Raw genomic sequence first — 116,784 nt, forward strand, 5'->3', positions numbered from 1 at the left:
AAATTTTAGTTTAGTTGTTAGACGTTTTCAAATGTTCTTAGTGTCTGTCGTTCCTGGTGGAGGCGTGGCTCTTGAGCAGTTTGAACATTCTGTTTCTGTTCATTTGCAGCATTATGTATCATGTATGCAGTATGTATTTATCCTTATACAAGCTTTAGTTGTTTTCAAGGGGTAGTCATTTTTTGGTGCTACAACTGTGGGATGAAAAGCGAGATTGATTTCAAAAGCAACATCGATTAGAAGGATTTCTTGAATTTACCATTTTGCTCTTTGTATCAAAGGATAACTTTAATTTTTCCTACTGGAAAGGTTTTCATCTAGTTGGATTCTGGAAACTTTGTGTAATAAGGTAATTGCAGCGACTTATTGCAGTATGCTGCAGCCTGAGACCTAGGTTTCCATATTGCAGCAGCTTCCTTTTATTGTCCTGCTGCTTTGTAATTTTGGATATTGTTGAGGGCGTTTTTGACATGTTTTTTTCTAAAATCTGTTAATTCTGTTTGTTAGCTCCGGATATCAAGAATGATCTATGTTTAACTTCTTTAGTTAAGTCTCGCACCTGCTGTTGCAGATTGCTTGGAAAACCATACCCCATGGCCCAATCGATTCGGTTTTTGGCATGGGTAGTTCGGACTGGATCAATTATGAGATTAAAGTCGTAAATACAGTATTATAAAATTACAATAATAATCAAATTTATGATTGCAATTAACCATATCAATTTCAATTTTTAACCGTAATTATGATTCGGATTGTGTTCAACCATATATTATAAATATACAATAATATAAGAAAAATAAATTCAAACTATAGTATATTCACATTTTAGGTCTAGATCATCAATCTTAAAATAAAAATAAAGATATATGAGTCAAGGTAAATAATACAAGATTCGGAATTTTCACAAGCAGTAGAGAGATGATTGATGATAAACTCTGTCCAAATTCAATCGTGTGAGCATCTATTTTCTGATAATGCAAAAAATAAGATGTGGGTTTGGATTTTTTGTATTAATTTTAGTACTAGTACAATAGTATTCATCTTATAATATCATAAAATTAGAAACAAACACTTTTGTGTGTGATTTATTAACTTTTGAAAAATATAAATTATTATAGGTATATATTTGCAGTTTGGATTTTGTAATTTTTAAATATTTAAAAATTGCGGTTATTCAATATTTTATGTGCAACCAATTTATATTTTTGATTATATGCAAAATTTGAATCGGATGCGAGTGGTGCGAGCGACTAAGCGACTGCGCCTCCGTACATTCCTAGTTTTTTGAAAACCGGAAGTCCGGAACCAGATTTTTTCAGTTTTAAAAATCGATAACGGTAATCGTGTCTGAGCTATCACTGATTATGGTACACAATGTCATTGTTTCACATTACATCTGTATTAGTGGTTAATTTTATAGTTCGATTTTGATTTTAAAACCTCTTTCAGTAAAAAGTATTACAAATTCTAATACATATAACTCAATAAAAATAATTTTATTATTATTATAAATTTATTATCTGCACTGCCTTCTCCCGACATAAACAAATAGATAATTGCTCAGAGAAATATACTCAATTCAGGTTACAATCACCTTTCCATTTCTAATTATACACAATTGTACAACATGATGTATAGATCAAAGATCAAAATGCTGTAGCCATTCTTAACTTGAGGGCAAAGCACACAATCTCCTAGATTCAAACTTAAATCTCAAATATTTACACAGATCGCATGTCAATACCGAAATAAGCAAATAAAACATTTTATCATGCCTAAACACAACATAAATCAATAACATTATATTTTTAAATTATAGCCAACCAATATAATTTAAAAATATAACAAATTACAATCGGAATTAATCCGTTGATCTATTATGAATATAAAAGTAAGGAATCGGAATTAATCGGATACCTTGATCAATGCAAGGGGAGATTACAATCAGGCATGAAAATAAGGGGAAAACCAAGACCGAGGGAACTGAAAACAATATTACTCTTTCCACACATTAAATAGAGGGTGTAAAGCTAATGCTGCCATCAATAACAATAACAAAATAATATAAATTTCAATATTGTTTCCTACAAATACACCCATATTGGTTTTAAAATATTGTAAATGATGGTAAAGCGTAAGGCCCCAGGAAGAAAAAATTATATTTGGAAATCAAAATACACTTCCAGTCCAACAACTGCAAGCCGAAAGTATAAAGAAATTGAAAATAAAATCATCTCACTATTTCTATCTACAAAACAAGCTGAGGAAAGTATAGAGAACCTACAATACCGTCTTTGGGCCAAAAGAAACTCACTACAAAGAGCAGGATCAAACACCCACAAAAGAATGCATGAACACCTGGCTCTTCTCGTGGTTGTGCAGTGAATTTAAAATCTATACCCAGAACCAGACGGGGGAGGTGCAGGTGGCATTCGATTAGGGGTGCGGCGGCCACCAGGATTTGAACCTGAATCTGCATCACCATTTTCTGTGGGATCACTGTTTCGACGACTGTGACCCCTGGAGCCAAACCTTGAAGAACTGCCAAACGAGTCTGATCGACCATTTGCAGCAGCATCAAAAGCGGATCTCCAATCATCACCTGTCGAAGGCCCACTGGAACTTGGGCTGATTTCAGATGCATCACTAGACAAGCTGGAGACTGCAGCTGCTCTATTATCATGAACACTAAGCTGCCTTGTTAGCTTTGACAGTAGGGAGGATTGCTTCTGGTAACGCTCTCTTCTATGCTTAACATTCTGGTCCTCCATGAGCAGCTCTTCAATCCTTGCCGTACTTTGGGAGCTATCAAAAGTTGCATAGGAATTAAAGAAGCTATTTGAAGGGGAACGATGCAAATCCTTTAATTAATTAGAGAATTATCTCAGCTATCTTAAACATATTTACTGAGACAAATTTTGATGCATACAGTTATTATTCCCATTGTACTGCCACCGACAGTTTGAAGATTAACAGACCGACCTATCAGATCAAGTATTTCTGTTGCTAGTATAGAATGTCCACATTTAAAGTGAAGATAATCACTAACCTGACAGAACTGTACAACTTGTTGAGCATGTCTTCTTTGGATTTCTCTACTTGGCAGAGAACAACAGCCTGCAGAACCAGCGAAAAAATAAGAAAAGTGGATACAAATTTACAAACAGCTATGCACTGTAAAGGAATTTAGGAAAAATTGACAAACTTTTGGGACATTCGCAGCAAGGCTGTTCAGTACAGCTTCAACATAACCTCGCACTTCCTGAGCCATCCATCTAAGTTCCTCTTCCGGATCCGCAGGTCTTCTAGTCATAGATTCCTATGATTTGCATGAAGACAACAATTAAGCTACTAGAGAACTTGCACTAGGCAGTTAAAAGTTTCAGCAGTAATGGCTGACAGAGAAGTAAACTGGAAACATAATACTTTGGATTTCTATCACCATCCATAGTCGGACGTTTAATCAGGGATTTTTTAAACAGCGGGGTTGTCCAAAGAAGGAACTTGCGCGCAGATATCATTTTTTTCGCTAAAAAGAAACATGTTACACAGTGCCAACAAGTCATGATATATTTATTTCTTGCTCAGTTGGCTTGTCGAAAACTTATCTGCCAAATTGGGTATCCTGTACTAGTTTTGACATATATACCCCAGGATAAGACAGACAGGGGTGCTTTAAGGATCTCACTGTATCAGATTTAGCATGGTGGATTAGCTGTATCAAGGACGGCCGATAATTGAACCATGTAACAAATGTGTGCGTCTAAATTATCTCTATTTCTTTTATATAGCAACCGAGTATGGTGATGCTCACATAGGAAATGTCCAACTTTATGAGGACACAGGTACGATAAAGTTGCTTAGTACTTACAAGAGAACCATCAGAGAGACTTTGCCGCATAGGAGTCCCATTATCACCCTTCACTTGTCCTCCTTTACCGCCAATTACATTTCTTAACTTGTTTAACCACTCAACTTTGTCTGCCATGCTCTCAGCCTTTAATACAACAGCACTATGAGCTGCATCATGGATTACAATATTTTATTTATCAAGTAGAGATTCAGAAATATAAATGCACCTAGTCTCAAACCATATACTTCATAGTACATTTCCGTAGCTGTCTACTGTACCTTTTAACACAGTCTTATATGCGACCTTATTAGATATCTTAAAAACAAGATTAGGTTTTCCAGCATCTGGACCGTTTGCTTTTTTATCCTTGGAACTTTTAGAAGGAGGTTCTTCTTCAACAGAGGCCTCTTCAATAACACAATCCTATTTCATTTCCAAATCAAGAAACATGTTCAGTGGCAAATAATTCTGGAAGTTCAAAGCGAGACATAGGGGAGAAATGGTAATAATAAGAATCAAGAAACTAGGAAGATATGCATTGACAAAATTCTTAAGGTAACACGCATAGCTTTCTCCTTAACGAAGTACGATGAATCAGAAAGATCCTCAGTGGCCTTCAAACTGTAATCAATTTTCCTCTTTCATATCTTAGATTGGGAATTGCAATTATACCTCCAGAGTAATGACTCCACGAAAGTGTCGCTCCTCCTGTTTCTTGGTGTATCCAAGCTGCATGAGCAAAGTTGATTCTAAAACTTAGAACTCAAAACTAATGAAATGCATGCAAAGAGGCTGGCCACTGACAGAACTATTCACTCGTTGCATGTCTAAAACTGTCGGTGTCAAACAAAGATGATACATGGTGCATCCTAGATTTAATTAAACAGCTACATAGCACATATCAAAATATGAAATCTTCAAACAATTGTTAAATGCCGTAAATATCCAGAATGTCAATAGAAAAATTGTTTAGAAAATATATTATAACAATCTATATGTGCAAAACTTTGTTTTGATTATTGTTGAACAAGCTGTCAGGGTTACATAACTGTTACAGATACTAAATCATCCCGACCCACAAAATTCACGTTTAGTTCAAACTTTGACATATCACCAATGATCATAACTTGTACATGACTATTGTGAAGTAATTTCTACACTAGAGCCACATAGATCAATTGTAGGAATCAGAAACAATGCATTAAATTTCATGACCGTAACTGTTTGATTAAGTGTGTTGGCTCATACTTTTTAACATGATTTGATAGAATATGTTGAATATGATATTAGTAAGGCTGCTTCCTAAAATATTAAAATTTTGAGAAAGTTGGTTACATAACATAGCCTGAGAGCACAAGTACAGAAAGAGGTCTCAGACTCTCAGGTTAGAGCCCTCTCACCCTCAGCATGTTTGTACAATTAGTGGTTTCTATTGTCTGCAGAGAGTTGATAACTAAACACTGATCAGAGATCATGCTGTGAGAGTGTGAGATGTAACCAAAATTATAAAGGTTTAAGAAAATCTAATATTGTACTAGGAAAATATAATTTTAGGGATTTGAAGCTGGACATATCCCGTATGAAAATTTCTTTTTACCACAAATTTCAATTCCCATGTGCAATAGAAGACCCAAGCTAGGATATGACAGGGTACAATTATAACTTCAGATGAATTAACTTAAATCAACCCAAACCTAAATTTTTCTTATAATTCAAGCTAAAAGATAATACCATAAAATAATCATTTATAACAATTTTCCAGAAACCACTGCACTTTCAGTGTCAAAATGGCCCCAACTTCCTTCACAAGAAACTAGGACAGAAGGACCTGCACATAATACATTGACTAACCTTCCCAGTCTTCTCATTTAAAACAAACCACTTTCTACTCCATCCATCTGTCTTTGTGCTTTTCTTCAGCAGAAATCCTGCAACACATAGCACAAACTCAGCATTTGGTAAAATAAAGGAACCTTACACATATTTAAAGTCATATGAAGACTTAAAAAAAACACGGCAAAAGAGAAAGGGCAATTTAATAAATATGCCAGAAAATTAGTCAAGTGCAAACAAACACCATAGTTCTTAGATTCTACTACTATTTTTATATATATCAGAGTCAAGTAGAGGTTGAGCAGGCTGATAGTCACAATATAAGTTGATATTGAACAACGAACAAGCTTTTACTAATTTTACAATACAATCAGAGTCAACACTTGTAAAGATGAGTCCTGCAATATCATAACTATATAAATAACAATTGAACTAAAACAACTTTGGACTTAGGTGTATCCTCTGCCATAGCATTTCAAACATATAGCTGCAAATTATAATGAATATGTTTAATTTTGTTACGATTTGCATAGTATCCCAAAATATATTCAGTACTCACTCCAGCCTTAATATTCAAGTCCTTTAATTGCTTAACGAATTAAGTTATAACCATGTTCATTGTATATAACATGTACACCAACAATATAATAAGACAAGTGCAGTACAAACCTGCAGTTATCTCCCCTTCCGGACCTGCGGTCTTCAGTGCTGGTGCCTCTTGTGATTCTTTTTCAGTCCGACTCAACTTGTCTTTCAACGTTTTCAAGGCTCCACCACTTTGCTGCTGGCCTCCTGTTTGAGGACTAGTTGCCTAAAGTGAAGCACAAAACATAAATAATAGCAGACATACATGTAGAAAATTCAGAAAATGAAGGAAGATGGAGATATATACACATATTACATTCAGAATCGATAGACAAGAATGCTAACAGACATATAGACCATATGTAAAATATATGCTTTTTGGTATCAGAAGAGATGTAGCTTTACCCTATTCAACGTAGTAGACTGCTCTGCGTCAACTGCCTTTTTTGAACCACGATTTTTTAGCTCATCTTCCCGCCTCTGTCTATCCATCCTGGTCGCATACCATTATGGTAATTAGAGATTTTAAGATTGTATTCTATTCAAAGTTACTGGAAGGAAAATATTTCAATCGAACAAATCCTGGCAATTGCAAATCATAAAAGAACAAACATAATATTGAATTTGTTCTTCAGCACATAGAATATTCATAAAACTAATCAGCTATATATAGGTAGTGCCTACCGCCTCTGCACCAAACGGATAAAGTGTTGAGGCGGGACAAATGCACGCTCCATATCAACAAGCGCGACTACCATGCTTTTTGCTTCATTTTTAAAACCTTCAAGAGCAGTAGTTGCAATTGCCACAACCTGGATATATGAAAAAATAATACTGCAAGTGAAGAGGATGTTGCCAAAGAAAAGCAACAAACCAGTACATGCCGAGTTAAATATCTACCTCTCTCTTAAAAGGGGGATATCTTCCCAGTCCTGGGGTGGCATTTGCAGAAGCCGAAACTATATCAACAAGTACCCGATGGACCTAAATAATGTATCAAAACCAATTTACTTGACAAATTAAACATATGGAAACAATGTATATATGGTGTGCATATTGCATAGCTTTAGATTTTATATCATTTATACAGTAATGAAGTAAATTTTTGTGGCAGAAGAAGATTTACAGCATTTTTTTTTGAATATATGTACCGCTACCGCTGAGAGATCATAGATGGCCTTAGAAGTAGAACAGAGGCTAAAAAAACCCCATACAGAAATTCAGGAAAAAAAAATCTGTGCAAACTAATATTGGGGCCCGAATGCACCATGAAAAAGGAAGACAGAACAAGCCTTCTTTCTTATCAAGTAACAATAATAAAATGCAATATATTATTTTCAAAAAAATAAAAATAAAATGCAATATACAAATAAAGAAATGTAGGGAAATGGGGAACATCATTGCAGCATAGGAACCCCTGTTACCCTATTTTCTGTTTGACATCAATACTACATTTAATAATTTAGTCACAAGAGTATGGTAGATAGGAACCTATTTGAAATAACAAATTAAAATTAATTCACAATACAAGCAGCAGATACATATGCTAGTCCAGCTATATAGAAATGCCGCCTTGAATATTAGAACTACATTTATAATTATCACTACAAGAATATTTGAGAAAAAGCCTGGTACAAAGGTTACCTCATCAACACAAAGGCGTGATGGTTCTTTAGCCATCTCCAGAACACCCTTAATCAGAGATCTCAAACCTTTCTCAGGAGATATCAGATAAGGTTGATAACCATCAGCTTCTAAAACAACCTGACATTATCACCAATGAATTCTTATTAAGTTGACAAAACATTAAAACCTTTAAACAATTCACACAACATATATATCAACAAATACAAGTAGGATGGAGGGACAAAATGGAGATAAGTACCCTCTTGACATTGTTCATGTCAAAATGTTTGTCCAAAGGAAGCTGCTTAATCCTGTTAGGAAAGTTCCCCTCAAAACTAGCAACTACCTTCCATCCACTACCCTGCAATGAGGAACTGTAAGGATCGGCTACAATACTAACTACGTATATAAAAAGCGGTATTAAGTATATTAGCATAAGCTGGTTTATCAAAGATAATTCGCCAAGCTTTATCATATTTTATATATAATAAGACCAAGAGTTTAAGATGGATAGTTTAGTTGTTCGGCCATTGTGTTTAGGAGAAAACATTAGGACTCTACCATGCTAGTGTATATAGTATATCCTATATGGCTATATAGTATATATCACAATAGTCATAGAGTTTTTTGTTGCCGCTATATATTGTATTTAGTATAAGAAGTTCAAGAAAAAAAATCAAGTACACTAACTTCAAAACCAAGCTCCCTACTGCTTATATATGACATAAATTCAAGAATAAGTACAACAGACAAACTCCTTCCAGATAGGTGATAGATGGTGCCCCTACCCATCTACCAACAACACAGCCTGATACTGAAGGCCTGAATACAGCTTGTCCAGAAAATATGACTGTCACTCTTTCTTTAAAGAGATCCTTTTCTGCAACATCTCGAACATTGAAAATGATAACGTATTTATTTCTTTTGAAATACAAAATTTTCACAGAAACTGTTCCTCGTTATCCCTAAAAAGTTATACCACTGGTAAAAAAAGTACCTAAGGCCTAAACTATACTTTTTGCAATCACCATATGCTTTATTATCTATAAAGTATAAGATTCTGACTGTAGACCCTCTATTGCTATTAACTATAGAATTGATAAAAACTAAGCTGCCTCCTTTTGGTCTCACCTCACCAGTAATATGTTGAAGAAATCTATCTTCAAATTCACGGCAAAGCTCCAAAGCTAAGGCCTTTGTGCCTTCAGAACTATTAACCATTTGTTCACCGAGCTTTACTAATTCATCTTTTACTACTTCAGACTTTCCCTGCAGCCTGAACAAATTGAAACAAAAAAACACGACAATATTTGAGAAGATGTAATAGACCTGAAATCCATTTAACTAAATAGTTGTGCTCAGTACATCGAAAGTACTGTAGCAAAAATAAAAAATATATAAAAGGAATCTCAGCAGAAGGCAGCATAAAGCTCAAAGTAGGACTATGCTGTACTCTATAAATGTACAAGGAATAGGGTATTCCCTTAGGGAACAGCATAAGGTTACAAATGCTCTTCTTTAAACAGCAGAAAAGGGTTTTGTTGGAAGACTTAAGAAACTATTACCATAACTATGTGTCATACTACCAGTAAAAGAGACAAGGAATGAAATTCTAAATCGAATTTAACCATACCCAGAGAGGAGATTCGGAAGTCTGACATTCATGCGATTACGGATCTGTTGAGCAAGGGTCTCCACTAACGCTAGTCTACCAAGTTTACTTTGAGGAGCACCCGTTAGAATTGACTTTAGGCTTTCACTCTCAGCACGCCAAGCAGTTTCAAGTGAATTATCAGATCCAACACTTCCAGACTGTGCAGATGCAATAGAAACAGACTGCCCGATGAGCGCAACCCAAGGTATGTCTGATGTACTGCGTGGCCCTTGATTCAACAGAAGAGCCTGAACAGCTGCAAGAACTTTTGGTTCTGATGCTGCTTGATCTATTTTACTAATTACGCCAATAGTTCTTGTACCTTTAAAAGACACCAGTCAACCATTGATTTATCAATCATGGAATTATATTAAAATTCAATAACATTTAGGGGTAATTGCAAATTTACCGTCTCCATCAAATTCTTTGGCAATTCTTAGCGCTTTGGCAGAGGAAATATCTGGTGCCTGGGAAGCAGGTATGATAACTAATAGAATCGCATCACTATGCTCAGCGTATTGTGTCTGCAACAAAAGATAGAGGTTGCACTTGCTTAATATATAAATAGCTTTTACTTTGATAAAAGAGTTTGATTGGATGAAGCGTATACAAGATATTCGCATCATATATGGATGTAAAGATCAAAACGACGACACAAGTCCAATCATGTTGATAAACAACTCACCAATGATTCACCAAGATTGCCTTTATCTACTCCAGGCAAATCAACTAATTTCAAAGGAGGAGCTATATAGAAGGACAAAACAAGCAAAAGAAAGTAAGATATTGCACTGTCATCAAAAAAAGGTTTCATATAAAACAGGAGCAGAACTACTTTAAACTTTCAGTGATGATTTAAGCAGGCAATTAGCAATATCTGTCTACTAGTAATTCCATATTTAGCTCTGCACTCCTGCAGTGAAACCACGTCTTGCTAGTACTCAGAAACAATAAAAGATAGATACTGACATTCATAATTTTGTTGCACTATCTATCCTAGAAGAGCAGAGACCTTCGATTTCTCAAATTAAAAAGTACAGGAATTGCCCATTCTTTTAAGTTCATTACTAGTATTATATAGGGCCACCAATGTGTCAACAAGGATCCACATAAATACAGGCAGAAAAGGCGTGGTTTACAGAATTATCAAGGAATTTTAAAATAAGGCTTTTATAACTTACATGAATTCACTTGGGGAGTCAAAAATGTTTACTCTTCGTCTAAGACTATGTATAGTTTAACAGGTTACCAAAAACTTTTTAAGTGCTACGCCCATACAACTAATTCTTGTTGCAACTAATAAATAGATTTTTTTTTTAAAAAGGGCATATTCTGGTTGTTTTCTCTACACTCCCCGATCTTCTCGTCTTTAACTAATATCTACTCAAATAAAGCTATTTCTCTAGTTCTGACAACATTGAAGTACTCCAAAGGGTGCAGCTGAAATTAAAACAATTGTACCATGTAAACCAGGTAGATAAAGGGACTTCACATGTCACAACTATTGGTCATCGATGCATGCTATGAAAGATCATTGCTGGACTGGTTACTCAAATTTCTAATATGAAGAAGTAAAGCCACAAGACTAACCTGTACTTGTACGAAGTTTCAGATATATCTCGTCTTGATTCTTAGTTGATATTTTGCTCTGTAAAGAATGTCGAAGTGCACCTACAAAAGATCATATATATCAGAAGAAAGTCACAAGATTTTAATTAACACATTCACTGTAAAGATCTAATTCTTCTTCATGGCTATGCTTATTTTATAGGATTGTAATCCCCAGGCTATTATCTAATTTATCATAAATTTAAAGGACAATCACCCCCATCGATTTTCAGTTTGATCATCTTTCTATTGTACTTCTGTTTTATAGAATTGTAACATTTAACACCTAGTGAGAGGAGCATTACTATCCCATATAGATGAATTAAATAGATGTTTGAAACCTAATTCTATTTTTTTAAGGGAAAATGATCATTTTGATTAAAAATAATGAGGGTCTAGTCCTGGAATTATAATCCCGGACGGTTTGTGCCTGTCACTAACGAACAATCAGTTCATCATCTAAGTAGACAGATTACATACTTGCAGAAACCGGCTGCGATTTACTGTCAATTTGCAGAACAATCGATTTGCTGTTCAAAGAAGCATCTCTTTTCAGATCAATGACTATTGGTGCACGAGTAGCACCACCTTCACCAGTTGGCTGTCAAGCAGAAGATGGCTATTTAATTTATGAAACAAAAATACAGTTGTTTCAGACTTGGTGCCCAAGTTTTAAAGTGGAAAATGCTTACCAAAGCAGGATGTCCGATTAGACTGTTCAAAACAGCTGATTTACCCGCACCCTAAACAAATATAACAAAATAAGAAATATAGCAACCATTTATAATTACTCACTGAATAAATGAGCTCTTACAGAGATGAGCTAACTAGTACTAATTGTTTACCTTCAATCCAACATAGTTTCCAGCATTACAATACAATCTCATAATTTAATTTATAAAGTACATGAATGAATATATATATTTCACTACTGATGCAACCACAATATACATTTATTATTAAGCTACTCGTAACCAATTAACCATAGACAACAAAACTAACAAAGTGTTGAAAGTACTAAAAATGAATCAATCCAAACAATATTCCACAAAGTGACAAATTAATTTTAGCACCAATTAACAATGGACGACAAAACTACTAGTCTTGTTAGAATTTTTATGCGATTAAGGTATTAATTTAGTAATTATATATTCAATCATGTTTCTATTTTTTTAATAAAAAAATAGAGTATTTTCCTTATAAATAACCTGCTGATCCGTGTCATCTGAGTTTAACCTTTTATTTACATGTGAATGTGAATATAGATATACTTTAATATATTGCATCTCTTGTGCCTCTTTTTAATGAGGTGTTAGCCTCGCCTGTGCCTACCAGTCTGCCTCAGTACGCTTCACGCCTCTAAGGTCCTTCCAAAACTTGATAATGAATGTTATTATGTAATCATTAAACCAAAAGCAGCCCAAAAGAGATCCAACCACGGCTATCTATAGAAATAGATGTACCAGCATTTGGCTGTATATATCAACATGGGTAACACAGCATGGTCACAGCTGACAAAAACCATAGACGGCAATATCGCAAAACTAGGCTGATAGAAAGAAACGTCGATTAGTATAGCAGTAGTTCCTTGAAGATCTGATTGATGTTATTTAGTAAATCAAAAATGGAGTCAGATGTTGAATCAAATGATTTTAGATAAAGTATGCAAGGTCAGTGAAAACACACAGTCAGTGCCCTTCAATTGTTGTAGATAGAGATTGCGGGAACAGAGAATGTCTATTTGTTGAACAAAATCTATCTGAATAATAAATTTCTGAAGACTATGGAAATAAAGAAAAAAGTGCCAGATTCTTTACATGGGAAAAGAATATAAAAAGCATATCATGAAATTTTTTTTTGTTTTTTTAGTTTTACTCTTTTTCCCGTTCTCTTCGTTTTTAATTTGACATAAAGATTAAAGAGGGGTCACACTGGCACTATTATGACATATATACATGTAAAGGGAGATCACAACTTCTAATTTAAATCAGTATACCAAGTTCTACAACATTATTTTCAATGGGGTTAATTATCTAGTTGGTCACTGAAGTGGGCTTAATGTATCAAGTTGGTCACTTAACTGAAAACAGTATCAAGATGGTCACTATCTTGAGCCAATTGTATAGTCAGTTCTCTCATTTTATTTTCTTAGACGGAAATTGCTGACATGGTTCACATTTTATCCACGTGGCTAACGTCTGTTAGAGTGGAAAAACAAGTGTCCAAATTCAACTCCACGTGATGAGACCAGCAAAGACAAAGGGAGGTCAAAAGATACTACAACAACAGATAAGCCAAAAAGGACCTACAAACCAGAGAAAAAAGCTTGTCCACCTTGGAGGACTAAAAACACATCATCTCAAGCATTTGAGTTGAAAACAAATCCAAGTCAAAGGAAGAAGCTGGAAATCATGTGGAAGCCTGCATTACATTCTTAAGCTTTAATGTCTAGTTGTATGACTACCAACCGAAGCATGGATTCTGGGAAAAAAAGTGGAAGTACTACCAGGGAAGAAAAAAAAGAAAATCTTACTCAAGACTTTTGAGAGCCTCCGGTTTTATAATGTATAATCAGCAGAATTACATTGCAAATGTTATGTTTTGTTATTTTGTTGGCTGTTTTTTATTGTATTTACAGTGGATGTTATTATGTTCTATTTTGCAATGAAATGAACTTTTGTTAAACATAGATATCATTAACTTTTGACACATCAGCATTTTCCATCACAGACAACTAACGGAGGATACGTGACCTGACTTTAGTGACTATCTTGATACTGTTTTCAGTGACAAACCTGATACATTAAGCGCACTTCAGTGACCAACTAGATAAGTAACCCAATTTCAATGTGTAGTTGACATTAGCAAACAAAGATATCAAACCATATATGTTCCTTAGTTTACTCTGTATCTACTTAAACAGGGGCACTTATTCACCAAATCGATAATTTAGGTGCTATTGTCAACAAGTCAAAGAGAAAGAGTTCCTTAAAACTCACTAATAAGTAAGAGCGCACTCATGCACACCCACCTAAGAAACCTAGATTCTAACAAAGCTTGTTCCATATTCATCTGACCTACTTCAACTCACCGGTCACAATGACCACATAATGATTATTGCTTTTCACCTATATATTAGTTACAAAACTTACTGAATGTTAAGCATTCAAATCTAAAATCCTAGCAGGAAATCACTCCCTATATATGCATTACACATTCTCACCACTTCGGTAAAACCTTAGTCCACTATCACCGTAAACTGTCAAATTCATGATCACATACAAGCAAGAGATCTATCACACAACAACAAACACAACAAATAAAACATTGAATCTAATCACTTCTAGAATGTGTAGAATTCAATTCAGTAAAAGCAACCAACTCACAATATTTCCAAGCGCCACGACATTGAGAAATGTCGAAGGCCGCCTCGACGATCTAGAATTCTCCTCAACATCCTCATCAGCAAGTACGGCAGCAGCTTGCCGCATCGAATCGGAGAGTTGAGCCAACTCTTCAATCGCCTCCATCACTAACTCAAATCAAAATTCAAACACGAAGCGAAATCGACTCGTAGAAACACAAATTCAATTCAAATCCAGATCAAAAAATTAGGTGCAAACACAGAGGAATCTAAATAGTAGAAAATAAGCCCTAAAATTCGATAAGCAAAACCAGGAGATCTAGCGTTTGTGTGTGTAGATGTGAATAAGTGTGTAATTAAAGAATCTAGGTTCAAGTTAGTTGAGGGAGATGAAAAGTTGAAAGTTCTGAGAATTTGTAGAGAGAGAAGGGGCGAGTGGGAAGAAACAACAGCGAAATAAGGTTTACTCTCTTCTCTCTCTACACTTTCTCGCTCTAAAATTTGGGACGAGAGAAGTGAATGTAGTTTTCACTTTTAAAGCCATTGAAGGAATCTAATAGTATTTATTTTAGTTAAAATTATTTTTAGATATAAAAAATGAATTTATTTTATATTATATTAATTAATTAAAGATAAATATTAAATTTTAATAATTTTTTTGTGATGAATTCTTTGTATAACAATAAATTTATATAATTATATTAATAAACTACTATAAACTGAAAAAACGAATATCTTATATTTATATTATGAGAATTTTTTTAATTTCTATTGAATTAGCATTTTTAAACTAATAATAATAGTTACCTTATATTTTTTCACTTCATTCACTTTGTTGCGTCTTTTTTAACTTCTTGCCCCTCCCTCAACTTTTCATTCCAAACGGGTGGATCAATAACGTATGCATTGATAACAATTAGATCTAATAATTGGTAACAAACAAGAATTTAATTCGTATAGCTGAAATTCAAACACGAACACAATACGGAAAAATTGAAACAACACAACATGATATAAATATACGAAATTTTGTATGCTTAAATTACACGAATCTAACATTCCAATCTCACATCGAGAAGTGTGAAAATTATAGTTCGGTTTATAAGCATAAGCACTACTACTAATCACCAACAAATCGTGATCTTCTAGAGTCCGTTTGGATGAGCTTATGGCTTATGACTTAACGTGATTTATCTGATAAGCTGACAGCTTAAAATGTGTGTTTGGATAATTTTAACTTATGAATGACTAATGAGTTATTAAAAATATAATAATAATAAAAGTGATTTATGAGTAACTTATGATTTAGGAGTAATTTTTATCAAAAAGAAATTCCAAAAAAGTTTAGCCACTGAAAAAAGTAACTCAAACTAACTTCTGGCTTTAAGCCAATTTCTGACTTATTTCTGTCTTTAAGCTGACTTCTGACTTGTTACACAAACAAACATTTTTCAGCTTAAATTCAGAGATGGCTTAAAGCTCGGGCTTTAAACTCAGGCAAACACCCTCTTAGTCTATGATGGGCTTGTGGATTATCCAAAATGTTGTATTTAAACCAGTATATTTCGACTTATTTTCGGATTTGGAATACGAGACTTGACTCTATTTTCGAAAAATACTCGGTATTTAATCCAGGTTGTCGCATATGGTATCCCTTGTGCTTATTTTATAGCCCACCATGTAATTTGGGTTTGGTTGGATCATTTGGTGAATGATTTAGGCACTTTTGTATGATTGAGGATTGTTTGGATGCATTTCGGAAGTTTACCTCAATTGAGGTTTTTACTGTGTGAATTTCGGGTTATGATTGTTAAGGCTTCAGCTAATAAAGTTACAACTACCTAAATGACAGACCAGTAAAATCATATTACGACTATTTCTCTTATATATTTAGGAGCACGAAATAGAGATGGATTGGGAATGATTCTGTTGATATTTTATTAAATGAATCAAGATAAATAAGATGGTTATGAAGATAATTAATACATATATGCAAATTATATGTATATCTCAGAATATATATGAAATTAGAAGGCTTCAAGATGATATACTTAAAGTAGTTGGATAACTGATAAACAATGGTATATACTACAAATCACTTGAGACAATGGACTTATTTCATGGTGGTGCTTATTAAGAGAACTGCATTGGACTTGACCCATAAATTGGTATGAAGGCATTTTGCAACGGGGTCAGACCACACTCTATATTCTTACAAGCACGTGTAACTTTGTAAGGGTTTCGGTTTTCTTGCTTAGCGGCTTTACGAACACATCCCTTAAACACCATCAAAACATCATATTTTTCGTTAGTGAAAACCCACCTGCGTAGCCTGCTGCCTACACGATGAACAAGAAACACCTGATTATTCCGATTGATAATTTTATGGGCGTAGTATCAAATTATCTTACAACTATTGTAATCATCGTCTCAAAAAATCTCATATTCATTTAATTAATTCTACATAAGTTATCCAAAGGATTTTTCAAATTTATTTAATCATTAACCCTTTAGTACCATTCATTTTTTTACAACTTTTTTCATTAAGTCTTAAAGTTTGCGTCAATTTTGTCAATGGATTGGATTGTTGTGTTGAAGTTGTTTCCCCATTTCAGGTGAAATTAATAATTTGTTCGAGAAATATGTCAGATCATCATTCATCAACAATTATCCTTCATAATGTCGAATGAGATTGCAAAATGACTATTGACTTTTTTATTTTTGGATCTCGACCCTTTATGGAGTTGTGTTGTTTTAGTTGATGACACCAAAGATCTAACTTCTCAATTTTCCATCTTTTTCTCGTTTGTGCCTCGTCGTTTTAGTACTTCTACCAATTGGGTTGTAAAACAAGCTTACCACTTGTTCCCTCTTGATGAGTTTTTTTTCCCTCCAACTAAATTGGTCTCTTGTGAGTAGTGATTTTCCTTCGGTTGGTTCTGCCCTGTTAAAAAAATTCATCCGTCTCATACACCTATAAAAAAAAATTAAAGAGGACAGATGGAATATAATAATTTTTAATTAGTAAATTATGTAATAAATTAAATCAATATACTAAATGTTATCATAATATTATTATATAATCTGATTATTATTTCAATTATTCTTTCTAAATCAATTATCCGATTAAACTATAATGTATTAACTCCCATCCCGCTTTTTATATCGACGATTATACGATTGAAAAACTTAAAACTTGAGCCAAAGGGAGTCTTGTTCGGTTTGAACTCCGTGCCCGTTGCTCGTTGGTTTAATCAGAAATATTTCTAATTATGACTCATCTCTAATTCTCTATCGTCAAATCTCATAGATTCTGCCTCTACTCTCTCTCTCTCTCTCTCTCTCTCTCTCTCCCTCCCTCTCTCTCATATGCATATACAGTCGCCACCTCTTGCTCTACAAATCCTTCTCGCCTTCCCCGGATCACCCTCAGATAAGCACTCAGAAAACTTATATTTACAACTGGCTCTGATGTCTTGCATACAGATCATCTCGCTTTCTTTCGATTTTAAGTAGTATTAATTGTTTCAACTTAATAATTTGATTTTTAATAATAAATCAACTTTAGCTTTAATTTCTTTCTTTTAATTGCTATCTAGTGACTCTTTATTGCGTTGATTGGATTATTTCTTATGGTTTCGATTTGAATGTAGTGAAACTCTGAAACTGTTCTTGCTTGTGCATTTGATTTCGATGTTTCGTAGATTTTGATGTTGTGTTTTAAGTTGAGGTAAAACAGAAATGAGGAGCAGAGGCTCTTTAAATGACTTAACTTATAAGTCCGCGCCAGGTTCCGTGAAGGATTCGTCGATTGGACTCACTAAATTGATGCTGTTTTTAATAACTTTCGTAGTTGGTGTCGTGATTGGGATTACATCGAGCTCTCATTTTGATCGCTACTTTCAGTACCAGGCAGAACAGTTTGATGGTAATCAAGCTGTTACTCCCGAGCCTGATCGTAGCAGTGTAACTGTAGTTCCTTGTCCTGTTGTCCCTAAGTGTGAGAAAGAGGATTGTTTGAGTATGGGGAACTTTTTGGCTCCGAAGAATTTGTCCCATTTAATGACTGATAAGGAGCTGTTTTGGAGAGCTTCGTTGAGGCCACTTAAGGCTCAGTATCCGTATCCTAGAAAGCCAAAGGTGGCGTTTATGTTCTTGACGAGGGGACCTTTGCCATTGTTGCCGTTGTGGGAAAGATTCTTTGTTGGACAGAGTAAAAAGATGTACTCCATTTATGTTCACGCGATTCCTGGTTTTGAGCTTGATGTAGCCAATACTTCTGCTTTTTACAAGCGCCAAATACCTAGCCAGGTGCGTTCATGTGTAGTTTTATGACTTGCTGGAGTTATTTACTGATATATATAAGCTCAAATGTAATTTTTTGTGCTTTGTGTGCTAGTATGTTCATTGATATTCATCGTCTTTCTCCGCTAGCAGTCTAATTAATGGAATAATGAAACTAGTTTTAAGTAGTTCGAATTGTTGTTATAAGTTTTACTTGAACTAGATCAGATTGACGCCAATCCACTATGAACAGATCATTTTGGTCCATATCACAACGCAACTATAAGTGGTTTGTACTTGACTACTTGTGTTATTGAAGCTGAGACCTTACTACAAGTTAATTAACTTATATACTTAATATGCAGCATATTTTACTTCTAGTATTGCGATTGACTAGGATTGGATTAGAATGTGCTTATATGTATTTTATATATTTAGACAATATTTATATCACTAGCACTTGTTAGTATTCTAGAGGTTTTTTTCACCACTGGGTGCTTGTAATCTCTTAAAGAGGGCTTTGTGATGAAAAGAAAGGGAACATAGAATGTTGCCTAGCTATAAATTTAACAGTATATCAACAATCTCAGGTTAGAGTCCTACTAGAATAGATGAACACCTCATGTGAGGAACATTTATTATGTCCTTTAAATATATGAGCAAGAGATACTCCTATATTATCAGATCACTAGAATGCAAGGCATGCTGAATGCTGTCTGTGGTGCACTAGTTTAAAGCATCTGGTACAAAGAATTTGCACAGATTATGTGTTAGTATATCCTGTGTTAGTGTGTTATATGGACTAAAAATAAAAAGAACTGTCGGGAGAAGGAAAGGTAAAAAATAAAACAAATACTAAAGAAGTGGATGTCATGTAAAAAACAAAAGTAGACAGTATTATATGAAAATAAATACGTAAAGTGGCCCTTCATGATAACAAAAGGTGTTTCAAGCTGAATAATATAGATGACTCACTTCCACTTTTATCGTAGACCGTCTTTCATTTGTATATATGTTCCTGAAAGTTCTGGTGTTGTAATTTTTTCAATATTTGTCGCCGTTTTTATTCTTGATTCCTCTTTCCGTAGGTGTTGTATGGATGATGATCAGGTCCCTTTAACTATTTACCACCCATCATCTCCTGAGCCAATTTACTCTTGTCCGAACATGAGGACTAAAAACAATATTATAAAAACATCTAAACGAGGATGGCAGAAAGGTGGATGATCACCAAATGATGAATTGATGATCCGAATAGGAGCTGTGGGGTCTGACATATGACTTATTGCAATTGTTTAAAAGAGTCTTGGAGGTCTTGGTTTATTGCTTGGTAATTTTGGATTATGATTTCATCAATCTGCTATTAGTAGCCTTAATATTAGGAATCTAGTATTTACCAATTATTTGATGAAAGACCTAAGGCTGCCCAAGCTATCAATACATGTTTAAACTTTAGATAAATAAGGTCTGATGGACGTGGTGATTGGAAAAGCTATAGCACTACACTTTCGCTGCAGATTTTCTGATGTTGAAAAAAGCCTTGTTTTTTGGAAGATCTATCTTGTGTCTGGTACTGCATGGTTCAGTCATAAAATCTAGTTCCAGATTGTTGACAATATTTCTAAATTCAATGTGCCTCTTACCATTATAAGGCTACTCTGAATTGCTTCATTCAATGATGTTACAGTGAACATTGATGTTAAATTGTTTACAGTTGTCAAATATTTGTTGCTGTACTGTATAGTTTCCTATAGTTTTATTCTAAAGCATATTTTTCCTTCCTGTGCTTCAATGCAGAAAGTTCAATGGGGAACAATATCTCTTTTTGATGCAGAGAGACGTCTTATAGCCAATGCGCTGCTAGATTTCTCAAATGAGCGATTTGTTCTTCTCTCTGAAAGCTGTATCCCAGTTTACAACTTCCCAACTGTATACAGGTATCTGACTGGATCCCAACACAGTTTTGTGCAATCTTATGATGAGGAATCCCGCTATGGTCGTGGCCGCTACAGCCACCACATGGAGCCCCATATTCTCCTTCGTGACTGGAGAAAAGGCTCGCAATGGTTTGAGCTCAGCCGTAGTTTGGCAGTTGGAATAATCTCAGATACCAAGTACTACACACTCTTTAAAAAGTACTGTTTGCCTTCTTGTTACCCCGATGAACATTACCTTCCAACTTACATTCAAAAGTTCTACGGATCTCTAAATTCAAACCGAACTGTGACTTATGTTGACTGGTCACAAATAAGTCCCCACCCTGCAACCTTTACCGCTGAGAATATTACAGAAGATTTTATACAATACATAAGGAACAACGGGACACTCTGTCATTATAACTTCGATAGAACACCTATTTGTTACTTATTTGCCAGAAAGTTTGCTCCAACAGCATTGGAGCCTTTGCTAAACCTTAGTTTGAAAGTGATGGGGTTTTGAAATTTTGATATTGTTGAGTTTGTCTTTATTCCTTTTCCGCTATAATCTCATCCTAATACTAGGCACAGATGACCTGTTAGTTAATCAAAAAATAGTGTGTGATATTAGGAAGTGAGAAATGCTAGGATCTATGATACAAAATTTTCTGCCTATGAATGGCACATTATTTTACCCTCTTTTTTCCCCCCACATTATTTTACCCTCCTTTTTTCCAAATGTATGCTGTTTCGTTCCCGTTTGTTTATGGCACCATAATACCATATGATAACATGATCTAGAATTCTAAAAAAATAACCTAGACGCTATGTTTTAAAGGGACACGATACTGACGATAGCCACAGATTGATAGTCATATCGGGCTTGTGTGTTTTTTCTCCCCAGAAACTCATGCTTCTGTTGGGTTTAACTAAATGTATCAATCGTGAAACCAGATGAAAAACGAAAAGAGTTCATGCATTTATACACAATAAATATGTGACCAAACATTAGATTGCATATATATTTCATTTTCAGATGATTTTAAAAAACATGATCTGATTTGGAATTTGACATGATTTGATTTAAGTTGTAATTTAGTTCTCAAATTCATACTCATATTCTTTAATCAAATGAAATCCAATTTTAAGCATGTTATTTGAATTTCAAAACTTTAATCATTTTGGCAAGCACAAGCACAGTATGTACAGAATTTATACACATACATGACAGCATGAGCCATGAGCATGCAATAGAATCTCAGTGGAAGGTTCTATGGTTCAATTTTAAGTACTGGTTCTCTTTTGAGCGCAACCTTTTGAGTACATGCCAAAAAAAGTACACAACACCAATGATTGTGACGATACGAAATTACAGCACAAAAATAAATTTATGTTTAAATAATGAATTTAATAATAGATATATGTTATATATATTTCTAAAAATATATCTTATATATAATATTTTCACGTATATAAATATTTATTTCTTTTTTCTATCTTTATATATTCTCACGTGATAATGGAGACACGAATAATATGAGGATACATGAATACAAAATTACACAAACCTTTAATGATATGAGGATACATGAATACAAAATTACACATACCTTTAATGATCCCTGTTTAAGTTTAGTATTTATTACACGAAAATACGCTTTGCGAAAAATACATCACAGATTGCCAGGTCGTTTGAAGCCATACAATTTGAAAAACTCATCCCTATTTAACTGATGCCACTAACTACTATCAGGCCAAGAGCAAAAGAAGAGCTGGTCACACACACACTTCATGTTTGTAACAACTCCATATTCAAATACAGAAGGAAGAAACCAACCATAATTATAGAAATCACAATTTTTAAGCCTATGAAATCCATATTTCTGCAGGCTGCTAGCAGAGTATAATAGCAACGACATCCAAGCAAATTAGCAAATCATCAGCATCATCTATATCAGTTATAATGGTAAAATCCCATGATAAACCACAAAAAACAACCAAGGAGACAAAATTTGTTCCGGGAGACAACTTGTATTAAGATTTTTAACAGTAGAAAAAAGGTCTGTGTTGGCTATTACTACATTTTGTATATTACATATACATAAACTTTTATATAGAACATAAGATGCATAGAATAAATTCCTGCATCTTAAATGCTTGTTCTATATAAAACGCTGGAATTTTAAACAATGCATGCTTTAAGTATGGACCATAATTTAGTCAATAGAGAGCAAAAGAACTCTTATCTGGCTATGAAGGCTACTTTATTACTTGAATTAGTTTAAAATAAACTCAAATTTTACATGTAAACCTCAAGATTGTTACAGTTATTGCCAAAGAAATTACTCTATTAAATACAGAACTGTCCGCTAAAGAGATAAATATTCAATCAGTCAGTGGCAACAAAGCATCACATGATGTATAATCATAATTGATCAGTAAAGATACCACCTAACCTTGTGGGAACGAAGTGCTTAGATATACTAGAGTAATGTTTTTTTTTGCTTTTAGCAAATGAAAAATGGTGAATGGCCGAAACAGGGAGTTACACAATTCTGTACCTAAAAGTTGATATAACCGTTATCTGCCTGTTTGAGACAGTCTTGCGGTTGGTCTGGCATGTAGAAGTCTATCAATCTCTGCGCCTCGCCCTTCTTTGCTAAAGCGCTCATTCAGGAATTGCTCAAGGGTCGAAGGAATGCCTACACCAAGTTCAACCATCTGTTTAAGTAGCTCAAGAACACCATCCACATCATCTTGCTTGCTAATCCCCCGAATCACGATATCATAGGTCGTGACATCAGGTTTTGGTTCTTTTTGTGCCATTTTACACAATATAGGTATACATTCCAAAACTTTACCATTTTCAATTAACTGTGAAAACCATCTATTAGCATAATGAGGAAGCACCCGTAAACCTCCATCCACCATTTTAATATATTTTTCCAAAGCACTATCAACCCTCCCCACCTTAAAATATGCATCAATTAAAGTTCTGTAAGTAGTAACATCCGGATTCAGTGACCTTCCACACAATTCCAAATAAATCTTCTCAGCATCATCAACCATATCATGTTCACAATACCTCATAATTATATTATTAGACCCTCCAACATCCATCATAAAAGGCTTCGACTTCAACCCCTTACCCACTCTCTTAAACACCTCATATGCCTCAGAAATTCTCCCCTCTTTAAAACACTCATTCACCATTATATTGAAAGTATCAGAATTCACAGCCTGAACCGTCGGCGGAGTGTGATCATCTAACATTTTATTAAACAATGCCTCTGCTTCAACCTTCCTCCCATACCGAAGTAAAATTTCCAAAAGCACATTACAAGTAGGCGGCACCATCCTAAACTCTCTACTCAACAAATACTTATACGCTTCCATAGCTTCCCTCTCCTTCCCTTGTTTAAAAAACCATTCCATAAACGTACCACTCACAATCCCGTCATAAACCAAACACCTCTCCTTCAACTCGTCAAAAAGCTCATTCGCCTTCTCCAAATTCCCCAACTCCAAAAACCCCAAAATCAAATTATTATAAACCAACGAATCCGCTCCGTGCCCTTTACTTAACATTTCCCTAAGCAAACCCATGGCTTCCCCAATTCTTCCCGCATCAACCAACCCCTTGGTCAAATGCCTATACGAAACAGCAGAAGGCGAAAAAGGCGCATTCTCAATAATATGCCTATAAACCCCTAAAGCAGCATCCACATTCCCCATATCGCAATGCACATTCATCAAATAATTATAACCAACAACATTGGGAACAATATTTGACTGCTTGAAGAAATAATCAAACAACGCAATCGAGTCCTCATATCTTTTCGCCCTATGCATAGAAGCAACAACAGCATTACAAGTAAAAACAGTGGGGCGAGGATGAGAGAATACCGATTTACGGGCAATTACGGAGGCGTTATCGAGATCGCCAGCACGAATGAGGGACTGGATGCGGTTGTGGAGAGAGAGGCGAGGGCCGACGAGGGAGGAGGTGGTGTCGGGGAGGCGAGGGGCGTTGGGGTCACGAGGGGGGCGAGGGGTGGTGGGGTCTCGCCGGAGTGCGTGGAGAGGGGGTTCGATGCGGAGGCGGCGTTTGCGGCGGCGGCGCTCGGCGGCAGCTTCTTCGGCGGAGGAGAAGGCGAGGGTCCGGAGTGGGATTAGGAGGGTGGGGTTGTGGGGATGGGGGTGGGTGCGGGTTAGGGTGCGGAGAAGTAAGCTATAGAGTTTCATTTCAGGGAGAGAATGAGAGAGAGAGAGAGGGGGGAGGGAGATTTCAGCAGTGAGGGTTTTAGCTTTAGTTAAACCCTAGAAAATGAGAGTGAGAGGGAAATGCAAGGGTCTCTGAGTCTCTAGTTCAGCAGTTATATCATAAACCTGGAATCAGAATTAACTGCTGCATTCCGGATTTGTGAAATTTATAATTTTCTAATAAATTAAAAATATTTAGTCAATTCAAGATATAATCTGCAAATTGATGATAATAATTATTTCAGCGATTAATCGGACAAATATAAATTACGGTTTATACACATTTTCTGTATTGATTTTTCTTTTTTGGGTGCCAGACTGTGAAATGCAATGATTTCATTAAGTTTATAATGATATATTGAAATTAAAACTTCTGATCATATATATTCTATGTATCTATCTGTGTATAATTCATATTTGTTAATGATACCATCATATTTGTTGCACATTTGTTATTGTTGCGTGTGGTAATTCTGTCCATATGATTTTTTCACGTGTATATCCTTATCTTAAATAAATGTAATAGATTTGATTTCAAGTTAAAAAACAAATTGTATATTGGAAGTCTTGTCTGAAATAAAAATAATATGCAAGTTAGAATCAAAATTAGTATATATAAATTATATGATATAACTAAGGAACTTTGAAAATTGGGGATACAAGGCGATTGTCCTGTTTTTTTTGACACGAGTACAGAGACTCATCGTAGTATACTAATAAACAAGTATGAACAAAAAGTAACAATAGAACTCGATTCTGTAGAGGATTTTACAAATTAGCTGTCTATCTATAGGGGATTTTACAAATTAGACGACATTTTAATCAAAGGATCCGACACAAAATTAGTGTCCTATCGGAGTGTCGAAGTGTCCAAGTGTTCGACACGGGTACGGCAACCTAAATAGAAGAGTCGGAATAACATAACCAGGATACAGATTCACTATCAAACTACTGGACTTGGTCAACTAGCACAATTCTGCTCACATTACAGATAGGTAACCTTGAAAATCTTGCTTTAATGGAATGTTCAAGGCCCTTCACAACCCTCTTACAATGTTGTACCTCCACCATCTGACATGAGGGATGCAGCTGCAGCCGCAGCAGTTGGAACAACCCCAGTTGAAACACCCGGTTTGGACAAATGAAGCAGCCTGCATAACAGTATAATTATCACAATGTTAACTGGCAAATGACTCAAATGTTTGTTTGGCAGACAAATGCAGTCAAGTTCCTGACATACATACCCTAATATCAGGCCTTTCAATTTAATGGCTTCTATAAGATTAAAGTTTAGAACTCTATAAGTTTCGCATAATCAACAATCACGTATCATCACTTAAAGCAGATTTTTTGATAAAATTCCAAATGTCAACACACGTCAGAAAAAGCAACCTCAATCACAAGACAAAATTGTTTCTATGGATAAAAGAAGTAGCATATTTCCTCCCCAATTTCGTTACAGAACTCGATCTATTCATTACCTAGTAGGGATAGGAAGCCTTTTTAATATTGTCATTATTATTGCACTATAATTTCCATAATTGATAGGTTTGTTTAACATATATCTGTTTTCTAGCAGCAGGATTATATTGATTTCAGCCCGACTATAATACCTCCGGGTAGGGTTGTGTTTGTGATAAAATCAGATGAGGTCATTACTGTTTTACAATTTTCGTTATCGTCCTGCATTCATGCCTTATAACCCTTACAGGAGGTAAATGATACTGGAATATGACTTATCCCACAATTGACCCTTTAAATAATGCAGATGTCTCATTTGACAACTAAGACCAACAAATTTATGGGAGTCTGGTATTATAGTAGTAGACCTTGTTTCAGACGATAACCAATAGCCAAAGAAATATATGTGACAAAATCAGTGTTCTAAAATATGCCAGGCGGGTTAGACACCTTCTAGTAATTCATCGCTTATATGTCATAAAATCACTGTTCTAGAACACGTCAGGCGGTGAGACGGCTTCTACCTATTGATCGCTAGGCAGGGATTAATCTGAGAATTAATTGGAGATGTCTTTATATTTTTATTTAAGATATTTAAAATCTGCCTAAACCTGCCCAACTTTAAGCTCTTTTCCGCCTAGAACCAGCTAATTCCCATTATTTCTGAATAATTCTGATTTTTACCAAAAAATGCCAAACTATACAATTATCACAAATATAATGTGCTTATTACCCCCGCCTAGCACCTAAGTAGTTGCCTGGACCAATTCTTTAAACAACGGATGAAATCGTCAAGTAAAAAAAAAAAAAAGCAGTCCTAACAGAGTTTAGACAAAATAAATAATTACTAGTTTCATACCTTCATGTAACCATGGAAAGACAACTTAGTTAATATCACCGATTCAGAAAATTTTCATGTGTTACAGGTGGTATTGCTAATTTATTCCTCATATCCAGTATACAGAAAAGGGTTGCTGCAACGTTTCCTTGCAGAAGCTGGTTGCTGCATTCAAATTATATTTGTTCAAAAAGCGATGACTGGAATAGGTTGTCCCACGGTCGATCCTTTAAATAATGTTGTTGACTTGTTGTCACTTTAAGGCCTGACTAATTTATTATGATTTCATACTTAAACAAAGTCATTAAAACTTGAAAATGAAATTCAGGCAGAACAACAAAATCAAAATACTGTCCTATTATGCTTGTGAGTGCTAGCAGGATTTTTACAATGCTAACTCATTCACCAAATCCGGCGAGGCCAACTAACGGGAACAAAATAAGTCATGTGAGACATTCTTAGTTGGTAACAAAATCTTACAACTCTAGATAAGACTTTATTCCGCATTTTAAGAAGTTAATTTAACTTGTGAAAGAAACTTACGGAGCAAGATATTCGCAGAATGATGACATTGCAGCAGCCACTTTACTGTAGTTCTCAGAGGTTGCAGGTGCCGTAACTTCAACCAGCTGTATTCCCGGTGTAATAGGTACAGCTTCATCAGTAGCATGCAATCTTAGCATTTTATTGACCGAAGAGACAGTAACTGTCATTTGAGCACCTCTTTGAAAATTGAAAGAAAATCCAACTCTTAGTTGCTCATGGTCTAACTTGTAGCCAAGGGCGTAGAATAAGCGGAGCACATTGTTGCTAACTTTGCTTTCTACCATAGTTCTCACATTAACTGAGATTTGTTCAGCCCCAGCACCCCTCATTGCACCACCGACATGCCTCACTCTCCTAAAGTAGATAAATTTAATAGAACTTTCTAAAGTGCAGGAACATAGATCCACCAAAAATTGACTACATAGAGGAAGAAGTATACCATGCAGGCTCAGACTGCTCTAGATCACATAAAAGTCGAACCTCGGAAGGTGAAGTACCTAAATGTCATCCATACAGCGAACGAGAAGCTAATTAATAAGCTTCTACTATTAACATATAATATCACACAGAAACAAAAAGAGAAAGTAAAAAAGCGTGACTAACTTCGTGAACTGTATGAAATTTATTCCCTAAGACCCCATACAAAAATATCAAGACAAGATGGAAACAAGAATTACGACAGAAGAGTCATGAAAGAGAGAAAATGATTATAAGAAAGGGTACCGTAAATCCACTATTCATCGGATAAGAGAAAAAAGAATAGAAATCTGCCCTAAATCCTGATGGTGATTACATATTTATATGGCTGGTCCTCATAACATAAAATTACAAACGGAGTAGCATCAGAACATACCAAGGTTGGGGCCACTTTTGAGGCACAATTCATGGATCTTCAAACTCTTTCTGTGAACACCACAAAGACCTTGAAGAAGGATCTCAAGGGCTTCAACATGCTGCAAGAAAAATAACATTACTATCAGAGGATATCCATACAAGCAATTACATACATATATAACACCTTATATATTTAACACCAAACAGGTAAGGGCCTCCTCTTAAGATCCCTTTAAGCCCACTATTTTGCTTTACTGATTCCCTAAATAATACTACAAATCAAACCCCTGCAAATGATTTCTAAACATAAAAATTTCAACTTCACAAAGATATTTAGGCGTCGTTTGGATCACGGATTTTATCCTGGTTAATGGAAATGAGTGATTTTCTAATACATTTTAGTACTAATTTTATTGTCATTCCCATCTGTGGCTGAACCTGGATTTCAATGAAGTAGATGGCTACAATAATAAAAAAACAAGACATATTGTAATCTGTTGAATTATATCAGGGCTAGAATATATTTTTTTTCACCGAATTTCGAAGGTTGGCTGGGGTTTCAGCCTAGTTTGCTCCCCATAGTTCCTCCTCTAATTCCGATAACCAGGTTAGAATACCACGACCCGAATAGCAAGTCACAATCAGCATGGGTCAATAAGCACTCACAAACCGCCCAATTACAAATTTACGAAAACCCGAAAAAACCCCAGATAAATCAGCATTCAGCTCCATACCCATCATTACCTATGGCTCAACCATATGATTCTGCATACATATACTATACAAGCTTCAATTAACATTTGAACTATATTTTTTACCAAATGGGGGCTGATCATACTAATCATATATGAACAGGGAAACAAGAATATGCGACTTAAAAGTAAAGAATACGTATACAGACATAGATACAGTACCTGTGTCTCTATAATTCCTTGAACCACACACTCCATGATTCTTCTTCCGCACCGAATCACGAAAATTCCCAAATTGATGATACTAGTGCAAGTGCAACTCCTGCGCTCTCGGTTCTTGTTTTGAATTAATGGGCTCACAAATCATAATAACGGTGGGCCGAATGGGATATTAGTGTATTTAGCCTATGTTTTATCAGGCCTAGCAAGTTCAACCGCACAATCGAGCCCGGTTTACTAGCTCGGTCCAGTTCGTGAACCGCACGATTTGTTACAATAATACGATCCGAGTAAGAATTCATAAACCGAAACCAGCCACCCGTCCGGCCGTCTGCTGTATTTTGTTTTTTTGTCATATACTGTTTATTTTTCTAATGAAGTTTTTTTTTAAGAAAAAGAGATAATTCAATAAATAATAACCATGCAACATCTATAATGATGGAGTGGAACAAACATAGAAAAAATTAACATGTTTGTTTTCATATCCAAGATGAGACAAATATGTTACCAAATATTTACTTTGGGTTGGGTGGAGAAGAAGAATCGATATTTAATATATAAAAGGATTATTGTCGAGGAAAGTAGTAAATATAATTGTATTTTATATTATAAATATTTACTAATTTTGGTAAACATTTACTATTTTTACTAGATTTTAAAATGTAAAGAATTAGAACGGATATTCTTCAAAAGAAAAGTGTAAGAAAAATATTTAGAGCTGAGAGAGTATGTATATAATATTATAATATAAATATTCTATATTCTATTATGATTTAAATAATATAGAAGAATTTGAGGAATAATAATATAAAATTTAAAATGTTCGAACTAATTGGAAAAAACAAAATTACGATTCATAGCGGACCGGCTCGCATAAACTGAACCGGCCCATATTAATAACATTACTATCAGATTAAAATGTACATTTAGAGGGGTGTATTCGATTGAGATTTTAATGTATTGTTTTTAGTCTATGAATTTTAATGGATTGTATGTGATTTTGATTTTGATTTTGTGCGGATTCTTGATGAAATGTCACGGAGTTGATAGGATTTAAGCACAATGCTTCAAAATCCCATTGATTTTGGTGGGATTTCAAAAAATTTAAAATAGACTGAAGAATGTCACAAAATCCATCATTTTATGAAATGCAAAAAAATCCATCAGCACTTGAATACCATCATATTTTGATGGATTTTAAACAATCCTAATTGAATACCATCAGATTTTAAAGCATAATTTAAAATCCCAATTGAATACCACTAGCAAAATTTAAAATCCCAATTGAATACCCCAAAATTTTAATGGATTTCAAACAATCCCAATCGAATACCCTCGGATTTCATGAATGAAAAAAAATGCTTTAAAATCCCAATCCAATACACCTCTGTTAAAATATTTAGCCCGATCATTATTTTACTAGTTCTTCTATTTCTCAGTAATTTTTAGAAATTCTTGGAAAAACCATTGGGAGGAAATTATTTGTTACAAAACGTGACGGTTTTACCATTTTGTAAAACAAAGTGGGACGAAGACATTGCCTGGTTGTTTTACAAATTCTAGCTGTAAATTAAAACATTGATTTATATCCAGAGAGCAGTGCAAGCACCGCAAACAGTGCCACAAGTACACAAAAATTACTGCAACTTCGCAACAAAATGTAGTACTACTTTACAGTTGTAAATAGTCTGGAACTTACGATTGCATGGAAGAAACAACAAATGAATACAAACTGAACTTTAAGCTTGGTGTCTCAACAGTTAAGCCTCCCAAGATGAAACTAGAAGATAAAAAAGAAGAGAGATAGGGAGAACAGGCAAGGGTCTAAAACGAGGAAATCAACCTCAAGACTGAATTGCTAGAGGGACAATGGAATCAGGTTCATGGCCATGCACCCTAAAACGATATATGCATGTATGTGAAGCACTTCCATGGTTTGATGTGAAGTCGAGCCTTATCATGTCAATCACGCCAACGCCTGAGGAGTCTGATATACCAAAAGTCTGAGCATTGCTCTTCTCAAGGTCATAGGTAAATTCGGCCAGGGAAAACATTTTCTCAGCATTACGTGTTAGATCAGTAGTTTCTTGTCCTTTGAACCATCCAGACACTCTACAGTCCTTGGGAGCACTGGACCTATCGTAAGCAACACTCTGTTCAATAAATGACCAAATGTATATTGGTTAGAAGACATGTATAGCAGTCTGTAACAGGAGAAAATAAAAATCCTTTACACATTATTGCAGCAACATTATTGCAGCAACATCATGTGTGCTCTAACTCTATATAATATCACAACTGATGCTAAAGTCATGGATTGACGATATGTCATTCTTTTTGATTAAACACCTCAAACGTTCAAGGGGACAGCATTCCAAAAGAACTAATTAGTAATTTAGTATATGGAACCTGTCAAAAGATGACAGAAATCTCTGCCAATATTTCTCAATCCAAGGGTTATTAACTATATGTGTAAACACACATATATAGATATGAGTCTATGACTGCAATAATAGGTCTGATTTATTGGATAATCATATAAAAATTCTCCACTACAACTAAGATGCAGCAGTCAGTAATAAGTAATAACACAGGCTTCAATTACAATGCTTTCAAAATTTTCTGAAGAGTTAAAACAAATGACTGAGTCTTGCCCAATGAGCTCATCAAACTGATGTCCTAATTTATATGGCACGAGTTCCTATGGTAAACAATAGACTGAGAGCAGCCACTTGTCCTCAATATCATACTGTGAGGAATGAGAATATGCACAGAAGAATGTTAATAGTGTAACTCTCTCCTCTCGCTTTAGGTAACTAAAAGTGAGTAGTATATCGGAGACTGCAGGATCTAAAAACAAAAAATCTCCAAACATTAAATGAAGGGACTTAGACCATAAGGGTGAATTTGTTGTACAAAGAACCGAACTCGTACAGACCATACTTAGTACAAGCAGTATCCCCTCTTCACTTGGCCAGCTGTTCGACAAACCTTTTTGGAAAGAAATGAAAGTTAAAGAATTTATTTCCACTGCTTGTTTCTCAATTAGTTTTTTGGAAGAGAAGGACAAGAAAGCTGAAGAATAGGAAAAGAGTAATTTGTATATTTGTCTCCCAAATCCTCCCGCTTTCAAAAAGATTTGGAGAAAAAAATTTCTCATTTTCAATTTATCTTATCCAAGATTCGAGAGCACAGTGTAAGGCATTCACTGGCAGCAAATGAAAATTGAGTAATCACATAAGCAAACTGCAGCATGATATGTCCGATGCCAGATACCACACTCAGACTTTAAGGAAATCAGCCACTGATGAGAAGATAGATCGAGTAGTTTCATATTTTGTTATATGCAGCCTACAGCAATGTGAGCAACATATAAGAACTCCACGTCTCCAAAGGTCTGCACACATATAGATGTTCCATGCATGTATTTCCATAGCAGGGGGGTTGGATACACTCACAAGGTTAGCCATTAAAATTGTCCACTGTCCAGTATGTATATATATTACTCATTATGTTTATTATCAGAAAATACTAGGGGCTTAATTCACTAAAGATTGATAACTTGTACAACTAATCAACGGATGACTGCAAAGAATTGAACCAAATGCAGATGAGCAAAGCCATCAATGAATCAGTTAATTGAGTGTTTAATATTAATCACAAAAAACTGTTAGAAATGATGTTGCAGGTGATTTGGCAAATATAAGACCTACTGTTTTAAAAAGTCATCAACAACCCAATCAGATGATTTTTCATTTCAAGTATAATCAGATTACTTCAAACAGCAGACCAAAAGTTTATGTTCTCTTAATACAGTAGAGGTATCATTAAACTTCAAATATAATCACTTAGTAAGAGAAACCAAACTTCAAGATGCTGTCATATATGGACTTCCTACTATATATACTGGAACGACAGAAGTCTTCAACCAAGTACAGTCAGTATGATGCTATGTTACAGAATCACAAGTAGCCACAAAAAACCAAACACAGTGCACATACATATAGCAAGAAAGTAATAGAGATACAGAGTAAAACTTACCTTGGCAACATGTTCTAACGTAATTGCCTCGGGAACAATAGCTGTCCTGAGCTTAATCTGCACAAAACCACTACTCCCTTTCAAAGCAAAACAATCACCTGGCTCGCCAAAACTAGGTCTCAACATCTTCCCCGAATTAGCATGAACCCCAGCTCTACCACTAATCCCTGGAAATGGAAACCCACCTTTAATCCCACCATACACCTCAGAATGCTTCACGACATATGCCCCACCAGATGCCAGTGCATAATCCACCCTCCCAAGCCCATCAGCAGCATGTTTCTCAATCTCCTTCCCAACCATTTCTCTTGCAACCGCCATAACCTCATCCAAACCCCCTTTGCCATCACTCCCAGCTCTCCCCTCAAACTCCTCCAACAACCTATCAAACTCCCCTTTCGACAACCACTCATTCCCATTCAAATACCTCTCCAAACTCCCCATCCTATCGCTCACCACATCGACTTTCCCCCCCAACTTCCCTAATTCACCTCCTAGCTCAACATTCTTGTCCTCAACCTCCTTAACCTTCCTATCCAAAACCTCAACTTGCAACTGCATACCCCTCAAACTCTTACTCACAAAAACCTGAATTTCCGAAATCTTCCCATCGACATTATCCGAAAACCCCCCACTCACAAACCCCACATCATCAACCACACTATTCAAATAAACCTTCCTAACCATCTGAACTAACCCCGCAAGCAAAAGCAAAAGCACCAAATTCTTAGTAAACACACTGACCACAGTTTGCCATTTGGGTTTCGATATCGATTTACGATGACTCCTATAAGGTTTCGAAGTAGTACCCGAATTGGGGGCAATTGATTTCTTCACTTGAACTACTGCTTCTCTTCTTGATCGTTCAATTGACTGGCTCGAGTCTCGAGTGGGGCCCGTTTCCACGCCGCCGGAGATCGGAGAAGCGTCGGTGCCGAGCAAATCTAAGCCGGATTTCATGTCGGTAGTGACGATCGGACGACGTCGCGAGGTGGTGGGATTTGCGGTAATTGAAACTGTCGATGCAGACATCGGATTAATAAGCTATATATATGTGTGTGTGTCTGTTTGTATGTACAAGATTTGGGGAAAGTGAGTGAGAGTTTAATGGAGATTTCTGTTAATTTGAATGTGGAAATGGAATGTTAAGCGAAATTTTGCAATTTGGACCCGATCCGACTCTACCCTGCCGCATTCGGGCTTACCCTCAATTCGGGTCAAGGATTTAAAAATGAAAATTTTATGTTCTTTTTCTCCCACTCTCTCTCAAAAGTCAAAACCCTAGCCTCCATCACATATTTTTGAAGGGGCTTCCATCGGTTTCCACCGGTGGAAAGCCCCGATTTCTTTTCTTCTACTTTCTTATTTTGAAATCTTATTTTCTATTCAATAAGTTCCCAATTTATTTGGGTTTTGTTAGTCTCTCCTTCTTGTGAGAGTTGGTTTGTTTTGTTTTGGTGTGTTTTTATGTTTTTCATGACCGAGGTTATAGATCGGCATGATTTTCATGGGTTTGATTCAGGTTTGAAGGTTATTATGGGATCGCATCTATGGTCGATTGTTCAGAACATTCAGGTGAAACCCAATCAGATGGAAACAAGTGTGTATATTCAAATCATCTTCAAATCGCTTAGTTGCCTCTTCAAGAAGAAAGGATTCAACAGCGATATTATTCGGCGTCTGTCCAATTTCGATTATATTTGTAGATGCCGTATGGCTTTTAATTAATGAATTGATGAATTGATTCCTTTTTATCAAAAAAAAAAAAAAAATGAAAATTTTATACTTGGACGTGGCAAAATCAAAACTAAATACCGGGGTCTGTCAAAAAAAAAAAAATTAAATACGGGAGGTTTTGGTTTGGATATTTTTGGATTGACCTGAAATTCACCTAAAATATCTGATCCTGACTCCGACTTAAAATTAATCAAATTAATATATATAATATTAAACGTCATGAGTATATATTATATAAATAATTATATGTTATATTATTTTTTAATTATTCATTATTTAATTTAATAAATATTTTATTCTATGATAATACAAAAATAGTACAAGTTGATGGAGGAATTTGGTTATCAATAAAAATGAGATTCGTAGTTAGAATTAAGATTTATAACAATGGTTTATTTGTCGGGTTGTAGTCATTGATTTCAAACACATCAACAACTTAATATACTACTCTTTCTCAAAAAACTTAATATATTACTCTTATATTTATATTTTTTCGACGGCTATACATGTATATTATTCATCCTAATCTGGTATTGTAATATACTGGTCAAATAATCTTCTTCTCTCAAACGTGATATGAAATTGGTGTGATAATTTATAATTTAGATTTTGAAGTGAGATGAAATGAGGTTATCTTTAATCTATGATTCAAAATTTAAATAAATTTTAAAGATATCAGCGAGGAGTTGGTTGTTCTTTTTTTTTTTTTTTTTTGACAAAATGCAAATTTCATTCCATTAAATTAAAACAAGTCTAGTCGGGACAACTCCCCAACTAACAATGCAATCAGGTTGATGAACAATAAAACGAGCTAAACAAATAGCCGCATTGTTTCCAGACTGCTTAACAAACTGAATCCAAGGATTCTTGAAATTAAAAATGAATACAAAGGCTTCTCGAGTAATCCAGCCTACATCAATCCCGAAAATGGTAGCTTCACAATTGACCTTCACAATAGTTCCATGGCTGTTGCGGTGTTCAGACGACTCAGTTGTAAAAACTAAGCAATGAGGAACAAGGGTCCTCGAATAATGAACAACTATAATTTGTGAAAGGTGAGCACACGCGATCGCCACCGTTCCAAGCATACCCCAGCTATCTACATGCCGAAAGCCAGCTATAGACATGCCGAAAGTATTAATGATGCGATAAGCCAGATCTCCCAAAACTCCATCACAATCATTCTCATTGATAACACAAGACGACATATCAACGCAGAATCACCCAAGAATGGGGTACTAAATCAACACACGCCAAAAGGCGAGACGGGAAAACACAATCGGATCTTTGATTTCAAAAGATCTGATTTATTCAGAAAGCAATCAAGCCCAAACTCAAATCCGAAACAGATCCGAGAATAAAACTCGATTGGAATCTTCGAGGTTTAAGCAACACTCGATTTTATTGAAAAACAAAAAACTAGTAAATAGTGGAGAAGATGGGAGAGCGAAGATGATTTGGTGGATGAAGAGGATGAAGGTGAAGAATGGAGAAGTGACGGCTAGTTTTGGGAGTCGACTCTCAAAACCCTAATTGTTTGTTTAATCTACCCGAAACATAGCTTCAAAATATTTAAAATAATAGTACTGAGTTGGTTGTTCTTGTACCATGAAGAAAAAGAGAGTACAAACATCTGATATCTCAGACTTAATTTTCATGATCAACATTGTGGTAATATAACATAATTTAAGATTATATATTAGATAACTTTTCATAGTTATCCTATTAAGCTCCGGTACAAAATCATAACGTATTTGTTATCGTATTTTGAAGGATTAACGAGTAGTTAAGGTCCAAGTTAATACAAGGATGCTGTAAAGACTTCTCTATCTATTATCGGTCTTTCTAATGTGTGTGCCCAAGTGCACACAATAAACACTAAATTCTATAAAAATGGCCTATTTTGATTGGTGAAGTTGATATGAATGCAGGGGACATTATCATTTATTGTTCATCCACCAATTAAAATGAGCTATTTTTATTGGAGTTAGGAACTATTGTGTTGGCACACCATAGAGTATCCCATCTATTATAAGAAGTATATTACTTAAATTAGAACAAACGTTGAATCCGGGCAGGATCTCAAAAACTAGAACGGAAATGAGCAGATGCACTACAGATAGCGTTATAATGAATCAAGATCAAATTTCGTTGCCATACACTGTTTATACCTATTTACTCCCTCCGTCCCACCAGATTCTTTACAGTTTCCTTTTTGGGATGTCCCATCCAATTCTTTACATTTCAAAACTTACCAAAAATAGTCAATGGAACCCACCACTTCCCAATTTTTCCTTCCTTTTCACACTACTTTTACTCCCTTTCACACTACTTTTACTCCATTATGTCCCTTTTATACATTAAAAATTAGTGGGTCCTACCACTTCAACCACTTTTCTTTCTCTTTTCAACTACTTTATACATATTTCTTAACCTCCGTGCCCAAACCAAACGTAAAGAATTGGCTGGGACGGAGGGAGTATTATTTTTCAGCACTTCATTTACTTTTCTACAAGTAACGAATTTTAAAATTAAAAACACCACACTCCAAATTTGAAATTAATAGATTAAATAGAGATAAAATTGGAGGGTTGTAAATAAAAGTGGGAGAAGTAAATATTATATAAAAAAAACGATAAGTTAAGAGCATCTCTAATAACTCTTTAAATGAGCTCTTAAACTTTAAAGTTAAAGACGTGAAAAATTTGTGCTCCAATGACCTAGTTACCCTTCAAAATTTTAAAAAGTCTTTTCTTTCTTCACTCTTTTAAAGAGTATTTAGGTACTTTTAGCTTATTATCATTAAATATCATATTCATTTCCCTCCAATTCTATTTATATCTCTCTGAATTGTATCTCCAGCTTTTTTCTCAAATAATAATAAAATATAAATGAAAAGAAAGTATTAAGAATATTGTTGAAATTGTCATGATATTCAATGTATTAATTTGCTAGGAGTCATATATTATATTATTTTTTTACAGAATAATGTAGGAGTCCATTAATAGATGTTCTGAGAGCATCTATATATTTTTTTTTAAGATGGGAGAGAGAAAGAAGATAAGGTAATTTTTCAATATTAGTTTGTTAGGAGTCATATATTATATTATTTTTTTAAAAAATGATTTAATAGTCAATTGGAGATGTAAGAGCACCTAGACATTTTTTTAAAGGAAGGAGAGAGAAAGAAAAGAGTTTTAAACATTTTGATGCATCTTCTTAAATTTTAAATCAACCGTTTTTGAAAAAGATCGATCTGTTAATGTAAATTATAGAGACACCGTTTGTATGGGTTTTAAACATAAACTTTAAGCTACGAATTAAGTTTGGTCAATCTTCTTCGTGGATTTTCGATTGGAAATTACGCACACAATGCAAATGTGTGCAAAAGGATGATTTGAACTTGTTATCCTGGTCTCATGCATTACAAGAACCAAGAAGTTACTCATAAAACTAAAGATATGTAAATTTATTAATGCTGACAAGCAATACATATGGAAAAACGGGGATGGGCTTTTCATCATAAATTTAAGTGTAGTATTTTATTTATTGTGATATTCATGAACATATTTAGTGATGTGATATTTTCTCAGCAAAAGAACATGGGTCTGATTTATTACATTAACTCTAGTAGCACACACATAGAATAGTGTGATTATTCTTCTTCTAGTGCAAGAGTTTGTTGAACCTTATTTTTCTGCAGATGTGATTGGTTTTAGGAGAATCTTAAACTGGGGTATAGAATTTCTTAGTCCGACTGCCGCACTCTTGTCATCTGGTTCATCAGATGCTTTCTCCAACTCAAATCGGTGAATTATAGTTGCTAAAGCTATCTGCACAAGTCGAAGTCCAAAAAAGATCCCAGGACACCTCCTTCTTCCGCTCCCAAATGGCAGCAACTCATAGTGGTTGCCCATAACATCCACATTTTGATGGCTTGTCAAGAACCTCTCTGGTTGAAACTCATCAGGATTAGGCCATACTTGAGGATCACGGTGGATCTTTGACAGATTAGCAATTAACAGCGTATCCTTTGGGATATTGTAACCTCCAATCTCACAGTCTTCTACAGATTCACGGGGTGGTAGTAGTTGTGAAGATGGATGTAAACGCATAGATTCTTTGATAATGGCTTGCAAGTATACCAAGTTCTTTATGTCGGACTCTTCAACTTGTCTATTCCTCCCAACATGGTTGTTCAGTTCATCTCTAGCCTTCTGAAGCACATGGGGGTTACTGATAAGTAGAAATACCACCTGGCTTAAAGTCATTCTTGTTGAATCTGCCGCTCCTGAGATAAATGTCTGCATGTAAAACATTTAAGTATAAAATTGCACATAGATAGTAATAATCCTTACAAAGTTCTGTGTCACTCCTGTTTAGAAGCGTGCATTTCATTTCAAATAAAGTATTTCAAATTACATGATTTGAGCTGTCATTTCAAATTCCCACGTTTATACTAATATTTGAATGTTTTGGATTTCAAATGAAATCTAAATCCATATTCCCAAACATGTCATATATTTCAATTTAGAATTTCAAATGAAATTCAAGTTTCCATTTAGGTTTATAAATATATGAACGCTTCAGTTTGATTATAAACAAAGACAGAGCATACCAAGGAAGTTGCCTTAACAACAGTGTCAGGGTCAAAGCCTTCAAAATCTGGGGATGTAGCCTTATCCATTCTGGTGAGAATCATGTCCATGATATCATGTTGTTCATCTTTCGCTTTTCTTCTCAGTTTGTGCTCTCCCAAGCATTCAGTGAGTATACGGTCAGTTTCCTTTGCGGCCTCCTGCATTGCCTTCTCAGGACCTCCCCAGTCCAACCATCTTAAAAAAGAAACATAATCTCTCAAGTAAAAGCTGCCAACTTGTTCAGTAACGGTCCTTATGCGCTCTGAGAACTGAATTCCCTTTTTGTCGTTCCACTCATATCGTTTCCCCACAATGGTTCTCAGCACTATGTTCTGTGTCAAGCATCCCAACCATTGATTTATATCAATTTTCACCATATGGCTTTGAGAACCTCTATTTTTTAACCAAAAGTCGTAAATATCTCCCACGGATTCCTTTATTTCAGATATCCGAAGATGTTCAAACATCTCAATATGATGCACAGTCAGGAGCTCTCTTGTGATCTTGCGCATTTTTTGCCAGTAAGTTCCATATGGACCAACACCAAACATGGCATAGTTATAGGCCATTACTTCCGGTCCAATGCTTTTCAAAGGGGGCCATGGCCCCTTCTGGCCCCTATGTAGCTTCGTCCCTGATTGGACCGGAAGTAATGGCCTATAACTATGCTATGTTTGGTCTTGGTCCATATGGACCTTACTGGCAAAAAATGCGCAAGATCACAAGAGAGCTTCTAAGTGTGCATCATATTGAGATGTTTGAACATCTTCGGATATCTGAAATAAAGGAATCCGTGGGAGATATCTACGACTTTTGGTTAAAAAATAGAAGTTTTCAGAGCCATATGGTGAAAATTGATATCAATCAATGGTTGGGATGCTTGACACAGAACATAGTGCTGAGGACGATTGTGGGGAAACGATATGAGTGGAACGACAAAAATGGAATTCAGTTCTCAGAGCGCATAAGGACGGTTACTGGACAAGTTGGCAAATTTTACTTGAGAGATTATGTTTCTTTTTTAAGATGGTTGGACTGGGGAGGTCATGAGAAGGCAATGCAGGAGGCTGCAAAGGAAACTGACCGTATACTCACTGAATGGTTGGGAGAGCACAAACTGAGAAGAAAAGCGAAAGATGAACAACATGATATCATGGACATGATTCTCACCAGAATGGATGAGGCTACATCCCAAGATTTTGAAGGCTTTGACCCTGATACTGTTGTTAAGGCCACTTCCTTGGTATGCTCTGTCTTTTTTTATAATCAAACTGAACCGTTCATATATTTAAAAACCTAAACGGAAACCTGAATTTCATTTGAAATTCTAAATTGAAATATATAACCTGTTTGGGAATATGGATTTAGATTTCATTTGAAATCCAAAACATTCAAATATTAATATAAACCTGGGAATTTGAAATGACAGCTCAAATCCTGTAATTTGAAATACTTTATTTGAAATGAAATGCACGCTTCTAAACACGAGTGACGCAGAACTTTGGAAGGATTATTACTATCTATGCGCAATTTTATACTTAAATGTTTTACATGCAGACATTTATCTCAGGAGCGGCAGATTCAACAAGAATGACTTTAAGCCAGGTGGTATTTCTACTTATCAGTAACCCCCATGTGCTTCAGAAGGCTAGAGATGAACTGAACAACCATGTTGGGAGGAATAGACAAGTTGAAGAGTCCGACATAAAGAACTTGGTATACTTGCAAGCCATTATCAAAGAATCCATGCGTTTACATCCATCTTCACAACTACTACCACCCCGTGAATCTGTAGAAGACTGTGAGATTGGAGGTTACAATATCCCAAAGGATACGCTGTTAATTGCTAATCTGTCATAGATCCACCGTGATCCTCAAGTATGGCCTAATCCTGATGAGTTTCAACCAGAGAGGTTCTTGACTAGCCATCAAAATGTCGATGTCATGGGCAACCACTATGAGTTGCTGCCATTTGGGAGCGGAAGAAGAAGGTGTCCGGGGATCTTTTTTGGACTTCGACTTGTGCAGATAGCTTTAGCAACTTTAATTCACCGATTCGAGTTGGAGAAAGCATCTGATGATCCAGATGACAAGAGTGCAACAGGACTAACAAATTCTATACCACAATTTAAGATTCTCCTCAAACCAATCACATCTACAGAAAAATAAGGTTCAACAAACTCTTGCACTAGAAGAAGAATAATCACACAATTCTATGTGTGTGCTACTAGAGGTAATGTAATAAATCAGACCCATGTTCTTCTATATGTGTTGATAATAACAGAAACATATATTGCTCGTCAACATTGATAAATTTACAAATTTTTAGTTATGAATAACGCATTGGTTCTTGTAATGAGACCAGGATAGCAAGTTGAAATCATCTATTTGAATTGTGTGCGTAATTTCCAATCGAATCCACAAAGAAAATTGATTAGGGAAAATTCTTTTTCCTGCGCCAGATGAAATTAGTGCAAAATCAGTCCCTGCGACGTCAATATTACCGATATATCTTTCTGGAACAAAATTATAATTTGGCTCTTCAAAAAATGTAGAATCTCTTCCTATGGTCCTCACATTTACTAGAATCATGATCCCTTTGACAATATATGTTACACATATTTTCTATCTTCATAATTTACACGATGTTAGATTAAGATCATACTCGGTGAAGTGTTAAGATATCATCTAGAATTAAACTCGTTTTTTCGATAAATTGCGTATTTATCTATTCATATACCGTTCTCAGTTGGAAAAATTTAACGATTATGATAAAAAAGAATAACTAATTATTTCTATGTTTGATTATTATACTTAAACCTGATCTCGATATGAGAGAAGAAAAAAATTACTCAGTAAATTATAATTAGTGTCATGACTGTATCTGATAAATGATAGATCTTTGACAAGAATTAAAAGTTCATGTGACGTGTTATAACCAAAAATTTGAGAGATCAAATGAAAAATAGCCCCAAATCTCAAATATTTTTGAAGAAATGCCCAAAATAACAAAGTTGGGAAAAATGGTCTCAAGTATCAATTAGAGACGCTGATAGTCTAGCGTTTTCAATTTTGGGATGAAAACGTGAGATCGTATAGTGTTTTGCTTTTTAATCCCAGCAAAACGCTACACTGTGTAGCGTCTATCAAGGTTAACCTAATTAGACGCTACACGATGTAATGTTACAAAATGGTATTTGGGGGCCATTTTCCTGCATCCTGATATTTAGGGTATTAATGATGAATATACAGGTATTCAGTATCAACACCCTTGAAAATTTCAGTTAATCTTGTGGTTTTATTATATATATGTTGAAACTCTAAAATCTGCATGAAAATATCACATGATTTGTTATTCTATTAAAATAATATATTTCATTTTTCTGACAAAAAATGATTAAAAATGTCAATTTGAATTAACCAACACCGCAAGACATGTTCAAACATGACTTACCAAACTCAAAGACGCCCCAAAGTAGCATCATCCACCCGTTTGTGATATGGGAAATTTATGTGAAACTTTACTGGTTATTTGGCATCGTTACGCGTTTTTAGTTTGACATTGTTATCTGCTTTTTTTTTCCAGGAACAACCGAGGTGTCTTCTTCTTTTCCCTTTTTTGCCTAGTAAAACTTACTTTACGCGTCCTGAAGCAGCCCTTTTGATCTTCATAGCTCACATTTATTTGCGCTGGCAGAAGTTCGTATCTGATAAATGGGTTAAATGGCAGTTTGGTCATTCAACTGACTACGAACTTGCAATTGGGTCATCCAACTGAAAAAACTTTCAGTCAAATAACTAAACTCTTTAAAACTTTCAATTTGGTCACTTGCCGTTAGTGACGTTAAAAACTTGACGGAAAGATGAGTTGACGGGATGAGTTGTCCAAATCAATACAAGTGGCATGTACAGATCAATTATGTATTTTACCCGACCCATAACCCAATTATTTTTATATGAACTCTTTTCCTAATTAACAACATAGAAGAAACTAAAATTAATTAATATACTTCTACACCATCATCATCTTCACGCACCCAAATAGATGGCCTTGAATCTGTACAACCATCCTATGTAAAGTTATCTTATGGGTCTTAATCTATTGTACAAGTTCCTAGCTACAAATCGCTCAATCAACCATCGACAAAGCCTCCAAGAAGCTTGAGATCGTGAAGACCGATCCCATGGCCTTAAAAATCTCAGTGAAAGAATCGACAAAGACTTGTATGTTGCAAGAGAATAGAAGTACGGTGCTTGATGAGAGTAAGATTGAAGAGATTTTGAGGGTGTATTTGGGAAGAGTGGGGATGATGGGTGGGGAAGAAGGGGGTTTCGGAGTTAAGAATTAGGGAGAATATGAACGTGAAAAGTGGGGATGTTATGGTTGGGGATGCTTCCCAGGGATTTGAGGGATTTGTGGATATTGTTTTTGAGTATATTATTTCTTGGAAATTGATGATATATGGTTTGGGTCATTGTGATTGGGATAGCAAGGTTGTAAATGAGATGTGGTTTTGGTTCGGATGTGACGACAATGGTTATCAATTTACCAATTTCTACGCATTTAGGTGATGATGGCGGTGCTGGGGAATAGATTCATTCCTATACATGCAACGTGTTTGATGAAAAGTTTAAAAGAGAGGTGATTGTTTAGATATTGATGGTTTATGGGTTTTGTCACCTGATTTAATGGCGTGGATCGGGTCAAGTTATTTGGGTATCTGTTGATGTGGTTGCTTATTTGGATCTTATCATATAACAATTTAACAGATTCTGTTAAAGTCAAAGGAGACTTAACGGCCGTGAAAGTTTGTCAATGTTTAGTGACCGGATTGAAAGTTATAATGAGTTTAATGATTCGTTTGAAAGTTTTTTGGGTTCGATGACCCACTTGCAAGTTGGGTGTCAGTTGAGTGACGAAAATGCTATTTAACCCTCTGATAAATTGTGTAAGCTTAGTAGCTTACGGACACCCATACATGTTTTTCTTACCATTTGGATTCATTCCTCAACGAACAATACACATGAAACTACTGAACTTGCTGGTATGCAGATATTCTGTTTTTTCTTCATAGTTCACAGCACAAGGGTACATTTAAAGAGAATGTTTCCACCCATCTGGGTAATAACCAAGCGCCGCTGCTCTGCCAGCAGGGCAATTCATAGGCACACTAATTCTTGAAATTACTATGAGATTTCTGTCATTCGAATAGGGAAACACAAAATTATATAAATGCTATCATATTTATTAGATGCAGACAGCTTTTGTTGTAAACAAAAGTCTGAGACACGCAGATCACTACAGGATTTCAAGACTAAAGCCTCATTGAAGGCGCAACTAAATTCTTGTTCTGTAGTACCCAACAGAATCAATATAAACTAGTATAGAGAAAAGAAGGATTAGGAACTATGCATACTACTGTATAAAAAAGACTTTGTCTATCCAAAACAGAGTTAGTAACTCGTCCTTGGGTACATTTTATCAGGGTTTGCACAAACCCTTTTGCAACTTTCACACCTCAGGAGCATAATATTCTGTTATCTACAGTCATATTTGATAAAGAGACCTCCTCATAGCATCTTGACAATAACTGTTATCTACTACTTGTGCATGAAGTGACCAAGCCAGACGCTAACAAGTGCCACCATACAAACAAACAGCAGAGGGAATCCCGATTGAGCTTTTTGTCCACTTCTCCTACTTCTCATCAGACCCTACAGAGCAGATTAAAAAGTCACATAAGTCAAATCTTTTAATAAAAATAAGGAAATGTCTAGTTCATGTTAAAACTTGGTGTTAAGACAGTGTTAAACCAGATACCTCTCACACAATTTTACAAGGGGATGTAAGAAAATAAAAGACGGAACACCCTAACAAGGAAACAATTAGTTTAAAAAGTTCATAAATTAGCTATTTCTCTGACAGATATACCAAAAGATTAGGATCTTCTGTAAATTAAGAGTTTTACTATCTAGTCAATGAGCAATATTTCACCACAAACAGAATAAGGCTTCTTGGAAGAGCCATTCCTGGACTTGACTAATTGCCCTATTGCCAAATTTCAGAGAACATAAAACAAGTTGCAGATTAGAAAAGCTATGGTGCAACGCCCAGTAATGTAGCCACATCGCAACTTTTAGTTGCACATGCCTTCTTTTTCTAGGCAGACGGAGGAGTAATTAACATCCAAACTTGCATATGTTTGAAGGATTAACTAGAAATGAGAAGGAACTACTAACTTGTGGAACTCTACCACTGTTTTGAAGGTACATATATAAAAATTGCTACTTGATTATAGCAATTTTTTCAACCTCAAACACTTGACAATTTAACTGATTTAGTCAACAGCAGGAAGAGATATTGTAAGGAAGTATAACTAGTGATCTTAGATAAAATATGAAAAAGTAATGGTTAGGAACTTAATGGAATTTACAACTCACCAACTCCTGCTGTAAAATTTCCCTGTCATGGGTACTCACTCTCTTCTCTTCTGTCAGCTTTGAAATTGTTCTCTCAGCCTGGAAGAAGCCACCAGAACTAAGTTAGTACCACTCCATAGTAGTAAAAAAGAAATTTTAATCTTTTGTTGAATAAAAAGTAATCCCTCCGTCCCAAATTGGAGAACTAGTTGACTTTGGACACACAGTTTAAAGGGTATTGACCGCCTATTTACGTGATCTATTTTTTCAAATTTTCTTTTGTAAATAAAACTTTCATACTTAAATTTTTGTTTACAAGAAAGAATAAAAAAAACAGATTACGTAGCTTGCGGTCAATGCACCTTAAATTGCAAGCCCAAAGTCAACAAGCTCTATTAATTTGGGATGGAGGGAGTAATTTCTGAACAGATATGTATTCGGGGTTTTACACAGAAGTGTGTGTTTCTCTTTGCCCACTAAACATCAGCAGTCACTCATTGCTTAACTTATTCAGGCAAAAAACAAATATTGTACATGGAAGAAATAATTAAATGTACATTAAAAGCATATAAACCAAATACTATTCACAACACAGTAAAGTAATTCAATAGTGTACTAGATATATTTAACCAAGTACCACCAGAACTTGGCAGAAAAATATATTCCCCTTCCCCATAGATCAAGTAAACCACATTAAATTTTAAAGAGTGATGATATTATCAATCACTACTTTTCATCTACTTGTTGACCCGTAATAGGAATCCTCTGATAATAATAATAATATATCATGCCACTTCACTGGACAAGAGTTTGCATAGGTCCCTTCATAATACCTTTTGTTCTTAATATAAGGTATTTTCTCAAAATCACATTTTGAAGGCAATAATTTACTACACACAAGTTTACCTCGTTCAGCTTTGATTCAAATTCTCTTAGTTTAAACTTGACCTCCTCGATATCCTTCACCAGCTTCAGCTCGTCCCCGTCCTTCATCATATTAGTTGGTGGTTTTTGTTCCTCAAATTCCTTTACGACCTTCAGTTCTACATCCTTGACTGTTTTAGAAACTACATGATTCTTTATACCTTGCTCAAAATCTCTGCTTCTAATCAACTCCTCATCAGCTTCATGCTTTACTGGCTTTAGGTCCTCAGCAGTTTCATGCTTTACTGGCTTTAGGTCCTCAGCAGCATCATGCTTCACAGGGTTCAATTCCTCAGCAGCTTCATGCCTTACAGGCTTCAAGTCCTCAGAAGCAACTACTTTGGTTTCCCTCAAATCGTCAGTACCCTTAAATTATAAGGTGAACAATCAATCATTACAACAAGTTGCAAAACTTAAAAAAAAAACAAAAAAGGAAGAAAGCAAATAACATTTTGTAGGGAACTTATATCCTCCAAATTACATCTACTTTTCATGAGTCAAAGAATATGACTCTGCAGTCTACCAACTAAGGAACTGATACTAAATTTGACCCCATACCTTCAGAAACAACTCGAAACACAGAAACAGATATAGATATTGATGTCTACAGAATTAGAATATGTAAAATATTGAAAGATTTCTCAAAATCCATATATTGATGATTACTATTTATTAAAATATTGCTTACTGTCTGAGGAGGACTGAAGTTTCCAGTGTAATTAGGGTGCTGCTCTTCGGGTGTGGGCACATCATACACCTGCTTCGCTGTACCATTGACTGGTGAATGTATAGGCGAATTGGGTGGGCTGACAAGAATCACTCTAAGCTTCTTCTCCTCAATATACCTTCCATCTTTGGCAAACTGAGATATGAAACAATAAGATTACAGGAATATTAAATTAAATTGCACATCTCTATATAGATTTTAAATCTTTGAGTGGTACCGTTGCAGATGTAATATCCTCCTCAGCCATCCCCACAGGAACAACAGCACATTGAAGTAAGAACTTGTCTTTGCAGATCATTTCAGGAGGAACAACCCTTTGCGCTTGCATTGTAACTATATTGACATAGATAAAAAGAATAAACCGACATCCTTAAACAACGAACTTAGGATGCCCAAATACTAAGAAGCAAGTGAGCAGCAAGAGGATATGATGCACAGTATGATTACAAAATAGGGAAGAATTAAAGGCATCTGAAAATAAAATGTGTTTCACACCTAAGCCTTAGCTTTAATAGTTTGATGCTATATTATAGAAAAAAATATCCATGCAAGTGTGTTCATACTTGCAAAACACGAATGAAGCATAGATACCTGTAAAATCACATATTTCTTTTGGTTTCACAATGCCTGTGTTTGGACGCACACAGTATTTTTTTGGAGAAGTAGTTTTCACCTGCAATTAGAGTAGTTAAGTTTATCAAACTAAATTCCATGTAAGGAATGCATTGGACAGCAAACTCTCTAGTAAACAAGTAGACATATGTACCTTGAAAGCAACATGTTGGTTGGTCTTATTGACTAGTCGAACAGAGCATGAGCTTTGTTTCTTCAACTCAACTTCAAAAGAAAATCAAATTATATCCACGATAAATCAAATGTTAATTTTTCAAAAAAAAAAAAACCCAGTGTGTTGTTTAATTAGACAAGAAAAAATAAATGGTCAAAGGCACTCCAACAATGTTCGCCACAAAAGCGAAACAAAGATTTAGGGTGAAAGTGAAAGAAAGAGTCTCCTGTCACTTTGAATAATATTTATAACTTCTAATTCTTCTCACTTATGTTTAATTTGTAACATATCAACTTATATATTTCTCTTAAAAATGAGAAAGATACTTGGAAAATAAAGCATGAGGTACATGTGATTTGGGTACTATAAATTCGGGTCAATTTAAAATACAATTAAAAAATCAATAAATTGCACAGATAGATACACCCTCCATCCCAAAATTGTTGTCACTTTGACTTTGACCCATATGACGAGACATTCATAATATACTTGCACATAATTTATTTATTTTTAAAAATCTATTTTGCATACAAATTACAATCATTTTATAGGCAAAAAAAAAATTTTCAAAAATAATATATGCAATTTGTTTTTTTAATAGCCTTAAATTTCGTGAAAAGGTGATTTTGACAAAAATTACGGACAAAGCAACAAAGAGAGCGCTCATAATTTTCTACTTTATTATTTCTTTTATAAATGCGCAAAAGTCGATTCCAGCTTGCAAGTGCAAAAGCCAAACAGAATTCAATTAGCTTATCAGTCTTCTTCTTTTTCTATTTACGATCAATTATGACTTCAACCCTCAACTCTTATCACTAAGCGGGGAGATATATCAGCTTAAATTTCACTCAATCAAAAAGTAAACGAACACAGAGAACATAATAACAGCCAAATAAACAGGAAATCAATCACAAGACAAAATATTCGAGACTCACAAATAAATTTGAGTTCTTGCGGCTGAATATCGAGAAGTTCAGTCTCCATTTTTCTTCAAAGAATCGGAAAACACAGCATCAAAATCACTAACACCTAGATCTCTTGGCCTGTATGTATATCCAAAACACACAATTTACATCACAATCATATCCTTACATACAATTTCACAAAATGAATTACTACTAAGTTGGCTCATAACCTCTTAATTAATTTATCGAGAGAGGAAAAAATAATTTATTTAATGAGACTGTACGAGAGCGTTAGAAAGGGTGAATTGTGGAGAATTGAGATCGAAAGCGGAGGATGAGAGGGGAGAACTTACTTGAGAAAACGAGAAATGAAGTGAAAGATGGAATGTTAATTAGGCCTAGATTTCATCGAAATGATGTGGTGTGTTGTGTAGTGTGTATATATATATTGTTGGTGACGATGGTATAGATTATGTCGATCGAGAGAGAGAGAGAGGGAGAGAGAGATGGTTTGGTAGAGAGTAGAAATGGGTGTAAGAGAGAGAAGTGAAAGGCAAGTATATAGGCCCATGACGGTGTTCGTTGTCACGTCTTTGTGATATTCGTGTGCTCCTCTTTAAAATTATTTAATATAATATTTTGTGTTTTTTGACAATTAAAATATATTGTCATTTAGATTAGCTAAAGAAAGTGTTTATTACTTATATTAGAAGTTATTTATTAACAAAATATAACATATGATTTATGTGTTTGAATAATTTTTAATATTTAGGATTTATCGATTATAAAAATTATTAATATAATAATAAGATATTATCTTTAAAAACAGCCCAATACATATTTATAAACTCAAAATTTAAAAATAAATCATTATTAGGATTTTTACCGACTAACAAGTCAAAAAAAAATTCATAAACTTACGCAAACTGTAAGAATAATTTATAATTTGTTTGCGACTTATAAGCCTCTAAAGCTAAAAATAAAAGTTTGGGCAAATATGCTCGTAATGTTCTAATTTTTATAAAATCTAAGTAAAATTATCAAATGTTGTTTTTAATTTTCATGTTATTAAATAAATATTATTTAAATTTAAATTTTATTATATAATATTTCCGTTCAATATATTTGGACAAAAACCGACAAATACGAGATTAAATATTTTTGGACAAAGAGAAACCCGATATGTCGTTGAACTACATTCGAGGAATTGACATATTTAAAATGTATAAAAACATAAGCGTAGTCAATTCTTTTTTATTTGTAAAAGGAAGTATATTCAAAGCACGTCCTTTTCGAATTATTTCATGTAAAAGAAAAAGCAATTGCAAACAAAACTTTAGATATGGTCCAGATAAACAATAATGTATCCATCTCGTCGGTTGATTGCATGAATCATTTGACATCAATTGAAATGGGAAAGGAGGTTTACAAACCCATCTGTAATAAATAAAATAGAGGTCGGAATGTAAGTTGAAAAATAGTTAAATAAGTAAGAGGAAAGATTTTCCGAAATTTAAAATTGTGGAATTTCATTTTTTATGTCAAAATGAATATACTATATTGTGAACACACTATGTCAATTATTAATATTAAAACAAAAAACTGATTTTCAAAAAAAGAAAAAGAAGAAAAATCTGATAAAAAATTTCCTCAGTATTTTCACTTTTAAGAAAATATAACAACTTGCGAACTGTGATATAGCTGAGGCCTGAGCAGCAGAATGTTTTAGGTATATTTAAGTGTATTTTCTTTATACTTTCTATAAAGTGTCACTTTTTAACTTTAACAAATAGGCTGTATATTCATCCTATCATGTTTTTACATAGTATGTAAACACTTTATTCCGGGCAGCAAATATTCCGTTTTATAATCATGGGATTGGATGAGTATTCTAAAAAATCCTGATTTAACCAATTAATTTTTTTATGTGGTTGAACGGTTTGATTTTTGAAATCCCATCAATCTTTATTATTTTTCATAATTGAAGTATATATAATAATTTATTAAAATTAAAATATTGTATTGTTTTAAATATGAATAATTGTAGAATTTATAATATAGTTAATATATATTTGTTAATAAATATCTAATATAAAATATGTCCGATTTTCACTCGGATTAATTCCTTCGAAAATCAGTTACGATTCTCAATTTTCGTATCACTACATTTGATCGATAATTAAAAGAAATAAAAATGTGCCGATACGGGTAACCTAAAGCATATGTTTTGGATATGCACATCATATAGCACTCTGGCAGTCCCAAATTTTGTTGTTGTATAGTACTTTTTAAGTTATCATGGTATTATTTATTAACTTTTTAAAGAGTTATAAATGATAATAAACAAATTTATTAAAGGGTCAACAACCTTGTGAAATCGTAAAAAATGTTATATCTATGACCTACTCATTTTCTAAATACAAACCCAACCAAACGACACCAATACACCATTGCAACCACCCTATTATAACGAATTCCGGATATGTTAGTACAGAAGATAGGAAGTTGTTTTGACCAGAGTTATATAAAAATTTAAACAAATTATTATTTAGAAAAAGAAAAAGGGAGCGTTAAAATATGTGTAAACCCCTATGTTCCTCAGGTAAAGAACCTAAAGGTAGGGAGGGAATAATTACTAATAAAAGCATATAAATTCAGTATATTTATAAATTTATTAATAAAAAAAAAATATAAACAAACAAATTCAATGTAAAATAGTGACAAAACACAAATAAATGATTAATCTACTAAAGACTGATAATCCGGGGGCACTATATAATACTTACTCCATCCATCCGTTTTGAAATATAAGTCGTTTGATTTTTTTGCACGTATTTTTAAGTGTTTTGACCATATGCTTAAAATCATTGTTTTTGAAATGTTCTTTTTCCGAATAATAATATCAATCATATACTTTTATTCAAAAAAATAAAATTTTGAAAATAATCATTTTTAGCATGTGGTCAAAGAACTTAAAAATGCGTGAAAAAAAATCAAACAACTTATATTTTATATTTTAAAAGAGAGGGAGTAATATAATAACATTATCTTGCACTAACAAGAGTTGATGTTGTCATACTGATCTATAATCTGAGTGGGGGCAGTGGATCTTAATATTGAAAACGAAATGGAACCTAAAAGAAGGTTGGTTGGGATATTTATGGCAAGAAAAATGAGATGCAGATGCAGCATTAGTGAACAACCTTTGTTTTCAAGTTTCATTCAGCTTTGCTCAACTTATTGCAACTGCAGTTGGTCAAAATACATCAACTAGTATGTTACTATTGTTGTTGTTAAGACACCCCCACACAAACACAAGAGAAGATCAACATCTCCATCATCAACTTCTTGCTTGTCATCTCACCAAATACACTAGTTGCCCATAATTTACCACTTCCAACTTATAACCACACGAAAATTCAAATAAATAAAAGTTTGATTTGCAACAATACATCTTTATTTTTTGTAATCGGGAAACTGATTGTCCTTCTGATTTTACTCTATTTTTTTCATTCGTCGCAATCAAATCCAAGATCAAGGTTCTTTTTGTCCATCTGTTTCGATCTTAATAATTATATGTAATATTTAATTATACAAAACATATAATAATTGTATCTATACGTGCATTTAATCATTCAAAACATATATTAATCATACAATTAAGTGAGCCACAATATATATAAAGCCTGCAACTTTATTTCACCTCAAATTTTTAAATAAGCGAGTTATCGAACAAATAATTGTAAACCGATATATGTTGAATATTATAGTATGAACCTAACAACACTTCGAGCACAGCGATGTCACCAAATATGACAGACCCGTGTAAAGTAGCAATATTAACTGGCAACTAACCACTCCTCTTTGATGCAACAAACACACATTCTTACGAGCTTCTTCATGTGTTCTAGAACTAAGCCGAGTCACTTCTAAATTTGTTCAAGATCGTAATGACTTTATTATCCTATTGCATTTATATGGAGTACTTGCAAATGAATCACCAGATGAATATATTACTCTATCTGTATAGAATGGTCCTAACAAGTATTTCTCTTCCATTGAAAACTTTGACACAATTGTGCATCAAGTTCCATTGTACATTTCTAGCAAAGAGTATGAAGATGTAAATTTTGGGCATGCACCAGAAATTTCTGCGTCGAACGCTTGTATTTACTCGGTGAACTTGTTGAAATAAAGCATAAAATTAATTAAGACATTCCACTAGCATATTTAGATTTTAAATCGACGGGTTCTCAAGATCTGGATTGGTAGAAGTCTCAAGTTCGATCCTCCATCAATCCCAATATTCTCACAATTTAGGATGGACACGAAAAGTAGAGATATGCGGCCCGTGATCTACCCTTCAACCCAAAAATATGGATTTCACATATTATCACTTCCCAATCTCAAATCAAGTTTGAGCAAAAGGTTTGAATAAAGCATCCACTTGTTTTGTTGGTGAAAAAATGTGAATACTGTTTGAATCTTTGAAGAGGAGGATTATTAACAAGACAGCTTACTTTTAAAAAATTTCATGATTATGTCCAACAATTTTATAAGCCTTTTAACATTTTCTTGACCACATTTTATTCTCTCTATTTGTCTTTTCTTTCCCTTTGAAAAAAATAAGGAGTCACCTTTTTGTAAAAAGAGCTCACCTTTCTTCTACTTCAAATAAGAGTATTTTTACCTCAACTTCCTCTTATAAGATACAAACAGAAGTGCAGGTTCAAATCTCGTTGATCTTATACTACTAAATTCTATTAGAAATTTGGTAACCTCTATTTTTTTTAATATAAAAATAAAGAAAATATCAAATATTTGGACGGGATCATGTACTGCACGAGTTATACATCAATTTTGTCATAAAAAAATCCAACGATACAAACAATCTACGACTTACAACTACTACCACTTCGATATGTCCAAATGCTTCACTAAAATTCTGTGTGGGGAGCAATAGAACTAATTTTGAATTTTATATCAAACTGAAATCAATAAAATATTTTTATGATGTGGAAAATGAGATTCATAATATAATTATGGCCCTTAATAAAGCATCTCAAGGCCCCCAAATATTTAATATTTATTATGGATCTGAAGATGGCGAATAAGTATAGTCATGAACTGTGAATGAGAAAAATGGCTACAGAGGGGACCTCAGATCTGTCAAATTAATTATCCCTCTCCTATTTAGTTTCCGCCAAGGCTCACCGTACTGGTCACCGGACATTTAAAACCAAGTACCTCTCTGCTTTTACATCTAAAACTCGCTTCTCTCATACATTGCTACAAACAACATTTTACTGGTGCCAAACAATGATCTGATGAAACAATTAAAACACAAACAAGCAACATTTAAGTGAAGAGTCGAGATTGCTAGACAAATTTCGGGCAATCATGTTTTTTTAGCACTATCACTATGACTCCTAATCAGCATCAAGGAAGCCAGCATCTTTTATTTCAAAATAGTATAGAGCATTCTCCTACAATCACCAATATACATTCATCAAGGTCTATGCATTTTCTATAAAATTACACTGAAAAGCAAAAAAGCTAGATAAATAGATTGAATAATATATTTTAAGACCAATACATCAAATTACCTCAAAGAAGTTTGCCAAAAATGTAACACAGAGCAGCACAGCAGGGGATACAAGCATACAACATACAAGCTGTCAAAGAAGATAAATGATTATTCCATCAAATGAAACCAAGCTATATTAGATATCCATAACCATAAAGTTTACCTCGTCTAACTTCGATTCAATGGTTTTGATTGCACCTCCTTTTTACTAACTCTAGCTTGTCCCCATTCTTCATTATCTTAGATTCTACAGCAGTCAATAGTAAACGATCCTCAAAATCCTCTCTGACACCTTCATCTCCACTACATCCCCTTCTTTTTTTGAAACTACAAGATCTTTCATATCTTTCTCAAAATCTTTGCTTGGAATCAACTCGTCAGCAGTATCATGCTTTGATGCCTTCAGGTCCTGAGAAATTTCATGTTTTACTGGCTTCAGGTCCTCAGCGTATCATGCTGTACGGGCTTTTTAGTCATCAGATCTATCAATTTTGTTTTCACTTACATCTTCAATAACATTAAGTTTATTGGCGAAAACTTTATCAGTACATTATATTCCGAATTCAAAAAAAGTAGGCACAAAGAAAACAACATTTTAAAGGAAAGACAAAATCTCCAAGTCACATCTACATTTAATCTTAATAAACTTTCAAATATGAAATCGATACTGAGTATGACCCACACTTACATAATTGGAATATAACAAAGAAAAGGAATCCATGAAGTGAAAATATCTAGTTATTCAACAATTGATTACTTTCTGATGAGGACCGAAGTTTTTACTGTAATCAGGATGCTAATATCTGGTTATAGTCATATCATAAAACTTGCACCTGCTTTGTTGTACCATTCACTAAAGAAAGTGTTGGACAATTAGGTGGCCTGACAAGAATCACTATAAGATTCTTCTCCCCAACACACTTCCCATCTTTGGCTAACTGAGATACGAAACAATGTGATTATCAGAACAGTATTTTAAGTCACATACCCCACAATGGTCAAAATTAAAGGAAAGGTACAACCATCCCCACAAGAAAAACAGTGCATTAAGTAAGAACTTGTCTTTGCAGATCATCAGGGGAAACAACCTTTGTTCTTGCATTGTAACTATATGTACACACTACCCAGAATCAAAAAATAAACTGACAACCTTCAACAATGACCGAACATACCCAAATTCCAACGGACTCGGCAGCAACTGCGCTTTCTAAGAATTTTTTGACTCTTTTTAGTCTAGAATTGTAAATTAGATTATTAAGATTGTTTGTTTAAATTCAGTTTTTTTATCCCATCTAAAAAGATTATAAAACATATACAAAACAATGAGCAGAAAGTATCCTCCCAATACCTGATAGGATTCACTCGCCTTTAAGATTATCTGTCTCTTGCACATCATAGAAATTCATCATAAAATTTCTTTGAATTTTTTTATATAAGAAACAAAATTGATCATATTTTATAAAAGAAAAAGTTTATTTTCTGGCTGTTTATGTAGTTTTTACCTTTAAAATGAAAAACATAATAGATATAACATAGATTATTATTGGCCCATGGACAACAACATAACTGTGTGTTCTTTTATGTAGTAGCATCATAAATTAATTTAAAATAATGATTTCAAAAAACAAAATATTAAAAGAATAAATATGCATGTGAAGAACAATTACCTCCGACATCCCAGTAGATAATATAACAAACACCATGAGCCATGTAGAAAATGTCACTACTGTGTGACCAAGTCATATGCAATACTTGCCACTTGCCTCCGACGAAATTCCCATTAGTGGCAGAACTGATGATCCCCGAGCCACTGGAGTAAAAAGATATGCCAAACATGTGTGCCCCATAACCCTCGCCTTAATGATGCACAATTAACTTATCTTTCCAGCTGCATGCATAAAAGTATCATGTGTTTATATATACATGAGGTTACATTAAAACACTATAATCTACACTACTCAATGAATGTGCAATAATTACCAAGTTTGTGCATTGGTTGTAAAAAATTTGAATAGCAGTCTTACACTAGTAGTAGTTCCCCACTCTTTGCTGCTGATTTTAGCAAACTTCTCTCTACGTAAGGTGAATAAGACCAACTCAACTGGGCGCTAAACATGATATAAGAAGATAGCTCTATCCATTAGCAATGCAAGTCCTGCCATTATCATCGGCCTCCTCAATGCAGCTAAACCTTATTTCTGAATTCATAATTAAAAGAAGAATACATGACTCTCTAAAAATCACAACTCTAGGAAATGTATTGATGAAAATGGTTGCACCTGGGATTATTCAAGATCTACATATATAGAGACACGTCTTACAAGTAGTATTTATTTCCAGATGGGACAAAAACAATTAATAATGAATAAACCTTGTGTTCCATCGTAAGTGGAGAATGTCTTTGCTCTAACTAATAGCAATCAATCTTTTCTGTAGGGACTGATGGGTAATATTACCCATATGAATACATAACCTGCAAACACAAGCACGCAAACCATAACTACCATATTTATCACTACTTGTATATTCTTTGCCAATGTTGCCTCCATGCTTCTATAAAATTCCCAAGCTCCTTCTAGCATAAATGAACTTACACAGACAGCCGTGGAATGCTATAAGTCTATACCACATACATGCTGATCAGCTCCGCACAGCAACTACCAGGTTTTAACACAAGGAAGCAATATGTCATGAATTTTGTGGAGCTTCATCTGAGTCATATTCAGAAAGAGGGTTATGATCCGACTCTCCTTCAGAAGTGTATCTATTGTCAACGAAATCATCACCACAAACATTTCTCATTTGATCAAGATATTCATCTCTTTTCTTCTTGTACATGCCTGTGCTCCTCTTAAGCACCCCTTCTTTCATTAGGCTCACATATTTTTCTCTGATATCAACAAGGGGGTGTTTTTGGATAAGTTTTTGACGTTCATACGCTTCCCTAAGAACCACAGTTTGGGTGTCAGACTTCTTTGAAATGTAAAATATACCAGGATGGCGCTCAAACACCTTAGTAAACTTCTGGGGCAAGAACAAGGCTTTTCGCAGGTTGCTCACATTCCGTCTCTCTGTTTTCTTTTGTAAGGTCAAGTGCAGAAGCTCATGAAAGACACCAACATTTCTCTTCTCAGAAACATCTGTACGGGGATCCAAATGGGAAGAGTCACAATAAGGCGATGTATAAGGGAGCCTTTGCCACTCTTCTAACCATTTCATACATTTCCTTTTTAACCCAAATCCCCTTGTAAATGCAACAGGGAAAGCCAAATTTTCATTTCTAACACCTTCCTGTGTCTGAAAATCTGAACTCTTTTCCAAGTGCGAAATAGCTAGATTATCATCCCAAGACAAAAGTCTTAAACCAGCACGACCATCAGGAAGGGAAACTAATGAAAAATGTTCTGGATGATGACGTATCAAACTATTAAGATAGTTATAAGGCAATCCCAAATCCCATTTAAGTTGGTCGATTGTTTGTAAAGGAAGAGTCCTATTTTTCGTGAGCATGAGCAACTTGCGGAGCCTATTAAGAAGATCATTCTGATACTGCTGGAAAACCAAAAGTTCCTCTTTATGGAGATTTAGGGCTTCTGGAGTCACACGAAACCAAGGGACACGAGTACCTCCACTGTCATTCTCATAAAACTCTTCAAACATAGTGGGGTATCTCCTAGTAAAGGTGGAAATCTTAAGATCATGAGGAAGACCAAGTTGTCCTCTACGACTTGAGAGGTGATATACTGGAAGGCAGCATCGATGATCAGAGCAAATGATGGACACAAGGATGCAGGCTGCTTTGAGTTCCCTACCACCAGCCACAACAGCATCCAACACACTATCTTTTACCCATTTGAACTTTATATTCACCAAACTGCATCTCTGCTGGTACCTATATCCTATCTTACACCCATTAATGAGGAACCGATAGCCTCCATCCTTCCCCCACCACCACGAGTGTACCATGATTCACTTGCAAAAACCTAACAACAAACTAGTCAAATAACATCACTAGATATACAATCATGCAAAGTAGACATAAGCCTGAGTATCTCTTTAGAAAAAACATGTCAAATACAACTAAGAAGATAGAAGATGTTCACTGTACTGTTGCTGAATGACAACAAAAATAAATACAAGCAACTGATGACAGCATGCAAGTATAGCATTTTTATAAGAAAAAGGAAGCACAATAATTGATCATACTGGGAAAAAGTGAAACTGAGACCAATCTGTCAAACAACAACGGCAATACAAAGATCAGTAGTAATTAATAATCAAGAATTATAAAAGAGTATAATCTAACTGTGCATGAAGACTTTTGCAATCATTATCCAGATAGGAAACTTCAAAAGAACACCAACCAAACACAATTTCATTTGCAATTAATCCCTCTTTCTACTTTCCTTCTTGATTTCAAAAATTTAATTAAGAACTATATAGATAAAAGGGGAGCATATCAATCAAGTATGTACTCTCTTCATAGCAAGCTTATTAAGAGGAGAGTCCAGTCCAGTCCAACAAAATTTTTCATTTCTTGTCCTTTTAACCAGTCATAAAAGATGAAGTATGTATTGTAGCAGCGAAGGGAAAAAAATGACAAATTCACAATAGGGCAAAAATCCAATTCATCATACTCCTTGTTAAAAGGCGTGTTAATAATAGCATACAAAAGGGGGAATGTGAAAATTAAAAGTCAAACAAATATACTTAAACAAACCAAGAATCAATTAGAACTATAATCAAGTAGAGGATAAATCAGCAAGCCACACATAAGTCATAAATTTCTCCCCTTTTCCAAACAAAACCGAGTTGAAGCTAAGGAATTCATTACTCGAAAGGCCCTATTCAGCAAAAGTATGTCGAATGCCAACTTGAACCATAATATTCTCCCAACCAACATGCTAACACGAGTAGTGTTTAGCTATTGAATTTAGTACCACATTCAACAGATAACTCTGTCACCTTACATTTCATTTGATAGAAATCTACAAATCCAATGCCATTCGACAAGCTAATTTGCAGCCTGTATGCCCAGTCATTAACAGTAAAAATATTATAGGCCTAAAGAAGCACATACTTGAAAAATCTAAGTACCCTATAGTGAGAAACTTTTTGCAAATTAAAGATACAAACAATCAACTAAACAAACTAATATCATAAAGCAACCTAACAAACACATGCTGGGACATCTGCAGATATATACAGATATAAAACAAAAATATATAAGCAAAACAATCTTTAGATAGTCAGTGGAAGTGCAGAGCTTACCCAATCAATAATAAAATCAGTTCAAATTTCAATTACAGAGCTAAGAGTGAGTGAGAAGCTCAAATATTTGGACCGATCGACCAAGAGTTAAATGGACAAGTCAGATTTTTGTTTCATCTATGCTTAAAAAAATAGAACGCCCCGAGTAAAATCTCTGCAAATTAATATCCTTGGGCCGGAAAAAAATATTATTTTAGCAAGGTTATTAATTGATTGATTGATGAATATCAAATTATAGGATTTTGTGTGTCTATGGGCCCACAATAACAATCACATTTTGTTTAGGTAGCAAATTTCTATTGGCTCCATTCCATTAATAATGATAACCCTTGTATGTACAAAAATTTCCGTCAATCAAAATCTCCCCCTAACTAAAAAGTTGTTGTTAGCATGGACACACACTAGATTCCTTTTTATTATTTTATTAATAAATTCAAATTTATTAAGTCACGCAATATTTCAGTTCAAATATAATTGCTTATTCCTAATTCAACATGCATAGGATATTAGTTAATAATCGGATTTAGTCGGTAAAGAAATGGAACAAGGATTAATCTGATCAATTGGATGATTAATTAGATAATCAGATATTTAATTAGCTCGGTGAGTTACAGAATACCAATTAATGGGTGATTAATCATTGATCCTTAAAACAATGTCAAATATACACGTATATGATTGTCAAAATCATTAATCTTATGTATCAACAAATATTTAACTAATTAGTTCACGTACGATAAACAAAGCTAATGATTGTAAATTTAGTGCTTGTAATATTTGTTGCATGTATATACTAATTAGAGAACCATTCCATCTAAAACTTTAAGGTTGCCTTCTTGTCCATTTTAAAATGTGAGAATATTGGGGGTGGCAGGGGCTCGAACCCGAGACCTCCCGCAGACCAGAGCTCTGATACCATGTAGAGAACCATTCCATCTAAAACCTTTCGGTGTTAGAGGAGGCCTCTTTATGGATCTTATACTTATATTTCAACACCAATAATCATATATTTATTAGAATTGAATTTGCATCTTATTCATAAAATTACGAAACTATTTTAGAATTATTTTAACAAAGATGTTTCATTAAAAATTTTGGTATTTACGTGCTACATATAAAACTTTTTAGTATGTTTAATGATTAATTATTTTATATTTTTATTGGGTTTATAAGGATTTTTCAAAATTTTATTATCTTATACATTTACCGATATTATTAATTTATCCAAGTCGGGACCACGAGAAATTATTATTTACACAAAATCTTTAATTTATCGATATTCATTTATCGAGTTTTTACCGTAATGCATAAGTTACCTTGATTTTTAGATTAAGATTAGTCGCCACATATAGTTTAATTATTAAATAAATATTATCATTTTATTTTGATAAATTTGATTAATAATATTCTGAATTATTTCAGTGTTTTAATCTAATTGTTAGATGGACGTGTCACTCATTCGTTCTGAACATTTACAGGACTGATTTCAACTATAAAAGTAACAAAGAAATATATTTCTGTATTACTTCTGCTTCTTGTTACGTATACAGATCTGTTGATTTTTCATTTCTACTTGGATTTGTTAGGAAATGCTAAGGTCGCAATTAAAAATTTAAACTAGGAAGTGGCAGGCACTGTCATGTTCACTCTAGTCAGTTATCATTTCAGTACTCCCACTAAGTTCCCAAGTGCATTTGTTGCACTCATCCTTTTTCAGTCTGATGTTTACAACACTCGCAAATTGGAGCTCATCTAGTATCAGGAAATTCTCAACACAAAACATCATTTCATCGCTATATAAATTGACTATACAAAGACAAAGTTTTTTATAATTTTATTATTCATCTTTAGTGATACTTGATTCTATGTGCTCTGTAAAGTATGATTTAATTTAGAAAGGATTAAATCCCAAAACTTTACTACCTTCTGTACTAAGAGAGGAATGTTATCCAAAATGCATGACAAGAACCACTAGTTAACATATCAGTGATAGAATCAGAATTTCTAAATAATTTTGCACTGATCAAAAGTTGGATTTTAGAAGTTCTATTAGTAATCTAAAAGATCAGTCGACAACAGGAATTATTGTCCAGGCTAGCCTCATCAGTTCCTGATGTTATAGTTTTTTTATAGGCAATGAACAACTTGTGTAAGTTGATTACTTGATTCAGAGATGGGAGTCTGTGTCAAGCTAAAAACACGGATACAAGCTAATGTGATTAGTGGCTAGGAGATGGAAAACTTGTCCAGACAGTACCTGCTATTCTACCAATTGGCCATAACATTCAAAAAGCAATTTAAGATGTACCCATCACAAATCACAGACTAGTCCATATTTTTTATTCCCTTCCACAATAGATATTAGTCTGTGCTCAAGATTAAGTATCACCTAGGATAAAAAATGAAAAGAAAACAAACATAGCTACCAACGTGTTCTGAGGTGCCAGTTGAAATAATTCATCAGCCTAGCAATGAATTTTACTCGTTACACATTTCTACATTTTAATCAGCTTTAAATTGGAGCATTGATTCAAATTTACTTGTTTTTGAGGTAATTGTGGGTGAGTGTTCCATGTTCAAATTTGTCTAAAAAGTCAGAAAACAATTAAAATGAGAAACAGGGAGTAGTTCCATGTTATAGTTCAGCCCAATATCATCCTACATACCAAGCCAAAACTCGACACTAACAGCCATAGTCAGTAATGGTAAGTGCTAACTATAGCTACTAGTTTGAGCATTTTACTCATTTAAGTACCATTACTCGGGAATCGCTGGCCAAGTCCCACCTTTCGAATGTTCACTACCCTTGACATACTCCATCAGAGAATCAATCAAGCAGAGGCAACTCCCAGGTATGACCCAATATATTGTAACCTCATTATGGATATTATAATTTATAATATACATTTTCTTTTTTTTAATTACAATTAAGGGTCCAATCTAAAAAAAGGCAAATGGCGCTGAATAGACATTAATCTTTATCATAGTTACAATTTCTTGATACTTTATTAACTAGATTTCTTGAAAAAATAGAGCAAGCAAAATATTATACACATTGTTCTAAGAGGCTTTTCATCAAACACTGTAATGCACATGTTGAAACACAAGCATCTAACCCAAAAATGAGCGAAAACATACATTTATCTGCCCCAGGCATATCCACATACGTAAATAACCTCATCACATATAAACCTAAAATTACTTATGTGTGTGTGTATGCATATATACACATACAATCTGCTATAAACACACAAAATCGAAAAATAACTGGAATATATATACATACACACAAATCAGTGATAACGATGTAATAACACATAAATTAGCTAGATTGACAAATGATTTATCGAAATCAATCGACATAATGACACATAAATTAGCAAGAAAAATGAAGAAAATTTAAATGGATCCAAGTCGAACCTGTTTATTTAGATAAATTGAGGTTTAAATTTGCTGAAGATAGTTGGAGAGATAATCGTTGATAATGGTAGATTCGGCTGAGGTTTGAAGCTCGTTGAGAATCAGCAAGATGGATACAACGGCATAAATATTTAAAGTTTTAATACTTTAATCTGATTACACTATATGTGAAGTTTTATCATATTTAAACTTGGTTTTTCAGTTTTTCATAATACCAAATATTTTAATTGAGATTCCAACATTACTCACAAAGCTTTGAAAAAAGGGCCCAAATAACCAAATTTTAGAGTTTAATGCCCTTAATAACAAATTTTGTAAAAATGGCCCCAAATGACATGTAAAGACGTTTGTCAAGTAGCGTCTTATACACTCAAAGGCAAACGCTACTCCGTGTAGCGTTTACCACCTTTAGATGAGATGAGGTAGGTTTACGCAAGTGTTGTTCCTATTTCATAAATAACCTGGCCTTTGTTTAAGTTATTATAAAACTATAGAGAAATGTTAGCGAAGTTAGCCCCATTCCACTTATTTATATAATTTATATAATAAATTAACAATCGTTAATATTTAGGGTTTATATTTGAGTTTTAGAATAATTAATTTATACTTTAAATTAAATTGACTGACAGTTAGGGTTTAGGATTGAGGGTCGAGCCTAAACCCTAATTAATTCGAGGCTTTAGGGCCGATGGCCCTTAAGCCGAGAAACCGGTTTAATAAGTAAATTAACAATCGTTAACATTTAGGGTTTAGGTTTGGGTTGCAGAATGATTAATTTGTACTGTATATTGAATTGGCTGACGGTTAGGGTTTAGGATTGAGGGTGTAGGGCCGGTAGGCCCTACTCCCTCGAGCCTAAACCCTAATTAATGCGAGGCTGCAGGGCTGAAGGCCCTAAAGCCGAGAAACCAGCGGAATAAATTAATTTACAATCGTTAACATTTAGGGTTTAGGTTTGGGTTGCAGAATGATTAATTCGTACTTTATATTAAATTGGCCGACGGTTAGGGTTTAGGATTGAGGGTGTAGGGCCGGTAGGCCCTACTCCCTCGAGCCTAAACCCTAATTAATGCGAGGCTGCAGGGCCGAAGGCCCTAAAGCCGAGAAATCGGCGGAATAAATTAATTTACAATCGTTAACATTTAGAGTTTAGATTTGGGTTGTAGAATGATAAATGCGTACTTTAAATTAAATTAAATTAATGCAAGGTTGTAATTTAAATTTTCATCAAAAAAATTTGTTATTTTGTTTTTAACTAATTGAAAAAAAAATTACAAAATTGGTAAACAAAATTCAAATTTGGTGTTTTGAGTAACGAAATCAAAAAAATAAATAAAAAACAAACAATTTTCACAATAAACACTAGAGCAATTAGCGTTTTAGTTTTTATCTAATAGGCTAACGCTTTTGTTTGATACATACAATGAAACGCTTGTGTAACTAGCGTTTTGTTTTAATTGAAAAATAGAACAATGCTAGACGCTATTAGATGTAGCGTGGCCCAGCCCACTTCCATCATATTCACTAAACATAAACGTTACTCTAAGTAGCGTCTTCATCTTTTTTTAAAAAAAAAAATACCTAAACGCTACACGATGTAGCGTTTTGGTTAAAAAACCAAAACGCTACACCAGGAGCGTCTCTAATTGTCAGTGAGGGCCATTTACCAGATATTTTGTTATTTAGGGCATTACCACCCCAAATTTGGTTATTTGGGGCCAACACCCCAAAGCTTTATATGAAGTCCTGTAATAATCCAGTATATACAAACCACTTGTAAGCTTACTGTAATTTGGTACTGGAGTGTGGCTACTGAGATGTATGTAACTACTTCTCTCCCTGTGACTCTTGAAGAAAATCTGCCTGGAGTTGCAGGATTTTACATAAATAATAAAGGAAGTGAAATCTCGAGAAGTCAAGTTTCATTCATGGAAACCTACATTAGAGCATCTCCAATAAGCTCTTTATTTGAGCTCTTAAATTAAAAAATAAAGAGCCATGTCAAATTTTGAGCTCCAAGAGACTCTTAGAGGCTCTTTAAAAGCTTAAGAGGCTCTTCTCTCTCCTCAATTGTAGGAGCCACTAGATAGCTCTTAACTAATATTTTATTATAAGAGCATCTCCAAGAGGCTCTTCATTTAGGCTCCTAACTTGAGATTTGAGGAGGGAGAAGCAAAATGTTGCTCCAAAAGACTCTTAAGTGGCTCTTAAATCTTAAGAGCCTTTTGTTTCTCTCTCCTGTCTCCTCAAAGTTAAGAGCCACCACATGGCTCCTAACTTATTTTTTTACAATAAAAAAATCCTTCCCTCCAATCAACCTTCATCTTTCCCTCTCTTTTGTTATAGTGGAGCCCAATATATGAATAAAATATGAAATAGAGAAGAGATGTAGAGAGTATTGTTGGAGTTTATACTCTTAACTTTGTCCTAAATTACTAAGAGCCAAATTTTTTATATTATATTTAGGAGCCAACAAGGAGGCTCTTGGAGATGCTCTAAGTTTGTTCCACTTACTCTCTTTCTTTCCACTTTCTTTTGTCTTTTTATGAGTTCAATGTACTTTTAATAATACAAAAATAAATAAAGAGTGGATATAAAGAACATTGTTGGAGTACATGTACACTAAATTGCTAAGAGCTAATAATTTATATTATATTTAAGAGTGATTCTAAGAGTCTATTGGAGATGCTCTTATCTTCTGTCCAGATGCTACATTGTATTTACACCAAACTACAATTGTTCAGGAAGTAATCAAGTGAGGAGGGAAAAAAAATCTGACAAAGGCAGACTGCTTGTTAAGCAAGACCGTAAGGAAGATGACCAAAATAACCTAGCGTATCTGCTATTACATCTAAAATTCGGTTCTGTCTTATAGTATATTGCAATGAACAACATTTCTACAGGTGCCCAACAACATTGTTTATGAAACTGGTAAAGCACAAACCAGCAACAATAAAGGTAGAATCGAGGCTAAACAATCTTCGTGTGATCATATTTGTATTTACAGTTTACACAGTGTTCCACATAGCATTTTCTGTATTATGGATGATTGTCTTTATAACTCCCAATCAGCGTCAAAGAAGCCAGCATCTTTCATTTCAGAATAATAAACACTCTCCAGATTCAGAGCATCCTCCTGCAATTATCAAATAAACATTCATCAAGGTTTGACACACATCTTTCACAAGGACGGGACTAATAAGCACAAAAGCTAGCTAAATAGATGAAACAATATATTCAAAAGACCAAGACAGCCAATGACCTCAAAGAAGTCAGCTAAGAATGTAACATATAGCAGCGGGAGATACAAGGCATGGTAGCAAACAGTTGTGACGCCATACAACCTGTCACAGAAGATAAATGATTAATTTATCAAATAAAACCTAGTTGTAGAATAAAGAACATCTGCCCAACTCTACTAGTTTGTTGATTACCAGGCTCCAAATGAAGCACCATGTCCTGTCAGCAACATACAAGCTAATGATGCAGTCACATTCAAGCAGAACATGATAGTAGTATACTTGTAAAAAGCTGGTCTTGCTGTAAAATAAGAAAACAATCATGTTGCATGAAACTGCCGAAGTAGAACAAATCAATGAATGCCAGATATGGGCAAAAAATCAAAACAAACTGTAGTACTGTAGACTGAAAATAGAATATGGAGTTGTTGAGTCGCTGGATTTCTGTAGGACAAATAACTAATCCTCATACTGCTTAATATACAGACTTGTAACAAACGATGATGAAGAGACATAACATACCAGGTAATCTCTCTCTCCAGTCTGAGTTATACATATACAGTATGATACCATAGACTGCAGTAAGTAGTAGCTTATGGATGACCCACAATCCCCATTTGACCCGACTTCCGCCCTCACCGTCATTGATAAATACCGGAATTGAAAACCCGTAAAGATATATAGCCTACAGATGAAGAGTAAATAATAATCAATCAATAATTTCTTACCTAAAAAAAAAGGAATTATCAATCCTCTATTGAGAATTGGATAAGCTATGATTAACAATGCTGCATACGCTATAAATATTAGTATGTTTAGATCACTAAAAATGATCAAAATAAAAACAAATTGGAATGTATTCTTTTGCTTAATGGTTAGTCACTTGGCCTTGGACATTTCACTTGAGGGGAAAAAATTAAATAATCTGAGATTTTGTTTTCTATTCTTATTTAACATTTCATTATTTTTGTTATTGTAAAATTTTACTATTGCGAGATTGTTTGTTATAGTTAGCTTAAAATTAAGGTTTTACGGGGCTTGGAACAAAGAAATGGACGTAACCATTCAAGGACCATCACTCACTAACTGAAATTTAAGTTTTGTAGACTCTTTTGCAACATGACAATAAAATCATAACCCATGTCAAGAATAAGAAGTAAGAAAATTAACTGATCAGCATCAACTGTATTTGATATTCTGAAAACCTTGGTAGCTCAAGTTTATACAAGTCAACAACATATTGCAAACAAAACGTATGGTATGGACTAGTGGACACTTGATAGCTGAAACAATGGAATAATCACAACAGAACAAGCAAGTTGAGTTTGTGAACTAACAACATATACGGACAAGAGTAAATAAGATAGCTAAGCAATTTGTGTAGATCTGATACTCCTCTGACAAAAAATTATTAAATACTGTAAATAACAAAAGCTAATCCCTTTTCTCCCCCACCTCCTTTTATTAATATTCCTTCCTGCAAAACTGACTCGTTCCCCAATCCCGAAGGTAACACAATTTCAGGATTCTAGTAATTGCAGAAAGGAAATAATGCTGTCCCTGTTCAATTACCCTTTTAATACTTTCAACAGCCAATTTCCTGGCATAAACTATTAGTTCTGTAGTACAGGAGTACTCTTGTTTCAAATGAAATTTGGAGAAATATCAAAATTTATCTTTTTTTACCTTCAGCCTTTACTATGAGTAAGATCATTCAGTAGAAAGGACTAAACGTATAACTACTTAAAATACCTTAAGAAGTGTATCAAAAGCAACAATAAGTCCTGAGACAACAAAAGTCCTTGTCAAAGCTTCTTTCCCACTAGCATGGTTTCCTTGGAGTAAGAAAGCTACCAAGCTTACTTCAAGAAATAGCATTCCAGCATCCGTAAAAAGTGATAGGATATTCCATGGTGTTTGTCTTGCGGAAGTACATTCCCATGCCTGTACCAAACAAATAAAGTCTTAACAAGACATATCAATGTAATAAAGATACTCCATGGTGATAGGATATTCTGTGGTGTTTGGCTTGCAGAAGCACATTCTTATGCATAAAATTTCATATTGTCAACCTCAACCTATATATATAAATATACCTGGTTTGTATCCTGGTATGTAAAAAGTGATAATGAATCCATTTCACTATTTAAAATTGTTTGATTTTTTTTAGGGAAATAAAAACACATTACTTGCTTTCTTCACTCATCCATCCATAAAACAGTCTATAGTCACTTTCAAAACACAATATGGGTTTGACCTGAACCTAAGTTACTCAGTTAATTTCATAAATGCACCAGGAAAGACTATGGCTTGTTCAGCCACGATTCACAACATTATTTCCTCCTTGTGGTGTGTCCACTTGAGGGAAAAGGGTTCATGTGAACTCAAAATGAATCTTTCTTAAATGAGAGGTGCTTTAAGTTAATCCTCTTTGCAAAACAGCAATGAACAAAATGACAACTTAAGAGGCAAAACTACAAGCAGTAGTAATCAACAGAACTACCAACTACTTGAGTAATAAGCATACACTACGATCTACTACTACTACTAACACACTGCAAGTAAAATACTACCTTTGCTTCTATGTTTAATTGACTAATTACAGTTAATTTTAAAAGAAAGCATCTACTCAATCTTGCACCTGACGGATCAATCTATAACGACCCTTCCACCTAATCTCTGTCTTTGAACAACCGGATAAACAGAAACAAATTAAGAACTAAGACCACTTTCATTTCTCCACTACAAAAATAATCTCATCAACAATTCGGTCTATTCAACATACAAAATCGTCCTTCCATAGTTCAAAGAAACCAAAGTATCCCACAGCTAAATCACCCTACTATCTCTTTATTTAAACCACCGAACCTAATTAAATCAACAGCCGAAATTTTCTCAGCCACACTATCCATATCTACAAACAAACACGTAAACCAACAAATTCAACAAATTTCACGACTCGCCAATTCATAAGTAATCAGTGCAATTCCAACAAAATTCCAAAATTAAAACACAAATAAAACATAATTCCAAATACAAACAAAACCTAACCTGAAGCAAGCACCAAGCAAGATTAAAGAGAGCCACAAGCCAAAGAAAGCCATAATAAGCAATAATAACAAGTGATCGATCATTCGAAAGCTTTACGAAACTCTTCTTAGCTTGAACCACCAAGAACACCACAAACAGCAACGAAGGAACAATCAATCCAATATTATGCAAAAACCCATGACAATTAACAAGCCATCCGTACAAATTGCCGCCAGTTATGACATAATGTGTATCTACCGAGTCTGAGATCATTGAAATTGGGGGTTGTGCAACTATACTCTCTAGATTTCTCATTATTATCTTAACTGTTGAGCTACATGTATAACACTGGTAGATTCAATTGTTGATTTCACAGAGGAATATTTTTTAGGAATTTGGGGATTTTGAAGAAAGCCCTAACCCTAATTGGATTTCAGCAAGATTGTGTTTTAGTGTTTGACTGGATGTTAAGTTAAGTCATACTCTCCTCCGTGTCTTAATATTTTCATGTTTTCTGTTATCAAGTTTATCAACACACATTTTTCTTCATTAATATCTTTAATTTCATATTAATATTAAATATAAAAACTTTATTATATTAAAATACTTGCAAATACGAATCCAATAAGATCACTCACAACTATATTTAATCCTAAAAATTAAACATAAATTAGTAATTTGTCTAATGTTATGAACAGTTCGACACATGAAAGAGGAAAAGTAAAAAGAAACGGAGAGAGTATATTGCCATGTGCCATTTCAAACTTGGCAGCTCGGTAACTTTTGGTAAGACGGTAAGTGATAAAATTCGAAACTTATTATTTTTAATTTTATTTTTAATATTATTTCACTGATGGTTGTGTATTTGTTGTTGTCTCGTATTTGTTTTTGCTACTTTTATGCAGTGTTCTAAAAATCCTTGATTTAACCGATTAATCCCCCACTAATCCTCTGCTCGGTCACCGATTCGATATTTGAAATTTGATTAATCCTTATATATATTTCTTAATCGAAGTATATATGATAAATTATTAAAATTAAAATACTATATTACTTGAAATATGAATAATTATAGAGTTTATGAATATAGAAAATATAATAGTTACTAAATAGCTAATATAATAATAACTAAATATTTTAATATTAAAATAAATCCGATTCTCACTCCGATTAATCCTTCCGATTAATCCCCGATTTCCGATTAATCCCTGAATCGGTAGCTCAGTCGATCAGGTCCGATTCCCGATTTCTGTAACACCGCTTTTATGACAGTGTATCCAAAAAAATTATTAACTGATTCATTATAATTCTCATATTGAGTTTTTAATATTTTCTTATATCAATTAGTAATAGAAATAATAAAAATCATTTATCTCTAAATATTTTTCAAATATTGACATGAGTTGATGTATTTTTAGTTAAACATAATTTTCATATTTCATATTTTCCATATACGCTTCTTCTTCTTTTTTCTTTTTTTTTTGAAAATGAGAATAAATCTCAACGAGAATCGGCAATTCACCGTGATAATTCTTTCATTCAAGAAAGCCTATTATCTAACCGTCGGACATGCAAGATGACCGGGGAAATTTAGACAATAAAACTTTAATGTCCGAAAAGAAAACCGACCTTCTTCCAAGAATCCTGAAAATAAAACAAGAGAAACAAAAAGAATATAAGTCGATATATTTAACAGATTATATCAAAATATTCCCACAATCATGATAACTCATGATTGAGACAATTAAGCTCTTAATTAAGGCATAATAATAAAATATTAATATCCTTAATTAAGACACAATTAACGCCCTCAAATAAGGCTCAATTAACACGAATTAAATAAATAGATAATGATTCATATTTGTCTTTTAAAATCACAGAAGATAAATGTTGATCTCTTCAACTATGTGTATGTGTTAATCATACATAATATACATAATTTTACTGAGAAAAAAAAATAGCTTCTTAGGAAAGATTACAGCGGTGACAACCAAGAGTGACGGTATCCATAGGTCACTGTCAACAAGATGATGAAAGATCTATCTATGAGATAAGAAAGATAGTGCCACAGAAAATAACAAAACGGAACAAGTTCTGTTCAATTTTTTGGCTCCGTTCTTTTAAATTTGTTTTTCAAGAAAATTATATCTTTAACACTGTCTATTTATTTTTTAAAAAATATTTTTATCTGTTGGGTCCTTCGAAAAATAAGTTCTTACATTCCCTCGAAAAAGAATCCATAAAAAAAAAGTTTCAATATATTTCTTAAAACTTATTTTATAAAAATATTTTTTTAGTGAAAACTTATTTAAGTAAATTTTTTTTGAGATTACCTTTTGTGAAAAATATTTTTGAAAGTGAAATCTTTTTCCATAAAATATATTTTCAAAATGGGAAATTTTTCAACAACAAGCAGATTCTAAATATTATTTTAATTTAATTATTATTATTCAGTCTCCACGTTTAAAATAGAACTTGGACATATAATTTTTTTAATATATATTAAAGAAAATTAACAAATAAATAAGAATTATACATCTTTTTGAAGTTTCTTTCCAACAAAAAGATTCATAACATTTTTAATCATGAAAAACACTTCACTATATATATAATAAAATTATTGTTAATTAAAAATTGGTCACGCCGGTTATTGTAAAAAAAATTTAGATAATAATAAAAAAGATAATCTATTACAAATAATATTGTTGAATATGCTTTGATGAGTAATTAATTGTAGTAATATTAATTTTGTTGAAGAATAATATCATATAAAAATATTTTTAAGATAGTCATGTCTATTCACCATACTTTTTCATCAATTTTTTTAACTAAATTAAATAATGTAAAACCTCTAATTAAATAATGTAAAATCCCTGAAAATATTTATGATGATTTTATTTGCATTGATCGGAGTTTGAGGCAGCTAGATGATTTAATTTGCATTGATTGGAGTTTGAGGTAACTGGAATGCTTATAAATTTGGAGGACATCATTGCCATCTTCTGATCTCACATCAACCAGTACAATGTTTCTTTTTCCTTTTCAACCTTGTTCAACCAGTATAATATTTCTTTTCTACTTGTCACCAACATCAAACTAGTATAATATTTCCTCATCATCGACAAAATGAATGGAGCCACATGCTAGCAACTCGATGATGATAATATCCCGTGGCGGATCCAGGTCTTGAAAATAAAGGAGGTCATATATAATATTTTGTAACGATGACTAATCAGGATGAACATAAAAAAATTTTAATATTCGTAGTAGTCATCTCCACCTTGATTAAAATGGTGGATACCGGAATGATAACATAAAAAACAAAATTTTAATATTCGGGTTATGTTATTTTTTACCGTTGCATTTATTATTGCATTTATTATGTAATTATATAAAATTAGGGACAAAAATATATGGGGAAGCATGTTCGGCTAGATTTGTCTGTGAACTACAATAATTTATGTGCTTTATTGTATTCGAAATTGAAGATTAATAGTAGTAGGTTTGGGTTGAGGTTATTTTATAGGTGTAAAAATCCCGATGATCTAAAATTTGGGATTGTACCAATTGAAGATGATGATGGTGTTGAGTTGATGTTTGGTGTTGTGGTGTCAAATGTATGCCTTTTTTTTAAATCTATGTGGAAAAATTGTCGAGTGATGGGAATTTCCCTCTTATCCTTATAAAGACCGCTTCTAATAATATGAGAGATTTACTTTTATTCGTTGAATTTGTTTTCGACGAACATAAGAGCGTGACCCTCATTATTCGAGCACATGATTTATACATTATCATGCATCTGTGGTAAAATCATCATGCCTTTTTACTTAACCAGGAAAGGACGAATCAACTTAGGAAGACACAGTGATGCTTCAAATATGCATAATATCACTTACACGGTAATGGAATCTCTTGGTGATTTATACCCAGTCTTGGAAAGCACTGCTCAAATCCAAAAGAATGGAGCTCAACATAGGGCAAGAAGGCTTTGAGATTGCTCCCAATAATCTTCTTGAAACTAATCCTCTCACAAATATCCGCAGTACAACATTTTCTTATCTCTATCTAGCTATCTTTATTTGTGAAGGAATGCGAATATTATATATTCATAACAGTATATTCAGTACTTTTGTCGAAGAAGGTATGACAGTACCGGAGCATTTTTTTCTTATCTCTATCTAGCTGTCTTTATTTGTGAAGGAATGCGAATATTATATATTCGTAACAGTATATTCAGTACTTTTGTCGAAGAGGGTATCTCTATCTAGCTGTCTTTATTTGTGAAGGAATGCAAATATTATATATTCGTAACAGTATATTCAGTACTTTTGTCGAAGAGGGTATCTCTATCTAGCTGTCTTTATTTGTGAAGGAATGCGAATATTATATATTCGTAACAGTATATTCAGTACTTTTGTCGAAGAGGGTATGACAGTACCGGAGCATTTCTTGCAGTATTTTTATGGTTGGTCTGCAGCATCCTATATTTTCACAGCCTATGCTACAAATAATCATCATGGTCCCTTCAACTGTTATCAAGTCTATCAAGTCACAGCTGATTATGGAAAGATGGGGACAAGCCTTTGCACCAAGAAATGTCAACACCGATATGATGGCTTTATATCAGTACACCGTCGATCAATATCACCGGAATTTATTGCGAGAAACACCATGATAAGTAAGTATTGTAGTATCAACTCTTCCTAAGAGCTCTAAGAGACACTATTCTTGACAGAGTGAGGAAGAATGAATGGTGTCTATTATGAATGATAAAGTTGAAGGTCAATACATTAATTATGAATTTAATTATGAATTTAGTTATGAAATAATTACATTTAATTATAAATTATTATTATTTTATTTTTGCCGTGAATTATAAATTATTATTAATTGCATGTATTAGTGATACAAAAGGTCAAAATAGTAATTTATTGGTGAATAAACTATTACATGTTAGAATCTTATCTTATCTTATATCTTATCTTATATATATAATAGATGATATATTTTAATATTTAATATTTTATTCATGTTTAATTTTTTCTAGCGATATACTTGTGTTGGGAATACAAGCACTAAATTCATTAATATGCTTGTGTATTTGAATTTCAAATCAAACTATACTACACTAAATTTGAAATATTAAATATTCATCAATCAGCATCTGAGCTTATTTACGAATTTATTTACGTATTGTATGGTTAGAATTCATTTGTTGCATCTCTCCTAGAATTATTTCATATAATCTTTTATGATATTTAAATAATATAATTTTATAGCAATTTAAAATAATGAGAGTTTATAAAAATATCCATATTTCCCAATTTATTTTCAAAAGTACGGTCAAAATTGTAAATGAGATTGTAACGCTGGTTGAAATAGTTAGATTATCAGGTTATTGCGTTAGAAACGAGGTTACATATATGACTGAATCATAATTTTGAAAAAAAATTGTAACTTTGATATTTTTGAAGAAAATCTAAATTATATACTTATATATAATAAGTGTAAGAGAGACAATGGTCGCATGGTCGTCTTACTATCATAAACTTATCATCCGTTCGATCGTATCTAAAATAAATAAGTAATGTTATATTAAAACAAAAACATGTTCTATTCTATTAGGCAACTTGATGTCTGCTTGTATATTTATGACTCCTTTTCTTAATCCAAAACAAATTTTACGTTCTAGATGTTTATGAATTTTTTAATCCGAAATAAATATTTCTTACCGGTTTTAATTTTAGAAGCATATAAATCACACTGACAAAATTATTTATATTTAATATATTTTCTTAAACAACGTATTAAAATAAAAATAATAATATGCACAATATCAAAACTAATAGGCCGAATTTATGTGATGAATGAACACAAAAAACTTTTCTTAATCCAAAATAAATTTTACATTTTTCTTGCATGTTTATGATTGCTTTTCTTAATTCAAAACAAATTATGTTTACCAATTTTAATTCTAACCATATAAATTTTTAGAAGAATAAATAAATCACATTAGGTATCATAATTCTAAGATAAATATATTTATAAATATAATCTAATAAGTTGGCATCACATATATAGAACCCAACTACACAAATACATATCAGCAAAAAAATTAAGGGAAAGACGTGAAATTATCGTATTTGAAGTTGATATTACATACAAAATTCTCCCATACAAATACAAATTAATCAAAAATAGTATATATAGCAGAATCTTCAACATCCGAGACCGAGACAACACCAAAAATTTTCAAATATAAAACTGGCCAAGATCATGAGCATAAATCACTCTTACATAGCCTAATTAATTTCTCCTATCATCTTTGTAAAAATCATTTTGTAAAATTTTGTTAATATCAAAATATAAATATATCAGCAGAATAAAAGACGAGCATACAATTTCATGAAAAATATTTAAAAGGATAACAAATAGTTGATCATAATAAATGATGTTGCGAACAATATAACATTACTACTGAACAAACACGAAGACAAAGGTCAAAATTAAGACTGACCAAAAGGACCAGACAAGAGGTTAATACTACACAAATAAGTTCTGCATTAAAAAATAATATAATTTCATATTTTATTTTTATTTAATTTAAAATTATGATTTATCATTGATAAATATTTTTTCCCATCATTTTAAATATATTATGAATAAAATTTTATAAAACAATTAAAAAGGTCTCGTGAATTGCACGGGCTATAAGTTAGTAATAATAACACATTATTTTCAAAATATATCATTATAACCAATCACACAATGTCTTGCTTTCAAAATGATGCGAAATAAGTTAGAAGTAGAAAGTACTAAATTGTTTTTATAATTTATATTTTTTTTCCTAAACATTTTAATATCTTATCATCACTAATTTATTTCTTACTTTTATTCCGGTTATTTACAAAGTCATTTTGTTTAAGATAAACAAAACTGTCCTAATAAGATGGAATCTTTTTGATACAATCTATCTGTGTACGAAAGCAGCCCTGTGTTTAGGACGGAGAATGAGAGTGTGCATTCAAACAAAAACATAAAACTCGAAGCCTCCATTAACCCGTCAGTCGTACATTGTACTCAACAAAAAATAAAAACCGAAAATAACACCAGCATAAAAGCATCCGTTCTTATTTTTTGATATAAATAAATGATACAGATATCGTTTTCTTATTTATTAAAAAAAACCACACATTATATCTAACAATCTCCAAAATTCTAAATTGAATCAAATATAATGCACACTATGGACATTGTATCTTAATGTTAAGTCAAACTTGTCACTCAATTAATAAAACAACTCAATACAGAGATAATGTTGGTCATATCTTCAGGCTGCACTTGAATTCATGATCTTGGTAAGTTCCTCTAGTTTGGACATTCTCAGCCTCTCACTTTCTTTCACCAACTGTAAACAAAAGCAAAACACTTAATTAAGTGGCATTCCACCTCTTTCAAAAGATAAAGCTAATCGCGCAATGTTTGAACGAAGAAAAGCAGCGACCGATTCTCCAGAATCTCACAATGTTAGGACCGATTCTCCAGAATCTCACAATGTTAGGAGGATAGCTTATTAAGATAATATATTACTCCCTCCGTCCCCCTCAATTGTTTACATTGGAGGGGGACACGGAGACCAAGACAATGTATGAAAAATGAGTAAAGTTAGATGAAAAGTGGGTAAAGTGGTGGGACCTATCAATATTTAATAATAGATTTGATATAATGGAGGAAGGTAGTGGGTGTAATAGTAGTTTTTATTGTTAAATATGAGATAGTGGGGGAAGATAATGGATGTAATGTGCCTGTTTGGGCTTAAGAAGCAAAGGATTCTTTTGAGCAGAAGTCCAGAAGAGAAGTTGGTCATGTGTTTGGGAAAAAAAGTCGAGCGCTCAAAGTTGGTTCTAGAAGCAGAAAAAAAGAAGCCTGGAATCCATGCTTTTTTTATTCTCTTCTCACCTTTCAAAACATAGCTGCTGTGCTGTGTATCTCCGCTGGATTTATTTAATTTATAAATCATATTTAATGTGAAATTAATATAATTTTGTTGGTTTTACACAGTAAAAATGATCCTTAATTGTTACATTATTATTATTTAAATTATTTGTGTTTAGTATAATGTATTTAAATTTCTAAGCAAGTTTATCTATTATCAATTTACACTCTTTTAAAAATAATATTATAATGTACCAAACACTGCATGAACTTAAAAGTCAAATCATCCAAACACTAAAAAAAACTTATAAGTTTAAGTAGCCAAACACTAAATTTTTACTTCTGCTTCTCACTTCTACTCCACTTACTTCTTTTAAGCAAGAAGTCACTTCTTTTAAGCTTAGCCAAACGGCCCCAATGATGGTAAAAATTTACTATTTATAGTAACGTAAAGAAATGAGAGGGACATCCCAAAATAGTAACCGTAAAGAAATGAGAGGGACAGAGGGAGGATTTCAAAACATGAGCATGAGAATATTATGATCGTTCTTGAGTCTCCGAAACTGGGCTCACCATGATCATATATTATTCTAACAAAAGCATCCGCTAAATTTGTTTACAAGTAAATTATCATAGATATGTAAAGGGAATGATATACACCAACAGTAAAAGTCTACATTTTGCACCTCTACTAATGTGGTTGTGAGTTTAGCTTTTTCATTGTTCTTCTCGTGAAATGCCTCCAGCGTTTCTTTATACTCTTTCTCCTGTGTAGCAAATGAAAGGTTTCCGGATTTCACTTTAGCCCGAGTGTTCCAATCTTGTCAAAAATAAGAAAATATAAGAAATTCACCTTCTTTTGGCAACTCTGTCCGAGGAGTTTGAGGTCACGGTTGGTAATATCAATTTTCTTTCTTACAACGGCTACTTCCTTCCTCATGGGGTCTCCTAGCACCTCCAGCTGCTGTTATAATAACATATTAATAAAACTGAGTGAACATCGGAAATTTATCAATAACACTACAAGAAAAATGGTTTTTTTTTGTCAATTATGATCGATTTTAGGCGAATAACGATCGAATTTCGGGTCGAAAAAAGCCGCAAGTTTCACATCAACTCTTGTATACACTTACATTCCAAACTTGTGCGAGACGTCTTGTTTCTTCTTCTGCTCTGCCAAGCTGATACTCCACTTTTTCCTTTACCTCCATTTTCTTCTTCTCAATCTCCTCTTCTTTAGCTCGAAATGAAGCCATGGTCTCATCCTCGTACTCTGATTCCATAGAAATATTCCCATTACTTGCACTGTTTCCTTGGTTTTTCATCATTGTTTTGATAAACTCTGTGCTTATATAGTTTGATTCTTTACAAATATGTGCTTCCCCTCTCTATTTATATATAGCTTTCTTTGCTTTTGCTTAAATTTCTTCTTTCCCGGCCGGAAACCATGCATATCATCAAATAAGCAACAAACAGTAACTAAATTCTTTGAATTGAAGACTTGTGATCTCCAATTGTTCTTGCTTAAAGCATGAGAAATTATGGTAGGTGAGATGTTACTCCTTTTAAAGACCCAAAGGAAGGTAAAAAGTAAGTATATTATTTTTAGTTTAAAATAGTACGTATCAAAATTTATTTTAATTTTGAAGAAGAATGTTGGTTTGCGTTAGTTTATTTGATATATAATTATATTCTTTTTAATTTTATTTTAAATATTTGGAAATAAATTATTTGATGCTAATTTAATTATATATATTTTTCATATAATGTCAAGTACAAATCATAACTATTCTATATTTTGTTTAGACCGGTATTATTTTGATTATTTATTGATTTTTTATATTTAATATTAAATATAATTATTACTCTTTCCGTCCTATTTTTCATGTCCCTTTTGAAAAATTTACACATTTTAAGAAAATGTTAGTTGAGTATTTAAATTTTTTATATAATCATATTAGATTATATTATGTTCTTAGATTACGTATATTAGTAAAATAAAAATATGTGTAGATAATGTGAAAATGAGCTGTAAATGTAACGGTAAAGATCGCCCATGTAATTGGGAGCTGTAAGCCTGTAACGCTGAGCATAGATTAACCAATTTTTGTGTGTGCATAGTTGAAAATTGGAGATTGTTTAATTGACTATGACGATGTGATCCGATATCTCTCGATAACAAATTGTTGATCCATATAGCATAGGTACGTATATCAATTAAAGTTTCTGCTTTCTCCATATTCTGTACATTTAAGAGTGTATGATTATACATTGCTATGCAAATTTGAGTAGATTCTAATGATATACAATGTAAATTTATAATGTACGGTCAGGAGAAATCATAATCTACATTTTAATGTTACCTCCTTGCTCATATTCTAAACGGGATATACTCGATAATGTGTGAAATTGTTTGGTTTACTTTAATGTTACATTAATTATATGATTGTTGTGTGTGTGCGCGCAGATGTATAGTCATTGAGGAAGGGGAGGGATCAATTCAGTGAATGAGAGGCGATGACGTCACCAATGCAACGCCATGCACGGTCTGCCTCAGCTGCTGTTGGGTCAGCAAGTGGGAAGAAGCTGTTACATTCAAAAGCTGCGGCTCAGAGGCTGGCGAATGTGATGGCGGCGGTTGATGACAGTGATGAGGAGGACGATTTTGTTTTGGAGAGTGCCCCTAGCATTGGTATTGGTGGTAGAGGGAGAGCAGCTAGGCCTAGCTCCCCGATGGCTATGGTAACTCCATGTTCATTTTCTATATTTCTGAGTATGTTTTCTCTGCATATATCCTTAAATCATTCCTAAGTACATATGTCTTGCTGTTGCACATGTATGAAATTCTGATAATTGTAGTCTTAGTAAGGGTCTAAATCTCAATCTCACCCTTTCGAGACAAGGTCTGATTAACAAACATATAAAGGGGCAAACTCATGAGATCAATGTTATTTCATAATATTGATCAGACAAAAGCAATATGTTATATTTCATAATCAGACACACAGGCATGCTGGTCAGGCTTGGGTTTTGTAGGGCTTAATGAAATTCCTATGGTGGGAGCACAAGCGGAACTAGAACAACAGATGTATTAATTTGTGCAACTGCTGATATAGAATAACAAGTTGAAATTTTGGCACTTGTTAACACTGAAGACGCTTAATAAGACGAAATCTGTTGTCTGTGTTATAGTTTGTAATATCGTGTACCTTACTCGAGACTTTTACTGCGTTCACTTGGATGAAATGGAATAGAATTTGTACTCTAATTTGGGGTTGATTGGATAAAATGTCTATAATTTTTAACTACAATCATTCAATTCCAAATTATTTGAACTAAAAATCTAACCCATATGTTTTGGAAATAACACTCAATTCCACCTCTTCAATATCATTTTCCCTACAATCTTCATCTTAAAAAATTTGGAATCACTAGTGTCTCGTACATTCTTCTTTCTCCATAAACTACTTTATAATGTCATCATTTCATTCCATCCAAGTGAATGCAACCTAAGAGCATCTCCCATGCATGGGTGCTAATCTTTGGTGTCAATATTGCCAAATCATCAAAATCATTAATAATTTATATATATCCTCCCTCTCCAATAGTACTTTTGACACCTTTGTTCCCAAAACTTACTCCAATGTTGGCGGTCATTGTTGCCAAATCATCAAAATCATTAATAATTTATATATATCCTCCCTCTCCAATAGTACTTTTGACACCTTTGTTCCCAAAACTTACTCCAATGTTGGCGGTCATTATTGCCAAATCATCAAAATCATTGATAATTTTTTCCTCTTTCTCCAATAGTACTTTTGACACCTTTGTTCCCAAAACTTACTCCAATGTTGGCACCCAAAGTTGCCAATATATTCAAACTAGTATAATTATAAATAGATATTAAGGTACATGTCTTTGATATTGATGTATACATTTTTTCTACTTTGGGAGGGTGCCCAAAGTTGGGAACTTTGTTCGGCACCCCCTATCACTCCAATGAAGAGCCAACAAGAGTGTCATTCATGGCACATGACACTTTGTCACTCTTTTTGGCACCCCCATTGGAGTTGCTCTAATAAGACTAAGTCGGCTGTCAGTGTTTTAATTTACAATATTTTGGATCTTACTCTTGGTAATAGTTTAAGGTAGTCATGAGGATTGAACATTCTGTGTTGCTTCTTTTAGCCAGCTCGAACACATACCGCAGATCCACAAGCAAGACCATCAGGCACCTGGGCCTCTCTACCTGGAAAAAAAGATGACCTGCAATCTCTAAAGAAAAATTCTTTAGCAGCAAATAGAGAACACCAATCCTTTGACTTTGCTGAACGGCCATCATCTTTAGCAGGCATTCGCGCTTCTCAACGTGTAAAAGATGCTGAAGAACAGCCTCCATCTTCTCATGTATCAGTAGGCAGTCGTGCATCACAAAAATTCAGTGCTGACCAACGACAGTCTTCAGTAGGCAGCCGAACACCTAAATCTCTCAACTATTTTGAGAAACAAGCATCACCAATGGCAAACAGCCGCATACAATCATCCAATGCTGAACAACCTCATTCAACCCGCTCTTCATTCTCTTCGCGTACTTCTCAATCCCCCAGGTCTGGGGATCAAGTTCACGCTCCATTAGCTCGTTCTGGTTCTGGTATACGTTCACCCCGTTCTGTTAGCTCTTTAGATCAACACTTATCAGCCGTTCGTCCCAGTTTAAGAGTCAAGGCAGTTCAAATGGTGCCCCACATTGTACCTTTGAAACTAAGACCAAGCATTTCAGGAATTCCTGGAGAGAGTCCGCGAAGAGAAAAAAAGTAAGTTCAAGCATAGAATTCTTAGAAGTTTATTTTACTTGGTGCATTTCTGTTTTTCTTTGCATGTGTCCCTCCTTGTTCATTTGTTTGGCAAGCAGGTTGTCTATAGATTTGGGTAGTATGAAATTACGAGATCCTGGCAACCAGAATTCAGCTTCTGATTTACAAGATGAGGTACTTGAACTTTCAAGATAGTAATGTCCTTGGAATTTGTATAAAAAGGAATACTGTAGTTAGATATATCATGGAGAATTGAAATTGCATTGCAGGTTGACATATTACAGGAAGAAAACGAACATTTACTCGAAAAGGTGATTCTCATAATTACTCAAGGGGACTAACAATAAAAATCATTGTCTTTATCTAATTTAACCCAGTTTTTTACTTGTCACACATTATTCTGCAACCATGTCATAATTAATATGTGCTTTCTAGCTTCGACGAGCAGAATCGAGGTTTAGGGATTCAGATATGAGGACAAGAGCGCTGGAAAAACAGGTAGCTTCTAATGCTATTATGAATTGTTCATCTTACTGACTTTATAACATCAATTCATTTACTTGGTACTAATGTTAACTTAATTTTGTACATTAATCATTTTCTTGTGAAAATGTTTTATTACTTGTTTTTAGGTTTCATGTCTCGGTGAAGGTGTATCTATGGAAAAACTTCTCTTGAGCAGGCAAGTGATAAAGAATATATGTATTTGTTATGGTACCAAAGTTTATAACTACATGCTTATATATTAATATTTCAGGAAGCAGGCAGACCTGCATGAAAGGGAGGTCAGTGCTGGTGGCAATACTGGTTATGGATGCATATTTGTCAATGAGAGTCCTATAATTATTTAATAGAAGCATAAGATGCATACTTAGGATATTAGTTATGTAAAAACTTCTTGCAGGCTGCCCTGAAAGCTGTAGAACAGACATTTGGTGGAAAAGGTGAAGAGATCGTCTTACTTAGGATGGAATCCGAGGTATTCTGAAAATATATTTGATTGCTATATTTGTTTCTTCTATATGATCCATTAAGTTTATGGCAATGTCCAATGCAGTCTATTTCTAATGTACATCATTAAAACTAGTCTGCCAGGGAGGAAGCAACATCTGTAATGAAGCAGCTTGAAAATGCCACAAAAGAACTTACTTCACTTCAAATCATGACTAAAAGAATGATACTTAGTCCAGAAGAGATGGTAATTTGTTTTTTTGATCTTTTCATATAACTTTGTACTCATTTATGCTATAATTAAATGGATCAGAGATTTTCATATTAGGAAGAGGTTGTTATGAAGAGGTGTTGGCTAGCTCAGCAATGGAGCTTGTGTGTTCGTCATGGTAAATTTACAACACCTTTTAGTATTATCACTTCTATTAATCATATTAAATTTGTCCTCTTGCTTGGCAGGTGTTCATTCGGACATAGCTTCCGCGAGATATGATTACTGGTCGTCATTTGCCCGCCGTCCTTCAGAAGTTGTATTAGCTGCTGGAGAGAGAGCTAAAGTTGAAAATTTTTCAGGTATGTTAACGCAGGACTTCTCTTGGTGTTTCTCTAAATTATATTTTGGTTTTCTCCTTGCTCATCTTTCCTTTCTCTTAATATTGTATGTGTTCTAGGTAAAATTAATCTGCACAAAAAAGGCAACATTGAGGACATGCTAATGGTGGAGAGAGGGCTTCGGGAACTTACTTTACTCAAGGTTTATGTCATCGGCTAATCTTTTAAATTCCGTGCAGATTTTCTTACATCTGTTAAACGAGATTTCGTTACAATCTTTTATAATTTTTAAAGGATGTCATTAAAATCCAATCACAATATCTTTTACTTTTTCCGAGAAGTTGTGATATATTTGGTTTTAGAAGTCGAGGAAATGATTGCTGAAACTGTTGTGTTTAGAGTGTAATATATGTGTCATATTGATTGCCTGGCGGATAACAAGTAGACACTTGACCATCACACCATTTAGACAAATCCATATTTACTTCTGCTTTGGATTTTCCCATCGACTTTCAAACATGGAACTGTAAATGATAATAGAATCTACGTAATAACTATTAACTGTATTCAAATATCTGAAATAAATAGCAACTCTTTGTTTTTTCATTTTTCTTCTCTGAAGGTAGAAAGTGCTTTGGTTGTTGCAATGGCTCACAAAAGACGCCAAAGATCGTCAAAATCTGGTGTAACAGGTGTGCAATAAACTTTCAACTCTGTCATTCTTAGAATAACTCTAGACACAACCAAAACAAACTCCTAACATTACAAAGTAGTAATTCATCATGTACTCTGCATCTTGCTGGTCCTGAAGTTTAATATTTAATAAATATTACGTGTTATTCTCTAACACTAATTATCCTATGTAGATAAACTGAAGCTACCAATTGATTGTCAATATTCTACGGAAACATTTGGTAAGTGATATTAATATGAAGCCTGAAGGTTGAAATTTTTATGATAATTATCCCGATTTATTATAGGGTAGATAGAAGTAGTTTATTTTTAGTTGGGGACGTTGCTGTACAGTTATCATTTAAATTAATTCTCCATGCAATGCGCACCATCAGTTTCTCCTACCAATTATGAATTTTCTGGTAAACATGTTCTGTAATGGCGTGTTTAATTTCTTCCCAGATTTGAGCAAGGAAGAGTCCGATGATGTGCGTTTTAAGCAGGTACTGAATACACAAGAGCCTTATACTTATTTGTCAGATGTCATTTTGCTTCCTCATATCCTGTGAAAATGATTATAGACTTTGAACATTCCTTGTTTATTACGTGTTATGTCTGCAGTCTGTACACAGTTGTTTTGATAGTAATCTGCAATGTCATACATTTTATAGAACACGATCATACATATTGAAATTGAATTTTCATACACATGGAACCCTTCGCAGGCTTGGCTTCTATATTTTTGGAGAAGAGTCAAAAACCATGGATTAGAACCGGAGATCGCTGAAGAGCGTGTGAAATTCTGGATCAGCCAAAGCACTCAACAGGCAACTTCACAGGAAGCAGTTAACGGTACCATATTTGTCACTCTGATCATCTCAAATAATCTCATGCATGCTTTATAATGCAATTGATTTCCTTGATAAAAAACTAGACAGCTATTTTCAGAAGCTACTCTGAGTCGAAAAAGGTTGGATCTTTGTTTGTTTTACAGTTGAGCGTGGTTTTTCAGAGCTTAGAAAACTGGACATTGAAGCAAAGTTGTGGAAAGAATCTCGAAAAATTGTTGAAGATTAACACAGACTTAAATTCATATTATCCAAAATAATTTTGTTTATGCACTAGATAGAAATACGTCAGATGTACTTTATACATAATATTATCCTTATATATAATAAGGAACTTTTTAATTTTGCTGGTTGGTACTGTATTTGAAACGAATTTGCAAAATTTTGTTAGCGATGTAAAAATCCATGAAGCATATGTTATAATACACTACAATTCAGTTAAATTCTCCTTCCAACCTCTCGAGATTTTGGGAGAATCAGTTAGTTATCATGGTATCAGAGCTCACAGGTCCAGTCTAGATCAACATGATATGAAAGCTTGACTCGGATTTCACAAACGTCCGTGATTCACCCTCAACCCAAAAATTGAATTTCGAGAAAGGGAAATATAGAAAACAATATTAGAATGATAATCTCCTCCTAGTATCACGAGATATTGACAGAATTGTTCTGGTGACACGCAAGAGTAAATGTAAATTTTGAGCTGAGTTTTCTTTACCAGAAGCCCCATCTAAATAATTGTTTGTCGCCCAAATGCTTAATGCACGACACTCGAGCTCCTGGCCTCTTCTTATACACGCAGTCTCACATGCAGAACTGAACTGATGCTGTAATTTTGCATCTTTACTTTTAAATTATGATGACAACAAACTGACTAAATAGTAATATATTTGAGCACGTTTGGATAGGCCACTGACGGGTTTATCCTTTGTTATTCCGGAATATCCGGGTTCAACTCTGGCTCACCCCACAAATTAGTTAAACAGCGTCGCACTAATAAGTTGGACCAAGAAATGGGAAAAAAATAATCCAATATACATGTATATCAAAAACGGCAAAGAAAAACACAAAAAACAAGATAAGGATGGAGAAAGCTGATATATGAAGATGGCCACTGCATGCAATTTGCACACGCGTCAACTTATTAGCTCTTGTGCTTTCAACTAGGCCATTATTATTCAAAACCCTCTTCTTCTCTCTCTGTCTCTCTCCAGAATCTCTCTTGACCCTTGAGGTACTCTCTCTCTCTCTAAGCATAACTCTGTCATCGAGTAATTCATGTTTCTAGAAATTTTTCTACTCATCTTGCATATCATGAAGCTATTCTGGTGTGTGTGTGTGTGTTAGATATCTATCCAGTTTTATTAGCAGTTTAACTTGTTTGTGTAAGTTATATTCTTGTTTGCTGAGATATTTGACTATTTGTTCTCTGTTAATCAAAGCTCCAGCACTAGTGTAGCCCAATAAATTATTATCTCTGTTTTTTTTTGGGTATTCTAAGAGTTTCAATCATTCAACAATAAAAGTTGTAGATTACTATTTGGTAATAACTCTTTGATCTCAATTACAAATTCAAGAGATTAAGGAGATGTAGTTTCTTTCTGGTATATATGTAGCTTAAACATCTAGTAATATTAGTATTCAGGTTTTTTTCGAGTTGCATGATTTAGAGAATTTTTGTCCACCAGCATCAAATTTAATGTAGAGAACATTACCATTGACCATCTATGCTGTTTAATTTCTCTGCTTGAATAAACTTTTTGTAGAAAAATGGTGAAGGCTGTAGCAGTTCTTAGCAGCAATGAGGGTGTGACAGGAACACTTCACTTTAAGCAACAAGCTGATGGTAAAATTCATAATTGAATCTGGCATTTTAGTCAGCTGTTACATTTTTTGTGTGTAAATGACAGGTCCTACTCATGTCACTGGAAATATAAGTGGCCTTAAGCCCGGCCTCCATGGTTTTCATGTTCACGCACTCGGGGACACGACAAATGGTTGTAATTCCACAGGTAGAGTCCAATTTTCTACTTAAAACAGAACACTTTTATTGGAGTTTTGGCAAAAAAGTGTAATTATCAGTAAAATTTCTTTTTTTGTAATCAAAAGATTCAGAAATTACTACTGTACTCTTTATTTTATAGGGCCACATTTTAATCCAAAAGGTACTGAGCATGGTGCGCCTGATGATGAAATTCGTCATGCTGGAGATTTGGGAAATCTGAAAGTTGGCCATGACGGTATGTGATTCAACAGCAGGTTATATATATGTTTATAATCCTTAATTATCATTTTTGCATTTCTAACATTGTATTTCTTTCCAATAGGCAATGTGGATATCAAAATTACTGACAAACAGGTTAAGTACAAACTTGTTTTTGCTTCCATTTTCTAGTTCGATGTTTGTCTGGTTTGTTTAAACTTTAGTTAACTTAAGTAGGCTATTTAACAGATTCCTCTTACTGGACCAAATTCGATACTTGGAAGAGCACTTGTGGTTCATAGAGATGAGGATGACCTTGGCAGAGGTAATGATTTTCTTTGTTGTGTTTGCAATTCTAGACTTTCATTTGTACTAATGCGCCAATCAAAATAAAACATAAACAGTTTATCTGCTTGGAAATCTGGTTAAGGAGGTTAAGATGTAGCACTTGATTTAAAACTTCATTAAGAGTGTTGAAATAGTCTAGTAACTACGTACCTTGCTTGTTCTTTAATAAAAACCACAAAATCGTTGATACATCTTTTAAACCACTGCAGGATCTTGTACTGGTCTAATAACCATATTATCATTTACTATATGCACTAGTTCTCTTCCTTGTTGGTCTATAGCTGTATTGAAATTCTTTTGTACTCCTGCTACCATCTCAAATACACATGCCAAGGTTTTTCAATCAGTGCGTTGTATCTGAATGAAATGATCCTATATAAGCCAACTCTATGCGCTTGTTACATGCTGCCTGCTTTGATCTTTTGGAGTTTTGTGAGTGTCAAAAGGTCTACGATCTGTACTTGACGGGAGAACTGAGCCCCAAAAGGAGAAAGGAATTCATACCATAGCAATGTTATTAATTCCGTTCTTTAGTTTCATGTAAATATTTAGTGTGTCTTTATATTTTCAGGCGGACATGAGCTAAGCAAAAGCACTGGTAATGCTGGTGACAGAATTGCCTGTGGTAAGTATTAGAAAGGAGTTCTCAAATCCATTGTTTTATTCAGAATAAGTGTCTGCAATTTCTTCAGAAATTCTGATCGCTATAGTTTTCTTCTTTCAGGTATCGTCGGGCTGGTAGAAGAATAAGATTCTGCTTTAAATGCTTTAGAAATGCTATGTAATGAACTTGCTTGCTCTGTGTGTGTCTGGTACAGTGACCAATGGCAACAAACAAAACTAAGTTTAATAAAGGAGCAAATGCAGTGTTGTGGCATGGTTTGAATATTTTCAGATCGCAAGTAGTTTATTATTTCTTGTAGTATATTAGAATATGAATGCGTACTAAAGCCTTAAAGCATTTCTGCATATGTTTCATTATAACTAACTTCTCAAGAAAGACAGGTTTACACAGGGTTTGCTCTGAGAAAAAGAAAATGGAATAAGAGTAGAAGAGGAGTTGAAAAAGAAACTGCAAGTACGTTTTTATACAGACGGCATTAGGTATGGAGACATTATGGAGTTGTCGAGCAGGAATTCAGGAAGTATGGATGCCTGTAGTTGAGAATTTACCTGTGACAACTGACAAGCATTTATGATATTTCTGTGCATGACTATGTTATCCGAACTCGGCTAAAAGTGTCCAACATGGATACGTGTCCGAGTGTCGGATTCCGCAATAATTTGAAAATTATACATGTTTTTAGCCTAAAGTAAGTGTCGGAGTGTCCATACTCATGTGCGAGTGTCGAGGGTCCGACACGGGTACTCGAGGCAAAATGAAGAGTCCGTGACGGTGGCTTTTAAAATCTATAGAAGACTTGTGGAACTCAAATGTAATTTGTTTATGCGCAGATAGGTCCCGAGTTTCCAAGTTTCAGTCTGTCTCGATAATATTGTCATAGTGTACTTATTAGGCAGCATCTACTAATTTATTATGATCACCTGTTAGTGTCGATGTAGGCCTCATCCTTCACTTACGCCTCACCCTCTGTGTAGTGCTCAGTCTTAACTAGATAATTTACTAGATAATTTAAAAGTAGCATGTTATTAATATTTTAGATTGTTATAAATGGAATCTATCATTTTAATATGATAATAAGCGATGTGTAATTTTCTTAGGTAGTAATAACCATTCATAAGAGGTTGTCTGTAATTATAGATATAATTATAGATAAAGGGTGGGTATTTAGAACAAAGAAATTGTTGGAGTGTTGTTTTTTGAAGACGTTGACTATAATTTTTATATTTGGTATGCCAAGTAAAGCTTTTAGATAAGAGTTTCTTGTTGTAAAATGCTTTTAGAGCCTCTCCAACGGCGTTAGCTATAATGGTCGGCTAAATTGGACATATAAGATATTATGTAAAATTTGCTGAACCTGTAAGACATTTTGCTTCGATGGTATTGGTTATATTGGTTGGCTATAATTAAAAAGTAGTATGTTATTGATATTTTGAATTGTTACAATAGAATATATATCACTTTAATATGGTAATAAGTGATGTGTAATCTTCCTATAGATTTCTTACAGACCTGTAGCAGATCGACAAATATAATCATCCATAGGAGGTTGGCTATAATTATGGATAACGATAACCGGTGAGGATGGTTGGAGCATGAATTTTTGAAATCATTAGCTATAATTTTTAATTTTGGTATGACAATTAGGATTTTAGTTAAGGGTCTTAATGGTTGGAGATGCTCTTATAGCATTCCCGGTGGTAATATCTAAATTCATTAGTTATAATGCTTATCTAAATGGATTATACAAATTTTTTTACTAACATTAAAAATACACACCCCAATGGTGTTATGTATAATTATTATAAAGCTAAAATTATACTTAATAACTTTTTTTGGTTCAACAAATCTATTCAATGATACTTTGTTATCTATAATTTTTTTGTTAAAGGGTGATGTTTGGAGTGCAACTTTTTTTACATATTATCTGAAAGGGTCACCCAGATGACAATAAATTTTTAGCCAAATTATGGGACATTATATTTTACAGTATAAATAATAAGATTATGCCGATGATTATTAAAGTTAAAGAATGTCAACAATTCAAAATTATTTACTACCTCCATCCCAAATTAGATGTCCCCGTTGACTTTGGGCACGTAACTTTAGGTGCATTGACCGTCTACTTCCGAAATTTATTTTTTTATTTTTTCTTTTATAAATGAAAATTTCATATTTTAACTTTTATTTGCAAAAATAAAATTTTAAAAATAAGTCACGTATCTATGCCGTCAATGAACCTTAAATTGTGTGTCCAAAGTCAACGGAGGCATCTAATTTGGGATGGAGGGAGTATTAATTATTAATAAATGATAAGTTATATATAAATTTTAGTGATTAAAATAAAATATTATGTATAACTAAATTTAAAAGTCAAGAATACTAAGGGGGTGTTTGTATACTGCTTTTAAACCTAGCTTCCGAGTTTATAAGTTAAAAGCACTTATTTGTATCGTTTGTGTAAAAAGTCAAGAAGCACTTATAAAAAGCTAGGAATGCTAGCTTTTGTTTCAGGGTTTCTACTTCTTTCCCAAACACTTTAATCACTTCTTAACTTGCTTCTAACTTTTACTACATTTTTATTTTACATTTTTATTTTAAGTAAGAAACATTTATTTTAAACTCATCCAAACGGCCTCTAAGCTTGCTAACTTAAAACTCAACAGGGACGTTTGGTTAACGCAGGACTCTGTAGTTTGTGTATCAAATATAATTTTAACCTGTTTAAAATTTTTAAACAACATAATTTCAAAAAAACAATATAATTTTTGTATATGTATTTTTACTACCATAAATTGAAAAAGATACACCTCACCGGACTATCTCCATAGTCCATATCGTCAAATTTTCAATTCGGCTGCTGTGTGCGCATATACATACAAATCTATATATCTATACATTTCTCTCCGGCAGCGATCGGAAAATGGGAAGAGAAGTGTCGGAGAGTTGTATAGATAGTTTACTTACAGAGATCGTTTCTTCATATTCCACTCGCTTCTACGCTAACAAACCTGAACTCGCCGCTCGTACTATCGAAGCTATTGGTTATCAGGTCGGCCATCAGCTCTCCGAGAGGTTTGTTTCGTTTGTAATTTCACTTTTAGTTGTATTTGTGTGATTGTGCGTTGTTTGATTGGATTTGATTTGTTAGGGTTTTTGATTGTGAGTTGTGTTTTAGCTTTTGGTTGAGTTGATCTGATTTGTTAGTAGTGATTCTGATTGATTTTTGTTGTAATTGTGTTGATTTTGTGTAATTAAGTGATGCGAAGTTGTTAAGTAATAATGAGTGGACTGTGCTGGTTGATTGGTTAGAGTTGTTTACGGCTCATTGTTAGATGTTTTTAGGTTTTGGAAGAGTTGATCTGAGTTGTCAGTAGTTTGAATAAATTGATACGAATAATTGGATTGATGATATTGATGTCTGCAACTAAAATGATGTTAGGGCTAGATTCCGCGGTTATCATAGATGATGAGTGGCTTTGTTGTTTGAATACGGAGATGCATCTTCCTAAGTTTGTAAATTGTAGATAATTGCAGCATCTTAATTTGAATGTTGAATATTTTCTTTTAGTCTTGTGAACATTTGTGCTGTAAGCCTGTATGTAATACATCTGCAGTGAATTATGTGCTTGTAATTACATAATTTCAGATTATTTAATGGCTTCGATTGTTTTGAAGGATTATAGTCCCTGCACATAATTAACAAACAAAACATATTACGGATTATAGCTTGTCAACTGCCATTATGCAGTCATCAATTTCTTAGGTTAGCTCACCCTAGCCAGTCTGCACTCTGTAGCTTAACAAAGTTGACATAGAAGGGTTATTGTGAGAACTTAGATTAGCAACTAATCTCGAGCAATGCTATCAGCCACGAGGCCCACAACATTCTTTGTCAAAATATGCGAGCCAACATCAATTGCTTGTTTGAAGAATTCCTTAACTTAACAATCTCTTATGAAAGATGTTTGATGCCTTCATGTGTCTGTGCCTGCACTAAATAACCTTTTTGCGAGCAATTTTCTTATTGTAATATTGCTGAGTCTCAAGCATTGACACAACAATTTAACTTCTGCAACTAGACTAGTACTCCCTCCGTCCCACCTAATTATATACATTGGATGTGGACACGGGGACCAAGAAAAAGTGTAAAAAATGAGTAAAGTTGGATGACAAGTGAGTAAAGTGATGGGAGTCATTTATATTTAATAATAGATCTGAGATAGTGGAGGAAGGTAGTGGTGTAATAGTGTTTATATTATTATTGAATGGAGATAGTGGAAGAAAGTAGTGGATGTAATAGTATTTTATATTTTTAAAACTTATTATTTTTGGAATGTATAGAAATGATGGGACATCCCAAAAGGAAACTGTATAAAAATGAATGGGACGGAGGGAGTATCAGCCTTCACTTTTGCTTTTGATAATTGCATCAGCCTTCACTTGTTACCACAGGAGGCGTTCCAGAATTTTCACTTGTACAATGGATCCTTTACCTTCTATGCATGATCCATCACTAACTCGCCGATGCTATGTATACCCTGGATATATAATATATTCGAGTGATTCACCCATGAAAAAGGCTTGGGTAAATTCTGATGGTCCTTTGCTGATGATGAATGTCATCACAACCCAATAGTTAGAAATATTCATATTTCATCTTATTAATGTGGTTTGGCAAGATGCTACGGTATTGTTGTACCTTAATCTGTAATCCTATACGTTTTATTTTAGTGAAGTTGTAATTGAATTACACAAGAGCATCTCACCTTATGTTTTCTGCCCTTTCTAATAATGGGATGATTTAATTAACTCTATTTAGGTATACAATGGACCGGCCTCGGTTTAGTGATCACCTAGAAGCAATCAAGTTTATCTGCAAGGACTTTTGGTCTGAGCTCTTTAAGAAGCAGATAGATAACTTGAAGACCAATCATAGAGTAAGTCTTTGACTCTGAATTGAGGAAATGATAGAGTCTATGTTGGGATTTAACTGCATAACTATGTTCTTTGTAGGGTACATTTGTATTGCAAGATAATCGCTTCCGCTGGCTTTCACGCGTGTCTAATCCAATACTGGACGAGGCGAGTGCTAAAGATCCTGAAGCACTTGCTCAAAACAAAGCAGCACAGGCTGAAACCAGTGCAGCACAAGCAACAAGCATGCTTCTCTACTTTCCCTGTGGAATTATAAGGGGAGCGCTATCAAATTTGGGAATCCCTTGTGCAGTTTCCGCAGACATATCCAACCTCCCTACCTGTGAGTACCTTTATTCATTTAATCTATGTAAAATAATATTATACTCTGTTTAGTTGTTGAGAAGAGTTAGAAAGAGAAAGGGGACATAGGATGTAAACTTTAGACCAGATGTTGGCTGTCATATTCTATTAGCATCTAGCAACACCATATCTCAAATTTTCCAGTGAATAGTTCTCTGTACAAGATTTTTTTACAAATTTATGCATTCTTAAAATGACGAGACAATTATTTCATGAACCAGGTTCGTTTGTAGTCCGTATAAAGGCATGACGATCTCTATCTGAAAGAAGAGATGGATTATAACATGTGGATGTTCTCAACACCCCAGGAAGTTCTGTATTATTTCCCTGTTATCATACAATGTAATTCATATCCTACTGTTGGGAACAATCAGATTTTTTCCAGCAGAATGTGTAGCAAAACTTTGTTTTCTCAATGCTTGTTCTCATGCACAGAATATCTTCTTTGTTTCTTCGGTATAGTTCAAGTCGGGTTTGATCTCTTTGGTTTAGAACTTAATTTTGAAATCTCAATACCAATATTATTGTTTTCTATTTAAACTAAATAGCCAAGTGTTTTATATCTGAATCTGACATAATTCTTCCTTATCATTTATATATTGCGTGTTTGCCTCTTCTACTCTTAAAAAAATGTACTTCCCTTTAGTTCAGATTTGTCTGAAGCATGGCTCTTATCTTATTAATGATTTTGAAGCTTACCAGAATGTAGCATTAATTTATTGCTTGAAAAGGAAACCATTTAGTCATCTTTGAAATATGTAATTACTACTTCTATACCTGTACATTGCAACAGCCAAAAGCCAACAGGAAACGTTCAGTTGTCTTAATAGCAAAGTATTCAACAATTCGTTTAGATATCTGAATTATTGAACTGATTTACCCATCCCATCGGTCACCTGAGTTTCGCAGGAGTCTTGCATGAAGAGATTCGATGAAGAAAAAGCGTCCCCTTCGACATGCCGAATCTTCCGCATTAAAAATAAAATCTGATATTTACACCTATAGACTAGACTTGAAAAAAAGCTGGTTTTTACCCTTCAGTTGGCAGTCTAGCTCCTGTCAAGCATCAAAAATGAGTGCAACTTGTTGGAGTTATTTTAAGTTGTATGAAAGTGTTGTTACCCTGGGGTTTCAAATTCAATTTATAGAATATTTTTTTAAAACGTTTACAAATGTTGTAAAAATAGAATATTTTAAACTCAACAAATTGTATCAAGTATCTGACATATAGCTCATTATAGCAACAAAACAATGTAAAAGTAGACCCCATAATAAATTTTAGTTTCCTTCTAAAAATTTCTAAACAAGTTACTCTAACTGAGTAACTATATTCAAATATGATAATCTGGGATTTTGGAGAATTCCGGGATTCAATCAGATAACCATCACTGATTTATATAATTTCCAGATATTATTAGGTAAATAATTATGAAATTCTAATAAAATGAATAAGAATTCGGTTACATTTCTGTATAATTAATATAACTTTGGTAATGATACAATAATAAAATATCATATTTAACCTTTTAATATATATATGAAATTTGTAAAAGAAATAAATAAAATAAGTCCGACACGATTGGAATCATTGGATAGCCCATGTGACGGGCATATCCTCTGTTGTGCCGGGACATCCGGGTTCGACTCTGGCTCACCCCGAGGCATATAAAAAAAAAAAAAAAAAGTCCGAGCGAGTCAATAAAATCAAAAACAAGAATCCTATGTGCAATAAAATTCAAGCTCACCTGTCTGTCTATCATGGATGTGTATGTAGAGTACTATTTTCAAGGCGCATATATAGAGGCACACTCATAGCACCACTTTCGTGTCCGCTCTCCACGTTGGCCAGTTACAAAACACTCATCATCTTCCTGAGGTTTTCTTCTCCCTTCTGTGTGTATCTATACTTGTTTGTATCTATTTTTATGTTTTTAGATATATGTGTGTGTGTTTGTGTTTATAGTGTATGGATTTGTTAGAGAAGTTTAAGGGGGCAGTGGGAGTGAGTGAGAGTAGAAAAGGGCGTGTAGAGAAAGCTCTGCGTTCTCTACTCGTTGAGTGGAAGAATCTCGAACATGCAGATTCTTCCGCTCAACGCTCGTTACAGGATTGCTGCACGGCTATTCAATTGAGGCAGGAGCGGTTGAATGAGTTGCAGCAATCTTTAACGAATAGTCATCGAGACGTGGGGGAGGTTATTGAAAGTTTGGAGGAGAGAATGGGGGAGGTTGAGAGTAGAGAGATGGAATTGAGGGTAATGCTTGAGGAGGTGGAGGGGGAAGTTGAGAAGTTGGGGTTTGTTAAGGGGGTTTTCGAGAGGGGGGTTAGGGAGTTTGAGGAGAGGCGGAGGGAGTTTGAGGAGAGGCAGAGGGTGTTTGAGGGGGATTTCGAGAAGTTTTGTTTGGAGAGGAGGGAGTTTGAGGGGTTTAAGGGTTTGATTGAGGGGAGACTTGAGGAGGTTAAGTTGAAGGAGAAGCATGTTGAGGATCGCGAGAGGGGATTAGAGAGGGGTTTGGTTGAGTTTGATGGTAAAATGAAGTATGTCGTGGAGAAGAAGGAAGAATTTGAGGTTAAAGAGAGGAGTATTAGAAATCGTGAAATTAAGTTGGATCAATTTATGGTTGATAGTGCTTTGATGATGAGGAATGCACTAGAGAAGGAGAAACAAGTTGAATTGAAGGAGAGGAGTATTGCGAATAGCAAAGTTGTACTAGATAGGGGTTTGGTTGAGTTTGAGGCGAGGATGAAGAATCTGGTAGAGAAGGAGAAAGATTTTGACTTGAAGGTGAAGAGTATTGTATGTCGTGAAACTAAATTAGAGATGGGTTTGGTTGATTTTAAGGCGAAAATGAAGAAACTTGGACAGAAGGAGAAAGAAGTTGAATTAAAGGAGAAGAGAATTGAAAATGGCAAAACTGAGCTTGATGTGAAAATGAAGAACCTGGTAGAAAAGGAGAAGGAAGTTGAAGTAAAGGAGCAGAGTATTGAAAATCGCAAAACTGAATTAGATCGGGATTTGTTTGAGTTTAATATGAGAATGAAAAATGTGGAAGAGAAGGAGAATGAAGTTGAATTGAATGCGAAGAGGATAAAAAATCGTGAAACTGAACTCGGCATGGCTGAGTTTGATGAGAAAGTGAAGGATGTGGTCGAGAAGGAGAAAGGAGTTGAATTGAAGGTGAAGAGTATTAAAAATCGCGAAGATGAACTTGATAGGCTTTTGGATGAGATTGATTTGTCAATGAAGAATTTGATAGAGAAGGAGCAAGTAGTTGAATTAAAGGAGAAGAGTATCAAAATTCGCGAGAATGAACTAGATAGGGGTTTGGTTGAGTTTGACGCAAAAATGAAGAATTTGAAAGAGAAAGAGAAGGAATTTGAATTGAAGGTGAAGAATTTTGAAAAGCGCGACATTGAACTAGATGGTGCTTTGGTTGAGTTTGATTCATTAGAGAAAAAGGTCAAAGCGAAGGAGAAAAAACTTGAGGCGGAGAAGGAGAGGCTCGAAGTCAAGGAGAATAAACTTGAGGCTAGGAAGAGGATTCTCAAAAAACGAAAAACTGAAATAGATAGGAATTTAGTTGAGTTTGATGTGAAAATGAAGAATGTGACAGAGAAGGAAAAAGAACTTGAATTAAAGGAGAAGAGTTTTGAAAGTCGTGACATTGAACTAGATGGGGCTTTGATTGAGTTTGATATGATGAAGAAAAATATGGAAGAAAAGGAGAGAGAACTTGAAATGAAGGAAAAAAGTATCACAAATTGCAAGATTGAACTTCAGTCAAAGGAGAATGAAGTGAATTTAATACAAATTACATGCGAAGAAAGATGCAGAAAACTTGAGTTGGAGAAGGAAAAGCTTGAAGAGAAAATAGAAGAACTCAACATAAAAAACCAAAAACTCAGCAGTGTTGAGCACTTAATTGTAAAACCTGAGCCATGGAGCGATGATGTTTCATATGCAGATATAAGATTTTCTGTTACCATGGATGGAAACAACTTGTTTCTATATTTGATCAACCATGAAAGTGATCTTGATTCAATGACTGACGAAGTTTATGAGGCACTTGGGAAATCGATGGAGCCTGCAAGACTGGTTTTAGATGCATTGCAAGGATTTTACTCAAAGAAAGAAGATAAGGAATTTGAAGTAGTTTGTAGAAGCAGCATTCTTTTATTGGAGCAGTTGAGAAGAATTTCTCCTCACATTCAATCATATCATAAAAAAGCAGCATTAGAACTTGCTATCAAATGGAAGGAGAAAATGAAGAGCTCAATGGAGGTTATTGTTTTCTTGCAACTTTTAGCTTCCTACAAATTGGAGTCTTCATTTAAACCAGAAGAGTTCTTAAGCCTCTTCGAGGTTATTGGTCAGCCAATACAAATTTCAGAATTATTGCAGCAACAAATTTCAAAATTATTGCAGCTCCTTGGTTACATGGAAAAAATCAACGGTAATTTTTTCTTAGTTACTTCTGAAGTTAATGATCATATTCAGTGCATATTTCATAAGCTGGAAATAAGAATTAGTCTTCGACATCAGTTCAATAGAATATTTTCATGCCATATCAATAATGTGATCTGTAATGCTCTAATTTTTATTCCAATCAGACCACATTTATATTTTTCTTCCCAATTATAGAACTAGAACTTGTTTAACCTAATTGTCTCTGTGGTTGTAATTTTTTCAGAGCTAGTATCTAATGTGTACTGATTACTTTTCCTAAAGTGTCTATACTTTAGGGATTTCCTCAGACTTTATTAAAAAAATTCTCTTACCTTATATACGACAGATGCTATTCAAGTAATGATAAAAGAGCAGCAGCATGTTAAAGCTGTTAGATATGCTTGTGCTTTTGGGCTTCGTGAAAGGTTTCAGCCTGCTTCACTCCTGAAAGACTTCCTGAAGAATGCTGCAGAGGTGTCAAAGACTTTAGGTGATAATATAAACGGCCCAGTTAAAAATAAAGTAAATTCCCTCTCCCGTTATATTAGTTTAAATTTATGTATCTTTATTAGTTTATACTGTAGTTAAATGGCAGTTATTGTTAACTACTTCAAACTCCTAGAGAATATGATAACTTAAAATGGATTCAGTGCTCTCTGAATATGAATGGTCTCCAGGTCTTGCATTCCGTTCTCCTGTTGCACGATGCCATTTGTGTTGATATATGGTGCAAAATGCAGTGTGCTTGCTTAGTTACCTTTTCCGAGAGATTGCATGATACCTCAATAATTTATTGTTAACCTCTGATTGGAACATTTTCAACAGGACAAGGACATAGACAACATTGTGGCTTCGCTAAAGGAGGCACTCGTTTGCATTTCTCATTACAAACTTGAATTAGAATATTCTCCAGAATGCATTGAGATTTTTATTCAACAGCTTGTACAGCAGAAGGAAGATGGAAAAGTTTGCTCATCAACCTCCAAAAATGAAGCAGACATACAACATGAGGCCGAGAAAAATTGTAAATTAGCCGAAGTTGTACCTGACCCAACTGAAACATGTGCCATTCAGCCTCAGAAAATATCAAGGAAACGACCTGCTGCAGGCTCTGATCTTGGCCCGAAAGCTCAACTCCGACGGAGCAACAGGAAACTTAGACGTACTGAACCACTAGTAGAAACTTCCTCAAATGTTCCGCCTCCTGCTTTTCACTCGGCGGCAAATGTTATCACCTGAGAGGAGACCTATATGCAGAAAATGATCATGCCTTTTGTATTCAATCTGCAGAATACACTATATGGCTGACTTGGTTTCTGTTTGTGTCTTGTATAGCATAATTATTTGTTTGGTGTCAAAGAATGGCAACAAAATGTTGCACAACATGGTCTAGATCACTGAGCTTTTTCAGAGTTCAGGAGTTCGGTCATCCGGGGAGCTGCAAAAGCCTCTTACTTCAAGATGAATGAAGACTTTGTCACTGCATTTGTGCAGTGATGATTTCTGATGTCTTGCTACGTCCATGAGGGCCTAAATCTTCATAGCGTCTAATAATCTGGCTCGAGTCTTGTTAATAAAGCATTAGAAGTTCATCAACAGACTCAAAAGTCGAGTCTTTGGGGAAAATTTTACGGTACTGCAATGTGAAAATCAAAATGGAGTCTTCCAGAAAAATGATTGCCCTAAATACCACAATATGAATTACTACCTCTATCCCAAATTAGATGAGCTAGTTGACTTTCGGCATGCAACTTTAGGTGCATTAACCGTATACTTCTGAAATTTATTTTTTTATTTTTTTTTTTGTAAATGAAAATTTCATATTTTAATTTTTATTTGCAAAAATAAATTTTTTAAAAAAAGTCATATAGCTATGCGGTCAATGAACTTTGAATTGTGTGCGCAAAATCAACAAGATCATCTTATTTGGGATATTTTGGGATGGAGGGAGTAGTAATCTATATAATACAACTTGTGAGGAAAGGTGAAAACTGAAAAGTAAAGAATGAGATGCGCATTTCACAAATTTGAATTCGGACTTGAGAGTAAGTATCTCCACCATGACTCACAATGCAGATGAATTTCCCTGTTCCTTTTCACAGAAAGATGAAAGAGTGAAACGTGAAATTCAAATGTTTTAAGGAAAAAAAAATGCATGCGAGGACCGGTATTTTAGAAATTCTTGATTTATTAAAAGGTACATGAGTAATTTTAAAAAATATTTCATCGATTTATCGATTACAATCCGATTTGACTAAATCCGTTTTATCTAGAATTTTCTGATAAAGTCCTGAGATCATAACAACAATGCAAATTCGTTTTATCTAGAATTTTCCGATAAAGTCATAACAACAACGCAAATTTGTTTTATCAAGAATTTTCCGATAAAGTCCTGGGATCATAACAACAATGCACGTTTAAAAAAGGTGATAAACAACCTCATCATTATTTATAACAAAAAAAAAAAAACAACTTAACGATCACCGATTTGATTTCGTTCTAACCTAAACTGATATATGTACTATAAAAGAATTTATATTGGTTGAATCTTTTACATATATAAATAATAATTTAATTAAAATATAATTTCCGTATTAAAATATTGTTATTAAAATTCTAAAACCTGCCATAATTATGTGCGTTAGGGTTTCGTAATTATATATGTTAGACATTCATGTATATATAATTTATATCAAATTTTAAATGATAGTTATAATATAAAATTTTAAATTGGTATATTAGGTTCACGTCGACTTTCTCTAAATATCATATAAGATTTACAAACCGGTCGGTACAAGTTACATATGTTCCAAAAAGTGATTGTAGATGAATAATTTGTACATAAACTTCAATAATTTAGTAAATTTTAACAATATTAATAATTAAAAATCAACAATATTATGTAAAAACGTCAAGATAATTGATTAAATAAAATTTTAGAAAATATGATAAACTTGAATTTTTTATATCAAAACTAAAGTCTTTCTCGAATTCGAGTTCCGATCTTTATATAGTAAAGTTTGACTTTGAATTTTTAAATTCAAGTTGATACTCTCAAGATTTTGATGATCACACTGCCAGCAGGCTAATAGCATAAAACTAATGCTTGTTAGCGAGCTATCAAAGAATTATATACATGTGCTAATAGTCTGCTTAGTTTCAGTATAATGTTCAACTGTCAGCAAGTATAAAGTTTTGTTGCTGTGTATCTAGCTTGTGAAACAAGGGAACAAGGGGACTAGTTAGCTAGAAGAGTTCACTTGGGAAGTATAGCTTTTGATTCGTGGGTCAGGGGTTTCAGCAAGCTGATAACAGGAACAAGGGTTGAAGGTAATTATATTATTGAATCTTGTAAATCTTGTAATTGTTAACATTTCTTGATTAATAATATAATCTCTTACCAGTTAGTAGGGGACCAGGACGTAGAGGTCGAACCTGGCTAAAATTAACACCTATTCACCCCCCTCTAGGTGTATAATTTCACAAGTTTGGATTCATCTCAAATTTTTGAAACATAATGCTTCGTTCTTGGAAAGTGGTACAGAAAAGAGGTACATCATGAACTGGCAGCATGAGTTGGACGGAGAATTCAATATCTTGTCTGCCACTAACCTAATTATCACCTGTATTCCTTTATTTTCGTACACTTTTCATTATCTTTTATTTGTACTATCATCTAATATTTTATTTTTTATATAATTGCTAGTTTCATATATTAAATTTTCATATATGTAGATAAAGCATCGCAACCATCATTTTAACTAGGAAAATAAGCTTGTGGTGCTATTTTTCTAAATGGGAATAAAATATGTTATACCTACTTCTTATAAATATATAAAAGTATTAATTTCGTAGACTAAAATTGCAAGCCAGATCAAATAACTTATACCTGCTCGCTATATAAATAAAATTATATGTAAAATTCATATTTAGTGATTTGTATTTGATACTTTTTAGTTTATCTATTTTAGTAATGTCTTTTAAAACATTTAGTTAAACATTATACAAATTATAACCTAATAAAGATCACATGACCTAATAAAGATCACGTAGATCAGCAAGGAGGACTTATTATGGGGCGGGTTACAACCATCTCATTTAAAAAAAATTATTTTTTATACATACAAAAATTTGTAAGAATCAATTTAGCACGACAAATATATAATGAATCCAATTGATGTCGAAGAAATTTCAAAATATTGCACCTTGAATAATATTATTGTAAAACTTATTTTTATATTATATATCATGAATTCGAATAGTATTAATACATTAGAATAATTTTTTGATTTTTTTTAAAATACATGTTAGTCCCACCAGCATACAATTCCTAATATCCGGGTCTTCATAAATCAAAGTTCAGTATAAAGCTCAGAACAAGGTGAGGAGCCGGATATATTGAGACAAACAAATTACTCATCATCTCCTGAAGCTAAAACTAATTAAGTTTGTAAAGTTAATTTTACTCCGCAATCTTGATATTTATGAGCAATAACTCATATGAATATCACTTGTAGGTGGACAATTAAGAATATAAATAAATCATCTTATTTATAGCTGTTTGTATAGCAATACTATATATGTAGACAAAGCATCACAACCGTCCTTCTTTACTAGAAAAATTAGCTTGTAATACTAATTTTTCTAGATGTGGACAAAATAAGTTATACCTACTTTTCGTAAATATTTAAAATAGTTATTAGACTCAAATTGCATGCTAGATCAAATAACTTATACCTGCTTGCTATATAAATAAAATTTTTGTAAAATTTAATGTTTTATGGAAAAAATAAGATTTATAGAATTAACATTTAATAATTAAGATTTACATTATTCTAATAAAATATTTATAAGGATCAAAAGTAAATTTCATAACAAAAGATAATCATTTTGAATTTTTTTTAAAATTTAACTTTCCTTATGAAAAACTAAAAAATTAATAAAAGCATTAAATTTTTAAATATCGTGTTTAAAATTTTTCTTTTGATTCAACTAGAAAGTAAGTTTAATGCACAACTAAATTCTTCGAGATCTCCTATTTTCACGTATGACACATGAAGTAGGTATAAATAAAAAATTATAAAATTTAATAGTTTCATAATATTTATATTATCTTTTTAGTATGATTGTTAGTTGAAATTTATTATTTTCTAGTAAATAATATTCAATTTTATATATAGGAGTCGTGTTCTAGTACAAATCATTAAATACAAAATAAAATACAAATCGATACTTTTAAGTACCCTGGGCTGACAAGGTATAGGTGGGGTTTAGTGTATGGGATGGAGCCTAGTGTTGGCTCTTAAGCTTCTCCCCGGCTTTTTCAGAGTTTATTAAGGTTTTAGAGCATCTTCAATAGTCTCCTAACCCACTCTTAAATATAATATAAATTATTAGCTCTTAGTGATTCAAAGTGGATTCAACTCCAACAATACTCCTTATGTTCACTCCTTACTTTGCTTTATATTATTAAAAGTAAGTTATGTGAAAAGAAATTGGAAGGAGAGAGAGTGTATGCTTACAAATTTATTATAAAATATTAGAGTGACTAACAGCTCTTAAAAGTGAGGAGAGAGAGGAGAAATTTAGTAGATTTAAGAGCAACTAAGAGCATCTCCAGCAGCATCTTAGCCCATTCCTTAAATATAATATAAAATATTGGATCCTAGTGACTTAAGATAATAATAGCTATTCTCACCTCCAACAATATTCCTTATATTCATTCCTTATATACTATTTTATTATTAAAAGTTACCATTATTGCAATAGGTGAAGAGAGAGAACATGCTTGTATTCAAATTTATTATAAAATAAGATTTAGGAGAGGAGAGAGTTTACCTAAAGATAAGGCATGGCTAGTGGATCTTAGTGATTTAGGGAATCACTAAGATACTGTTGGAGTGGATTATTTTCCCATATTCCTCATATTTTGGTTTAAGACTCCAAATAGAGAAGCTGCTGGAGTTGCTCTAAGAGCCTATTGGAGCAAGCAAAAGTATCATCCTCCTCAAATTTCAATTTAAGAATCACTATGAAGAGGTTATTGGAGATGCTCTTAGTGGACCTAAAATGCATTGAGTAAGTCAGAATTGGGTGCGCGATGTCATTTAGGGGATGACATGTAACATTTAGAGGTAATTCATATATACCGACTAGTTTCTTTTCATTTGATTTAAAATTTGTATTTAGTCATTTGTATTTGATATCTTTTTAGTTTATCTTTATTTTAGTAATGCATTTTTAAAACTTTTAAGTTAAAAATTATGGAAATTGTATAACAAACCTTAAAAAGGTCAAGTAGAGACCAGCAGCATGAAAGACCTGGTGAAGGGTAGGGCTAAAGCCATCTCGCTTAAAAAAATTATTTTCTATACTTAACAAAATTTGTAAAAATTAATTTAGCACCTAAAAATGTAATGAGTTCACTTGATGTCTTAAAGTCGAAGATATATATTGTAATAAGATTTCAAAATATAGCACCTACAATGTTACAATGTTATTCATGTAATACTTATCTTTATGACAGCTCATGAATTCGAATAATGTTATTATATTAGAATAATTTTTTGAATATGTAACAGCTCATGGATTCGAATAATGTTAATATATTAGAATAATTTTTCGAATATGTGACAGCTCATAGATTCGAATAATGTTTATATATTAGAATAATTTTTTGAATATTTTTAAAATACATTTTAGCCCCAACGGCATACAATTCCTAATTAATCGTGGGTCCACATAAATCGAAGTTCAGTATAAAGCTGGGAACGGGGTGAGGAGCCGGATATATCGAGGCAGACACAATTACAAATTAGTCATCATCATCTTCTGATTTCTGAAGCTTTTCACCTTTGTCATATATACAAGAGTTTATTGCAAAACGCAACCCCCTGGATTTCAGAAAATTCACTTTTAGACATATACTTTATATAATTGCACTTTGCACCCTGTTGGTTCGTTAGGCGCGTCACTTTGCACCCCTTCCGTTAATTTTGACTGTTAAGGTTAAAAGTCTCGGGGGTAGTTTGGGGAATTTAAAAAATTAATTTTAAACAGATTTTATTTAATTTTTTTGACCCTCTAAACGATATTTTTTGAAAAATATTAAAAAACGAAAGTTGTAGAGGACGAAAAGATCCTTTTAAAACAATAAAATTCAAAATTATTGAAATATTTTTTGTAATTGTTTAATAAATTACGAAAATTGGAGATCTTGTAAAAATTCGTAATAAATTCAATCAATTTCAGATTTCAATGATTTTTGGTGATTCAGAAGCCTCTTTCAGTTGCCTATAACTTTCGTTCATATTATTTCCTCATATTATGTTTCGAAATAATGTTTACAACTCATTTTTTAGTTTTAAATTCAATTAAAGTAGGTTTTAATTGATTCCAGCTTCGAAATAAAATTTGAAAGTTATAGGTAATTGAAAGTGTTTTCCGAATCATCGAAAATCATCGAAAACTGAAATTAATTGAATTTATCATGACTTTTTACAAGATATCAAAATTTTGTAATTTATTAAACAATTACAAAAAATATTTCAATAATTTTGAATTTCATTGTTTTAAAAGGATCTTTTCGTTCTCTACAACTTTCGTTCTTTAAGATTTTTCAAAAAATATCGTTTAGAGGGTCAAAAAAATTAAATAAAATCTGGTTAAAATTAATTTTTTTAAATTCCCCAAACTACCCCCGAGACTTTTAACCTTAACAGTCAAAATTAACGGAAGGGGTGCAAAGTGACGCGCCTAACGAACCAACAGGGTGCAAGGTGCAATTATATAAAGTATATGTCTAAAAGTGAATTTTCGGAAATCCAGGGGATTGCGTTTTGCAATAAACTCTATATACAAATATCCGTGTGTATCTTGTAGTTACTAAAATAACTGTGTGTGTTTATGGATTTGCTAGAGAAATATAACGGTGCAATGGAAGTGAGTGAGAGCAGAAGAGCCCGTGTAGAGAAAGCTATGCATTCTCTGCTTGTTGAGTGGAAGAATCTCGAACATGCAGATTCTTCCACTCAACGGTGGGTACAAGATTGCTGCGCTGATATTCAATCGAGACAGGAACGGTTGAATACGGTGCAGGAATCTGTAACAAGCAGTCATCGAAAGCTTGAAGAAATTACAAAAAGTGTGGGAGAGAGATTAGAGGAAGTCGAGAGTCGAGAGAGGGGTTTGAAGGCAATGCACGAGGAATTGGAGTCGAAAATGAAGGAGTTGGATTCTGTCAAGGGGGATCTGGAGAGTGGGCTGATAGATGTTGAGGCGAGAGAGAAGAGGATTGAGGATCAGATGAAGTTGATCGAAGGGGTTTTCGAGAAGTTTTGTTCCGAGAGGAAGGAGGTTGAGAGGATTAAGGGTTGGCTTGAGGGCAGATTTGAGGAGGTAAAGTTGAAGGAGAAAGGATTGGCTATTAAAGAAAAGAGTATTAAAAATCGTGAGATTAAATTAGGCAAGTTAATGGCTGATTATGATTTGAAAATGAAAAATGTGGAAGCAAAGGAGAAAGAACTTGAGATTAAGGAGAAGAGTATTGATGATCATAAAAGTAAACTCGATCAGGTATTGCATCACTATATGGGGGAAATGATGAATGTGATGAAAAAGAAAGAGGAAGTAAAAAATCGCGAGGATGAACTGGACGAGATGTTGGTTGAGATTGATTTGTCGAAGAGGAATGTGATAGAGATGGAGAAACAAGTTGAATTTAAGGAGAAGATCATTCAAATTCACGAGACTAATATGAATAAAGCTTGGGCTGAGCTTGAAATGAAAAGCAAAGAAGCCAGCAGTGTGGAGTACTCAATTGTAAAACCCGAGCCATGGAGCGATGATGGTTCTTATGCAGATATAAGGTTTTCTGTTACCATGGATGGAAACAGCTTGCTCTTATATTTGATCAACCATAAAGGGGATCTTGATTCCATGTCTGATGAAGTTTACGAGGCACTTGGGAAATCAAAGGAGCCTGGAAAACTGGTCTTAGATGCACTGCAAGGCTTTTACTCGAAAAAGGAAGCTGAGGAGTTTGAAGAGGATGTAGTTTGTAGAAGCAGCAGTCTTTTGTTGGAGCAGTTGAGGAGAATTTCTCCTCATATCCAGTCATATCATAAAAGGGCAGCACTAAAACTTGCGAGCCAATGGAAGGAAAAAATGAAGAGCTCAAAGGAGTTCATTGTTTTTTTGCAGCTTTTAGCATCCTACAGATTAGAGTCATCTTTTCATCCAGAAGAGTTCTTCAGTCTCTTTGAGGTTATCAATCAGCCGACAGAGATTTCAGAATTATTTCAGCTCCTTAATTACATGGGAAAAGTTAATGGTAAGTTTTTCTTAATCGCTTTTGTAGTTCTTATTCAATGCATATGTCGTAAATGTTAAGTAACACTTATTCTTTGAGATTAAGCCTAGAGAAAGTTTATAATGCCATATCATTCATGTGATTAATTATAATGGTAACAGATCTTATAACAAGTCTCATTGAGAAGGGGCGCCGGCTTATGGCCATTCGTTACATATATGGATTTAAGCTTGTGGAGAAGTTCCCGCCTGTGCCGATTCTAAACGATCATATAAGCTTCAGCAATTTGCTTGCTGAAAAAATACAAGTGCAGAAAAGCTCTGATGAACCAGAAGTATGTTCTTAAAACATTTCTTGCTACTTTCTTTTTAGTCTTCCATTTCGACCGCCTAGCTAAAAAGATGATCAGTTTGGTTTAGCTTAAAAGAAGTACTTATTGCTTATAAGTGACAAGCTCCCCTATAAGTGAACAGTAACTTTTAATTTATGTGTCTGGATAATTTCTTTGATATTTACAACTTATCGCATATAAAAATAATTATTTTAATAATAAAATTTTATAAACTATCTTTTAAAGGGTTCCTACACATCTTTGTAAAATCAAATTTTTCTTTAAAAAAAAATAAGCCGCCAAAAGAAACTAGCATCTTCGACTTCTTACATTCTGTCTTATAAGTAAGGATTTGGCTCTTAACTTCTTTACACAAACCGTATGAAGAAGCTCATTCTTCCTTATAAGCCGGAAGCTAGCAATATAAGCATTTGCCAAACAGGCATGCATATAAGCTTGTGGAGAAGTTCCATTTCTTGCTAAAAGATCGTATAATTAGCTTCAGTAAATTTTTTGTTTGCTGATTCCATACGCTTGTTCAAAATTTTGTACCAGGGTATTGCAATAGGCAAACAACTAGCTTCCCTGAGAGCAGTTGTCAAGTGTATTAAAGACCATCAGCTTGAAGTTGAATATCCTCCTGAAAGTCTTTTAGCACGAATTCAGCAGCTAAAAGCAAAAAGAGCTGATATGCCTCAGAATTCTGGAAAGAAACGACGTGCTGCAGGCCCTAAAGCTCAAACGGGAGGGAGTAACAGGAAACGTAGACGTACCGAACTACTAGCAGAAACTTCCTAAAATGATCAGCCTCTGACTTGTCAATCACCGACAAACGTTATTAGCTAAGCGCCACCATCATTCTGAGGTTAAAAGCGTTTTTGATCATTCTGATGTGTTGCTGGGTCCACGAGACCTAAAATCTTCTTGGTAATGGACCTAGTCTGTATACTGTTATGTACAAATATTGATGAGTTTGTGTTTGGAGTTGCCTGTCCTTTATTTTTAAAATCTGCTTCTTGTGTACAAAGCATTGAAAATTCATCTTATTTACCTGAGACTTATAAATTGTGATAAAAAGGGTATCCAAAAAGGGTATTCACCTTATTTTCAATTGATTTAATTGCTCGTGTCAACTTATTACACTGCAGATGGAATTATACAGATTTTCAACAATAGACATTCATTATTAATTTCTATACACAACACTCTGCGACTGTGACTTATTATTACCATGTTAAAACCTTGCCCTTAACTAAATCAGTACACAGCCAGCCAGAAAGATCATCACCTATACTGCAAGATAACCTTGTACACGCACGTAGATCACAAGAAAAACATATCTGCGCCTTTTGCAGTTTCATTATCTGCGCCTTCTTCTCCATTATTCCTTAACTTCCTCTTCGTTTTTTGGCAGCACATTCATTCCGTATCTTTCTCAAGATTTAAATGTGAAGCATGTAACTTCACCACCCTACCCTCGTCCGATCGCTTTGCTAGGTTATATAATTCTGGGACTTGATCATACCATATCCTTTTAGTCTGGTCACTAAAATAAACACAACAAAACCGACCATCCGAAATGGTCGGTTACGTCCATAAACGTACGGTTTTATACCTAAAACCGACCAAAAAAGGTGGTCGGTTGTAACCTGGTCGGTTTGTGCACATTGGTCGGCCGTAACGCTGTTGCGCGCTATTTCATTTCGTTACCATTATCTACGACCAACAACTATTTAATTATCTTTTTATTTTCATCTTCCTAAATGCATTTGTCTTTGTATTTGCAATGACGGAACGAGTTTTATATCGGAAAACTTGAAATAGATTGAACCATTTATTCGCAAGTTGTCTGATAAAAACCAGCCCCGTCAACGGTAACTTTCAAAACATCAGAATCTTCGTCTTAATTGGCATCAGCTCCACAACACACAATACCATCATTCTAACCAGTTACAAAAGTAACTATAATTAGTGATCTTCATAAAAAAAATTAGTTAAAGTAGTGATCTTCAAAAATCAATTAAAGTAGTTGACTGATATCAATATTCAAATAAAATTAACCTTGATAATATTTCAAAATTAAGTTAATTACCTAGGCAGTCAAGGGTATGACTATTGCGAATACACTCTTTGAATTAAATGGAAGGGTATGACTCTTGGGATTGGATGACTGTAATTAATATTAGACTTTTCACTTGCTTAACTCTTGTGCTATAAAAAGGACACTAATTAGTTAATCAAAATTAACATCAAAACGAAACAGTAACCATCAACAACATTACCTGTGGGATTTTTGAAATCCCAGATGAAATTTGGGATGAAATGCCATATGAGGACAAAGCCACTATCATGTTCATGCAACCTGATCACTATCGTGTCGAGGCAGAAAGGATGACAGCGATACACAAGCAAGAGGGGATACTCAAGTTCGCGGGGATGATGGCTCATAAGTTGAAGAAGCATAAGGAGGAGGACAAGGACTAAAAATAAAAAAGGAGGAGGAGCTGAGGAGTTTGAAGAGGTTGCAGTTGAGGAGAATTTCTCCTCATGTTCAGTCATATCATAAAAAGGCAGCACTAAAACTTGCGAGCCAATGGAAGGAAAAAATGAAGAGCTCATCAATGGAGTTCATTGTTTATTTGCAGCTTTTAGCATCCTACAGATTAGAGTCTTCTTTTCATCCAGAAGAGGTCTTCAGTCTCTTTGAGGTTATCAATCAGCCGACAGATATTTCAGAATTATTTCAGCTCCTTAATTACATGGGAAAAACTAGAGGTAAGTTTTTGATCTTAATCGCTTTTGTAGTTCATAATTCAAAGCATATGTCGTAAATGTTAAGTAACACTTGTTCTTTGAGATTAAGCCTGTAAAAAGTTTTTAATGCCATATCATTCATGTGATTATAATGTAACAGATCTTATAACAAGTCTCATTGAGATCAAGAGACACCGGCTTGTGGCCATTCGTTACATATATGGATTTAAGCTTGTGGAGAAGTTCCCGCCCGGGCCGATTCTAAACGATCATATCAGCTTCAACAATTTGCTTGCTGAAAAAGTACAAGTGCAGAAAAGCTCTGATGAACCGGAAGTATGTTCCTGAAAGTGTTTGGATAACATAACTTATAGTTAGTATAATTTTGTAATATATAAATTATTTTATTTAAAAATAAATTATAATAATACAAGACCTTTTATTATTAAATACATGAAATATTTACAGATTCAAAATGTAAACAAAAAAGTTGATTTTTGAAACTGGTTCTGCAATAGAATAGTCCTGGATAATTATTATTCTGTTGTAGAATATTGTTAGGATATTGTATAATTTTCAGTAATTTTTGGAATTAAAAAAAATATTATCGTTTCCGGTTAGTATTTTTGGTAAATTAATTAATATTTTGTAATTTTTTTTCACAAAAGATATATAAAATATAAAATATATATAAATTATATATATTTGTAGTAGTATACTACGACACTCAATATAAAAGGGTATGTAATGGAGTGCTACCTATATTTATCATATTATATTATATATAGAAAAAGGAGAAAATTGTAGAAAAAATTATAAATAAATGGGCACATGGAGACGGGAAAGCTTAAATATGACGGGAAAGCTTAAATATATAAACAATAACTAGGCACGTACAGGAACAATGCATTGAAATAAGTTAGAGAACAAAAGAAGCCATCTTTTGTAGCTTTTTTTTGTTGCTCTTTCTGCTTATATTAAGCACTGCTGAAAGTTTGCCAAACACTCCGATAAACCTCTATTTTTTTCTTAAATAAGCTCTTATTTTTTTTGCTAATAATGAGTATAAAACACCTTCTAAAAATTTATATCTAAAAAAATTATAGAGATTTTTGCTTAAAAGTACTTATTGCTTATAAGTGACTAGCACCCTATAAGTGAATAGTACTCTATAACTTTTAATTTATGTGTTTGGATAAATTGTTTGATATTTACAATTTAATGCATAAAAAATAATTATTTTGTAAAATTTTATAAACTATCTTTTATAAATTAAAGTGTTCCTACACATTTTTGTAAAATCAATTTTTTTTTTTTTTTAAAAAAAAGCCACCAAAAGAAACTAGCATTTCCAACATTTTAGATTTTGTCTTATAAGTCAGGATTAATTTGGTTAACTTCTTTACACAAATTAGACGAAGAAGCTCATGCTTCCTAATAAACCGGAAGCTAGCAATATAAGCATTTGCTAAACAGGCATGCATATAAGCTTGTGGAGAAGTTCCACTTCTTGCGAAAAGATCATATATAAGCTTCAGTAATTTTCTTGGTTGCTGATTTCATACTTGTTCAAAATTTTGTAACAGGCTATTGCAATAGGCAAACAACTATAGCTTCCCTGTGAGCAGTTGTCAAGTGTATTAATGACAATCAGCTTCTGCTTGAAGTTGAATATCCTCCTGAAAGCAAAAAGAGCTGATACGTCTCAGAATTCTGGAAAGATACGACGTGCTGCAGGCTCAGATCTTGGCCCCTAAAGCTCAAACGGGAGGGAGTAACAGGAAATGTAGACGTATCCAACCACTAGCACTTAAATGATCCGCCTCTGGCTTTTCAATCACCGACGACAGACGTTATTAGCTAAGCGCCCGGATCATTCTGAGCTTAAAAGCCTTTTTGATCATTCTTGGTAGTGGACGTAGTCTGTATTCTGTTATGTACAAATATTGATGTGTTTGTGTTTGGAGTTTGTATCTTCTTGGTAGTGGACGTAGTTTGTATTTATTTTTAAAATCTTCGTCTTGTGTACAAAGCATTGAAAAATCACCTTATTCAATACCTGAGACTTATAAATTGTGATAAAAAGGGTATCCAAAAAGGGTATTCACCTTATTTTCTATTGATTTAATTGCTCGTGTCAACTTATCATTACTGCAGATGGAGTTATATAGATTTTCAAGAATAAGCATTCATTATTAATTTCTATACGCTGTGACTTATTATTACCATGTTAAAACCTTGCACCTAATTAAATTAGTACACAGCCTGCCAGAAACATCACCTTTATAGTGCAAGATAATCCGTTTCCACTGGCTATCACAGGCGTCAAATCCAACATTAGAAGAGGTGATTGCTACAGATATATCCTGCAGCAAAGAAAAGCACCACAAGCAACAAGCACGCATATCTTCCACTTTCAATGTGAAAGAGTAAGGGAAGCACGGTAAAGTAACTCTCACAATTGTAGGTCACAAGAAAAACATATTTAGTATGTTTTAGGGTTCTTATATATCTCTCCTTCCTCGCCTTTTGCAGTTTCATTATCTGTGCCTTCTTCTCCATTATTCCTTAACGTCCTCTTCGTTCTTGCCAGCACATTCATTCCGTATCTTTCTCAAGATTTAAATGTTAATTAAGCATATATGTAACCTCACCACCCCACCCTCACCCGATCTCTTTGCTAGGTTATATACTTCTGGGACCAGATCTTTTTAGTCTTTTTAGTCTGGTGTAAGGAGTTGAAACAAATCCACCACTGTCATACAACACTACTCTTACAGACATGTTTTAATCGAATACAAATAAAAATCTGATACATACATGAAAAATATAAATAAAATTGTAAGATAATGCACTCGACAAGCCACCAACCAATTATCTTTATCACCTTCCTCTCTCTATTTTAAATTGTAATTGGGTTAATGGTTTTCTATTGATATGGTTTTAATTAGATTGGGTTTAATACACAGGTTGAGAATGGTCGGAGATAAATCTATATTACATGGAGGCTTAAGTGGCATGACATGGCTCCTACTGGTTTATTCGTCAAAAACAATTAGAAATTCGGATTTATACATCAACTCAATATTAGATGAGAGCCAGTACTTTTAATTTATGTTAATGACTAAGTGAGACTTAACTTATATCCACTTTTATGGATGAGAATCAAGAATAATATTTTTCATAAAACCTATGGGTTTTAAGCAAGAGATGGAGAGGGCGTTGAGGTTGGTGCTAGTACACAAGAAATCCCTGGATAAAAGTGTTTGTGTGTATACCGCATAGATCATGTGTTCCAAGATACTTGGTAATCTAAGTTAGCAAGCAGCTCTAATTGTTATCCTTTGTTAAAATTTCAATAGAAAGTTTTGATTTAATAATTATGTTTAATGTTTTTTGTTGTGTTTGATATTCGAAACCCTACAACTTTTTTCTCTTTATTGAGATAAGCTCATCCATTGCATTTTCAATAGGAAGTGATGAAACATCATAATCAACAAGGGAAGGCAAATCTTCACTCAAATTAATTCTATAACTTACTATTATTTAAAAACAATGCAACTATGTGATCGTAGAATGGGTTTGAAAACAATCTCAAAAAAATTCAAACATTTTAGAGAAAAGAATAATAATAAAAATTTAACAAGATACAAGCTTTTTAAAAAATTAGGCGGGGTTTTAATGATCCACCCAAGGCTTATATTGAAGGACTAAATTAATTCTTTCTTAAAAGCACAACTAGAATTTCAGTGAGATTGCTCGTGCAAGATTTTTCCTATCAGCTCTAAGCAATTCACTCCTTAATTTCTTGAAAAATCAATGTCATATACTTCAAATTTATAATTCTAATAGAAAATAGTATACTATTTTTCATTTCAAGTAAAAATAACTACCATGCACATTCATTTTACTTTTACATTTCCACTTTCAAATGTGAAAGACTAAGGGAAGCATGGTAAAGTAACTCGCAATTGTAGGTCACAAGAAAAACATATTTAGTATATATGTTTTAGGGTTCTTGTATATCTCTCCGTCCTCGCCTTTTTCAGTTCCATTATCTGCGCCTTCTTCTCCATTATTCCTTAACGTCCTCTTCGTTCTTGCCAGCACATTCATTCCGTATCTTTCTCAAGATTTAAATGTTAATTAAGCATATATGTAACCTCACCACCCCACCCTCACCCGATCTCTTAATTGCTAGGTTATATACTTCTGGGACCATATCTTTTTAGTCTTTTTAGTCTGGTGTAAGGAGTTGAAACAAATCCACCACCATGATACAAACTACTCTTACAGAAATGTTTCAATCGAATACAAATAAAAACATGATACATACATGCAAAATATAAATAATATTGTAAGAGAATGCACTCGACAAGCCACGAACCTATCATCTTTATCGTCTCCCTCTCTCTGTTTTAAAAGTAATTAATGGGTGAATTGTTTTCTATTGATATGTTTTAATCTGGATTGGGTTTAATCCACAGGTTGAGAATGGTCTGGAATAAATTTATACTAGAATTTTGCCCGCTACGAAATAAATTTACACTAGAATTTTGCCCACTACAGCGGACTATTAAATTTGATATCTAATTTTTATTATTTTTTCTGTTATAAGATTTTTTTTTCTTATTGTTAGATCGTAGCTGCGAACTAGTAAAATTTTGACACAAACACTTTACCAATTGATATTATATATATATTCCATGTATTTAATATTCTGAATGAAATGAAAGTGTGGAGACTCAGACTTATTATGTGTATATAATGTGCACAGAAAAGAAAAATAGAATGCTATGAACTGCACTTCTCATCTTATTAAAATTGAATGATATGATTACATATGACTTAAATAGAATAAATCCCACAAACGTGGCTCCATGAAAATAGCAACTATCCTACTGACTCCTAGTACATTTCCAGTTTATCCCATAACTTCCTAAAAATACTCACCTATATATTCTGGCTGCTGTTTTCAAGGAACAGCTTACAATATTTAAACATTAATTTAGATTAAGTTCCAACACGCTAATGTTTATTTAACTAAATAAAATAAAACATTCAAAACATAAAACAATAAAACAAAGTTTAGATTAATTTTCCAACAATCTCCCCCTTAATCTAAACTTGTCTAAACAAGATTTATGAAGCACTTCTCTTCATCTGTGATGCACTTCTCACCACCATCAATTTGTTAATAAGTCTGAGCCTCCACACTTGGTATCAGAGCGAGGTTGCTCCGCCACCGGCGGTGGTGAAGCCGCTGACGGTGATGAAGCCACTGCTGGTGGAGGCGGTCCTCGTGGTGGCTGTGCTGCAAGAAAAAAAACTATTGCAGGCAGTGGCATGATGGTGGCAAAGCTACATGTGTAGTATGTGGCTGCCGAGAAAGATGAGGCGATGCCGGAGAAGT

At 33.8% G+C, this 116,784-nt stretch overlaps 16 protein-coding genes across 20 annotated transcripts; 7 read left to right on the plus strand and 9 right to left on the minus strand.

Annotated features, from left to right (window-relative positions):
* Positions 1-2,046: 2,046 nt before the first annotated feature.
* LOC108203700 (dynamin-2A) lies at positions 2,047-15,059 on the minus strand. The gene is made up of 21 exons (XM_017372789.2): positions 14,546-15,059; positions 11,852-11,902; positions 11,640-11,760; positions 11,142-11,222; positions 10,237-10,298; positions 9,961-10,075; positions 9,531-9,873; positions 9,029-9,173; positions 8,157-8,258; positions 7,916-8,035; positions 7,172-7,255; positions 6,956-7,083; positions 6,677-6,764; positions 6,356-6,497; positions 5,705-5,781; positions 4,526-4,582; positions 4,132-4,276; positions 3,872-4,020; positions 3,206-3,319; positions 3,050-3,117; positions 2,047-2,805 (listed from the first exon to the last, which is right to left on the minus strand). Exons 1-21 carry the CDS (start codon positions 14,687-14,689, stop codon positions 2,388-2,390), a joined length of 2,754 nt encoding a protein of 917 aa, XP_017228278.1. The 5' UTR covers positions 14,690-15,059; the 3' UTR covers positions 2,047-2,387.
* A 2,662-nt stretch (positions 15,060-17,721) lies between these two features.
* LOC108209859 (glycosyltransferase BC10) lies at positions 17,722-21,420 on the plus strand. Its single transcript, XM_017381032.2, has 2 exons — positions 17,722-18,834; positions 20,605-21,420. Exons 1-2 carry the CDS (start codon positions 18,265-18,267, stop codon positions 21,244-21,246), a joined length of 1,212 nt encoding a protein of 403 aa, XP_017236521.1. The 5' UTR covers positions 17,722-18,264; the 3' UTR covers positions 21,247-21,420.
* A 1,700-nt stretch (positions 21,421-23,120) lies between these two features.
* On the minus strand, positions 23,121-25,081 carry LOC108223022 (pentatricopeptide repeat-containing protein At1g10270-like). Its single transcript, XM_064085168.1, has one exon. The coding sequence runs from the start codon at positions 24,966-24,968 to the stop codon at positions 23,304-23,306; it is 1,665 nt and encodes a 554-aa protein (XP_063941238.1). The 5' UTR covers positions 24,969-25,081; the 3' UTR covers positions 23,121-23,303.
* A 632-nt stretch (positions 25,082-25,713) lies between these two features.
* Positions 25,714-29,742, minus strand: LOC108213131 (mediator of RNA polymerase II transcription subunit 18). Its single transcript, XM_017384875.2, has 5 exons — positions 29,580-29,742; positions 28,685-28,784; positions 28,271-28,328; positions 27,829-28,185; positions 25,714-26,137 (listed from the first exon to the last, which is right to left on the minus strand). Exons 1-5 carry the CDS (start codon positions 29,613-29,615, stop codon positions 26,035-26,037), a joined length of 654 nt encoding a protein of 217 aa, XP_017240364.1. The 5' UTR covers positions 29,616-29,742; the 3' UTR covers positions 25,714-26,034.
* Positions 29,743-31,140: 1,398 nt separating this feature from the next.
* On the minus strand, positions 31,141-34,836 carry LOC108205123 (SUN domain-containing protein 1). Its single transcript, XM_017374926.2, has 2 exons — positions 33,618-34,836; positions 31,141-31,729 (listed from the first exon to the last, which is right to left on the minus strand). The coding sequence occupies exons 1-2, from the start codon at positions 34,647-34,649 to the stop codon at positions 31,421-31,423; spliced, it is 1,341 nt and encodes a 446-aa protein (XP_017230415.1). The 5' UTR covers positions 34,650-34,836; the 3' UTR covers positions 31,141-31,420.
* Positions 34,837-39,028: 4,192 nt separating this feature from the next.
* Positions 39,029-40,553, minus strand: LOC108223025 (cytochrome P450 CYP82D47). The gene is made up of 2 exons (XM_017397071.2): positions 39,973-40,553; positions 39,029-39,658 (listed from the first exon to the last, which is right to left on the minus strand). The coding sequence occupies exons 1-2, from the start codon at positions 40,543-40,545 to the stop codon at positions 39,044-39,046; spliced, it is 1,188 nt and encodes a 395-aa protein (XP_017252560.2). The 5' UTR covers positions 40,546-40,553; the 3' UTR covers positions 39,029-39,043.
* A 42-nt stretch (positions 40,554-40,595) lies between these two features.
* Positions 40,596-42,350, plus strand: LOC108223034 (cytochrome P450 CYP82D47). Its single transcript, XM_064086630.1, is given in 2 exon segments — positions 40,596-41,237; positions 41,552-42,350. Coding segments are annotated over 2 exon segments (1,254 nt in total). The 3' UTR covers positions 42,164-42,350.
* Positions 42,351-45,392: 3,042 nt separating this feature from the next.
* Positions 45,393-50,292, minus strand: LOC108205426 (vesicle-associated protein 2-2). Its single transcript, XM_017375382.2, has 9 exons — positions 50,111-50,292; positions 49,788-49,895; positions 48,832-48,902; positions 48,657-48,738; positions 48,283-48,398; positions 48,027-48,200; positions 47,321-47,704; positions 46,436-46,513; positions 45,393-45,709 (listed from the first exon to the last, which is right to left on the minus strand). The coding sequence occupies exons 2-9, from the start codon at positions 49,834-49,836 to the stop codon at positions 45,596-45,598; spliced, it is 1,068 nt and encodes a 355-aa protein (XP_017230871.1). The 5' UTR covers positions 49,837-49,895; positions 50,111-50,292; the 3' UTR covers positions 45,393-45,595.
* Positions 50,293-54,822: 4,530 nt separating this feature from the next.
* Positions 54,823-64,221, minus strand: LOC108205304 (protein WHAT'S THIS FACTOR 9, mitochondrial). 5 transcript variants are annotated; one of them, XR_010287862.1, is made up of 9 exons: positions 64,036-64,221; positions 57,939-59,327; positions 57,716-57,817; positions 57,369-57,542; positions 57,012-57,232; positions 56,178-56,282; positions 55,508-55,753; positions 55,364-55,432; positions 54,823-55,243 (listed from the first exon to the last, which is right to left on the minus strand). XR_010287862.1 is itself a non-coding variant. In XM_064085182.1 (2 exons), the coding sequence occupies exon 2, from the start codon at positions 59,308-59,310 to the stop codon at positions 58,033-58,035; it is 1,278 nt and encodes a 425-aa protein (XP_063941252.1). In that variant the 5' UTR covers positions 59,311-59,327; positions 64,036-64,220; the 3' UTR covers positions 57,688-58,032. The 5 variants fall into 5 exon arrangements, 1 of the variants encoding a protein (XP_063941252.1); XR_010287863.1 differs by lacking the exon at positions 57,716-57,817; XR_010287861.1 differs by having other exon boundaries at positions 57,716-59,327; positions 64,036-64,220.
* A 2,578-nt stretch (positions 64,222-66,799) lies between these two features.
* LOC108204917 (protein CANDIDATE G-PROTEIN COUPLED RECEPTOR 2) lies at positions 66,800-70,826 on the minus strand. The gene is made up of 6 exons (XM_017374611.2): positions 70,326-70,826; positions 69,027-69,218; positions 67,797-67,959; positions 67,470-67,575; positions 67,298-67,379; positions 66,800-67,171 (listed from the first exon to the last, which is right to left on the minus strand). Exons 1-6 carry the CDS (start codon positions 70,617-70,619, stop codon positions 67,091-67,093), a joined length of 918 nt encoding a protein of 305 aa, XP_017230100.1. The 5' UTR covers positions 70,620-70,826; the 3' UTR covers positions 66,800-67,090.
* A 6,529-nt stretch (positions 70,827-77,355) lies between these two features.
* LOC108196095 (uncharacterized) lies at positions 77,356-79,612 on the minus strand. Its single transcript, XM_017363200.2, has 4 exons — positions 79,373-79,612; positions 79,093-79,203; positions 78,926-79,006; positions 77,356-77,712 (listed from the first exon to the last, which is right to left on the minus strand). The coding sequence occupies exons 1-4, from the start codon at positions 79,565-79,567 to the stop codon at positions 77,635-77,637; spliced, it is 465 nt and encodes a 154-aa protein (XP_017218689.1). The 5' UTR covers positions 79,568-79,612; the 3' UTR covers positions 77,356-77,634.
* A 1,102-nt stretch (positions 79,613-80,714) lies between these two features.
* On the plus strand, positions 80,715-86,443 carry LOC108223043 (coiled-coil domain-containing protein SCD2). The gene is made up of 17 exons (XM_017397095.2): positions 80,715-80,981; positions 82,428-83,053; positions 83,152-83,227; positions 83,323-83,364; positions 83,489-83,551; positions 83,686-83,735; positions 83,811-83,838; positions 83,958-84,032; positions 84,141-84,251; positions 84,333-84,393; positions 84,464-84,577; positions 84,676-84,758; positions 85,179-85,248; positions 85,423-85,470; positions 85,691-85,731; positions 85,954-86,080; positions 86,223-86,443. The coding sequence occupies exons 1-17, from the start codon at positions 80,757-80,759 to the stop codon at positions 86,303-86,305; spliced, it is 1,923 nt and encodes a 640-aa protein (XP_017252584.1). The 5' UTR covers positions 80,715-80,756; the 3' UTR covers positions 86,306-86,443.
* Positions 86,444-87,157: 714 nt separating this feature from the next.
* On the plus strand, positions 87,158-89,515 carry LOC108212562 (superoxide dismutase [Cu-Zn] 2). The gene is made up of 8 exons (XM_017384289.2): positions 87,158-87,310; positions 87,843-87,922; positions 87,987-88,088; positions 88,221-88,316; positions 88,404-88,435; positions 88,529-88,604; positions 89,199-89,252; positions 89,352-89,515. The coding sequence occupies exons 2-8, from the start codon at positions 87,847-87,849 to the stop codon at positions 89,375-89,377; spliced, it is 462 nt and encodes a 153-aa protein (XP_017239778.1). The 5' UTR covers positions 87,158-87,310; positions 87,843-87,846; the 3' UTR covers positions 89,378-89,515.
* Positions 89,516-92,026: 2,511 nt separating this feature from the next.
* Positions 92,027-95,009, plus strand: LOC108207099 (uncharacterized). The gene is made up of 4 exons (XM_017377567.2): positions 92,027-92,324; positions 94,072-94,189; positions 94,266-94,509; positions 94,751-95,009. The coding sequence occupies exons 1-4, from the start codon at positions 92,173-92,175 to the stop codon at positions 94,777-94,779; spliced, it is 543 nt and encodes a 180-aa protein (XP_017233056.1). The 5' UTR covers positions 92,027-92,172; the 3' UTR covers positions 94,780-95,009.
* A 1,230-nt stretch (positions 95,010-96,239) lies between these two features.
* On the plus strand, positions 96,240-100,483 carry LOC108204087 (uncharacterized). The gene is made up of 3 exons (XM_017373401.2): positions 96,240-98,983; positions 99,323-99,498; positions 99,802-100,483. Exons 1-3 carry the CDS (start codon positions 96,496-96,498, stop codon positions 100,213-100,215), a joined length of 3,078 nt encoding a protein of 1,025 aa, XP_017228890.1. The 5' UTR covers positions 96,240-96,495; the 3' UTR covers positions 100,216-100,483.
* A 6,428-nt stretch (positions 100,484-106,911) lies between these two features.
* LOC108223051 (FRIGIDA-like protein 3) lies at positions 106,912-111,101 on the plus strand. Its single transcript, XM_017397108.2, has 4 exons — positions 106,912-108,307; positions 108,448-108,620; positions 109,173-109,386; positions 110,923-111,101. Exons 1-4 carry the CDS (start codon positions 106,912-106,914, stop codon positions 111,099-111,101), a joined length of 1,962 nt encoding a protein of 653 aa, XP_017252597.2.
* The last annotated feature ends 5,683 nt before the right edge of the window (positions 111,102-116,784 follow it).

The sequence above is a fragment of the Daucus carota genome, chromosome 1 (genome assembly GCF_001625215.2).
Source record: "Daucus carota subsp. sativus chromosome 1, DH1 v3.0, whole genome shotgun sequence".
NCBI lineage: Eukaryota > Viridiplantae > Streptophyta > Magnoliopsida > Apiales > Apiaceae > Daucus > Daucus carota.

What these genes read in the sequence shown, in the direction of transcription:
- LOC108203700 (XM_017372789.2), bottom strand. Translation starts at nt 14,689, where the DNA reads ATGGAGGCGATTGAAGAGTTGGCTCAACTCTCCGATTCGATGCGGCAA. An exon ending in CTTCCGAATCTCCTCTCTGG is followed by an intron (nt 9,174 to 9,530) that starts GTATGGTTAAAT and finishes CAATTTGTTCAG; the next exon opens with GCTGCAGGGAAAGTCTGAAG. An exon ending in TAAATGAGAAGACTGGGAAG is followed by an intron (nt 4,583 to 5,704) that starts GTTAGTCAATGT and finishes TTGCTCATGCAG; the next exon opens with CTTGGATACACCAAGAAACA.
- LOC108209859 (XM_017381032.2), top strand. Translation starts at nt 18,265, where the DNA reads ATGAGGAGCAGAGGCTCTTTAAATGACTTAACTTATAAGTCCGCGCCA. An exon ending in AGCGCCAAATACCTAGCCAG is followed by an intron (nt 18,835 to 20,604) that starts GTGCGTTCATGT and finishes GCTTCAATGCAG; the next exon opens with AAAGTTCAATGGGGAACAAT.
- LOC108223022 (XM_064085168.1), bottom strand. Translation starts at nt 24,968, where the DNA reads ATGAAACTCTATAGCTTACTTCTCCGCACCCTAACCCGCACCCACCCC.
- LOC108213131 (XM_017384875.2), bottom strand. Translation starts at nt 29,615, where the DNA reads ATGGAGTGTGTGGTTCAAGGAATTATAGAGACACAG. An exon ending in CAAAAGTGGCCCCAACCTTG is followed by an intron (nt 28,329 to 28,684) that starts GTATGTTCTGAT and finishes GATGACATTTAG; the next exon opens with GTACTTCACCTTCCGAGGTT. An exon ending in TTCTGCGAATATCTTGCTCC is followed by an intron (nt 26,138 to 27,828) that starts GTAAGTTTCTTT and finishes ACTGTTATGCAG; the next exon opens with GCTGCTTCATTTGTCCAAAC.
- LOC108205123 (XM_017374926.2), bottom strand. Translation starts at nt 34,649, where the DNA reads ATGTCTGCATCGACAGTTTCAATTACCGCAAATCCCACCACCTCGCGA. An exon ending in CGTTAGAACATGTTGCCAAG is followed by an intron (nt 31,730 to 33,617) that starts GTAAGTTTTACT and finishes TTTATTGAACAG; the next exon opens with AGTGTTGCTTACGATAGGTC.
- LOC108223025 (XM_017397071.2), bottom strand. Translation starts at nt 40,545, where the DNA reads ATGTTTGGTGTTGGTCCATATGGAACTTACTGGCAAAAAATGCGCAAG. An exon ending in TTGTTAAGGCAACTTCCTTG is followed by an intron (nt 39,659 to 39,972) that starts GTATGCTCTGTC and finishes TTTTACATGCAG; the next exon opens with ACATTTATCTCAGGAGCGGC.
- LOC108205426 (XM_017375382.2), bottom strand. Translation starts at nt 49,836, where the DNA reads ATGGAGACTGAACTTCTCGATATTCAGCCGCAAGAACTCAAATTTATT. An exon ending in GCAAGAACTCAAATTTATTT is followed by an intron (nt 48,903 to 49,787) that starts GTGAGTCTCGAA and finishes TTTCTTTTGAAG; the next exon opens with TTGAGTTGAAGAAACAAAGC. An exon ending in AGGATATTACATCTGCAACG is followed by an intron (nt 48,201 to 48,282) that starts GTACCACTCAAA and finishes TTCATATCTCAG; the next exon opens with TTTGCCAAAGATGGAAGGTA.
- LOC108205304 (XM_064085182.1), bottom strand. Translation starts at nt 59,310, where the DNA reads ATGGTACACTCGTGGTGGTGGGGGAAGGATGGAGGCTATCGGTTCCTC.
- LOC108204917 (XM_017374611.2), bottom strand. Translation starts at nt 70,619, where the DNA reads ATGAGAAATCTAGAGAGTATAGTTGCACAACCCCCAATTTCAATGATC. An exon ending in GGTGCTTCATTTGGAGCCTG is followed by an intron (nt 67,380 to 67,469) that starts GTAATCAACAAA and finishes CTTCTGTGACAG; the next exon opens with GTTGTATGGCGTCACAACTG. An exon ending in TCTTAGCTGACTTCTTTGAG is followed by an intron (nt 67,172 to 67,297) that starts GTCATTGGCTGT and finishes TGATAATTGCAG; the next exon opens with GAGGATGCTCTGAATCTGGA.
- LOC108196095 (XM_017363200.2), bottom strand. Translation starts at nt 79,567, where the DNA reads ATGATGAAAAACCAAGGAAACAGTGCAAGTAATGGGAATATTTCTATG. An exon ending in GTCTCGCACAAGTTTGGAAT is followed by an intron (nt 79,204 to 79,372) that starts GTAAGTGTATAC and finishes TTATTATAACAG; the next exon opens with CAGCTGGAGGTGCTAGGAGA. An exon ending in GACAGAGTTGCCAAAAGAAG is followed by an intron (nt 79,007 to 79,092) that starts GTGAATTTCTTA and finishes TTTGCTACACAG; the next exon opens with GAGAAAGAGTATAAAGAAAC.
- LOC108223043 (XM_017397095.2), top strand. Translation starts at nt 80,757, where the DNA reads ATGACGTCACCAATGCAACGCCATGCACGGTCTGCCTCAGCTGCTGTT. An exon ending in CAGACCTGCATGAAAGGGAG is followed by an intron (nt 83,839 to 83,957) that starts GTCAGTGCTGGT and finishes AACTTCTTGCAG; the next exon opens with GCTGCCCTGAAAGCTGTAGA. An exon ending in ATATTCTACGGAAACATTTG is followed by an intron (nt 85,471 to 85,690) that starts GTAAGTGATATT and finishes ATTTCTTCCCAG; the next exon opens with ATTTGAGCAAGGAAGAGTCC.
- LOC108212562 (XM_017384289.2), top strand. Translation starts at nt 87,847, where the DNA reads ATGGTGAAGGCTGTAGCAGTTCTTAGCAGCAATGAGGGTGTGACAGGA. An exon ending in TCTGAAAGTTGGCCATGACG is followed by an intron (nt 88,317 to 88,403) that starts GTATGTGATTCA and finishes TCTTTCCAATAG; the next exon opens with GCAATGTGGATATCAAAATT. An exon ending in TGGTGACAGAATTGCCTGTG is followed by an intron (nt 89,253 to 89,351) that starts GTAAGTATTAGA and finishes TTCTTCTTTCAG; the next exon opens with GTATCGTCGGGCTGGTAGAA.
- LOC108207099 (XM_017377567.2), top strand. Translation starts at nt 92,173, where the DNA reads ATGGGAAGAGAAGTGTCGGAGAGTTGTATAGATAGTTTACTTACAGAG. An exon ending in ACTTGAAGACCAATCATAGA is followed by an intron (nt 94,190 to 94,265) that starts GTAAGTCTTTGA and finishes TGTTCTTTGTAG; the next exon opens with GGTACATTTGTATTGCAAGA. An exon ending in CATATCCAACCTCCCTACCT is followed by an intron (nt 94,510 to 94,750) that starts GTGAGTACCTTT and finishes TTCATGAACCAG; the next exon opens with GTTCGTTTGTAGTCCGTATA.
- LOC108204087 (XM_017373401.2), top strand. Translation starts at nt 96,496, where the DNA reads ATGGATTTGTTAGAGAAGTTTAAGGGGGCAGTGGGAGTGAGTGAGAGT. An exon ending in TTACATGGAAAAAATCAACG is followed by an intron (nt 98,984 to 99,322) that starts GTAATTTTTTCT and finishes TATATACGACAG; the next exon opens with ATGCTATTCAAGTAATGATA. An exon ending in ACGGCCCAGTTAAAAATAAA is followed by an intron (nt 99,499 to 99,801) that starts GTAAATTCCCTC and finishes CATTTTCAACAG; the next exon opens with GACAAGGACATAGACAACAT.
- LOC108223051 (XM_017397108.2), top strand. Translation starts at nt 106,912, where the DNA reads ATGGAAGTGAGTGAGAGCAGAAGAGCCCGTGTAGAGAAAGCTATGCAT. An exon ending in TTACATGGGAAAAGTTAATG is followed by an intron (nt 108,308 to 108,447) that starts GTAAGTTTTTCT and finishes TAATGGTAACAG; the next exon opens with ATCTTATAACAAGTCTCATT. An exon ending in GAGTAACAGGAAACGTAGAC is followed by an intron (nt 109,387 to 110,922) that starts GTACCGAACTAC and finishes TTGAAATCCCAG; the next exon opens with ATGAAATTTGGGATGAAATG.